General features: G+C 50.8%; 4 protein-coding genes across 6 annotated transcripts in view; 2 read left to right on the top strand and 2 right to left on the bottom strand.

The window, feature by feature from the left end:
* Nucleotides 1-10,920: 10,920 nt before the first annotated feature.
* On the top strand, nt 10,921-28,469 carry CUNH1orf159 (chromosome unknown C1orf159 homolog). The gene is made up of 12 exons (XM_027855397.1): nt 10,921-11,056; nt 12,214-12,271; nt 12,420-12,508; nt 12,709-12,796; nt 13,161-13,335; nt 15,678-15,753; nt 18,429-18,530; nt 19,103-19,168; nt 21,555-21,689; nt 24,627-24,652; nt 24,782-24,812; nt 26,336-28,469. Exons 1-12 carry the CDS (start codon nt 10,921-10,923, stop codon nt 26,431-26,433), a joined length of 1,080 nt encoding a protein of 359 aa, XP_027711198.1. The 3' UTR covers nt 26,434-28,469.
* Nucleotides 28,470-61,037: 32,568 nt separating this feature from the next.
* Nucleotides 61,038-74,894, top strand: RNF223 (ring finger protein 223). Its single transcript, XM_027855559.1, has 2 exons — nt 61,038-61,358; nt 73,744-74,894. The coding sequence occupies exon 2, from the start codon at nt 73,753-73,755 to the stop codon at nt 74,494-74,496; it is 744 nt and encodes a 247-aa protein (XP_027711360.1). The 5' UTR covers nt 61,038-61,358; nt 73,744-73,752; the 3' UTR covers nt 74,497-74,894.
* Nucleotides 74,895-77,919: 3,025 nt separating this feature from the next.
* Nucleotides 77,920-116,681, bottom strand: LOC114038227 (tyrosine-protein phosphatase non-receptor type 11-like). 3 transcript variants are annotated; one of them, XM_027855438.1, is made up of 16 exons: nt 116,601-116,681; nt 98,502-98,624; nt 95,365-95,559; nt 88,090-88,285; nt 87,888-88,007; nt 85,933-86,046; nt 85,313-85,409; nt 84,789-84,868; nt 83,728-83,883; nt 83,506-83,637; nt 82,676-82,830; nt 82,503-82,570; nt 79,581-79,732; nt 79,303-79,400; nt 78,741-78,841; nt 77,920-78,615 (listed from the first exon to the last, which is right to left on the bottom strand). In XM_027855438.1, the coding sequence occupies exons 1-15, from the start codon at nt 116,612-116,614 to the stop codon at nt 78,757-78,759; spliced, it is 1,785 nt and encodes a 594-aa protein (XP_027711239.1). In that variant the 5' UTR covers nt 116,615-116,681; the 3' UTR covers nt 77,920-78,615; nt 78,741-78,756. The 3 variants fall into 3 exon arrangements, with proteins under 3 accessions (XP_027711239.1, XP_027711241.1, XP_027711242.1); XM_027855440.1 differs by having other exon boundaries at nt 78,750-78,841; XM_027855441.1 differs by lacking the exon at nt 116,601-116,681 and adding an exon at nt 107,098-107,199.
* A 5,577-nt stretch (nt 116,682-122,258) lies between these two features.
* AGRN (agrin) overlaps nt 122,259-139,835 on the bottom strand; it is a 92,050-nt gene continuing 74,473 nt past the window's right edge. The window contains exons 23-42 of the mRNA XM_027855396.1: nt 139,483-139,588; nt 138,706-139,179; nt 138,135-138,272; nt 137,148-137,275; nt 136,240-136,354; nt 135,892-136,011; nt 135,201-135,512; nt 134,862-135,054; nt 133,955-134,170; nt 133,626-133,855; nt 133,373-133,507; nt 132,636-132,732; nt 132,287-132,451; nt 132,032-132,143; nt 130,305-130,421; nt 130,003-130,195; nt 129,572-129,659; nt 127,154-127,378; nt 125,782-125,885; nt 122,259-124,713 (exon numbers count right to left, since the gene is read on the bottom strand). Of these exons, the coding sequence (XP_027711197.1) occupies nt 124,556-124,713; nt 125,782-125,885; nt 127,154-127,378; nt 129,572-129,659; nt 130,003-130,195; nt 130,305-130,421; nt 132,032-132,143; nt 132,287-132,451; nt 132,636-132,732; nt 133,373-133,507; nt 133,626-133,855; nt 133,955-134,170; nt 134,862-135,054; nt 135,201-135,512; nt 135,892-136,011; nt 136,240-136,354; nt 137,148-137,275; nt 138,135-138,272; nt 138,706-139,179; nt 139,483-139,588 (3,426 nt within the window). The 3' untranslated portion in view covers nt 122,259-124,555. The remainder of the gene's footprint in view (nt 124,714-125,781; nt 125,886-127,153; nt 127,379-129,571; nt 129,660-130,002; nt 130,196-130,304; nt 130,422-132,031; nt 132,144-132,286; nt 132,452-132,635; nt 132,733-133,372; nt 133,508-133,625; nt 133,856-133,954; nt 134,171-134,861; nt 135,055-135,200; nt 135,513-135,891; nt 136,012-136,239; nt 136,355-137,147; nt 137,276-138,134; nt 138,273-138,705; nt 139,180-139,482; nt 139,589-139,835) is intronic.

Raw genomic sequence — 139,835 nt, 5'->3', positions numbered from 1 at the left:
GGGAGAGAGAGACAGAGAGATAAATGAGAGGAGAGAGATGAAAGAGAAAGAGACAGAGAGCTCACTAACAAATTGGCAGATGGGGATGGGGCAAAGTGGGGCACCAGAGAAGGTTTCCAGGTAGATAAGGATTCTGAGCAAAGGTGAGAAGGAAATGCCTGCCATCCAGGTCAGGGTGATGGTTATCTTAAAGGCATGGAGGGGAAGATGGAGTGTCTAGTTCAGAGAAGAAAGTCCAGGTCTCTTGCCTGCTCTTTCTCCTCCACACACCAGAAACACCCCTTCCCTTCTCCTTTACCCACTGCCCTCCACAGCCAGCACTCTACCCAAAAACAGTCCCCAAAGAGATGCCCAATTGATGCTTATCTCTGTAACCACACAAATGCACCTCATTCTGGGCACCAGGCTCATAGGATGTCAGGGATAGAAAGGCTCTCAGACCAGCAAGTCCAGGGGTTCCTGACCTTTGTGCTGTGGAACATCCCCACTCAAGCCCCTCCCCCCAGCAGTCTGGTGATGCTCTTCTCAGAATAGTGTTGTTCAGTGCAGGAAATAAAAATCCATAGGGATTACAAAGGAAAGCAAAGTTTAGTGATGTAGGGTTGTATTTTTTCCATCCCCCCAAATTTCCATGAACCCCAGGGTGAAGACTCTTGATGTAGCCCAACCCCCTCACTTTACAGATGAGAAGATGGAGGCCTAACTTGCCTGCAGCCACCCAGATAGTATATAGCAGAGGCCATCTCCAAAGACCGAAGAACAGAAAGCTGGTGAGCTTGCGGCGGTCTGATAAAATCCAGCTCTTGGCTGCTGAGCTTCCAGAGTTCTTTGCCTTTGAGGCTGGCTAAAGGGCATCTGGAGATGAGGATGGAAAGAATTGAAAACTGAGGCTCAGGGAGAAAGAGAAAGACCTCAAAAACTGAAGACTTTTCTTTGTAGAAATAGATACTGGTAACTTCCTTTGAGCAAATGCTGTTAAACTGCCCAAGTAATAGCACAGCATGGGTAGAGTGCAGGACTGGAAAGCAGAGGATCATGGGCATAAAGCTGAAAAGAAACCCCTTCATCTTACAGACGAGGAAACTCAGGGCCAGGCAGGGTTGAGAGACTAAACCAGAGTCGTAGAGCTACTCAGTATCTGAGGCAGAATTTGTACCCAGGTCTTGTCCAGGGCCCTCTCCACTGTGCCACACTGCCTCAATTAGGAAGACTTGCCTTTGAATCTAGCCCCTGACTCTTGCTAGCTCAGTGACCAGGGGCAAGTCACTTCTCTGGCTTCCTCCTCTGCAAAATGAGGGTCATGTATGTGTCAGGGTTGGGGAACCTGCAGCCTCCCAGGCCATATGTGGCCGTCTAGGTCCTTAAGTGTGGCCTGGAGGCTGCAGGTTCCCCAGCCCTGGTGTGCAGTCCCTACTGGGTGTTGTAAAGATCAAATGAAATGATGGATGAATAGAAAGGAAAGAAAGAAAGGGATGGGTGGTTAGAGATATGATATACACACGTGCATGTTTTTTGCAAACTTTAAACATGCTCTATAAATTTCAGTCATGATGATTAACAAAAGTTTAAATGGCCTGAAATTGGATGAGCGGGATTCTCTGCCTCCTTAGCAGTTCTCACGGTTCATCCCAATGAAAGGTCACTCTAAAAACCTCCAGGCCGCTGCCCTTAGGTGCCTTGGGTCACCCATTATCCCCAAAGGGTCAAACTTTTATTCATTAAGGCCTTCAATTAGATGAATAAAGAGGGTGTTGGAGTGTGAGATGGTTTTGCCAAGTGGAGCGCCATTTACCACTGCCCCATCTCTTGTGCAGCCCCCTCTTTTTTTATTCCCCCCACTGTACCACCCTAGTTCTGCCCCCCTCCCCTCCGGCCCAGACTATCAGAAGAGCCTCCTCCCTGGTCTTTCTGCGTCCATTCTATCCTTTACACAGTTTGACCAGACCCTTGTGTTTCAGCCTGCCTCTTTGGGTGGATGGGGGGAGACAGGGTCTGTCTTATTCCCCCTGTGAGAGCCTGAGCTCCGGCCACTGGGTCTTTATCCCTAGCACCAGACCATGCGCTTATTAGGGGGTTGATAAATGCTCATTGAACTTCCTTGAACTTCCCCCAAGCCCTCATTAGGCCCATTTGCAGTAAAAACCCAAGGGGATCATCAAGCAGACAGGATTTTTATCCTCTGAAGTCTTTTATGACTTATTTCCGGCTATGAAATATTCAGTGTTTACTTGAAAAGCATGAATTGCAAGGAGCATGTTTTCCCTCTAACAGGAAGTCTATAATCACTGCTTCAGTGAAAGTATGTAATCTAAAGCCAAGGTGCTGGGCAGCCAGGTGGCTCAGTGAACAGAGCACCAGGCCTAGAGTTAGGAGGGCCTGAGTTCAAATCTGGCCTCAGACACTCACTGGCTGTGTGACCCTGGGCAAATAACTTTAACCTGTTAGTCTGTTTCCTCATTTGTAAAATGAGCTGGAGAAGGAAATGGCAAACCATTCAAGTATCTCCACCAAGAAACCTCTGATGGGGTCATAGAGAGTCAGACGTGACTGAAATAACAGAACACTGGACATGGAGATGCACTTCCCAAGAAGGACCACCAGCATTTAGGGAATGTCCCTCTGGAAAGCCAGCCTGCCTTGGCCACAACAGTCCCTCCTCCTCTTGGGCTGAGAATGAGAGAATGGTTTTCCCCTTCAGTGGCTTTGCTAACATTCCTAAGATAGGAGTTGTCAGCGCTGGGTGCCAGCCTTACCTGGATTGGTAATGACAGACACATTGGCATAGTGCCAGGTTGTGTGGCAGAGGTGCCAAAGCACTTGATTTGGCTTCAGGAGAAGCCTCGATTCAAATCCAGTTTCCAACACTTATAAGTTAAGTGATCCTGGGCCAGTCACTTAACTTCTCAGCCTCAGTTTCCTTATCTGGAAATGGGAATCACACTGCTCACTCTATGGAGCTTTCATGTTTGTGAAAAGGCAGCTGGGTGACACAGGGGCCTAGGCCTGGAGTCAAGAAAACCTAAATTCAAATTCAGCTTCAGACATCGACTAGTTGTGTCATCCTGGGCAAGTCGTTTCACCTCTGCCTCAATTTCCTCAACTGTAAAATTCGGATGAAAATAGCACCTTCCGAGGTTGTCATGAAGATCAAATGAGATAATTATAGGCACAGTGCCCAGCACATAGTAGGCCCTTCATAAATGCCTATTTCCTCCCTTGTGAAGAAAGTGCTTTACAAAAACCATGGAGCGCTCCAGAAACATGAGGGAGTCGTGATTCTAATGGGGAAAGGGAATTCCTCACATCAGGGCTGAAATAGTCAAGGAGCTGGGCTATCCCAAAGGTTAACCTCCCCTCCAACAGAAAGCAATGCTTCCTTCCCAGAATGTGGGACATCCCTGTGGGAACAGAAGTTTATCCAAAATAGCCTTTTGTTGATAAATCACTTTCACTTCTACATCCTTCCCTCCTCCCCTGAGCAGTGAGTCTTTCCTTGTAACAAAAGGGTTTTTTAAAAGCGGGGGGAAAAGGCAGTTCAGAACTAAGGTAGACATTGACTATGTTAGACAGTGTATGCCTCGCCCTTCTCTGCTCTGCGGTGACAAGAGAGAAGGGAAGAACTTTCCTCTGTATTTGTTCGTACTAATTACACAGGGCCCTGCTGTCTTTTCCTGCTTTTTCTGTTTATGTAACCGTCATCCCTGGGTAGATTGCTTTCCTGATTCTGCATCAGTTTCTCCAGGTTTTCTCCTGCTTCTTGGTACCCTCATCATCATCCTTTTTTAGAGCAAACCAAGTAAGATTCCAGTGCTGCAGCCCGGTCACCATTTGCCTTTCTCCATGGAGCCCCTGACTTTCCTCACCTCCCCCTGCAGCCCATAGAGCAGTTCCTCACAAAAAGATAACACACACACACACACACACACACCCCAGCCCACTCTTATCATTCTCCCCTTGTTGGCTTACACACACACACCCCCCAGCCCACTCTTATCATTCTCCCCTTGTTGGCTTAGATATGTCAGGCATCACTTAATTAACTTCAGTACTGCAATAGCATCTTGTGCTGCTGCTCAGAATATTCAAGGAGCATCGGGAATCCTTGCTTCTTGCCGCCTGACCTGACCTTGTGGTATTCCTCAGCAGAAGACGGTGCTTGAATACCCAGGGTTGTCTGCTGCACCTTTCACGAGCTATCAATTCACCCCGAACAGGAAATCAACAGCATCATTTAATTAAATTCTCTTTGGAGGTCTGCCTCAGACTCTGACAGGCCAGAATGCTTAGTTGATATCTAGGCCAGTGGTTTTCAGCATTTATTTTCTATCAAAACATTGGGTGGTGTTTTTCATTTGGAAGGCAGGTGTTTGTGATTTCCTGGCAAATAATGAGCTCGCCATTTACACTCCCACCCCCTGCCATTTTGGCTGCTTTCCCCTTGCTGTGAAATTGACCGACATCAGCCTTGAGTTGATAGCTGATGTCAAGAGATCTCTGGGGCTGGCCCTTCTTTGGCGAGCGTTAAAGCCACTCGCTGAGGTCAGTCTACCCAACGTTGATTCAGACCAAAAATAGAAACTCCTCTGGTAGTCTGGAGAGACAGAGAAAGATCAATTCATAGGAATAGAATGCAGAAGCAGGTGGCACAATGCCAGCCCTGCATGAGGGGTCAGCTCAGTCATTAGCAGCTGTGATCAGGCGTCATCCCGACCCCTTGCCAAAGACCATCAAAGGCAGGACTGAAAACCTTCTTTTCGACAGGACTGAAGCAATGGTCACACAGTGTCATTCTGAAAGAATTCAATTTCTTTTTTCTGACTTGAAATTGTTTACATGTTTACACACAGTTTTGGTATGAGAATACTTGTTAACCTGACTTTTCCCCTCCCTCCACAACCCCTCAAAAATGTACCCATCGATATCCTGTAACATTCTCAGAGACCTTATAGCAATAGCTCTCTAGGGAAAACCATCTCTTCTAACAAAAAATGGTTTCCTCCTAAACAGAGAAATCAATCAGCCAGTCAGCAAACACTGAGCACACACTTGGGTGTGGAACTCAGCACTAGCTCAGAATCTTCTAGATCCAGTCTTTGCCTCCATGGAGCTTCCAAGGCAAAACCAACTAGCTGTGATCCCACACACAGCTGTGAGTCACAAAGCTGTGGCTTCTGCAGCGTGGGAACCCCCTCCAGTCACAACTAAGCCTTCTCTGACTTGGTGAATAAGTCTTAGGGGGTGATCTGAGAAAGACTCACCCACGGTCTCACACACAGCCAGCGTCAGTGGTGGGATTTGTAGCCAGGTCTCCTGACTACATGTCCAGCGCTCCATGGCCTGCCTCGTTATCATCGAGGGGAATTCCCTCCACTAAGGCATATTGCACCCCTGTCTGGTGGTGGTGGTGTTCAGTTATTTTTCAGTCATGTCCAATTCTTTGTGGCCCCATTTGAGGTTTTCTTGGCAGAGATACTGGAGAGGTTTGCCATTTCCTTCTCCAGCTCATTTTACAGATGAGGAACTGAGGATTAAGTGACTTGCCCAGGGTCACACAGCTAGTAAGTATATAACACCTGATTTGAACTCATGAGGATGAGTTTTCCTAATTCCTGGCACAGGGCTCTGTCCACTATGGTGCCCCCTAACTGCCCAACCCCATCTGTAATTTAGTAAAGAAGTTGTAGGGATTTTCCTGAGGTACATAGAATTGAAGTGGCTTTAGTAGAGGTCATACAGCTGCTGTGGGAGGCTGGCTTGGAACCCCAGTGACTCAAAGCCAGGCACTCAGCTCAGTCCACTCTAACGGCATTCTCCAAGTATGTCGGCCAGTCCCTGGAGGACCCCAAGGCCCATTCAGAGGATCCTCAATGTCAAAACTATTTTCATAATAATACTAAGACATTACTGGTCTATTCACACTGGACAGGAGTTAAGATTTAAGACTCCCTTGAAGGATCAACCTACATCGTTTATCGTTCATTGCATTTTTTTAATCCATAAGGCAAAGAAAATAGAGGTAGCAGGATGATCGTTTTCATTTCAGAAAAGTAAATTTTTGTATCGATTGATGGATCTGGGCCTTCTGGCCTTAAGATACGTCTCCCTTTCCCAACTGTAGATCTGTGAGGCTGGGTTTTCTTCATGTACTTCAACCAAAATAACACATCCCAGCAACCGAATGTAGGAGGAGATAAGAGAATCCAGCTAGAGATCTGAAAACAGTGCCACTGTTGTCACAGGTATTTTTTTTGGGCAAATAGAATTATTTATGTTAACATGTAATGGGGCTATTGTTATTCTTAAATTAATTGGTAAGTACATCTTTTTAAAATAGCAGTTTTAATTTCTCATGTGGTAGATATCGCCAGGTAAAGCCAACATGAACAAAAGTTCATTGAGTCCTCAGTAATTTGAGAACTGCTGCTCTGTACCATGGCATATTGCAGGATCAGGCCATTAGAGGGAGGTCTGAGCAGAACCAGGGAGAGCTTCATCGAGGAAGAAAAGGACGTTTGAGTTGGGTTTTAGAAGTTGGGGCTGGTACAATGGAAAGAACACTAGAGGGAGAGGTCCCAGGTTGGGCAAGTGACTTCTCTGTGGGCCTCAAGTTTCTCATCTATAAAGTGGGAGGGCGGGGCCTAAGTGGCACCATAGAGCACTGGCCCTGGAGTCAGGAAGACCTGAGTTCAAATCTGGCCTCATACTTCCTAGCTGTGTGACGCTAGGCAAATCACTTAACCCTGACTGCATCAAAAAAAAAGTTAGGGGGGTGGACTTGATGTCTTTTGGGGGTCCCTTCCTGCTCGAGAGCTATGCTCCTATGATATGTATTCAGGGTGGTAGAAACTCAGCAGCCAGAGATGGGGAGGGCCTGAGCCAGGGGTGGAGAACCTTCAGCCTCAACGCCATGTGTGGCCCTCTAGGTCCTTGACTGAAAGGATTCAGTCAAAGGGCCGCCCTTGAAGATCTAAAGGGCCACATGTGGCCTCGGTTCCCCACCCCTGGCCTGAGCAAAGATACGGCAACTGGAGAGCTCATTTTGGGGGAGGGGGAGTATACTTAAAAGTAGCTGGGGCATAGCACTGTTTTGTTCTCATTGGGTATCTGTTTATTAGATCTTTTGAAGATCATTGTATAACCCCAAAATATCTGCAAGGCTGTTTGCTTTAAACATTAATTGAATAAAGGTAAAATATCTGTGGAGGGAGAATAATAGAAATACATTTGTCAAGGTCGAGGAAAGTATGCAAACAGTCCACAGTACAGTACAGGAGGTGGTTTCTCAGTGCAGTGCCTAGAATCTCTTCTTTTAGAGAGGAAGGAAGCTCTTTGAGGTCAGCCTCTAGTGGCTTGGCTTTGGGGTTTTGTCCAGGGTCCTTGCCTCCTCTTCAGGTGCCTCGCACACAAGTGCTTAAAAGACCTTAGTCTGAATCCATTTAATTTTAGTTCATGAAACTGGAAGCCCCCTATGGCCAGAGGGTTGGGCCTCAGAGGGTTGGGCCTCGGTCTAATTCTTTGTGTTTGTATTCAGCCTGAGGTGTACTGGCTCCAACCCTGGGCTAGTCCCTTAACTTCTCAGCTGCAGAATACCGTCCTGTAGGACTCTTCCATGACCCCATTTGGGGTTTTTCTGGTGGAGACGCTGGAGTGGTTTATCATTTCCTTCTCCAGCTCATTTTACAGAAGAGGAAACTGAGGCAAATGGGGTGAAGTGACTTGCCAGGGTCACACAGGTCTGAGGTCAGATATGAACTCACTCTGATCTTCCTGACTTCAGTCCAGTGCACTGCCCTAACTTCTCAACTACAGTTTCCTTTTCTATAAAATGGGATAATATTAGCACCTAATTCACAGGGTTCTGATAACATGTAACCTGAACCTCCAAAGTCCTGGATAAGCACTGGCCATTATTACTGTATTTTCCCTAGTGCCTGGTAGAGGACCTTTTCCGTGTCAGGCATTCATTCAGCAAATGTTTGTTGAATAGAGAGATTTTGGCTGAACGATGAGGCTCATCCTTTATGTTTCAGTAACACCATCTTCAGCATAGAGATTTGATTTGAGTTGATCAGCACAAAATGCTCAAATGCCTTTGATGGTCCAGCTGCAAATGTTTATGCACGTTCTCCGGAATTCACCAAGCCTTTGTTCACACAAGCTCCCATGTTCTAGAAACGGCAGCCTTGCATCCACTGCTAATGAAAATCTCTAGCCCATAAACAGGCTTAGCTCCCTCAGAACCCTGGAGCCATCCTGGTGACCACAGAGGAAAGGACTCTGGGATCTTCCCAAAGCCAGGAAGGGTCCTAGCAGAATGGGAGTCTCTGTGCCAAGGCTTCCCGGCACAGCATGGAGGCCGGGAGTCTTTGCCTGGAGAATCGGTGCCAAAGGGGAGTAATTAAGTGCTTAACCTTTGGAGAGCCACTTGAGGAAGTAGGGGCCCCTAAGTATGTTAGGCCCTGCCCAGCCAGCCCTCCCCCTCCCCTAAGGTGTCCCCCAGAGGAGGCCCTGGGCTTTGTCTCACACTCTCACTTCTGGGCTGTTTGCTTTTCCCCAGTGGATTATAGAGGGAGATTGAGAGCTGGAATTCTGTTGTTAAGTCATTTCTGACTCTTGATGAGCCCATTTGGGGTTTTTTGGGCAAAGATACTGGAGTGGTTTGCCTTTTCCTTCTCCAGCTGAGGAAATTGAGGCAAACGAGGTTAAGTGACTTGCCCAGTCAGTGTCTGAGGCCAGATTTGAACTCAGGGAGTGAGTCTTCCTGACGCCAGGCCCGGTGCTCTGCCACCCATCTGGAAGGGACCTTAGAAATCCTGTCATCAGACCCCCCTCATTTTATCAGCAAGGAAACTTGAGACCCTGACAGGGCAGCCCAGAGTCATGCAGGAATAAAGGGAAGAACTGGGATTTGAATCCAGGGCCTCTGGTCTCAGATGCAGACTGCCTTTTCTTTTGTAACTTCTGTGCTCTTTCTTTATTTTTCAACTAGGAAAGTAGTCAACCTGATGGATAAAGGGCTGGAGTTGGAGTCTGAAAGACCTGACTCAGATAGATACTAGCCGTGTGACCCTGGGAAAGTCACTTAACCCCTCTCAGCCTAGTTTCTTTTATCTGTGAAATGGGTGCAATGATAAACCCAAAGTACTCTACGACCCTTAAGTTACTATTTAATCATGATTTGCTGTAATTGTTTTTGTCATACACCTGCGTCCCATCTCCTTTGAATTCAAAGCCTAGCAAAACTAAACGGTCACATTTATATTATGCTTTAAGGATTATTGCACCAAAGTACTTTACACACTAGCTCATATGGGCCTGACAGTAATCTTAGGAGGTAAGGACAACTCATGGCCACCCAGGATCCCCCACCTAGAGTGTATCTAGAATAGGATGGGAACCTAGGCCTCTCCTGATGCTGAATCCAGTGCTCCTTCCTCCCCTTCGTGCTTTCTTAGGAAAGCTCTTTATATTATATTATATCATACCATATTATCTGTTTAGCATTTTGTAAACTCAAAAAAAAAATGCTTTATTTCCCATATGTCCAAGCTACTTTTGCCACTGTTTGTACTTCCCAGCATTCAGCACAGTACCTGTTGACTGACTGTTTTATAAAATGTAAGGCTACTGGATTCAGGGAGTACTACTGTGGTAAAGTGCCTGGAAACAATCCTAAGATTTATGGGAAGGGATGGAGGGAAGGAAGGGGAGAGGGCAGGCATGCACAAGCACTTACTCTATGCCAGTCACTATGCTAAACACTGGGAATACAGATATAAAACTGAGATGGCCCCTGCCCTCCAGGAGCTTCTGTTCTAAGAGGAGATGTCCCAGAAGGGAGCAGTGACCAGGAAAGGGGGTCCCAGGGAAAGTGGCTGGATCCCTGGGGCAGACTCCACAGCAGTGGGAGTGTGGATGTGAGGACAGAGCCCGAGGTAGAAGGGGCCCAGGGGTAGGCCCGGGTGGGGACAAAATCACAGGCCCGGCAGCCCGATGGCCTGGGAAGCAAGGCCTGGGCCAAGGCTGGCTAAGTCAGTGAGTTAGTTGCCTGGTGAGCTCCACTGTGCAGCCAAGTTGGTCTCTTCAGACCACTCTCATTTTCTTCTTTGAATTGTTTCTCTTTCCCTCTTTAGAATTTCCTTCAGGAAGCTGCCCATCCTTTCTGTCCTCCTTCCACTGCAGAATTCTAGTCCATTTAGAGGCCACAAGCTGGAGTAGTGGGGAGAGCCAACCTCAGACACTTCCTAGCTGTGTGACCCTCGGGTGGAGTCACTTAAGGCAAGGCTGCCTCGGTTTCCTTAGCTAGTAATGGTAACAGTAATAATAACTTAGTTACTATTATATAATATGTATAATATTAATAGGATAGACCAATAGTAACTTAGTTTCCTTAGCTAGTAATAGTAACAGTAATAGAGACAGTAACAGTAACTCCCAGGTTTGTCGTGATGAGCAAATGAGAGGATATGTGAAGAGTGCCTGGCACGTAGTAGGTGCTTCCTAAATGCTTGCCTCCTGCCATGGGGGCTCCTGCGTATTCCTCCTCTGAACCCCTTGCGATCAGCGCTCCCCAAGTCTGAATGCATGTATTACAAGGCTCTAGGGCAGCCAAAGGGGCCGGAATTCCTTATTAATGCAGGCTAAAACCAGTCAGAATCGTTCGCAGTTGCTCCCAAATTACTGACGTAGCAGGCTCCCCTTTCCATGCCACCTGTAGCCAGTGAGGTCCTCTCCTGCGTGCCTGGAGGTCCCCATCCCCCCAAGCTCATGGATCTCGGGCTAGTCAGCGCCTCTGAGGCAGGCTACCGGAGAAAGGCCTGCAAGTCTTGCCGAGCCAATGGGGAGCCCGCAGGGGGTCCTGCTAAACGAGTCTCTAGGGGTACATAGCTGGCGGCTGCTCCCCGTGACCTTCATCCGTAAATGATTCTTTGTGGCTTGGAGGGGACCCTGGCTTCTCGAAGGCTGGGGGAGGCCCTTCCAGCCAGGACAGCAGCCGTGCAAACCTCGTGGACACTCCTCATCCTCTACACCTCTCCCCCACACCATGTCCAAGCTGGTGCCAGGGCCAGTTAACTTTACCTTTGCTACATCTCTCCAGTACACCCCCTCCCTCCCCCATACCTGGAGCTCCCCTCCAGCTGCCTTCCCCCTCTCTCCCCCTCCCCTTCCCCCATACATGGAGCTCCTTTCCCGCTCCCCTCCCTTCCCCCCATCTCCACCTCCCTTCCCCCATCCATATCTCCCAGCTTCCCCCACTCCCCCCACTTCCTTTGAGTCCCAGCCAGGATCCCACCTTCCAGAGGAAGCCTTCCTCAGCCCCTCTTAATTCCTTCTTTTCCTTTCCATCTTTCCTGCCTATGACTTGTTTGTGTGCAGTTGTTTACATATTGTCTCCCCCATTCCGTGGTAAGCTCCCTGAGGGCAGGGACTGTCTTTTGCCTTTCTTTGGCTCCACGGTGCCTGGCACAGAGCTGGAGCTTAAGGAAGGTTTTTGGAAGCAGTAGGTCAGAGGGTCCTCCCCGCAGGGTCAGCCCCCGGGCTATCTTTTGGCCTCAGTCACTGCTGAGGTGATCTACAAAGACACAAAGGGGTTAAGACCTGCCTTGGTGGAGGGATGGCCACATTGATGAAGTTACAGCCCGTCCCCATCAGTAATGGCTCAACTACTGTTTCCTGTAGCCATCCAATCATTCCTCCTGGCTGCACAAGCCGTTTGTCTGCCCTGTGCCCTATCAGGGATAGTTTTTGCAGTGACTTGTCTTTGTTCTGAAATGAATGAAGATGGGGAGCACAGAAGGGTCGTGGGGAGCATGGGGGTGGGGGTGGTGACGGAGCCTCCTGCCTCGAACTCAATGGGAAGCCAGCCACGTCTGGAAATCACCTTCATGACCGAAAGGCTGCACTTTGTGAACCCATTTGGCCCATCCAAAGCAGAAGAGTGGATTTCCTTTTTGAAATACGATCTCAGCTCAAAAAAATCTACTTTATTTGGCTAGAAATGAGCGCTCCCAGACGCTCCATGCTTACTGAGTTATTTCTGCCAGAAATGTGACAGGAGGACTCCTGCTGGGTTCATAGCACTAGATCCTAAAAGGGCCCCCTCGAGGTCATTTTACAGATGAGGAAACTGAGGCTGGGGAAGTGAAGTAATTTGCCCACATCCCCACAGGTTGGAATTCTTAGGGCGGATTTGAACCTTGTCCTCTGCCTCAGACTTCAGTCCCGTCCTGGTCTGTCTCCTTCCCCCGCCCGTAAAGGTTTTGCTCTTTTGGTGGGTGGGGTGGCCTCACTGCTCTGGTGTGAGAGGGTTTGGTTTAGGCTGATTCCTAACCCACATTGATTTGTAGATGCTGGGTGGGGCCTAGTCTGGGCCTGGCTCGGTGGGGAGCCCAGGACTGATAAGACTCCTCGTTGCCTAGCAACCACAGGCCTGCCATTGCCGGGAAGCCACCCTCCACAAGCAGCTGGTCCAGGCTTCTGAATGTCTTCTGTTTCTGCCCTAGATCAGGTAAGATGGCTCCCCAGTCTCGGAACAGTTCCATCCAAAGCCAGACAAGTGTCTAGAGCAGTGGGATTCTTCTCCTATTTGACCAGAGAACTCTGGGAAGATGCTGCGAAGGGGCAGGGCCCAAGACACTGTGGTGTTGTTTTTTTTAGATATTTTGCATTCCCCAGCATGGCAGTCCCTTATGTCATCCTACTCACTAGGCTTTGGGCTGAAGAAGGTGCAGTCGGTGTCTCCTAGCCACACATCCCCAGGTGGCCTCAGTGGAGACCAAGCCTTCACCTCCCATCAGCCTGTGTTTAAGGATAGGACACGTGTGTGATTTATGGGAGGCTTTTCACTGGAGGAGCGGAGAGACCTCCAGATAGTGAGGCATTCTGGAGCTAGGTAAATGGAGTCACCAGGGCCCAGCAGGGCACACCTCAGAGGCCACAGAGCTTGGCTTCCATTCCTTTCCATCCACTAGGGCCACACACCCCCTCCCCCTTTCCTCTTCTAAAGTGGCCAAACCCTCTTCCCCAGGAGGCTCTCCCAGCTAGGACCTCTTGGAGATCCCTACCACACCCAGACAGGGGATGAAGCTTCCTGCCAAGGAGTACGTTCACAGGAACAGGAAGCAGCCTGTCCTAACAGAGTTGTAAAACCAGCTCTGAAGCCTTCGGGCTGGTCTCCCTGTGGCCCCCCCAGCGAGGCCTTGCTTCAGAGAATTGCCGGCTAGGGCGCTCACTGAAAAAGCTTCCTGGCAGGCAGGCGGCTTCCTCTCGCTTCTGGGAGCGCTGCCCCCTTCCTTCACCCCCCAATCTGAAGTCACTCTTCCAAATCTGCCTTTGGTAAGTTGGCATTGTTTTATTTATTTATTTATTTATTCATTTTTTTGGTGGTTTGGTATTTTTTTTTTTAATCGCTAAGGAGGTTGGCGGCAGCAACAGCAGCCCACATAATTACAGAGCGCCTTTCCACCCGTTTCTGAGTTTCAAAGACTCCATCAGAGGCAACCTCACCCTGGGACTGAATGTCCACAGCCCACCTCAGAGAGTGAAGGTCTGACTTGATGCCCTCGATTTGGGCTGGGCTCCCTGATTACCCTTTATCCAGCGGCTTTTTCCCCCTGCCCCCTCGAAGCTCAAGCCTTCCCATCATGTGGCCAGTGAATGGTATGTGTTTGGTGTCCCAACTCCCCCTCACCTGCCCCCTCACCCCCCTCCCCCGCCGGTGACTCAGCGCCAAGGGGGCCCTGGTTCCTTATCTGACCATTAGTCTTTCTCTCAGTAAGCAGCTAGAGTTCTCTTTGTTATCCCCCAATGAGGTGGTAGAATTGTTTTCTTTTTCTTTTTTTTAAACTTAATTTTTGTAGTTGGAGTAGCTCCCCTAAACATTTTTCTTTTCTGATAAACAGGGCAGTGTTACTCTTAGCAATATGCTAGGAGCCCTTGAGAGATCAGTGGCGGGGATTCCAGTCTCTACAGTCCAACTTTTGAAGATAGGTCTCCTTAATGTAGGCACATATCTTATGTATTGGCCACATCTGATTTAAGATGGAGACTTTTTAATAAAACGAGGATGGTGCCCAGTTGGATTTCTAGCTTCAACCACAACCACTTACTTTACTGGGTGCTCTAAGGCAAGTCACTATGCCTCAATTTTCCCCTCTGTAAATGAGCAGCTTGGTCTAGGTGGCTTCTGAGGGCCCTTCCAGCTCTAATGAGATATTTCTGAAAAACAGAAATAAATCTCTGGCAGATGGAAAGCAGGATATAAACGTGTGTCCCTAAGCCTGGATCAGAGGTGGGGAACCTGCAGGCAAAAGGCCGCACTTAAGGACCTAGAAGGCCACATGTGGCCTCAAGGCCGAAGGTTCCCCACTCCTGCCCTGGCCTCCCACTCTGTGAGCCCGCAGGAATTGAGGACAACCTCGAACAGGCATCTTGGGGCCTCAGAAGCCACATCTCATTTCCTGAGGCTTCACGCCTGATCCATTCGACTTTGCATCTCCTCCTCCTTCTGCTCAATCTGAGGCAGATGCCTCGTACCTGGAGGCGCCTCATGAGAGGAAAGGGGAAGGTCAGGGAGCTGAATCGGTCACTTTCCCAAATATTCCAGTTCTCTGTGATCCGAGGGCCTCGAGGAGACCCGACCTCTGACCGGCTTTGCCCTAGTGGGCCTTCGAGGAACCAGCTTTTCCTCTGACTAGCTAAATGGGGTATAATCAGTTAATATCTAACTTTCATTGTGTCTGATTGTCACCCTTGGCATCTTGGAGAAAAATGCCAGGGGTTTTTTCCTCTGAGCACTCATTTGGAGGTGGCCTGAAATGTGACTGCAATTTCAAGAATTTCTTTTAAAAGCCACCGTTTGGTAAGTGAATAGGGCACTGGTCCAGACTCACCGGCACATTCTGGCCTTGGGGAGGCAGTGGCCAGTTGTATGGGGTTTGGCTGAGGAGGCAACAGGTTTTCCTGGTAAATCTTGTTACCAGTCGGGCTGATGCTAACACCAGCCTCCTGAGGGCAGCGTGAGGATTGAATGAGGTCAAAGTTATCAGGCCCTTTGGAAGCCTTGGGGCACTAGAGAAGTTTGAACCATTGTTAGGATTTTCTGGTGCCCCATCCTACTTGAGAGAAGAGGCCTGTGGCCTAGTGTGGCCCTCTAGGAACTACATTGGACACACTCAGGCCCATAGCTGCCACATGTGCGCATGCAGCTTCCTTATGGAAATGGTTAGCCTTGGGATTCTTTCCTTTCTCATTTTCTTTGAGATTTCAGCACTAACTGAAATCCTTCATGGGTCACTTAGTGCCTGGGGCAGCCTGACTTCAGACTTTCTGGAAGTGCCATTCTTTCTCTTCCCCTTTGTCCTCCTTTGGGGTGTATTTGCCTCAACTGGGATGTCAGCTCTTTGGGAATGAATCCCTCTGCCTGGGGAGGCTTCTAAAGATGGGTTTGGGGAAAGAGGATGTCCCAGAGTCCTTGTTAGGCATCAGGCGATCCCCCCACACCCGGCAACCCAGAGAAGGAGGAGAAACAGAGTTACTGTTCTGACTCCCGGTGATTTGACTGAGAACCCTCATTACACCTTTAGGAAAACTTCTGTCTTGGATGCTTCTCTCTCACCCAGAGGGGCTGGAGTGAGCAATGGAAGGTGTCAGCTGATGAGGCTCTCTGTCCTTTTTAGGTCCCACAGCCACAGTGTTGCATGGATTTGATGGATGTCAATGTTAGCTGCCCGGGCACAGACCAGTGTGCTTCAGGTAAAGCAAAGAGCTCAGGCCACCAGGGCCCCCACAAGAAGACCCAAGGTTCAGGGCGAGCATGGCCTTCTCCTTTCCAAGGTAGTAGCTAAGTGGCACTGGCCCCTTTGGCAAGTGGGGGCAGTAAGAGTCCATGCTGTGCACTTCGATCCCCCAATATCCAAATCCAGGGCCAGTTGGGAAACACCAAGCCCTGACCCCTCCAGGCTGCTCACAGACCCGGCACATGGTCTGATGGACTTCCAAGGGCCTTCATCCATCCCCCTATCCCAGGGAGCACCCCTCAAGGGTCCTGGAGCCATCCGTCCGCTATAGAATTGCTGTGTAGGCCCCAATTCATGTGAAGAAGTGTGAGGTGAGCTGAACTCTGACAGCAAGTGTAAATTATAGATTTAGGCAAGGCTCATGGCCAAAGAACCCCTCACAGCTCCTGAAACAGAAAGGGGAATTCTGAATTTACTCATGTGACGTGGACATCTTATGACCAAAGCAGTCGTCAGCCCTCACTCCTGGTGTCCTCCAGTCCAGGTGTTCCAATGGATGGGCCCTCAATGCCCAGGCCCCTCTTTTACCAACTCTCCCCAATGTCAGCTGCCAGGGGGAAAAGCTTATAATGCCTTTGGGAGAAGGAGGTGAAAGCCCTTACATAAAGCTGTTGGAGGGCCCATGTTACACGCACGCACGCACGCACCCAAAGCCTCCTCCACTGAGGCAGGCTCGAGGTTCTCGGGCTGGGATGCTGAGTCCTGTGCCCTGGAAGTCCTTGGAAGCCCATCTGTCCTTCGGAGTGGTTAGCGGCAGCTCTGGGCATCAATCACCTGGGACAATGGGGGCTTCCTGCCCTGTAGAAGAGCCATCTGTGATACTCTGGGTGGGGTTTGAAGCACTCAGCTGTAGACATGCCTGGCCCTTAGAATGGTCCAGTTTGTGTTGAGATGAAATGTCAGGTGTGATTTACTGGGGAGAGCACAAAGGGGGCTGCCTTCCTTCCCCACGTGAGCAGGAGGCCCATCGGCTCTGTGCTATTTCTTGGCATTCGTTAGTGGCCAATATTTCTGGAGCCCCATACAGGGCATTCTTTTCGCTCTAAGAGAGCCGGCAGCTAGAGGGCGTGGGCCCAGTCTTCAAAGAGTTTGTGATCTAGAATGGCAGACAAGTTATACCTGAGAAAGGATAATAGCTAACCCACGGTGGCCTATTTTAGGGCCAAATGAATGATTTCCGGGGCTGCAGTCAATTAGAGAAGAGGGTGTGATCATCGGGCCTGGGGCAATAGAGAAAGGCCCCAAGCACCCAGGGGAACCTTGAAGGCAGTACCCAAGGAGAGTAGAGCCCTGATGAGGCCCAGGAAGGGGGCGGGGTACACCCAGGGAGCAGTGGGAAGACCAGTGTGTCTGGGTAGGAGTCTTGTCACTGAAGGGTGGCAGAGGTAAGGAGGGGATGGGCCGTGGAGGGCAGCGGGGAGCCCCAGGTGGGGCTGGGAGCAAATGGGGTGATGGGGGAAGTTCTGGCTCCTGACTGTGGGGAGAGCAAGAGTCGAGGCATGAGGTGGCAAGGCTTGGTTCACAGATGGGGCAGCAGCCCAGGCTGATGGATCGAGTGCTGAGGTTGGAGACCTGGGTTCAAATGGATCCTCTGACATTTATTAGCTCTGTGACCATCTGCTCCTAACCTCTCTGAGCCTCAGTTTCCTCATCTGTAAAATAGATCAAATTGTATCCGTTGGCCCACCCCCCCACCCCCACCTCCTCATAGGGTGTTTGCAAGGCTCAAGTGAGACAATGTGAAAGTCTTTGCAAACTTTTAAGCACTGTCTTAGGTCAGGCAACAGCTATACAAGGAAGGGCGCTGGAGGGCCACGGGCACAAAAGATGTTGTCAAGGGAATGGAGGCTGGAAAAAAAGATGGACGTTCACCTGGGGTAGGACAGCCCAAGGCCGGCAACAGAGACCAGAACTGATAAGGCGGGCGTCCAGTGTGCTGGGGGGACCCCTTGGGCCCAGTGTAGGGAAGGATGTGGAGAAGAGTCACATAGAACAGATGGGCTGCGATCAGCATCGTTGGAGGGAACTTCTGAATCGAGAAGATCCCTGCCTCTTTTTGAGACATTTTGAGAATCTGTCTGTGGAAATTGTCAGGAAGGGAGAGCTTTGGTGGACATTACAGAGGAGGAACCCATGGGCCTTGGGGGCTGTTTCATGGGAGAACATGGAACCCAGGGTGATTTCAGGGTTCTGGGCCTCAGAAGAACGCAGAGAACCTGCATCCTGGCTTGGATCAGGGTACATGAAGTTTGAGATTTGGACTTCAGAGACTTTCTGGTCTCACAAGTTGAAGTTTGGCCAAATTAGCCTGAGAACTGTTAGCCAAATTAGGGGAGAACCAGTCAGGGCCTGATTGGCCCTTTGCCCCCAGGCCTGCCTCTGCCAAGCACGTGCGCGTGCACGCACACACACACACACACACACACACACACACACAGCCCATTCAGGTTTTCCATCTGACCAAACGAGGAGGTCAGTTCCCTCCAACCTTCAGTGGGACATCACAAGATAATTTGGAAGCTAATTAAGTTCAAATGAATGTTCAGATCCACCCATGAAAAGAGCATCCAGAAGGGAATCCCAGCCCCGTCTCACTTACTCATGGGTCCTTCCTCCTTTTGCCCTGCCCAGGCTGCTACCGGCGCTGGAACGAGGATGGGACCAGTAGCTGTGTTCGGTGCAGAAATGAAAGCCTTCCGGTTACCGGGCCTTACGTGGTGGAGTGTAGAAACCGTAAGTCTCTTCCCCTTGGGCTTTGGCCTGGTGGGTGTGTTTGGTTCAGTTATGAGGGCACTGCAGAGGACACTTCCCTCACCGGTGGGCAGAGGCCACAGCCCCAGGAGGGTGAGCTCCAATGATGCTTTTGGGGACCCTCCCCACCACCGTCTCCAGGCTGCAGTTCTCACACTGGCCAGCAGAGGGTGATCATGGACCTCACCTTTCTTACCTTACCAGTAAGTTGGAGTCCATTCAGCTATCTTCCTGTAGAAACAAGTGTCACCCAGTCCCTAGGGGGTGTCTGGTTCCCTTCCAACCGTCTCCCTAAAAGCTCCCTCCCCAATGGTGACGATTCATTCCGCCTAGCCTCGGTCTTCCTCAAAGAAGCTAGCTCATTGTGTTCCCATGAGACCCCAGAATGCTCCTAGCTCCTTGTTCCTCAGTGACAGAAATGAAGCCCAACTTGCCTCCTCACCTCATTATCCCCGTCCTTCCATAGCGGTATGCTGTGAAAGCTACCACGTACCAGGCCGGAGCCGATTTTACAAAATAATGAGGCTAACGAACTTTTTTTTTTTCACCCTTAGTTGGCAACAAAGAAATTAATTTCACATCCTACAGAACTACAGTGACACCCCTTCTCCAGAACCTGGGTAAGTCATTCTGCTCATCTGAGCAGAGAGATGCGTTAGGAAACTGCTGTCCCAAGAGGGCACCCTTCCCTGTCTCAGAGCCTGCCACAGAAGCCGGGCTGTCATGGGGTGAGGTGGCAAAGCCAGAGATCTGCGGTGAACTGTGTCCTTTTTTGACTGCTCAAACTCCTCCCAATGAAGTCTTCAGATAGTAGATTCCACAAACAGAAAAAGAATTCCAAACCCCAGCCAGATCGGGACATTTCCCACCAACAAGAAGACTTAGTTTCTAGGCATTAGTGGGGGTGGGATCTGATTAAAGATATGAGGTTTTGATTTGTGGGTGGAAGGCACAATTGCATGGCAGACCCTCTGGGCTAGGCCCTTCCCTCTACCCTGCCCCCTCCCCACTCGCCTGTGGCCAGCTTCCTTCTGTGAAATTACTAATTAATTGAAGCCCTGCTATCTATAAATTCCCCTGTATCTGTCAAAGCCAATGGAGCCTCCTTCATTCACCCCTTCCAACAACTGCATTGGCAATGTCTCAGGGCCAATGCCAGCCCAGGCACAGAAGGAAGAATCCCTGCAGGCCTCAGATTTGCTCTTCTCTCCAGTTTCCCTAAAAAATAGAAACTTCAGCCTGGGATTTTTTGCAAAGAGCAATGAGGGGAAGGGACTGCCAGCCATAACTGTCCAGCCAGGCCCCCAGGATGAAGGCTGCTCATTAGAGCAATCATGCTTTCTCATTGGGATGGTCACTTCATTGCACGCTTTGTCATTGAAGGCAAGTGAGCTAACAAGGCAGGCTTCCCTGCCCCTGTGACTGCCCCTGCCCACCTCTGCCCCAGGTCTTACTCAAGATATCTTCTGGCGGGGCCCAGCCCTCTAGGGTCCTGCACTGCTGCCGTCACTCAGCGGTCAATCACGGCAACCCCACTAAACTTTTGAGAGGTGTGGACATCAGGCCCAGGAGCCTTCTGGCCATTCCTTTTGGTGAAAACTGCAGGGTGTCCTGACATGTGATGAGACCTAGAGCCCCAGGCTGGTTTTCTGATTTGCATTTCTAGCACAAGCCGTAGCATCCCAGTCTTTCCTCCCTGTAGTGATGGACATTAGGGAAGTTGACAGGCAGGTGACATCCAGCAGGTGTCTTGGGTTGGTTCTGGGAAAGGCCAGGTCTCCTCCGTACCAGTCTCTCGAGGACGGTTGGGGTTGGGCTCATCTTCTCCCTTCCAGAAGTGGGCCGAGACACGCCAACACAAGGGTCCCTGCAGCCAGGTTGCCTCCTGGCAGCATCAAACCAGAGTGACCACCATGAAATCAAGCACCCCAGTGCTGATCCCCAGCAGAGGCACGAAGAGGTTCAGGGTTGGGTTTGGGTTTGAGAAGTATGTGGTTAAAAAAGAAACGCCTGGCTATTTGAATCAGCTCCTACAAATATCCTGCCACCACATGCCACCCACAGCTCTTGCCCAGTAACACAGATAGTCAGAAACAGAAAATGAAATAGAGCCCACACAACGCTGGTTCGAGAGAAGTCGCTTTCCATGTGCGGCAAAAACCCGAGCCAAGGTGCCTTTGCCTTTCTCCTTGGGATTTTGTCATTTCCCCAGCCTCTAAAAATAGCCTGCGCCTTGCTGTGTGATTCCATCCTCGCTTATAAACTCACCTCCGCGGGCAAGCACGTAAAAAAGCCACAGGCCCCATCATTTCCTGATAGTCCCATTAACTTTCTGGAACCCTCCTCTGTCTTACTAGGATTTTTCTATTTGACTAGTCACTAGTTAAAGATTGAACATGACCTCCCTCCTTTTCTCTCTCTCTCTCTCCCTCTCTCCCTCTCTCTCCCACCCCCCCCTTTTCTCTCTCTCTTTCTCTTCCTCTCTCTCTCTCTCTGCCTCTTCCTCCCTTTCCTCTATCTCCTCTCTCTCTTTCCTCCTTGCCCTAGTTCAGGAAGAAAGTTCTTGCCCCACCCCAGCCATAGGAGCCATAGGACTCGTAACTATTTCTCAGCAACGCAGGATGCAGTGATAAGTCTGGCAGGTTAATGAGAGGCGTGGCCCTGATCCCAGCTTTCCTACTTCACCCTTGGCACCGTACCCAGAGTGACCTCCTTGGTGGGGAGGACGGGGGCATCTCCTCCTCCCACAGGGGCCTCCTAAAGGCCTCAGATGGTGGCGTCAGCTTCAGTGTGCATGGGGAAGGCGCTCAACCCATGTGTCATCCGTATCTGGTCTAGCAACTTATGGCCAGGGACTGATAGGCAGCTTGGTGACAGGAAGTTCATCAACTCCAACCTAAGCTTCTCTGCCTCCAAGGGCCTGGTGCCCTGGCCATTGGCAGAGGGCAGAGCAGAGATGGTAGGGAGATGCTCCCCCCATAACCACCCATCTCCTTTGGATTCCAGGGGGCCCCCAGGTGGCCATCTCCCTCTTCTTGGGCACCTTCTTCATTAGCTCCTGCCTCATCCTCTCCGTCGCTTTGTTTTTCTACTTCAAACGTTCCAGTAAGCTCCCCCATTTCTTCTACAGAAGGAACAAAGGTACCTATGTCTTGCCTCTTTGTTTACTGCTTGGCTGAAGCCCTGGGCCTCCTTTTCACTCTAGGAGGTGCCTTCTGGGTCGCCCCAGCATGCCCCAGCTCCCAGGATGGGCCTGCTCTAGGGAAGCCAGTGGGAGGAGGTGGGCCCATGCAAGGAGACGGGACACTGCCCTGGCATGGGCCGGGAGACTTCTTAGCTAATGGGAAGAGCTTGGCCTTTTGTTCTTATGTGCATGCATTCTGGAGAGCCAGACCCAAGCTGATTGAGTGTGGTGGGGTTTGGAGTTAGCTCAGATCTCACCTCTGATGGGAGCTGTGTGACCCTGGGCAAATTGGGTGACCTCTTTGGGCCCCATTCTCATCTGAGAAATGGGAATGATGACATTGACACAACCAGCCTCAGACAATCGGATGGTCTCTAGGGAAAAGTGATTTTTGTCCCCTGCTCCCGGTCTCTGCGGGGCTCCGTGGTAGAGCAGGAAGGCTGCATTGTGTCTCTTGTCTTCAAATGAGGGTCACCCACAGACAGGAGGAAGGGAGAGGAAGGACGGGTGATAGAAATGGACAGGAGAGCTCCCCTGGGTGCCAGGGCTGGGGCACTCAGCAGGCCGCACAGCGCAGCACATTGAAGCTTTCTCTGCCACCCACTCACAAACCTGGGAGATGGTTAAGGATTTAACAGAACTGAAACCATCTGTGTCGGAGAAATGGAAGAGGCAGGTCGAGCACAAGAGAATATCAGGGCAGGAAACTGGGCTCAAGGTTTCCCTGACAAAGAAGGCAAAAACAAGAGTGCTGTTGGGTTACGTCCTTTCCGTTTGCTGACAGCAGAGACCTTCCAGACTCATCTGCAAGGACCCACAGGGATTGAACATGTGCATCTTTGGTCAGGAGGTGAATTTGGTGTTTGAAGACCTGGGTCCGGATCCTAGCTCTGCCACTGACTCTGAGTTACCTTAGGCAAGTCATCCACTGCCTGTGCCTCAGTTTCCTTATCTGGAAAGTGCAGCTCCAAATCTGTGACCCCCTTGCCTTCAGACTGATGACAGAAGAGTGTTGCCTCAATGGCCCACGTTCGGGGACCCTGTGGCATGTGACAGCAGCGCAGACAAAGGCCCTTATGATGTATTCTTGACAGCCACCACCCTGTGCACTGTTACGCACGCCACTCCCCACGCTCTATCACTGCTGGGACAGCCAAGCCAAGAGTGCTTCCTACCTCTGGGGGTTTCCCCTGACTCTTTTCCTTTTGGATGCTCTGAGGCTTTTCAAATTGGCCTCTGGCTTAGAGCGTGGAGACAGGGGCAGGCAGGAGCCTGACCACCAGCATTCAGTCCTTTTTCTTTTGGGTGGGGGGCTGTCTTTAATTTCATCCTGTTGCTATCTCTGAGGCACCACTCTAGCCCTTTCCACCTTACCATGGAATCAGTGGTGCTGATTGGATAGCCTGGTGGATGGTCCTGCCTCAGACAGTAGCCCTGCAGCCATAGACAAGCCACTTGTCTTCCTTTTCCTCTGCTGGAAAATGTGGGGGCTGGGCTTGCTGACCTCCCCCAGTGGATCTGTGACCCTTTTATCCTGTGAGCCCCCTCCATCATTTTACAGAAGGGGAGCAGGCTCCTTGAGCCCTGGCAGTCAGTGGAGCTGGTGCTAAGATCCAGGGCTCCCGTGACAGGCTACTATCTGCTGCCCAGAGCATTTTTGGTCAGCCGGTGCCTTGCCCTTCCCCTCCATGACCCGCAGGCTGTCTCCTGACCCTCTGGGGGCCCAAGAGCCAGGACCGCCCTCGCGTGCCAAAGGAACCTTCCTGGACCTCGAGGCATCAGCCTAGCCTCTGCCTGCTTTCCTCATTGGGCGCGTCCCTTCCCACTGGTGGCATTGTAGCTGTGGCACGGAGCCCTTCGCCTGCCCAGCTTGGCCAAGAATGCCAAGGGCTGCTCCTGGCAGTGCTTGTCTGTGCCTGCTACATCCTATCGGAGGCAGTGGCGGCGGGGGGGCGGGGAACGGACCGGGGGGACGGGACTCAGCTACCCGGCCCAGGACGAGAGGGACGCCAGGCTCAGTTTGGGCTGGGGCCAGCTTTTCTCCCCTCCACGTGGCCGCCGGGAAGAAGGGGAGGGGAAGATGGGAAAGAAAGGCCTTGACTGTGGTTTCTGGCAGGAGGGATGAGCGGTGCCTTTTGTCTGGGTGACCTACCCCTGGAGGGCGGCTGGCCTGAGGCCCTTTCCTGCTACACAAATTCCCATGTCACTCACAAAAGAAAACCTGATTTACCTGAGCCAGCAGAGCGTGGATCACGGCTTGCGTCTTTGTTTGCTTTGGGTTTTTCCTGATGTCAGAATAAGTTGGAAAGAGTATAGACTGCCAGCTTCTCTCTACTTTGAAAGTCAGTAAGCAGGTGGGGAGCAGCCAGCACGGCAGGCCCAGGGGGTGCAGAGAGGTGGCAGGGGTGGAGGTTGGGGTTCCTGACTTGAAATGCTCTTCACACAGATGACTGTAGGGCAGACCGGCTGGGAACAAAGAGTAGGAATCAGGGAAGGCTTCATGGAAGAGGCAGCCCTGGCCTTGGTGTCTCAATGAGATGTCAGGAGGTGGAGCTGGGCAGGGAAGGACCACCAATGCCCCCAGGAGGGAATGAGATACCTTCATTTGGTCATCAAAGCCCTGTCTAAGTGGAGGCACACAGAGCAGCCTCATGGGAAAACTGCAGGGTCCTCTCTGTAGATTGGCCAGGATGTCAAAGGTCGTCTTATCCAGCCCAGAGGGAAGAGACTTGTCCAAGGTCACACAGATAGGAGTGGCAGAGCTGGGATCTGAACCTAGGTCCTTGGGGTGCTCAGATGTTACCCAGTCTGGCTGGGTCCACAATGCTAGCTTTGGGTCTGGCCTCCACCCACGTCCTCTCCCTGTGTAATGGTGTGTTTTCTTTTCTCCTTAGCATCTGTCCTGCAGCCTGGAGAAACTGTAAGTAACACTCCCTCCCCAGAACACCCCCAACAAAGGGGATCCCCTCCCCCTTTTTGCTGGGGTCTCCTACAGAGCAGGGCTGTTGGAAATATGAGGTATTGACTTTCTCCTTTTTCCCTCCCAAAGGCTGCCATGATACCGCCTCCAAATTCTTCTGGTAAGTTTGATTTCCACAATAGAACCGTTTTTATGTCCAGTAATTTGTTCCTGTAAACGTTCCTTCCATTTGCAAATCAAGGCCTCTAGAACACGTTAAGGACCCCAGGTCATATGTCCTTTATAGGTCTGGACCCTGGGGACATGGGCCCCCATCTATGAAGCCACACAAGGACGGGTTCTGGGTCACACTTGAACACAGTGCCAATGAATTTCCCTAAAAAAGGAGCGGGGGTGTTGCTGGCTTTGAACTCAGAGGTTCTGGGTTCCAATCTTGCTGCCCTTCCTTAAGTGTGGGCCCAGTTTTGTTGCCAAATATGAAGGAGGGTTTTTCTGCCTGGAGGTGGGGGGTTGTCAGCCCCCTTTCTGACCCCACGAGGTACAAGAACAAAGCCGTTAGATAAAGGACCGCCATGCTGGGCCCTGCTCCTTTCCAGACCAGCTGAGAGGTGTCCAGATTAGTGGGTCATTCAGTCTCCTTCCCACTCTGTGTGAGGTCCTGGGCCCAGACCTGGGGACAGAGATGGAAGAAGGACAGAGGACAGGAGGTCTGCCCCATGGGGAGCATGCCCTGTCAAGATGGGGAGAGGGGCATGTCCTGGGCCCTGCAGGATGTTAACCAGGTGGAGAGGCAGGTCATGCTGGGCCTGGGGAAGGCACCCATGGAGAAACGACATGCCATAGATGGGGAACAACCTGGCATCCGGTTGGACTGGAAAATAAAGCCAGTCACCATTTGGTGTCTCCTCTCAGGGTCTTTTAAAACCCGGAGGAGCTTTGAGCTTTTGTTATAGGAGAAGCCTCTTGAGATGACGTTAGCCTATGTTTGTAGACTTGAGTTTTACAGCACTCCTCTCTACACGCTCGAGCACGCCCGCACTAGCCCGTGCACACACACACACGCACACACACACACGCTCCGGGCTAACTGCCCCCCTCCCTTCCCACCTCCACACCTGGAGTCTCGGCTGGCTTCTTTCAAGCCTCGGCTCACATGAGCCTCCCCCAAGTTCCTGCTTCATGCCCACTTGCCCCCAAAAGTGCATGGACTTTAGATTGACATGTGGCCCCCTTCAGTCAAATGTAACTCCTTGAGAGGAGGGGCCCACAGTAAGTCCTCACAAACCGCTCATTCTACAAAGCAGACCTTCAGGGGAATGAGTTGTGTGGTGTTCTTTCGGACCAGGAAGGAGCGCAGCCTTCCCAGGTCTCCCTTTTATTCCAATCTCTCCTTTCTTTCCTTCCTCCCCTTTTCTCTTTCTCCCTCCCTCACTTCTTCTAACCTTCCTTGTCTTGTCCTCCCGCCCTCTCTTCCTTTCTTTCCTTCCCTCTTAACCTCCTTCATCCCTTCATCACCCCCTTCCTCAATCCCTGCCTTCTTTCCCTTCTGTCTTTACTTCCTTCCTGCCCCTCCAAATGTCTATGCAAAGCTGAGGTCCAGAACGTCCCTGGCCATCACCAGGCTTGGGTGCTGCTTGTAGGATCGACCTTAGTATAAACCCAGTTTTATGATATCCGTTTCAGTCCGGAAGCCACGCTACGTCCGACGGGATCGGTCGCTGCCGAGACCCACCACACCCACCATGATCTCCTCCGTCGAGACTCGGGTCAGCAACGTTTAACCATCGAGGGATTTGCCCCAGAACTTTGTCCATGAACAATTTCAGAGACGTCTCTGTGGCCACTGAAGGGCCAGGAAAAACCATCCGCGGCAGCTGAGGCTCCTGTGGAGCCCAACTCCTGTGTCCAATGGGTCTGAGCCAAATCGAGCACAAAAGAGACAGCAGGAGACAGAAGTGGCGACGCGGCGAGAAGGAGCCTTGTGACCTCGTTGGTGCGCCTTTTAGATCTTCCTCTCATCTGGGTTTTTGATCTGTCTCTTAGCAACAGATAATCCTGTTAAAAAGCTACAGACAGCTTAGCTTGCCTTGACAGAAAAGTCATTTTCTCCCATCTTCAGGATGGAGCAGGTGCCGTGAGGGTCCCTCACCTATTCTGGGGAGTGGTCAGTCTGGCTGCAAGAAAAGGGGTTGAATCTTACACCACACCAGTTCCTCATTCCCTCCCTGTCCCTCCTCCGAGTAGACCATGTGTGAAGACCCTCTCCCACCCAAGTCCAGAGTTTACCCATGCGTAAAACCTTTCACTTTTTGGGGGTCTTTGGCATCTTCTCTGTGTAGATGCCCCAACCAACCCATCATTGTTACGTAGGGTAACTGTGCATTTCCTGCTCCCCTCAGCCAGATAAAGTGGGACCCACTGGCCCTTCAGGGAAGGTTTTTCTTTTGGGCCCCCCCAATCCTGCTCTAGGCAGGCTGCTGTCTGGCTTGCTCTTGAGGTGGGCCTTCTATTGTCTGAAGCAAAGCGCAGGCTCACAGAGCACTGACGTGGCTGCCTGGTCCACAGATGGCGTCCTGTTTGCAATGCAGACCTGAAATAACTGCGTTCCGTTTTGCTCCCAGATGAGGCCGCCTAGGTACCACCTCATCTCCATCAGCTGCCAGCCAGGGCCCAGGCTTATTGGTTCTTCAGGAGAGTGAAGAAGCCAGACTCAGTGCCCCTTTTGATTTAATTTTGGCTTAGAATGTGCATTTGACCAGGCAGAATGACCGTTAGCCCAGCCCTCCCCAGTCCAAGATGGGCCTGGCCAGGTAACAGCATCTGGGCCACAGAGAAAGGTCAAGGGAAGAGGGAAAAAGAGGCGATATCCACTAACAGCCTCCTATCAAGCAGTGGCACGTACCTAGACATGATTTAAATCAGCAGCTGTGCCAAGGAGCCCCCTAGGAAAGAACCAACACCCAGGCCTCCCCCTGCCGGGTGGGATGAAGGCTAAGAGGGAGCGGATGGCCAGCCAGAGCTCCTAAGAGTCCTCAGAGGGAAAGGCAGCTTCCTGCTCCAATCTGGAGGAGGGGGGCAGCCAGCTGTTTAGGGACCCCCCGTAGTTCAAAGAATAGACGTGTTGTAGCAACATGGCTCACAGGATGGTTTTTGTAAAAACAGATCTGAGTTTTCATCTTGAGTTCCTTTTGTAAATGGGATCTGTGTTCCCCGTGAGGACAGGGCACACGATCAGTGCTATCAGAATCTTTTGAGCATCTTTGTCCAAGCAGAGGGCAAGGAATAGCTGGGGTTCCCCCGTCCCCACGCTCTTCCCTTGCTCCCATGTTCCCAGCTCAGTCGGGGCCCCAGTTCTCCCTGATGACTCCATGAGCACTTTGTTCCTCTCCCATTTATAATGACTGATAGAGCTGACCACTGAGCTGGGAACCCCTTCCTTTTACAGAGAAGGAATCTGAGGCGCAGGCTAATCAGCAGCCAGGTCAGGCCTTGAACCATGATGTGCGCCCCAACCAAATGCTCTAGCTCTTCCAACAAGGACCAGGCAGAGGTTGCTTCCAGCCCGAAGGAGATTCACAGACCCTTGCATAGGGAGTGAGAGCAGGCCACAAGTGACTTTGAGCCAATGAGCAGAGGAGAATCTCTTCACAGAGCTACGGTTTTGTCCTTTTTGGTCCCATGTTTGTGCAGTGGGGGCCGATGGCTAGATGGAGGGTCCCCACCATCACCAGAAAGCATGAGGACAGGGGCAGCTAGGTGGCACAGTGGATAGAGCACCGGCCCTGGAGTTGGGAGGACCTGAGTTCAAATCCAGCTTCAGACACATAACACTTACTAGCTGTGTGACCCTGGGCAAGTCACTTAACCCCATTGCCTAGCCAAAAAAAGAAAGCATGAGGACATGACTCGTGCATCCTATGTCAATGCTGAGGTTGCCTGGGTTACCGCTGGGTTTATAAATAACTGCCAATACTGCTGGTGTATATGCCAGTGTCTAAAACTCCACCCCAGTGGTGTTCCTCGAGCCCTGCACACCACATTAGGAGGGGAGGCACCAGGGTTGTAAGGTGATGCCCAAGATCTTTGCCCCTCGCTCACCTTCCCAAGCAGATGGCTGATACCTGAGCAGTTCTAATCCCATGGATACCTGTGCCCTTTGGCCATCGGAGGCTTCATCCTAAGCCTCCCCCCTTGTCCCTTTGTGCCATAATGCTCAATGTGATGTTTTGTACCTTTTTCTATTGCCAACTTTAATAAACACTCATTTCCTGAAACACGAACTCGGCGGGATGATGATCCAGGAGCCGAAGATGGATGTATCATTCTTCTCTTCCCTTTTAACTATGGGAAAAGAAAGCCCTCTTGTGAGCTCCCTTCCTCCCGCCCCTGGGGTGTATTGCACATCTCTTCTATTTCTGAGTAGAAGATGAAAGGGTCAGAATCTGAACGGATGCCACCCTGCAGCCCAGCCCCACGCGTCTGCTTCAGGCCCAGAGCTTCACGAGTGCGGAGAGGTCCACGAGGCTGTTAGCAAGTGGGGTGGCTTGTCACGACAGCAACAAGATCTTGCTCTGATTCTCCCCCCCACCCCCAGCAGCTGGGGGCAGGGGAGACAAGGATGGAGGGCTGAATCCCCTCCCAGTAGCTCAGTCAGTGTAGGAGGGGAAGGGAGGTGCATAGGGGACCAAGTCATAAGATTGAAAGCTGGAAAGGGCCTTGGAGACCATCTAGCTTGGAAACAGGTAGGAGGGAAACCTGTTGGTACCTGCAGGTGAGGAAAGTGGGAGAGAGGCAGCTGAAGACGTTGCCAGGGTTCCTTCTTCGCACAAGTTGGGGGATGGGGCAGAGGGAGTACCCGGGAGCTTTTGGGAGGAAAGAAGGGTCCCTAATGAGGACACAGGCTTGTCATCTCCTGCAACAAGGGAACCGATAGAGACACCCCTAATGTCTTCTCTCCCAGCCAAGCCTTAATCTTGAGGACGAGATGGCTTTGGAGAGGGAGCTCAGCCTCAGGATGTAAATGGATGTCAAGTGCTCTTGGGAGGCGATCTGTCAGCATGAACCACTAGAATGTTTTGTCTGACCCAGTGAAAAAGGGATTAGCCTCATTCAGTGAGGCCCCAGCAGACGTGGCCAGCAGGGATGTGTAGGAGATGCAGAGGGCCATATTTAGAGTTGGTGCCACGGAAGGCTTCCTAACAATTTAAGGGATCCAAAGGGAGAATCCACCTTTGTTGTTGTTGTCCTTCGTTTTTGAAGAAGACCAATGACATTACGGGGTGAAGTCTTGCCTGGAGTGAATTGGATTAAAGTGAGGCAGAGCTGCACAAAGTCACCAGCCTCATTCTCTTCCAGAGTCATCGGGGTCCAGTGGAAGGACAAAAGTCAGGATGACTGGTGATGAGATGGTCCGGGGTGCTGTGGGTGACCTTGGCCTTTCTAAATTAAGGTCTTTCCCAAGCCTCAGTCCCCACCCACCCCTGATCTAGAGGTCTTTGAGTTGAGGAGGCCAGGTAGCCGCTGCAGAACCAACTCTGAAGATCTGCATTGACTTGCTGCAATCCTAACAAGGAAAATCAAGACTTCAGGTCTTTCCATCCCTTTGGTAGGAAGATTTGAGACAAAGAGGAGGAGCCCAAACCCTCTCTCTTTATGACATGAAGATCTTTCCCCAGAGAAAGCCTTCCCCAAAAGCAAGTTGAAGAAGGTCAGAAGACAAGAGCACAACTATCCAAAGAACTGGAATGCTCCAGCTACAGGTCACCATAGTAACAGAACTCAAGAAGCAGCTAGGACTTCTGGGAAAGAGGTCTAGTGAGCTGACCTTATGGGCTTAGACATCCATTCCCATGAGGGAAAAGTGGAATGGGCCTCCTTAAGAGGTGATGAGTTCCCCATCATTGGAAAGTCTCCAAGCAGAAGCTGGACAGCCACTCATCAGGCATATAGTGGAGCACAAGGTCTGCTGCCTGGTCAGGCCAGGCTGGAAAGGGGTCCAGCAACAGGTTGTAAAACTGTGATTGGAGGACCAGCCAGGCTAAATATCAAAGAGGTCTAGCCCCATATTGGCCAGAGGGAAATGAGCTTTTCAGCCACTACTACCCTGGAAGGTCCTCCACTAGGTTGTGGAGGGGCAATGATCCGTGAGCCTCAAAGTGGTACAGGATGCTCTGGGCACTTAGCCCTTCCACCCTAGTACCCCTAGAGAATGTGACACTGGACAGTCGTTGACCTGAGAGAAACACAGAAGGAAGCATCCGGATCACTGTAGCTTTTTAGTAAACTAGAGTCCCATCTTCAAGATGCTGGGATCTTTCCATCTGAAAGGAGAGTGAGACTGCCTTGGGCCATATCTCTGGAGTTGGAAGGGGCCTCAGAGACCATCGAATCCAATCCCTTCCCTTTACAGAGGAGGAAACTGAGACTCAGGGAGGGAAGAAACATGATCAAGACCACACAAGTCATAAATGGCAGCAATGACCTTTCAACTCATGCCCTCTGGCCCCGTTTGCAGCATTCTTAACATTGCACTATGGGTGGGATCCCCCTTGTTAGAGGTCTAGAAACAGCACTGAGATGACCCCTTGTTTGATATTCATTAGAGGGGATTATGCAGCTTTAGGTCAGCCAAGGTGGCGACTTAAGCGCCCTTCTAACTGGGAAATGAATTATCTGAGGGAGATCCGCCTGGGTCTGAGCACCAGCACACACTCCAGTAACAGTGTCCCATTGAAGGGTGACTCTTCTCAGCACTCCTGATGGTCAGCTCTCCCTGGAAGCCAGGAGTAGACAGTAGGGAGATGTACCCGCCATGGAAAATGTAAGGTGGAATCTTGCCTGAGGCCAGAGGCAGCAGCCGTCTGCCACATTGCCTCTGCTCCCTTTAGCCATCCCTCAGGCACAGTGTATAATGACCTTCTCCCAGTGTATAGTTTCTGAATTTGCATACCCTTTGGTTTGCCTCACCAACCCTAGAAAATGTAGCCTTGTGGTCTGGACTTGTGGACACGGGGCAGAAAGGAACAAGAGAAACCAGGGTTCTCCCACTACTTATAGCTTCCTTTGTAGACACTAAAGCAATTTATTTTGTAGAAATCGGATCTGTGTAGACACTTCCCCACCCCAAAACTCAGAATCACAGAATTAGAGAGCTAGAAGAAATTCCAGAAGCTATCTCATTTACCCCATTCACAAAAGGAATCCTATACCTGAAAAGAGGCCATGCAACCTCTGATGGTTACCCACCCCCACAAGATGGGGGGTGGACCTCTCATTTCCAAGGCAATTTGAGCTGGCATCCTGCTTGCCCCACCCTGGTTGTGGTTCTGGGATGTGAGAACAGTACATGAAAAATCTGTGAGTATCATACATAAAAAACCACTTATTTTATTTCCTGGGGATCATTAATAAGAGATAGAACCCCAACTAATAAGCTTCTAGATGGGAAGTGTGTGGGTTGGAGGTGGGGAGTTGCATCCCCCCATGCTCTACCACCTTTGGAGATCTTTGAAATGCAAATCCTTTTGGAAAGTTTATCCTGGGAGGCTGGGCGGGGAGGTGGCTATCTGCCACCAGGTACCATATGGCTATTACAAGCAGTCATGGAGCCAGCTTCTGCTGGAAAGACCATTCATTCAAGGACAATGTAGAAGGTAGCACTCTTCCTCTCTTCCCCCCTCCCCACCATACCAAACACTACTAGGGTGCTCTGAATGGTCTCTCCAGCCTCTAGTCATCCACTCCCTCCACAAAGTGAATTCTTAAGCAATGATCTGCTCAGTGGATGAACGTTGCATAAGCAGTGGTCTGGGGCAGGAGCCCCTAGGGTGAGCAAGTGGGCAAGAGCCTTTCAGCCTTGTCTTGCTCACAGCTTCTGGAGTACTACTGGTCCCCGCTGCCAAAGAATCTGACATCAAGCATCTCTCCCCCTCCTCCTCCTCCTTGCTGGGCCAATTCCCCTTCCTCCTCCTTCCAGGAAGTCACCAAGCTGAGCTGGTGACAGGATAAAATCCATGGCAACCGCTCCATGAGACTGCATCCTACAGTGAAGTCATGAGCAGCCCTGGAGGGAGGAGGTGCCCAGGTCCTCATCCCCTCCCCCCCCATCTGCCATCTACTCCAAGAACAGGGAGAGGCCGTTCACATCAGCATGTTCAGATGGGAGATTTAAAAAGAAGGGACTTCAGAGGTCACTTAACCCATCCCTTTCATCTCACAGACTGAAGCCTAGAGGGAAGAAGTCACGTGCCCAATGTCAGCCAAGGGGCCAATGGCAGAATCCTGATCCTCTGACTCCAAATCTAGTGTTCGAATTCCGCTGTCAAACTTTCCCCAACTTCTCATCCCCAGCCTTGTGAGTCACTCTGCATCATTCAGACCCCTCCACACACTTCAAAGCCAAATTACTTTTGGAATGGGCATCAGTCAGATCTTGGCAAGGCAGGGAACAATGCCTTAGCGGTAGCTTTGGCTCCCAAACCAATTTGCTTTCCATGGACCTGCAGCTATTACCTCAGAGAAGGATTTAACTCAGCCAGGCTTATCTAGCAGATGGACTCATTCTCTCTCTCTCTCTCTCTCCCTCTCTCTCTTTCTCTATCTATCTCTATCTCTCTGTCTCTCTGTCTCTCCGGCTCTTTCTCCCTCCATCCATCCATCCTTGCTCTCTCTCCATCTCTTTTTTTCCTCTCTCCCTATCTCCCTCCCCCTTCCCTCTCTCTATCTCCTTTTCCTATCCCTCTCCCTTTCCTTCCCTCTTCTTAATCTCTTTCGATTCCTGCTCCTTTTCCTTCTCTCCTTCTCTCTCCTCCATGCTCTCCATCTCCCTCCTTATCTCTTTGTTTTTCTCTCTCCCTCCCTCCATCCTTTCTCTTTCTCTCCACCTCCTTCTTTCTCTCTCTATCTCCTTCCCCCTCTAACTTTTCCTCTCTCCATCTCCTTCTTTTCCTGTATCTCTTTCCTTCACTCTTCTCAATCTCTTTCTCTCCCTACTCCTTCTCCTTCTCTCCTCTCTCCCTCCATTCCCCCATCTCTCTCCATCTCCCTTTCCCTTTCTCTCTCTTTCTCTATCCCTTTCTCCCTCTCTTTCTCTACCCCTTTCTCCCTCTCTTCCTTCCCACTCCCTCCCTTTCCCTCCATCCCTCCATCTCCATTCCTTTCTCCCTCTTCCTCTCCCTTTCCCTCCTTCCTTCTCTCTCTCTTTGTCTCTGCCTCTCTTGCTCTCGCTCTCTGTATCCCTATCTCTCAGGCTTGCATGGCATTGATGGGGAGCATTAACATCAAAAAGCATTAACATTAGCCTAGAAAATTAATTGGACTGGTAACAAGCTCAGGTAATTGGGCACCAAGTTCTACTTTTCCTGACCCAACTGAAAAAAGACTTGGCCCTGAAATCATGTGAATCATTATGGGGTGCACAGTCATGCCTGACCACATAGCATGAGCAGGCTGGAAGAGACAAGATGGTGGGAGAGGCTTCCCAGTCTGTGACTTCGAACTGCCAAGGGATGGGCACTGGCGCCCACTGTCTGGGGCACGGCTTCAGCACAAAAAGCCAACTGCACAAATCACCTTCACAAGCACATAGATGCTGAGCTCAAGGGGTGCTTGGAAGGTTGCCCTAGAAAATGTTCAAAACAGAAGAGACCTGCCAACATCAAAGGTCAGAACCTTGAAAGTTGAGTGGAGTAGCAAAAACAGTGATTGACAGAGCGAGGAACCAATGGGATTTGAATGGGCTAAAGTTCTTTCCCTCCCTGAAGAGCTGAATCAAATGGCATGAAATCCAGTGGAGATCAATGTCAAATCTTTCACTTGGGCACCAAAACCCAACTTCACAAGTACAAGGTGGAGGAGGTGTGGATAGATAGCAGTTATTCTGAAAAAGATCAGAGGAGTTTAGTTAGTTACTCAAAGTGAGTCAATCATGAGATGGGTTTTGGTCTACTTTAAGAAAGATAAAATTCAATTTTGATCTACTTTAAGAGAGACATCACTTCTAGCAATGGGGAGGAGACAGTCCCACAGCATTTAACTTCATCAAGCCCCCTCTGGAGTATCCAGAGCTCAGGTCTGGGCACCGTGGTTTGAGAAGGATGTTGATCGACTGGAGGGTGTCAGAGGAGGAGGACAAAGGCGAGATAACATGTGGGCATGTCTGCTTGGAGAAAAGACTCAGGGGTCACATGATCACTGTCTTCAAGTATTTAAAGGATTGTCATGTGAAGGAGGGGCTGGCCTTGTACTGCTCGACCACAGAAGGCAGAATCAGGAGCCAAAGAGGTTAGGAAGAGGTACAAAGACAAGGATTTAACCTTAAGATAAGTAAGAACTTGATAACAATGAGAGCTATCCATAAGGGGAATGGGCTACCTTGAAAGGGATTAGGTTCTCCATCCTTGGAGTCTTTTGGCCAAGGCAGGATGACTACACAGGCAGGCAAAGTCAGTGGATGGATATATCAATTCAGTTCTTCAATTCAGCTCTACTCCACTTACTATGACCATTAGCTTTTTACAGCAGCCTGTAGCCTTCTGTTTTTCCTGCTTTCCCCTCTGTTTCTTCCTCTAGCCCAGGTTTCAATTGTTGTTGTGAACCCCCATGCTCCTTCCCTGGCCAAAATACTCTTCAAAGTCATCTGACATGAAGAAAGGCACTGCTCATTGAAAGGGTCCTTCAACTGGCAGCCCCCTTGAACTTGTGTCTGCCAAATTCAGAGTTCTCTGTTGACCCTCCTGTCCAGGACCTAGCATGAGACCTCTGACCCATATAAGGGAGGTGGATAAATGGATAATAGGTGGCTGAATGGATGATAGATAGAGATATATGGATGAATAGATGAATGGATAGATACATAGAGATACGTGGATGCATAGGTAATGGATGGATGGATGGATGGATGGATGAGAGATGAGAGATAGAAAGATAATAGAATACATTAGTGCGTGATAGATGGATGAATGGATAGAGATAGATAAATAGATGGATAATAGGTAATAGATAGGTAGATAGATGAATATTAGATAGATAAATAGATAGATAGATGGATAAGAGAATAGATGGATGGATGGATGGATAGAGATAGATAGAATAGATGAATGGGGGCAGCTAGGTAGCTCAGGCGATAGAGCACAGGCCCTGAAGTCAGGAGGACCTGAGTTCAAATCCGGCCTCAGACCAAACACTTGACACTTACTAGCTGTGTGACCCTGGGCAAGTCACTTTAAGTGCTATCTGCCTCAGTTTCCTGATCTATAAACTGAGGGTAATGATAGCACCTATCTCACAGGGTTGTTGTGAGGATAAAATGGTATAATATTTGCAAAGTACTTTGCAAAACTTAAATTACTATATAAATGCTAGTTATTATTGTTACTGTTATTATTGTATTACATCATAGAGGAGATTTTTGTTTAGGCGCAGGTTGACCTAAATAATTATTCTGTGATACTATAAAGGGGAGAGGTTTTTTCCTTGAGAACTATGTGGATGCACAGTGAGCTTATGAACCATTTTAAGATAAGGTACATGGGAGATAGGGATAGCTAGATAGTGCAGTAGATAGAGCACTGAGCATCTTCCTGAGTTCAAATCTGGCCTCAGACTCTAGCTGTGTGACCTTGGGCAAGTCACTGAACCCTGTTCACCTCAGTTTCTTCATTTGTAAAATGAGCTGGAGAAGGAAATGGCAAACCACTCCAGTAACTTTGCCAAGAAAATCCCAAATGGGGGGTACAGCTAGGTGGTACAGTGGATAAAGCTCCTTGGAATCAGGAAGATCTGAGTTCAAATCTGGCTTCAGACACTTGACACTAGCTAAGTCACTTGACTCCATTGCCTAGCAAAAAAAAAAAAAATCCCAAATGGGGTCACAGAGAGTCAGACACAACTGTAAGAACTCCGCTACAGCAAACGTGGAAGCCGGGGCAAGTAACAGAAGACGAAGAGCATAAATACCAAAGGGATGCACATTTTATAAGAATTGTATTGGTTGCACCAAAGGTCAGTATCAAATGATAAAAGGAGATAATATTGTCAAGTGCTTGGCAAACCTTAAAGTGTTCTGCAAATGCTATCACTATTATTATTATCATCATCATCACCATCATTAGAATAAACAGAAGGTGGTCATTCAATTCAATTTGGCAAGCATTTATTCAGTCCCAAATGGAGTCACAGAGAGTCCGACAGGACTGAAAAAAAATGACTCAATAGCCCAACATTCATTCCCTACTATGTGTCGGGTGCTGGGGAGACAAAGGCGAAACAGCCTCTGCCCTCAAGGGGCTTCCAAGAAGACAACTAAAAATGGCTTTGTTTAGCTGGATTGGTGATGAGGTTGCTGCTCAGAGTAGACTGAACAAGGAGAGCAAATGTTAGAGAGAAGGCAAAACTACTCAAATCTTTGTTTGTTTTGGCTAGGCAATGGGGTTAAATGAATGCCCAGAGTACACAGCTGACAAGTGGTATGTGTCTGAGGCCAGATTTAAACTCAGGAAGATGAGTCTTCCTGCCTTACTTCCGGGCCTGACCTTCTGTCACCTAGCTGCCCCTCCTAAATGAGAAGGTGGTAAGAGAACACCTCACTGCCCTCAGTTCAAGCCACAGACCTGGATGGAAGACTTCCGAGGATACCAGAAGAACTGGAGAACGTGATTGCTCAAAACCGTCAGTGATTTTTGTAAAGTTGTGAAGAATGGAAAACATGCAGCACGACCAAAGTTCAGCAAATGTCCTAATTTTTTGAAAAGGGATGAGATTAGAGTTTGCAAATTGCAACATTGTCTTTGATTCTCTGTGAAATTATCAAAGATACAGAGAATTAAAGGGAAGCTTTTTGAGCATTTTGAAAGGGAAGCAGCGACCCCTCGAAGCTGGCACACCCTCACTGAAAACAAATCATGCTAGATGAACCCCACTTCCTTTTTTGACAGTTATTAGGTTAGGAGATGAGAAAAATGCTGTATTTATAGTGTATCTGCATTTGAACAAAGCATCTGACCAAAGCCCTCATGCTATTCTTCTGGACAAGACAGGGAGGTGTGGGCTAGAATACATATATAGATTTATCATAATATAATAAAGTTGATTTGGAACAATTTGAATGATCAGATTACTTTTTTAAAAAGTAGTTGGTATCATCTTTATCAGGGGGGTCTCTAGTGGAGTGTCTCCGGGATCTGTCTTTGGTTCTGTGTCATTTAACATTTGCTCAGTGACTTAGATGAAGTCATGGAAGATGACTGCATCATCTCCACAGAACTGAGAAAGATAGCAACCATGTTGGGATGGCAGTCAGAATCCATAAAGATCTCAGCAGGCTATAATAGTGGGCTGAATCTAATAAGATAAATGTAATAGGAATAAAAGGGAAATCACAGAACCTCAGAATGGGAAGGGACCCCAGGAGTCAACTAATACAGATTGGACCTGATAGAAAAATCCCTCTGTAACAACTCCATCAAGTGATCATCCTGCCTCCCTTCACCTGAAAACCTCAATGGAGAGAGAATTCACTCTCTGATTCCTAAGGCCCATTTTTGAAGGCTCTAATTGTTCCAAAGTTTTTCCTTACATCGAGCCTAAATGTGTCTCTCAACAACTCCTCCTCACTGCTCTGAGACCAAACAGAACAATCAAATCTTTCTTCAGCAAGACAACCCTTCAAATACTTGAAGACAGCTCTCATGCCCAGTTCCACCCTCCAAATCTTCTCCTTTTAAGACTAAACATCCCCACCACTACCCTCAACGCAAATTGAAACTGTTACACAGAAACCCAAAGTTTCAGTTCTGGGTCACAGGTTGCATTTTGTGGGCTGCTCAATAATCAGATTCTCTTTGCATCATGCTCCTATCCAAGACCCCCTGAGAATTTTAGCATTTGGTTTATCTTATTCTTACTGAGGGTTTAACCTGAGAGGAATTCAGATTTTGGCCCTTGTCTAGGTTTTCGCAGCAAAAAGGCCATCAGGTCCCCTGAAAGCACTCTGGCTAACATAACATCAAATATAGGATAGGCTTTATTTAACCTAACTAAAAATGCACAGGACTTGTACCAGTACGCATAAACAACCCCCTACATTCTCAAGTGAGCCCCACTTCCCTAGGATAAGGAGATTCTCCCGTCTTAAATAGATGTCCCTCTTTCTCCCAGGGGAAAAGCACTAAGTACCAATAGAGAGTTGATATTCCCTTCTCCTTTTGGATCTGTATGGTCCTTATTATTCACAGTACCAAAGAAGAGCAAGGTTTGTTTTTTGCTTTTCCACATCCTGTTTTAGTCCTTTGCTGTTTTAGCTCCAGATCCAGAGAGATCCAGGAATTCTGAGCATTCCAGATGTTCATTCATTCCACAATCTTTTATTAAGTACCACTAGTCTCAGGCACTGTCCTAAGTGATCACGGGCATTTTTGTGTTGTTCAGTCATTTCAGGCATGTCCTATTCTCTATGACCCCATTTGGGGTTTTCTTGGCAAAGATCCTGGAGTGGTTTGCCGTTTCCTTCTCCAGCTCATTTTACAGATGAAGAACTGAGGCAAACAGGGTGAAGTGACTTGCCCAGGGTCACACAGCTGGTAAGTGTCTGAGGCCAGATTTGAACTCAGGCTTATCCTGACTCTAGGCCCAGCACTCTATCCATTGTGCTGCCTGGCTGCCTGCTAATTGCTGAGATGGAAACAGGGAATTTGGGGTCCTGATTGCCTCTCCTAGGTAGGCCTCCATGTAAGTACTGAGGTGGAAGTGGACAGACTAAGAACAGAGAAAAGTCTAAACTAATTCTTCATGCTCACTACGTGCTACACTCTTACTGTTTCTGCGTGGCCAGAGTCCTATCAATGCCTTCTAAATGTGGTGCCCTGGAACAACAACCCAGTTGCCTAGCCCTAGTTAGGGTTTTGTTCAAGGAGGGTAGATTCTCCATTATATTGTTGATCAGCCAAGCCTGGCAGTCAAAAATGAATGCTTTTCTCTTTGGGCTAAATGCAGAAAGTCTGTTTAAACCCTGCCTGGGACTGAGCACCCCAAACCCCTTTGCATCCTGCCCCTAGGCTGATTTGTCAGTAATTGATTGAGGGAGAAGGAGAACATTTTTAAAAATAGATAGAAGCTCTTCTTTTCCTGGCCCTCATTTAGATTTCTGGGAGCTCCCAGGTACTTTCACAGTGCTTTCTCCTGAGAGCCAAGAGACTTGAGGGGAGCCCAGGCAAATGAAAGGTAGGGAAAGGCCGATATTTCTGCTGCCTGTTTGTCCAGATAAGACAAACAATGGGGAGACCGGGACCGGCTGTAGAAAGGGGAAAAGGGAAATGGCGTGGGTGATGTGGGCAGTGGATAAATTATCTGCTCTGTGTGTGTGCATGTGTGCACGCACATGTATGCGTGTGTATGCACAAGTATGTGTGTGTCTGTGTATGTGCTGTGTAGGCAGGTCTGTGTCTGTGTGTCTATGTGTATGCATGTCTGTCTGTGTCTGTCTGTGTCTAAGTATGCAAGTGTATGCACATATGCGAGCATGTGTCTGTGTGTGTCTAAGTGTGTATATCTGTGTGTGTACATGTCTGTGCATCTATGTCTCTTTGCATGTGTATACATGCACGTGCGTGTCTGTGTGTGTCTAAGTGTGTGCATGTGTGTGTCTGTGTGTATGCACACGTGCACTTAGCATCCATGGGCCCTGGATGAGCCCCAGCTCCATTGAGAACCCTTCCCAATTGGCCTCCTGCCTACCCTTCTAGTCTGATTTCACATGGTTCTCCCTCAGGTGCTGTCCATTCCAGGCACAATGACTTCCCTGCTGTTTCCTGCTCTCCACCTGACATCCCTTCTCATGCTTTGCTGAACCTCATGCCTGGAAAGACCTTCATCTCTTAAAAAACCTACTTCCTTTAAAGCGCTGCCCCAATGCCACCTCCTCCATGAGGCCTTCCTTGAACTCTCCAACTGCTAATGCTTCCCCCCCGCCCCAATCACCCTGCATTCACTTTGTATTTACTTAATTGTGTAAAGAACCACAATGACTGTTACAGGTATAATAAGGGAGTCACCTTGACCTGTAGGCTGGGGCCACCGACCATGGAGCTGGGCATGCTCTCTGGAGGTAACCAGGTCCAGAAGAGGGGAAAGGAAGAGGGGAGGAGGGGAAGGGAGAAGGAGAAGAAGGGGTTCCCTAACCAGCCCTATGACTCTGGGACAGAGGGACCAGGCTGCCCCAGGCACTGACCTCCCTGCCCCCAACTTGGACATTTACCTGGTCTTCTGTGAGTCCTGCATTGCAAGGCAGCGGTCCCCACCCAGAGGTGTGTTGGTAAATGTTTAACAACTGAATCGTAGTGGGAAAAAATGGACATATGACACACTTTTTTAAAAATAAGTTTTTATTGATGTCTTTTTTTTGCATCTTCATGGTTTTCCTCACTATTCCTTCCTCCTCCCTTCCAGAGAGCTATCCCATGTTACCAATAATATTTTTAATTTTTCAAGTGCAGAATTTTATTTAACATTTTATTTTTCCTAATTACATGTAAAAGCAATTTTTAACATTCATTTTTTAAAAAAATTTTCAGTTCCAAATTCTCTCCCTCCCACACTGAGATGACAAGTAATTTGATATAGGTTATACATGTGCAGTTAGGCAAAACATATTTCCATATCAGTCATGTTGTGAAAGAAAACATAGACAAAAAACAGCAGCAACAACAACAAGAAAAATAAAGAAAAAGTGTGCTTTGATCTGCATTCAGACTCCATCAGTTCTTTCTGTGGGGATGGATAGCATTTTTCATCATAAGTCCTTCAGAGTTACCTTGCATCATTGTAATGCTGAGAAGAGCTAAGTCATTCACAGCTGATCTTTATACAATGTTTCTATTACTGTGTACAATGTTCTCCTGGTTCTGCTCATTTCACTTTGCATCAGTTCATGTACAAATAGTACTTTTTAAAGGCAAAGAAAAAAGAAAAAGTCCAAAAGAGTATGGAATATGTTCCCACCTGTGGACCTCCCACCCCTTTCCAGGGGCAGGTTGAGGGCGTCCTCTCTCTTCATTCCAATTATGTTTGAATTTGATAGTTTTGTTACATATCCTTTTGGTTTTTCAGTGTGAGGTGTTCTTTCCACTTACTATATTGTAGTCACTGTTTGTATTGTTCTCCCGGCTCTGCTGACTTCATGCATCAGTTCATGTTGATCTTTCCATGTTTCTCCATACACACATGATTGCTTCTAGGACAGGAATATTCTATTACACTCATGTACCACAATTTGTTTAGCCTTTCCCTAACCAATGAGCAGCTACTTTGTTTCCATTTCTTTACTATCACAAAAAGTGCAGCCAAAAATAATTTGGTGTATATGGAAACTTTCTTCTTATCAATGGCTTCCTTGGGGTATAAGCCCAGTAAATGGAGTCTTTAGTTCTAAGTGATATTTTAGTCCCTTGATTTGCATCATTCCAAATTGCTTTCCAAAATGGTTATATCATTTCACAGCTCCACCAACAATGTATCAGTGTGCCTATCATTCTACAACCCCTCCAACATTGTCACCATTTCGTGTCATCTTTGCCAGTTTGCAGGGTGTGAGGTGAAACCTCGGTTGTTTTGGTTTGCATTTCTCTTATTATTAGTGATCTGGATCATTCTTTCATGTGGTTATGAACACTTTGCAATTCTTTTGAGAACTGTTTCTTCCTATACTTTGATTTACTCTACACACTGCAAAGTTTAATACATATAACACTTTCTCCATCATTTTCTTGAGTCTAAACAATCAACCAAACAGTAATCAAGCCCTTGCTGATTTCTGAGTTGTAAATACTAACGCTGAAATTTTAACAAGCCACTCCCCCATAGAAGAGTCATTATGAGCTGCCTGCTACATACTCCTCTCCTGTCCCATTGCCATACTGATCCCCAACCCTTGCCTAGTTTTGCCATCTTCTTCCAGCACTCCCTGCCCCACAAGAGTCCTGCCCCTCTTTCACTCCACCTCTGTGCCCCCAAACTGTCACTTCCTTACCCATAGTCTTCCACCTCTCCCACAAAAGTTGAGAGAGCTATAGTCTTATCTCTTCTTAGGAGCTGAGACAAGTCATTAGGGAGTTGGTACTCTGACTGAAAGTCAACAAGAAAAGATTAAGTTCCTTCTTAGAGTTGTCCCTGGTGGAGGAGGAAGTAGGTCAGAATGGAAAAGATCCAGACTTCTGCGGTCCTGCTTCAGGGAACCTGCTGCGCTGTCCCACGGGCCTTTGCAGGAGCTGCCCTCCCTCGACACAAGCCCCTTTTGGACGCAGATTGCTGGATTTCAGAGTTGAGGCCCAGGCCATCTGGTCCACCCAGAACACAAGCAGGAATTTCATCCACAACATTCTTCCATAGTGGCCATCTTCTTGAATTCCTCCATTGATGGGAAGCCCACTACCCAGTGGAGACAGCCTCTTTCTGAATCTGGCTCTGGCACCTACTACCTGTGTGACCTTGGACTAGACTTTGGACTAACTTTCATTTTCCTCATGAATAAAATGAGGAGGTTAGTTTCTTTTAGCTCTAAGGCTATGGTCTCTAAGCTGGAATCCATGCTGGGCAGCTAGGGGGCACTAATAGTGCACAGAACAGGAATCAGAAAGACCCGAGTTCAAATCCAGCCTCAGACACTAGCTGGGTGACCCTGGGCAAGTCACTAAACAACTATCTGCCTCAGTTTCTCCCACTGTAAAATGGGGGTAATAATAGCACCTAACTCCCAGGGTTGTTATGAGGATCAAATGGTATAGTATTTGTAAAGAGCTTAGCACAGTGCCTGACATATAGTAGGTGCTTAATAAATGCTTATTTCCTTCCTTGTTTATATTGCTCCCTTCCCTATACTTTACAATTCAGGGAAACTGATCCATTTGCTGTTACCCCTACACAATGCTACACCTCCCACCTCTGTGACTTTGCACAGGCGAGGCCTCTTCCATGAAATGCTTTCCCTCCTCACCTCTTCATCTCCTAGAATCCTGAGCTTTCTACAAAGGCCAGATCAGGAGTCACATCCTGCCTTTCCAGTTGTTAGCGCAGTGTGCCCACCAGCCCCCACACAAATGACTTTGAATCTATTCTATGTATTCTGTCCAAGTGTTTCCCCTCAGCAGAATGGAAACTCCCCTTGTTTCTGGTTTCATCTTTGTATGCCCGGCACCAAGCAGAGTGCTCAGCCCCCAGAAAGCCTTAAAAAAAATTTTTTTATCTTTCTATCTAGCTCTGTGAATCATTAAACTGAAATGAATTGATTTATATTGGACAGAGTTTTGTTCTGTTTTTCCTCCATAACCTTTCTGCCAGCCCAGCTCCATTCAGACAGGAACAAGAGAGGCCAGGGCCAGCCAGGGTCTGATCAGCTAACTGAGCCTTCCCAGGGAACAGGCAGTTTCCTTTGTGGACTATGGCTTCTGGCTCTGTCAGGGTTCTGGGGTTCCAGCCCAGTGGGAGCAAGTCTATCTCAGACAGTTCTTAGAACTTTGCCCTCCCTGGGCTGTTGGGAATTGGGAGAGGTTAGGTGGGTGGCAGGGAAGAAAGGAGGGGAAGTCCCAGGCTGAGAGGACTCTGTACTTTGCTGCAATCCTGGATTTCTGCTCATTTCATTTCCCTCTGCTTTCCTGCCTTCCTGCCCAACCATGCGTCCTGACCCCACACGTCCAGAGCTCAGAAATCACAGACACTCTCATCCTCTCCTATCATCCTTTACAGGAAATCATGGTGGAAAGAGAAGGTCAGAGGCAGCACTGTGTGAAGGGTTCTCCCCAAAGTCAAACGTGGGGGGAAGGGGGGAGGAGTGCTGCCCACAGAGGTCCCATTGTCCATCTGTGATTCAGAGCAGGCTGGGCTTCCTCCCTAGCCCTGCCACACCCCTCCCAGTAGGGATGTCTTCCAGACCCTCCAGGACAAAGTCCAGGTGCCCTGGGCTACCGGAGAAGTAGTAAAATAGTGGGAAGACTCCTGGATTGGGAGTCAGCTGGCTTTGAATGCCCACACAATACAACCTCAGGTTACCTCATCTGTAAAATGAGGGGTGAAAGGCTTGAGAAATGGTAGCAGAGAAACATACTAAATTATACCATCCTCCTCTTCACAGAGAGGTGGGGACCTACTAAAGTCAAATGGTGCATATACTGTTATAGGAGGTCATCACATCGGGGATTTTTGCTAATTACAGGGAGGGTTCAAGAGAGAGGAGAAAGGTACTTCCAGAAGTTATGGCAATGTAAAAAATTGTGATCTCAATAACATTTATTTTATTTTTTTTCTTTTAGGCAATTGGGGTTAAGTGACTTGCCCAGGGTCACACAACTAGCATGTGTCAAGCGTTTGGTCTGAGGCTAGATTTGAACTCAGGTCCTCCTGACTTCAGGACTGGTGCTCTATCCACTTTGCCACCTAGCTGCCCCAATAACATTTATTTTAAAACTAACAATTCTGATGTTGGGAGGAACAGCTAGGTGGCAAAGTGGATAGAGCCCTGGGCCTGGAGTCAGGAAGACCTGAGTTCAAATCTGAACTCAGACACTGGGCAAGTCACTTAACCTCCGTTTGCCTCAAAAAATAGATAAATGAAAAAAGGATGATGGGGTTGAATCAAATGTCCTCTAAGGTCCCTTCTCAGTCTAAACGCTAAAATCCTGGCCCCAATCCCTCCTGTGAATAACTGGGGAAGCTGTTGAGGGATCTGTGCTCAGCCTGGATGCCTTCCTCAGGTAGAGAGGGCACTTGGTCTTTTCTTCACCCTGCCGTTACCCACCTGGCTCATCTCCCATGAAGTCAGCAGCCCCCAAGAACTGCAATGCGTGTGCCCCCAGATCCTTTAGGGGAAAGGCACTCAGAGCTCTCTCTCTGTCCAGCTGGGCAGAAGGAAATATTCCTACCAGTTCACATTGGGCATCCTCTCATCCTTTATGTAGGAGAAATCCCCCCCTGAGTCTGTGCTTGGAGACTGTCAATCAACATTTATTAAGCACCTGCTAAGTTCCAGGCACTCGGCCAAGAGCTGGGGATACAAAAAAAAAAAAAAAAAAAAAAGGGCAAAAACCAATCCCTGCTTTCAAGTTCACCACCTAATGGGGGAGATCAGTAATTATGTACAAAGGAGCTAGAGGAGATGAGGGTTAGGGGACGAGACACTGGTGATATCTAATGGGCCCAAACCCTAAAATCAGGAATGGATAACTGGGGAAAATTAAGGAGCTGCTCGGAGCTGGGTTTGAGCATAAGGGAGCAGGAGGGCTGCCAACACCCCACAGCCTGGCCAGACCTTTCGTGGGGAACAGGTCCACCAGTGAGGCAGAGGGCTACAGGTGGCTGAACACAGACCGCTCATCCTTTGCCTGGCCACAGGGATTCTGCCTCTCCCAGCCCTTCAGCCTATGACCATTCTTTTCCCCACAGCTTGTCCAGGTTGACTCTTCCAGCCACTCTGGGAAGGGAGCCAGTGGAGGTGATTGGACCGTCTGGGAATGGCTAAACCTGGGGCTTCCCAAGCAGCAGCACCTTCCAAAAAGGCCTTGTTTCTTCTGGGAATTCCTACCTTCTGTCCACATGTCAAGCTCTGAGTTAGAAGGGAACTCAGAGGCCATGTAAGCCAACACCCTTATTTTGTTTTCTTTTCTTCTCAGAGAGACCAAGGACATTCCTTATTTTGTGGATGGGGAAACTGAGCCAGAGAAGGGAAATTGCTTGCCCAAGGTCACATGGATAGCAAGTGGAACCCAGGGCCCCTGACTCTAAATCCAGCTCTTTCCCTGCCACTGCCTCTCTTTGAATCCCATCCTGGTCAGACCCTCCTAATGACTTGTTGGGGTGCACTGTGTCTTTATTCACCATGTTCTTTTTTTTTAACCCACTAAAATGTGGTTGTGTTCCACAGTCCTATAGAGACTATTGAGTTTCCTTCCTGGGAGCTGCTACACATACCCTTTTCTGAACAGATCACAACCCCTAAAATCAAGAACTCTCATGCTTCCCATACCCAGAGGAAAGAATTGTCACCTTCTACTTCTTCTTCTTCTTCTTCTTCTTCTTCTTCTTCCTCTTCTTCTTCTCCTCCTCCTCCTCCTTTTCCTTTTCTTCTTCTTCTTTTGTATTGAACTCTTTCTGACTCCATCTGGGGTTTCCTTGGCAGAGATACCTGAGTGGTTTGCCATTTCCTTCTCTAGCTCATTTCACAGATGAGGAAACTGAGGCAAACGGAGTGAAGTGACTTGCCCAGGGTCACACAGCTAGTAAGTGTCTGAGGCCGGATTTAAACTCTGGTTTTTCCGACTCCAGGACTAGTGCTCTGTGCACTGTGGTGCCACCTAGACAGAAATAACCTCATAGAATCTATGTTTCAGATGAATTAGTCCCATCTCTGCTGGGATGTCCCTCATCTTTTCTTCTACCTCAGCCTGGAGTAGCTGCTTGGACATAACTCCTGGCCCTCACTCAGCTTCTTGCAGCCCTGGTTTCTGTTCACTCAACCTCTTCCTGCCTCAGTTTCTTCATTTGCAAAATAAGGATAATAATAGCACCTACTTCCCAGGGTTGTTGTGAGTCTTAGATGAGATAATATTTGTAAAGCACTTAGGATAGTGTCTGCTGGCACAGAGTAAGAAATAGATAAATGTGCACTATGATTATCACCCTATCTCACCCAAGCACCTGCCCAGTGTCCACTGTAGCCTCAGGCCTCAACCACCCTTCAGCTGTGTGGGTAACAAAGACACATCTGTGGACCATCTGCATCTCTGGCTTCAGAAAATGAGAGGGTAGGACAAAGTGACCTCCAGGTCCCTTCCAGATTGAAATCTGTGACACTAAGTTTTGCTCAAGGAGCCAACCCTCCCCCCCCCCAAGCCCTCAGGGCCTCTCTTCTCCCCCCTTTTGCTTCAGCCTTAGTGCTAGAGGTTACCCTAGCCACACCCTTCACCCATCAAAGAATTCTAAACCCAGGAGAAAGGCCAGCCCCCGAAGCCAGCATGTGTGCACAGATAAGTATCAGAGCCAGGCCCAAACCCTGCCTCCTGGCCCAGGGCTGCTACCAGAGCAGACCAGATGCTGGCAGCTGAGGGCAGACCAGCTAGAGTCAGACCAGGCAGGCAGGCAGCTTCCCTGGGCACAGCCCTGCCTCTCCTAGAGGCTGCAGGGTCAGGAGCTCAGGAGAGTGCTGGGCATCTTTCGAGGACTCCACCGGGTCAGGGCTGCTGCAGGTCCAGGGCTGGGGGAAGCCCGGCTGAGGAAAGAGGGGAGCACAGACGTTGACCTGGCTCAGCCCCAAGTGCTCGGGCAGATTTCAAGTGGATTATTTAACTCTGAAATTAGAAATCAATCGAATTTCATGCCTCATCCCCAAGCCCTCCTCCTTTCCTCCTCCTCAATCTCCCTGAGGTGATGTCCCTGGATCAAAGAGGACGTTTTATCTCTCTACATCTTCTTTTCATCTCTTTCTTTTGATTTTCCTTTTCTTTCCTGATAGCTGTGACTTCTAAAGATAAACAGTGTTTGAATCGTGTTAGGTTTGATGTAATCCCATTGGATGAACATTTATGAAGTTTCTTCTTCCTTCTGCGCCAGGGCACACTGCTGGGCTCAGCCCGAGAAAAAGGTAAAAGGACAAGCCCGTCCCTCCCCAGCTACAGCCTTGATTCTACTGGGCTGAGGGTGGGGACAACAGGAACACAAAGCTGTGTACAATAAATACTAGAGAAGCAGGGCATAGGATGTGTAAGGGAGTCCACCAGTGCAAGGATAGAAACAATGTTAAAAAGATGCAACCGGAACCAACCACACACCACCCCCAAAAGCTCGTTCTTCTTTTGCTTTCTCTCCAGGTTCAAAGGCAGTCTAGTGCGTATGCTCTGGAAGACACTCAGAAGTTTCTCAAAAAAGCAAAATGCTCTCTGTCTAATTAATTTGAGCCCTCCTTTCCCCCATGAGCTCCCTTCGATCTCAACCACTTTAAATCACAAGATTTGATCATTCATCTTTAATAGTAACGTAATTTATTAGCAGGATCAAGTAACGTCATAAAACAGACATTAAAAAACCAGTGCTCCTAATTGCAGGCTAAAGTAACCTCAAAGGGTTTGAACATTTCTTTCCTCCCCTTTCTTCCTTCTAGCTGGCCTGAGAGAATGAAGGAAAAGGGATTGGTATTTAAATCTTGGGCGGAAATCTACCCAACACTGGGTTCTGGGGGAAGGTGGGGAAGAAGAGAGAGTAGGCTAGATTACACGCACTCTCATCAACCACACGTGACCATAGTTGTTTTGCTCTGATCTCTTCCCCCTGGTTCCAATCCCTTGCCGTCAAGTTTCTACTTGTCTCTTATGGTATTCCTGAAATGAAGCATACTTCATAAAGAGATATTGATTCATTCATTCTTTATGTTCACAGGGCTCAGCAGAACCATGGAGATCAAGTCAGCTTCTCCTCCTCTTCCTCAAGCCTGGGAAGAAATTCCTTCAGGGTCATAGAAACCAGATGTCTGGATTCTGTAGTCACCAAGTCTGTATGGCTTTCAGCCCTTCCATATCTCTGTGACATCTCAGGTGGATGGTGTGTGGTTTTCTCTGGGATTACCCAAAATCATCTGAGAAGTAACAACTGAGGAAATCACAGAAGGCTTAGTGGAAGAGGTGGCAGACATGCTGATCCTTGAAGGAAGAGGATTCTGAGGGGCAAAGGTGAGGAGGGCATCTATTCCAGGCATGGCTGGCAGCCTGGGCAAATGCCAAGAGATAGGAAGTGGAATATCAAGTTCTGGGAACATCTAGTTTCCCAGTCTGACTGAAATACAGAGGGTAAGAATGGCAATAATGTGACATCAGTCTGGAAGGTAAGCTTAGAGCCAGACAGGGGAAAACCTTGGCTATTATGCTGAGGAATTGGTATTTTATCCTGGAAGCAATCAAGAGCCACCCAAAGTTTTTGAGCCTCCCATATGTAGAAAATTAAATGTAAACCACATACAAAATCATGTCTGGAAAGTGGGCAATAGCAATTGGGATATGGAGGGGGAGATCAGGGTAGGCTTCCTGGAGGGGGTAGTATTTGAGCTGAGCCTTGAAGAAAGCCTGGAATTCTATGAGGCTGCCATGATTCCAAGCACAGGTTTGATTCTTCTGATGTCATGATAGTTCATCACTAGCAACCGTTTGGCATCACCAAAAAAATGGTTCTGTAGAGCCCTATGACCTTTCCTCAGTTAGTCTCTGGCTTCTCACCTTCTCAAACCTACTCATTACCCATCACAGATGTTTCTTCTATTAAGTGATACCCAGTGCCTGTTGATCCAAAGGAAAGGCACTAGACAAAACAGTACAATCCCCTTAACGGGGAATTAAGTCAGACATTAAATTATCTCTTCCTTCATCCTGGCCCATCCATACCCCACACATCTCTTGGAGAAGCACTAGTCCAGGGGTGAGGAACCTGTGGCCTCGAGGCCACATGTGGCCCTCTAGGTCCTCAAGTGCCACCCTTTGACCCAATCCAAACAAAGGTCTCAAGTATGGCCCTTTGACTGAAGCCAAATGAAGATCCTCAAGCACAGCCCTTTGATCCAATCCAAACGAAGGGCCCCACTAAAGGACCTAGAGGGCCACATGTGGCCTCGAGGCCACAGGTTCCCCATCCCTACACTGGTTTCTCTCTTAATCTTTTCTTGTCCAGTGCATCCGGAAGAGAAATGATCAGCAACTCTACGGAGCAGGTACAGGAGGCTCTGTATAGCTCAGGGCCCCTGCTCATTTATTTGTCCATTTCCCAGACTAGAACCTAACTCTCTGTCCAGCCTTCAGTTGTTTCCACTCCTGTCTCTTTGGTCATGCTTTTCCTGGCACAGTCTCAGGGCCATCAGTTGCTTGCTCTTGGTCCGATATCTTGGACACTCAGTCCTTGTTTTGCTCCCACCCCCACCCCCGGGGAAATTGATATCATTCTTAGAAGAAAATCAACAATGACCACAAAAACTGGACATGCTAAAACCTGCCCAGCTAGCTCACAGACTTCTGGGAAATATAATTCCCCAAAATACAATATGGCATCCAGCCCTTTTCATTACCTTCTTCCATTGCAACCCTTATTCAACTCGATGTGGGTATTTGGCAACCAGCTTAATTTATAGCCTGTCTATTTTTTTCTCAATCTATACAATTCCTGTCCATTTTTTCCTATAGATGCCTCATAGGGAATCTATCCAATGGACTAGGGGCTTTCCCTAAGATCTTCTGGCAGCTCACAGATCCCAGAGCAGCCCTGGGCTCTGCCTGTCTCTACCTTCGCTATTGGGGTGTGGCTAGCCCACCTCCTTTTTCCATTCACAAATTTCCCAGATTAGTAGAGGGAAGTATGCTAAATTTGGAGTCGGGAAGAAATAGATTCAAATCTCAAGCCTAATACTTAACAGCTATATGGACATTAAATCTCTTCAAGGTTCAGTTTGCTCATCTGTAAATGAGGGGTGATAAAAATAGTTATAATTCCTACTTGATTGTTGTTATGAGTCATGAATGAATGAAAGAAAGCATTTATTAAGGGCTCACTACGTGCAAAGTGCTGAGGACACCAATAGAAAAACAAGACAGGTCCTGCCCTCAGAGAGCTCATATTCTAATGGGAGAGATAACATATTTGCAAGACTTCAGCTGCAAGTCATATGGGAAGGTGCCCTGGTCTTTAGGACGCAGCTGCAAATCAGATGGTGATGTCTCCTCTTTAATGTCATTCCTAACAATAAACCACTGAACCATTTGACAGGACCAAAGGCTTTAGTGGCAAGAACTTTCCTTTCTAGGTATGCAGCAGCTGTGCCTGCAGGAGCAGTGGCTAGGGCACATCTCTCTCCACTTGGAGTGCTTCCTGGGACGGTGGCTGAGGGCGTGGAGCTGAAAGTTTGCTATTCCTAAGGCTCTTGGGTTTCCATACCTGGGATTTCCCCATCACGATCTGAGGGAAGATAGTGATCAAGGTGGCGGTGGTGGTTTGCAGCCCTCTGCCCCTCTGATTGACCTTCTGACTGAAGGGAAGGGCCATGGGCTCCAAGACCTCCACTGAAGGAAGGGGCCCAGCACAGTGTTGGGGAGGCTATAAATATGGAACATTGTATTGTATTGTCAGGCTTACAAGATGTATATTCTTGATTGGTTTTGCTGAATTGCTTTTATTTCTCTCATTTTTATTCTATGTTACAAAGGACAGCTCAATGGGTAGGGGAAAAAAGGTTATATTTGTGTAGCACTCCATCTGAGGTATGCCCTCCACCCCACACTTGCACTCAATACTTAAGTACTCCAGCAAGGTTACTAACCCTAGGTTCTAGGATACCCTGTGGGTCTGCACTCCTAAAATACATGAGCCCCATCACCACCACCATAGAGGGTTTCCCATTAACAGTCAACCAGTGGACATAATTATCTCAAAGCAAAGACGTTTACTAAGAAACATTGCCCCCATAAACCTGGGATGTACTCTCCCACAAAGACACACAGCATCCATGGGAAAAGTGAGTACAGCTTTAGAATTCTATATATCTCTAGCTATCGATTCACCCATCCATTTATTATCTATGTCTGCATATCCATCCATCCATCCATCCATCATCCACTTATTCATCTATCTATTGATCCATCCATCCAGCTATCTATTCATCTATCTATCCATCTGTCTATCCATTTGCTATCTATTCATCCATCTATTCATTTATCCATCTACCTACTTATCTATCTATCCATCCATCCAGCTATCTATTCATCTATCTATCCATCCATCCATACATCCATCCATTCATCCATCCATCCAGCTATCCATCTGTTCATCTCTCTAGCCATCTATCTTTCTTTCTTTCTGTCTATCTATCATCTGCTCTCCATTTTCTATTACATCCTGGGCTTCCTGGGCTCAGTTAGAGACCAACTGGAGTTGTGTTAGAAATGACGGTGATGTAAAAGCATAATATATCAATAATTATTTTTTTACAAATATGTGTCAATGGAATAGAATTGACCACGTAAACAGGAACATCTTAGGCCTTCACCATCAAAAGGGAAGCCTTCTTCCATTTGGATTCCACATGGAATCTACCCCCTCCATGATGCTGGTGGGCACCTAAGAGGGACTGGCTCCCTGTCTTATGCTTCAGTGGAGAGTGGTTCTGGGACACCAGTCACAGGGTGATTGAGAGGGAGAATTGGAGGACTGAAGCTTGCCTTCTCTAAGCCTTTCCCCAGGAGCCCTACTCGAGATGCCTGGATCCCAAGATTTTCTTGCAGATTGTGTCAGACCTTGCTGTCCATGGTTCTCCTTTTCCCTCATGGCTGCTGACTTTCCCTTCCAGCCAGACTGAGCAGTAGGGACAGGAAAGGTCAGTTTGGGGATGTGGGGAGCACATCTATGTGTGTGTCTACACGGGAGCTTTATCAACAGCCATGGGTTGCTGGCTGGCTCTCTCTACCTCCCCCTTCCCATGATCCTTCACTTCTAATCCTAAATTTAGAGGAGGGGGGAGGCTGCTATCAGGTCTTGGAGAGCCCACCTCCACAGTGTTTCTTGCATCCCTACCCTCCTCTCCATTTCCATGACCACAGGGCTGTTATAAGGAAGAAGGACCAGGCTTGGACCCTTCAGGATAGAATTGGAAGTAATGGACAGCCAGTATAAGCTTGAAGCAACATTCCCACTCACTGGAGCTGTCCCAAAGAGGAAGTTGCCTTGAGCGGTAGTGATCTCCCCCTCTTCAGAGTCTCCAAGCAGATGATCTTGTTGGGTATGTGAGAGTGAGGACTCCTTTCTAGTGTAGGTTAGACTAAATGGCCAGAGATTCCTCACAACTCTGTAATTTTGTGACCGTCACCCTAGTTCAGCTACTCATCACTTCCCTTTTCTTTTAAGGTAATCAGGGTGAAGTGACTTGCCCAGGGTCACACAACTAGTAGGTATCTGAAGCTGGATTTGAACTCGGTGCTCCGTCTCCTGTGCCACCTAGCTGCACCTTGCTCATCATTTCCCAGTAAGACCAATCTTTCTCCTTGATCCCCCACAGAAAAGCCACATTGTCATTCCTAAAAGCAATGATGTGACCACATTACCACCCCTTGGACCCTTACTCCAAAATCTCCTGTGGCTCCCTATTGCCTCTAAGTGCTAAAACACAAAATCCTCCGGTTGACATTGAAAGCCCTCCATAATCTGGCTCCCACTGAACTTCTGGGCCCTCCTCTTTCTTCCTCGCACAGAATTCCCCGTTTTACTCTGATTGGCTTGCTAGCTGTTTGGTCCCTGTAGGTGACACACCATCTTCCACCTTCATGCCTTTGCCCAAGGGTTCTCTCATGTCTGGACAGCTCTCTCTCTCTGCCTCCACCACTTCACCTGTCTTGCTTCCTTTGAAACACAAATTATCGGATGTCTTCTACACTATGCCTTTCCTGACACTCCCTATCACACACCCACACCCACACCCACACCCACATACACACACACACACACACACACACACACACACACACACAACCACACACACACACACCCTTATGTTTTCTTTCCCTCTTGAAATTACTTTGTATTTGGATTAGGTGCTTAACAGATGTTAGACAAATTCCGCTGAATTGAATTCAAGTGAAATCCCAGCCAACCAGGGTGAGGTCTCAATATCCCTGTATCCAGCTACAATTGCCCTTGGCCCAATACAACCATACTAACCTTAGCTCCCGAGTCTTAATTTTATCCATCAATAAGTAAACTTTTATTAAGCACCTTCTGTATGCTAGACAACTGTGGGTACTGTTGATACCAAAACAAAAATAGCACAGATTCTGCCCTTAAGGAGCAAAGTGGGTGCGCACAGACCACACATACCACACATGTACCAGCTTCCCCGCTACTCCCACCCCCAACCATCAACAGCTTGGTTTCCTTATCAGCTTTGGGCATGACTAAAGAGTACGATTGGTGATCTTCTGTGACCTCTGAAGAGTCCTCTCTCCTTAGAAAGAGGGGTAAATCTTATGACTGAGGGTAAACCATCATATGCCACCAGCCTCCCACTTGAACTTCAGGCCATGGATTCAGCGGCCAACCTCACTTAATAGGGGTCATTTCTGGGGAGCCAAGATGAGGGGAGTCTGGTTGAAGGATGACTAGGTGATAATTGAGACACCAAACAGACTGAGATGCGTTACTGAGCCCCCTTCCATACTGAGCTCTTACGCCCCTCCTTGAGCCCTATTCCCCTCCCCACCAGTCCCTGTCTCCTGTCCTGTGCCTTCCCTTCCACCACACTGAGCCTCCATTTCTCCTTCCCCTCCAAGCCTCCATGTCCTCACTAAGCCTTCACGCCTTCACTCGAACTAGTTCAAAGTCCAAGTATTAAGCATACCTAAACCTAGATTTAGTTAGTTGTAGAGAGATTAAAGGCTACTCCTCCCACCTGCAAAGCTGCCAGACCTACTCCTAAGTACACGTGTACACACACCACTTAACTGAACTGTCCATTCACTCCTACCTAGGAGATATGGGGAGAGGTATTTCCCTTCTCCATGCCTCAGTTTCTTCATCTGTGAAATGAGGGGCTAGACTAGATGACCCTTAGGGTCCCTTTCAGTTCTAGATCTACAAGCCTGGTGGCCGATATCTTCGACCCACTGCTGTCCTCTTGACATAATGTTGGAAGACAGTGAGTCTGGACTTCCTCAGGTCTTAGGCGGAGCCCCTTGGGTGAGCTTCTTGCTTCGTCTGTACCAGCTGCCCCACGCCTACTCCCCCACCCGAGGCAGCCCTGTGCCTGATGATGCTGAGTGATTGGTCACTAGTGGACTCCCACAGTCCTCCTGAGGGATAACACTCAGGCCTCTTGCTGTCCAACTCCCAGACACTCTCCTTGTCTTTTCACTCAGACAGCCCCAGCTGAGCCCCACCTTCCCTGTTCTTGAAGAAATCAGTGTACCCTCCCTTCCCACTCCCAGCTGCCACTCCTACCTCCCGTTCGTGACACATTCCCAGTCCCACACCCAGCCGCGGACACGAGAAGGCCGAGGGGGTGACTAACCGTGGAGGCTTCAGTCTAACTCCCTGAGCATCCTCTGTGGAGCATAGCCAACTCTGCCGGCCCCGTGAATGCCTGAGATGGCGATGGGAGAGAGACTGCGAGCCAGGGCACAGAGTCACAAGAGGATAGGGTCATTGAAGGGGCAGAGCCTCAAGGGAACAGTACATGGACAGTCAGGGCTGTGGGGTGGGGGGCAGGGTTATTTGGAAACAGAATATTGAGGGGAAAGCTAGGGAGGGACAGAGTCACAAGAGGACAGGGTTATGAGGGGAGACGGCCTCTCCCTTCGTAGATAGAAAGACACAAGAGAGATGAACACATGAGAGGACAAAACCACAGAGAGAAAGGACATGAGAATTAGATCTTTTCCCTTCACCCTTGGATCTCAGTTCTCACTCCCATCCTCCACCTCCAGGTGCTGGTGCCTGCCACAATCTGGCACCAAGATTGGTGAGACCCCCTAGTATCAGAAGACACCATCAAATGAGATGGGGTATCCCTGAGCACTGATTGTCAGGAAAGTCAACTACCCCGTACCCACTGACTGTGAGGGAAAGAGAGGAGAGCTTTGTGAAGGTGATGCACACTCAGGCTGGGATGCCAGCAGTGTCTGGGTCCCAGCCTATGAAAAGTGGTCCACTTATAACCTCTCCCCCTAGAAAAGAATGAGTCAAAATTTAACTGAAGCTGAGGGTAGAGCCCGAGATTATGAAAGAGGCAAAGATGGAGATCAGTTCATTAGGTAATGAACAGAACCCCATGGCTGGGGCAGCTAGGTGGCACAGCGGATAGAGCGCCAGGCCTGGATTCAGAAAGACCTGAGTTCAAATCCATCCTCAGACATTGGCTGTATGAACCTGGACAAGTCACTTAATCCTGTTTGCCTCAGTTTCCTCATGTGTAAAATGAGCTGGAGGGGGAAATGCAAACCACTCCAGTATCCTTGCCAAGAAAAAGTCACAAAGTCAGACATGACTGAAACAATTGAACAACAAACATAGAAAGTCAAGGGTAAGAGATCCCTTAGAGCATAGAATGTCAGAATCAGGAGGGACCTTAGGACAGAGAAGATCCTTCTCTGGCTAAAAGAGCTCTTAATAATACCCTAGTCTAAGCTCTTCATTCTAGGAAATTGAAACCTAGAGACAGGAAATGATTTTCTCAGGGTCACATAGAACTAGAGCCCAAGCCTTCTTTTTTTTAAAAATTAATTTATTTTGAATTATCAACAAGAGCCCACACGTTCTTGTTCATATCCCAAGACTCCTTCCACTGCACAGTAGAGGGACAAGGGAGCCAGTGACTATTTCTTCCCTGGACAGACCTAGAAAATACATTCTCAGGGAAGGAGAGGGTGACCAGGTGAGTTGCCCCCTCTCCATCACTCTATAACCTGAAGTCCTGGGAGTCAGACTAACTCCCACTGGGAGAGAGAACATGAGAAGAGACTGCTCAGGGCCCCTCCCATCCTTCTCCCTTCCCTGCATACCCTCCTTCACCTGAGCTCCTCTGTCTCCAGACTCCCCTGATTTGTATTCTCAAGATCACCGAAGCATAGGATTTCTATCTGGAAAGGACATTAGAGATCTCTATCCGGTGTCCTCGAAAGCTCCCATGGGCTTAATTACCATCTCTGTGTAGCTGACTCCTGATTGATTTACCCAATCTCGGTGTCTCTTGAGCACCAGTCTCCCATCACTGTCTGTTGGACATTTCAAGCTGCAGGTCCCCTTGGCATCTCAAACTCCACAAGTCTAAAGCTGAACTTATTATCTTTTCCCCAGGCCCTCCCCTCTTCTAAACCTGCCTATTTCTGTCCACGGCATCTCCACCCTTCCAGCTGTCCTCAATGCCTCACTCTCTCTCACTTTCCATGTAGCCAGCCAATCGATTGCCATATCTTGCCATTTCCAGACCTCCTCACCTGAATATTGAAATAGCCTCCTACCTGGCCTCCCTGCTTCCCCTTCTTACTCCAATGGCTCCCTTCGGTCTCTATGATCAAATATAAACTCCTCAGTTTGCTTATTAAAGCCCTCTGCAACCTGGCTCCTATGTACCTTTCCAGGTATTAATTACATAGCTCTCTCCCTTCCCACCCTCTAGAGTCCAGTTGGCTGGCAGGCTCTCTATTCCTCACATATGACCTTCCATTTCCCACCTCCCTACCTTTGCACTGACCATCCTCCCTGCCTGGAATGCCCTCCCTCCTTATCTCTGCCTCATATGTAAAATGAGCTGGAGAAGGAAATGCAAACCACTCCAGTATCCTTGCCAAGAAAACCCTACATAAGGTCACAAAGTCAGACATGACTGAAACAATTGAACAACAAACATAGAAAGTCAAGGGTAAGAGATCCCTTAGAGCATAGAATGTCAGAATCAGGGGGGACCTGCTCTTCCTGAAGCAGCATTTTCTGCTTGAAACCTTTCCTGATGTCCCCCAAGTGCCAGGACCCTCCCTCCCAGACAACCTGGGATCTAACATTTGTGTGTTTGTTTTTAATCTACTTATTCTATTTGTTGTGTGTGGCTTTGTTTTGTTTTGTTTTATTTTGTTTTCTTCTTTTTTTTTTTTTGGTGAGGCAATCAGGGTTAAGTTTTGTTTTGTTTTTTTAACTGTCTCTTCACCTTGTCCAGGCTAGAAATACAAGAGTCCCTCACTCACTGACCAGTCCTGCCTCAGAACAGCTTTGACCAACTCTATTTCTGACCTAGGTCAGTTTGCCTTTTCTTCGGCACGTAGTAGGTGCTTAAAAATGCTGGTTGATTGATTAATCATTCAGTCCAACCCCCTCATCTGACAGTTGAGGACACTAAAAGGAGGTGACTTGCCCAAAAGGTTCTGGACCTGGGTGACCAAGTCTTTGGAAATGTTTCTGAACATCAATGAGGTCTCACCACATGGAGGGCACTGGGGCTGGGGCATCAAGGCTCTGTGAATTCTGGCGAGATGGGAATGCCGTCCTTCCACCCACCTCTCTGGAACGTCATGGTTGTGGGCAGTCAGAAGGGAACTTGGTGGCCATCTAATCCACCCCGCACACAAAGAGTTCCCACCAACATCCCCAACAACGAAAACCCCCCAGGAGAGGGAACCTGCTACCTCCCTGGGCAGCCCATTCCCCTTCTGGACAGCTCCCCGAGTCAGAAAGGGCTTCCTTCTATCAAACCACCCTTTATTCCTGGTTTGGCTCTCTAGGGCCAAGGAGAGCAATTGTAATCCTTCTTTCACACAACAGACCTTCAAAAACTTGGATAGCCAATAAGCCCGGTTCTGCCCGCCCCCCACACCCTGCCACCCCCTTCTTCTCCACCCCAAACACTGCTCTGCCTCATTTAAATCCAATTCACACCCCAAGTCCTCAATGATGCCATTGGTCCTCTTCTAGAATGAAGGCTAACAGCAACATCCCCAAACCACCTCAATTGGTTGTCTCCTCCATTGGATTTTGAGGTTCTAAAGAACAAGGTCTATATTTTGCCTCTTTTCATATCCTCAGTGCTTGGCACATAGCAGGGGCTTAAGAAATGTTTCTTGACTGACTCACTAGGGAAAGAGATTGTTCCATGACTTCTCTCTTTTAATAAAGTGCCTCTAAAAAAGAAAGATCACTCCTCATGAAAGAGGACACCCAAAGACTCCAGGAGAGAAGTTATACCTAAGGATAAACATCAGCCCCAGCCCCACTCCACCCCTACCTCCCCAGGGAAAGAAGCCAGTCCTGGAACTTCTAGAAAAGGTTACTCCCAGGGCCTCAGGGAGATAGAACACCATCCCCAAAAATGTCAGGAAAGAAGGTCTCCGTTAGAGAGGACCCTTCCAATGACTCAGAGAAAAAACATCACACATACCTTTAGGTTCTGAAAGAGGTCAGTCACCCACAAGGAGAAATGTCACTGAGTGCTCATACATATCATGCTTCCAGGGAGAGAGAGATTCTTCCTAAGAAATCATCCCTTTATCTCCAAGAAAGAGGTCATACTCAGACCCATACTCTCAAATTGAGCTTGCCTGCCCCCTCTCCCATCCCCTAGGCAAGGAGGTCAGTCCTAAACTGTCAGGGAGAGATTTCCTCCATCCCTAGAAGATAGCACCAAACATCCCAAGGAAAAAAGCTCTCCCTAGACCCCCAGTAAGAGGAGACTTTCTCAGGCAGAGAGGACTTCTGCCTAATAAGAGACCTCCAAGTCCTTAAAAAGAGATCATACCTAGGGAGAGAGGTCATTCCCTGTCCCTCAGAAAGGCTTTCCCCCAGGCCGTCAGAGATAACCGGAAAAGGCTAGTCTTAGTGACAGGGAGACAGATCAACCCTAGGTTTTTCTCCCCACCCCCTTCCCATCTCTACCAACCAAGTCCTAAAGGGAAATATAGGTTGTGGGAGAGAGATCATCCCCAGAGACAGAGGTCACCCTCTATCCTCTATCCTGCTCCCATATCCTCTCAGATAAAGATCACTCCTCCCAGGCCTCCAGGAAAAGAGGACACACCTCCCACACACACTGAATAATTCTCCACCCTAGGAGAAGAAAGACTTCTTTCCAGAAAGAAGAAAGTATTTTGTCTTCTCCCGCCTCCAGACAATGAGACTGAGACACAGGAAACAACCCCTAACCCACAGACCTTTTACCTTCAGCCCCATCACCTAGCTTTCATCAGATGAAGCTGGTCTGAGATGCCCAACAAGCTGGGAAAAAAAGGAACTGGCCTCTAGAATTTTTCTGGGAAGAAAGTGAGCGGGGGTCCCCGGCAGAGGAGTATCAGGACATGGGAACACCTAATGAAGTTTAGAGTTCCCACTTTCAGGCTCTGCTGTCCCCTTAGCTGAAGAGATGCTGTCAGCAAATGAGACCCTAGGCTATCTGGGGAAGATGCCTGCTGGAAGTGAGCACACTCCCAAAGAGACATCCCACCCAACCTTGCCCTGGAGTGTGTACCTGGGAGTGACTAGTTTCCCTGAGGGTCTGGGAGTGATTTCTCTCCCAGAGTCCCTCCCAGGAGAAACCTTGCATTAAGGGGACTTTCTTTTCCCCAGGAAGAGAGATTCCTTCTTGCCAGAGGGAGTTCTAGGGGCAGGACTCAGCTGATGGCCCGCAGCACCCAACCCCACCTTCACCCCCAACCAGGACAGAAGGAGAATTCCCCTGCATCTACACACCTGGCTTCTGAACTGGCTCCTCCTTGCTGGCAGAGGTGCTGGGCACACACCTGCTAGCTTGGCAACCAATCAGAGCCTCACCTCCAGACTGAGCAGGTGGGCGGGGCCACTCACCCAGAGACCATAAATAGCACCTAAGCAGGGAATGAGTACTACTAGGGAGAGGGAGCACACCTTTCCACTTGGTTATTGGGTGGACCAGACGCCGTAGCCCTGGGGAACACCACTGGTTACTGTAGACATTGACGCCACAATTTTTCCCTGCCAGCAGAAGCCACAAGATACCTGTGCTACCCAGAGTAGGAAGAAGAGGGATCAACCACAGGTTTGACAACTTACAAAGGAGCCAGAAAAAATCCCCCCAAGAGGACTTGGGAGTTGATTCCCAAGTCACCACCCCACTCCTTGGCCCTGAGGGCCAAGCTGGGCCTCAGCTGGCAGAGCAGCACCCGGCAGAGTATGACCACCTCCCACTGACCCGGAAGCCCAGGTAAGTCTGCCCACCACACTTTCTGCTGCTGTGAAGGGCTTGGGGCTGCCTGTTGGCCACTGGCCAGAGAAGGACTTTGGGGATGGGTGGGTCCAGGGATGTCCTACCCCTACACCCCCCCACAGCAGTGTCAGGGGCTAACTGGGCTTGGAAACATTTCCCTTGGGTGAGTGAGTGAGTGAGTGACCTCCGGTCTGGAGTATAGTTAATGAAACTCCCTTACAAACAAGCCATCAGAGTGGCAAGAAGGGTAGGAAAGTCTAGGCTCCTAGTCTCCCTCTCATCCACCCTGAGCTGTCTATCCCCAAGCCTGGCTAGTTGGCATTTTAGGCAGCCAGGCCTCCAGGGCATCTCTAACTAATCCAAAATCGGTATCCTGGCTGATGACTTGCACACAGCCACCCTGAAGTGACCTGGTGATGGCAAGTCACATGCAGGGGAGACTTATTCTCCCCACACCCCTTCCCTCCTCATCCCCTGGGGCCAATTTTGGCAGGTGCCAAATACTTAGTGCCCCTTGGAATGCCAGGCATCCTGGACTGGACCAGTTTGGAAGGGAGCAGAGGCCAGTCTTTGCTTCAGGCCAGCAGGAGTATGAGGACTTCTATTTAATCTCAAAAATACCAAGGATCCCCAAGTGAGGACCGAAACTGACTACGAATTCAGGGATGGTGCTTTTAAATGAATTTTTATTTTATTGATCAGCATAGTACCTAGAGATATTTGAAGACATGGAGCATGACCTCATGGCAGGAATGATGGATGTATCTAGAACTAGGGTTTGAAGCCTGCCTCCGATACTGGCCAGTTGTGTGACCCTAAGATGTCAGCCTCAAGACTCAGCCCTGGTCTGAGCTTCCTGGGAACTAGGCACAGACAGTAATTGCATGAGCTGGCTGGGGGCAGAGGGGAAAGGGAGAATTATTTAAAGGAAAATATTTAAGGCATTCTAACTGGGGTCTGTGTATTTCCAAGGTACTTGTGGGTAGATTTTAGGGGGTCTGGAAACTTGGACGGGAAAAAATAATCGATTTGTTTAGATAGAATTGACTTCCTTTGGCATCCTATGTATTTTATTTTACTCATTTAAAAGCGTTATCCTGAAAAGGGGTCTCGAGGCTTCATCAGACTGTCCAAGGGGTCCACGATACTTAAAAAAAAAATGAAGGACCTCTGAACTAGAGAAATGGATTTTTGTTGTATTGAATAATAATAATAACTGGAATTTATATAGCACTTTATGTTTTGCAAAGTACTTTAATAGCATTATCTCATTACAGCCCTGGGAGGTGGGTGCTATTATTATCCCCATTTTATAGATGAGGAAACTGAGGTTCAGAGAAATGATTTGCCCAAGGTCACTCAGAGAATAAGCAGGATTTGAATCCAGGTCTTCTGGCTCTTTAGTCATTGCTCATTCTGCTCATTTTCTGGTTGAATTCATGGGATCTTAGGATCGTTGATTTACGGCCGAGACAGACTTTATAACCCTCTAATTTTTTAAATTAATTTATTTTGATTTATCAACAATCACTTCCATAAGCTTTCGAGATTTAAATTTTTCTTCCCTTCCCCCCCACCTCCCTCCCCAAGACAGCTTACAATCTGATGTAGGCTATACATATACATTCCTATTAAACTTATTTCCACATTAGTGATGTTATAAGTAAGAATTACAGCCACTAGGAGGAATCACTAGAAAGAGGAAGCAAAACACAACAGAAGAAAAAAAAATAGCAAATAGTATGCTTCCATCTGCATTCAAATTCCATAGTTCTTTCTCTGGGTGTTATAACTCTCTTATTTTATAGATGAGGAAACAGACAGAGGGGGTAAATGACTTGTCCAGGATTATACAGCCATCGGCTGAGGCAGGATTGGAATTCAGGTTTTCCTGACTCCCAGGCCAGGGCTCCATCCACCTTGTCTGAAGTCCCCTTTGCCTCTATCACACTGCCCTTTGTGTGATCGCTAGTTGGGAAGGCTGTAGTGAGAGGATCATTTTTCCCGTCTGGTTTGTTGAACTTAGCAACCCTTTCTGGGATATTTCTTTGGCCCATGTTCTGGGAATCCCAGAGTGTGGGAGTGTATCCAGGAATAGGGCTGGAGCTGAGCACTTTGGACCCTTGACTGTCACCTTTAGAAGCCTGGATTCCCCCCTTTCCTCTGCCAGAGGTGTCTGTGTGTGAGGGAGTCACCCCTGTCGTCAGCAGACGGGTGACACCGTGACAGTGTCTCAGCCGGCCAGAATCCTGACTTAGCTAGCTGTTACTCTTCTCTGCAAGGTAGTTCACCAGGTATGTTAGGCAGAGATGGGGAGGAGCGGGGCAGGGTGCGGAGAGGTGGCTGGGGCTGGGAGAATCCTCCCTGAGGGGCCCCAGCCATCCCTCCCCACCTACCCCTCAAACCCGCAGCCTGCTCCTGGGGAAACTTGTTTAACCAGAGTCATTAGGGCTGGGGTGGCTTGCTAATGGCCGCATGGTGGCTGCCCATGAATCTGGGAGGAGACAGGACGAGCCCCTATTGAGGTGGGGAGAGCCACAGGTGATCTGCTCCCATCCGCAGGGCTGCAAGCCCCCCCCCCCGCCTCCCACTGAGCTGCCATGGAAATTAGAGAGGGTTTTCCCCCCACTAGTGGCACCCTCTGCTTTGGGGTGATAGGCAAGGAAACTGAGATGCTGACACAGGGTGGGGCGGGGAGAAGGAGGACAGAGAGGGTAAAGGTGAAGCCAGATTCTACCCAGAGGCAGACATCCAGTCTGCCTAGAGGGTGATTCCAGAGAAGCCAATAAGGAATCATTCCCACCCCTCCCTCCCCAAATAAAAGTAGCCCAAATACACCCTTTTCTCATCTACGCATGTTCCAAATGTCATTCAAAGCCTTACATTGTCCAAGGAATCAGGTTCAGACTGGAGGAAGCCCAGGGTCTGACTTATAAGAGAAAGTTTAGGAAGGGAGGACAGAGCCAGGAACACTGGGCACCAGTCTGGCTGAACTGTGACAATAGAGGGGAGGGACAGGACAAGAAGAGCTGAGATAGGGGATGTCCCATTGCCCCCCAAGTTCTGCCGATCCCACAGTTATCAATGATGCAGGTCACCTGAGCTGTGCTCCCTTCCCACACGGTCCCCACCTCAACCCTGACTTATCAGGGTCTTGCCCACAGCCCCACAATCCCCAACTAGACTCTCCTATCCATCATGGACCCAGTCGGACCATCACACATCAGAGAGGAACGAGGTTAGCCTCTAGGAGACTAGGCGAGAGGAAAGGAGTAGGGAAAGGAAGAGTACCCCTTCATGACAGGGACCTTGCCCTGAGCCAGAGGAGGGAACGGATGGACGCTCTCCACTTGTAACTCTGCAGGTGGCTCTGTGGGCCAATCGCCATCCAACTGGTCTTCTGGGGGCAAGAGAGCAGCTCCCAGGCTGTGTGTTCAAATCCCATAGGTTGTTTTTGTTGTTCAGTTGTTTCAATCACTTCCGATTCTCTGCGACCCCATTTGGGGTTTTCTTGGCAGAGATACTGGAGTGGTTTGTCATTTCCTTCTCCAGCTCATTTTACAGATGAGGAAACTGAGGCAGACATGGTGAAGTGACTTGCCCAGGGTCACACAGCTAGGAAGTGTCTGAGACTGGATTTGAACTCAGGTCTTTCTGACTCCAGGCTCAGTGCTCTATGCATGGTGGCACCCTCTAGCTGCCCTCTAACTTCAGAAATTATCTAATCTAACTCCTTCCTTTTACAAATAAGAAAATATAGCCCAGAGAGGTTGTGAATTACCAAAGGTCACACAGGCTGTCTGCAACAGTGATGGGCTTTGAGCATAAATTCTCTGACTCCAAGTTTAGGGTTCTTTTCTACCATCCCTGACTGCCTCTCATTCCAGAAGAGCTGGCCTGTTTTAGAAATGGGGATGCTGTGTGACTCTGGGCCCATCAATGAGGCCATGGACAGCTAAGTGGCACAGCGGACAGAGTGCCAGGCCCAGAGTCACGAAGACCTGAGTTCAAATCCCACCTCAGACACATGGTAGCTATGGTACTCTGGACAAGTCACTTAACTTATGCCTTCCTCAGTTTCCTCATCTGCAAAATAGGAGTACTAATAGCATCTTCCTCCCAAGGTTGCGAGGGTTAAATGAGTTAACATTTGTAAAGGGCTTTGCAACCCTTAAAGCCATCCATAAATGCTAACTATTGTTATCATTATTATTATTATTCACCTCTCTGTGCCTCAGTTTCCTTATTTGTAAAATGGCAATAATTCTACCTCTAGTTATTGTGAGAAAGCCCTTTGCAAACCTTAAAGTTGTGAGATGTGTTTTTGTGAGTATGCACACCTGCATACTTGTGGTTGCTTGAGTTCAGGGGCAGGAGAGACATGAGAGCTGAGGCTGGGAGGCGCCTTCCTGCCCTTGGAGAATGTAGCACCTGGCGGGCAAGGAAGGAAGCAGGGATGCTAGGTCTAAGGAGTGGGAGGGAGGCCTCCCCAAATTCTCCAAGTAGAAGAGATGATTTCCTGCCCTGGGATCGTCAGTCTGTCATCACAAAGGTTGGCTTTGAGATCTCCCCACTCTGTGTCAGACAGGAACGTCAGGTTGGGTCAGTTCCTTTGCCAGGAGACAGGAAATGTACCTTTCAGAAAATCCTAGACCTTGTAAAACCTGCCCTTGCCCTGCCCAAACCCCCACTACCACCCCAATGCATGGAAGGGCAAGAGCCAGCCTACGGGCTGAAGAAAGTGGGGAGAGGAAGGGAGAGGTAGGGAAGGCGATGGGGCAGCCCGAGGCCTTCATCCTGGATGTCTGTATGCATTTCCAGTCAGAGAGGAGGCCCATAGCTATTTTTCATATTCCCAACACCCCTTCCAAAATGCTCTGTGTCCCACAAAACACCTTCCACACTGCCCTGTGAGGGATAGAGTACATGAGGCTCAGCCACATCAGAACTGAGATTTGAACCCAGACCTCTCTTTCCTGCAAAGCTAGTACTTTTTCTCTGCAGAAGCCTCACCCCTATAAATGAGGTCATGGGTTTCCATATGAGCATTACAGTCATGTCTCAGTGGGGGGCATGTAAAGAAAAATACCTAAAAATGGCTAGCATTTACAGAGTAGGCAGCTAGGTGGCCCAGTGGATAAAGCGCTGGGCCTGAATTCAGGAAGATCTGAGTTCAAATCCAGCCATAGACACTTACTGGCTTTGTGAACCTGGGCAATTGACTTAACCCTGTTTGCCTCAGTTTCCTCATCTGTAAAATGAGCTGAAGGAGGAAATGGCAAACCATACCAGTATCTTTGCCAAGAAAATCCCAAATGCGGTCATGAAGAGTTGGACGTGAATGAAATGATTCAACAACACATTTATAGAGCTCTTTAGAAATATTATCTCATGTAATCCTCACAACCACCCTGGGAGCGAAGTGCTATTTTTATCCCCATTTTACAGATGGGAAAACTGAGGCAAAGTAGCTAGTAAGTACATGAGGCTGGATTTGAACTCTGATCTTCCTGCCTCTAGGACCAGCGCTCTGTGCACTGTGGCACTCCCTGGTGCTTTTCCAGGGTGGTAAACCCCAGCCTGGCTTCTGGCCCTATTGAAGCTCTGAGGTTTGTGGTCCTGCTTGCCTCTCAGGTGATATCTCAGTTCAGTTCAACGTACTCCATTGAACATTTAAGTACCTACTATGTGCCAGAGACAAAAATAAAACAGCTCCTGCCCTCAAGGAACTTCCAATTTACTAGAAAGAATCATCGATTTAGAGCTGGAGAGGAACTTTGATGTTTTCTCATGCAATCCCCTTACTTGACAGGTAGGGAAACTGAGGCCCAGAGAAATTAAATGACTCCCAAGTTGACACAGAGATAAAGGTCAGATCTGAACCCAATTTCCAGCACTTTTCCCGTTCTAACATGAATACAAAGTAATTTAGGAGCTGGGAGAGAGCACTAATGCCTGAGACAAATCAGGAAGAAGGAGGTCCCTGAACTGAATTTTGAAGGAATCCAGGGGTCCTGGCAAGAAGACTTGAAGGGGGAGTGCACACCAGGCATGGGCACAGCCCATGCAAAGACAGGGAGGTGGGAGAGAGAGTGTTGTGTAGACAGAGAACAGCAAATAGAGTAGCATGGCTGGAACACAGAGATGGGGAAGAGGAAATTATGTGAAATCAGTCCTCAGATCTGCAGCGACAAATGTCCATCCCACCGTCCCACCCCCAAGAGCAAGTGCTGTGGTTACTGATGGCCCCTTCTCAAGAGTCCAATCTACCCATCACCTTAAGTTTATTCCATAGAAATGCCCCCAGACAAGATCACGGGATGCTAAGTCTAGCACTCAAAGGGACTTCTGAGGCCTCCAAATCCAACCCTCTCATTTTGCAGTTAGAGAAACTGAGGCCCAGAGAGCTGAAATTACTCCACCAAGATCACATAGGCAATAAGTAACAAAGGGGAATTTTGAACCCAGGTTCTCAGATGCCAAACTGAAGGTTGCACTGGGCCATTTGATCCAGCCTTCCTGTCTACAGAAGGGCAGTTGGATCAGATAGATGATGGGATTTTCCCCAGGCCAAATAGTGGGCCTCGGTCCTCTGACTTCAAATGAAGGCTTCTGCTATCTGCCTGCTTCTGTAAAAGAAATATTTGTATTTTAAATCAGATTTCCCCATTGGCTTCAAACTTCATTTTGGAGGTATGTGCCATCCCACCCCCCCCCAAAAAAAAGCAAACATACACACACACACAAACGTGATCAAAATCACAATTTGTATCAACAGGCATTGTTTTAAGCACTTACTATGTGCTGGGGATACAAAGAAAGACAAAAGACAATCCCTGCCCTCTGGGAGCTTACAGTCTAATGGAGGAGACAAATATATAGAAAGCAAGCTCTGTACAGGATAAATGGGAAATAATTAATCAAAGGAAGGCCCTGGAATGAAGAGGGGTTGGGGAAGGCTTCTTGTAGGAGATAGGGTTTTCTTGTAGTCCAGTCACGTCTGACTCTGTGACCCCATTGGGATTTTCTTGACAAACAGATACTGGAGTGGTTTTCGATTTTCTTTTAGCTCATTTTACAGATGAGGAAACTGAGGCACATAGGATAAAGTGACTTGCCCAAGATCACACAGACATTAGGTGTCTGAGGCTGGATTTGAACTCCGGAAGATGAGTCTTCCTGCCTCCACCAGCCAGGGAGGTCAATAGACAGAGGAAGAGGGAGGGAGAGACAACCAGAGAAAATGCCCAGGGGAAGCAGGAGATTGAGTCTCCAATTAAGAATCCCATTGATGACTTCAAACAGTAGGCACATTTCTTCAAGGCGGAGCTCTGTCTGGGCACCTTCCTTTGTCTCATGAGACATTGGAGACTTAGAGAATGTGAAAGCCAGAAGGGAGCTCAGAGACTGTCTGGTCTCAGTCCTTCTTTTCAGAGAGGAAGAGACAGAAGGCCAGAGAGGGGTAGGGACTTGTGTGAGTTGGCCCAGCAGGTCCAATGCTGAGTCAGGACCTGAACCTGGGCCTCATTCCACTACGTGAGGCACACTGTTAGTCAAATGACAGGTCACATGCAGTCATTCCCAGATCTCGTGTTGAAGATGAGTCACAGGCCTGCAATTCTCGGGTTCTGGTGAGCCAAAACCTCAGGTATCTAGCAGAGAGCCTGCTCCACTCCCTGCTGCATTCCCACAGTCACTGGCAGCCAGGGCATGGCCACAGGTGTGACTGTCCCTTTCTGGAACCCACCCCGGTGAGGAATAAATATTTGTTGGCCCTGATGACTCTGCCACCAAGTGAGGTCCAAACAGGTTCTGACCTGAGGAGAAGAGTATTGGTGATGGGGACAACCTGGGCGTCAGGGCTAGTCTGGCTGGGTCCTGACAGCCCTCAGCTCAGCCCAGGGGCCAAGGGAGGCTCACTAGGAGCTGGCAACGTTCTTATGTCCAGTCCAGCCAGTTAATAAACATTTATTATGTTCCTACTGTGTGCTGGGAACTATGCCAAGTATTGGGAATACAAAAAAAAAAAAAAAGGCAAAAGACAGTGTCTGCCCTCAGGGAGTTTACAGTCTGATAGAGATGACAATTTGTAAACAACTGTGATCAAATGATACAACTGGATAAATTGGAGATAATCCACTGATCTGGAAAGCACTTGGATTAAGACGAATTGGGACAGGCGTTTTGTAGAAGGGAGACTTTAGCTGAGATTTGGAGGAAGTCCCCGAGGTAAGAGCCCTTATGGGTCATTTAGTCTAACCCCTTTGTCTTATTTTGGATAGAGCCCTGGGCCTGCAGTCAGAAGGACCTGAGTTTAAATCCAGCCTGATACGTACTAGCTGTGTGACCCTGGGCAAGTCACTGCAACCTGTTTGCCTCAGTTTCCTCATCTGTAAAAATGAGCTGGAGAAGGAAATGACAAACCACTCCAGTATCTCTGCCAAGACAACCCCAAATGGGGTCACCAGGAGTGGGACATCACTGAACAGCTTTGTCTTATTTCATTTTACAGATAGGGAAACTGAGCTCCCAAGAGAAGTGACTTGTCCAAGGTCACAGAGTGACAAGGATTTCAGCAGGGGTGCACTGGCCCCCCATCGTAGGCTCTCATTCTGTCAGAGCTGGGAGAGATCTCAGCAGCTGCACAGTCCAAGCCTCACCCTGCCCCTCAAAATCCTTACTGCTACCAATGGCTAACATTTTTACAACATTGTTAGGTCTGTAGAGAACTCTCACTGGGTCAGATCCTCTACAAGAATGGTCATCCAGCCTCATCTCAAACACCTCAGTAGGACAAGCTTGGAGTCAGACCAGCAGAATGGAACGGGTGCTGTCCTGGGTTGAAATCCAGACACTGCCACCTGTGAGCTGTATTAAGCCTGGGCAAGTCACTTCCTACGGATGACTCTCAGTTTTCTCATCTTTAAAATAGGAAGACAGTGGTCAACAGAAAAAGGAGTCAGGGGACCTGGGTTCTAATCTCCTTTCTCAATTACCCTCATGACCTTGGACGAGTCTTTGAACATCCCTAGTCTTGGGGGCTTGGACTGAGTGGCCCCGCGGGGTCCTTTCCAGAGTCAGGATCCTTTAGCTCCGCTCTCTTGGAGCAGGGGCAGGGACCGCTAGCACAGAATATTCCTGGGGTGTCACCCCCAGTTCACAGGAGAGTTGGGAGGCTCACAGGAGAGGACAAGAGTGAAGGATTTGGTAAACTCTGTGTCCTCCTGCCTCCACATCCCTATCAGTCAAGGCCCTCCATTACCTCTAATGCACCAAGCATTTATTAGCTTCTGCTAAGTTCAAAGATCCTGCCATGCTAGATAAAGCAAGCTACACCACCCCTGCACTCAAGGGGCTTACTTTCTCCTCGGGATAATGAGGCAGGGATGTCAATGAGTAGATAAGGTAGGGACCAAGGGGGCAAAGGAGAAACCCAAAGTGCTCCAGGACAGTCAGAGAAGGGGGCAGGCATTTTCAGCCAGGTTGGGGGTGGTGGATCAGGGATGGCTTCCTGGAAAAGGAGGCGGTGTCTGAACTGAATCTGGAAGGAAGAGAAGGGTTTTTGGCAAGTGGAAATGAGGAAGGAGGGGCATTCCATGCATGGTCAGGTTCTCGGAAGAGTCACGATCATTATCCTGTCATCCCAAGAACTGACATTTCTCTAGCACTTTTAATATGTGCTCTCATTAGTCTCCCAAGGACCGTGAGAACTGGGCATGGCTGGGATATCGTGCCCATTTTACAGATGGAGAAATTGAAGCTGAGAGCAGGGCAGTGATTTCCCAAGGCCACATGCAACTGGTGATTGTCAGAGGTGGGACTGAAGTCTAGGTCTTCTGACACCACGTCCACAACTCAATTAACCTTGTCGGGGAATAAACTGAAATGAGGTCAGAGCCGTGAAGCCGAGAACCTTAAAAGCTAAGCGAAGAAGTTTTTATTTTTTGCCCACAGGCATAGGGAGTCAATGAAGTTTTCTGAGCAAGGGAATGATATGGTCCAAGCTTTTGAACTCTGGCCCAAATTTCCCTCCCTCCCCACACCCAACCAGCCACTCTCAGGCAGCCCCTCAGAGCTGATTGAGCTGAAACTACGGGAGGTGCTTGAGAGGGGCCTCGGTCTACTGCCACCCCCCATCCCCCACACCTACACCCAGGATGCTTGCCCATTGGGAAACCAAAGCTCAGGATTGGGAGAGGGAGGGGAGGAGAGCTAAGGTTTCCAGAGCCTCTAAAGTTTACAAAGCACTTTGCATATGTTAATAAATCTGATCCTCAGGGCTCTGGGAAGTGCTATTAGAGCTAGGGTCTGGGTCTGCTTTCACTGACACGAGAAACTCCCTGTACCCTTATGGAGCACTGGAAAGTTAAATAATGTGCTCAGGGACACACAGACCAATATTGGTATCATAGGTGAGATTGGAACCCAGATCTCCCTGAGCTCAGGGCTGGCCCTCTATCCACTATGACACACTGTCTGTCTCCTTTAGCAGTCAATGAAACCGCCTCAAACAGGTCTGATGACTTGCCCACGGTCACTCTAGTTAACTCTAACTCCACATGTCTCTCAGTGATTAATTTGGGAGCTGAGGTGGTGGAGGGTGAGGTTGGATTGGAGAGCCCAGAGGCAAGGGGATCTGTGGGTATCAAGCATCTTGCTTTGCACATGGAAGGTTTAACCCATGTCTGTTGAATACAATAATCCGAGTGAGGGGTGATGGGATTGGTGGCCCCTGTGAGTGGAGAGAAGGGGACAGACAGAAGAGAAGCAGAATGGAATTGACAAGACGTGGTCACTGACTGGACTGGCACAGGAGGCAGGGAGTGAGGGAGGAAAGCTTCCAGGTTGTGAACCTGGGTACCCAGACGGATGGCAGCACCGTCCACAGAACTAGGGAGCCTGACGGGGGGGGGGGGGGGGCAGATGATGGGGTCAGCTTGGGACAGGTTGACTTGTGAGGGTCCAGGTTCATGTCTCCCAGGCCAGCCCAGGGGCTCCCTGAGAACTGTATCTCATCCTCCCAGCTACCCTCTTTACCTTTCCTTTGGCCAAGGTCATTGTTAACCCTGCAGCCTGGGCAGGGCCTCAGGCTGTAAATGAGGATGTGGTGAATGAGAGGTGACAAACCCCCCCACCCAACACACACACACACACACACACACACACACACACACACACACACAAACTTAAGGAAACAAGGCCTTCTTGTCTCTTCATTCAACTTGTCTCTCCCCAACTGCCCCAAAAAGGTCTAATGAAAATTTCGTACACTTTAATCATGATGGTTCCCCTGGTTCCCCTTCACTTTCCCAAAACATCCCTGGATGCAGGAGGACAAAGCAGGATTTGGACTCTGCCCCAGCTTTCCCTCCCTCCCTCCACTCAGCCAGCCCTTCATAGATGATCAAGCTGAAAACCCCAGGAGCTGCTTGGGAGGGAAGGGTTCTGTAGCCACCCTCCCCTAATAGACACACACAAACACACACACAAACACACACACAGAGCTCAGCCTTGCTAAGGGGAAAGGAAGCCCAGAGTAAGGGTGGTTAGCAAGAGATGTAGACGATCTTTCCTTTTACTTCCACAGGGCTAAACTGAGATCGGGGCAGCTAGGTGGTGCAGTGGATAGAGCGATCCAGCCTCAGATATTTACTAGTTGTGTGACCCTGAGCAAGTCACTTTCCCCTGCTTACCTCAGTTTCCTCATCTGTAAAATGAGTTGGAGGAGGAAATGGAAAACCCCTCCAGCATCTCTGCCAAGAAAACCCTAGATGGGATCACAGAGAGTGGGACACAACTGAACAGACTGAGAATTTCAGTTAAAGAATATCCTTCTCTTTGAACTTGGCATCAATAAGACTTAGGTTTGAATCCAGTCAGAATTCCAGTCCTTGGAGGCAGCCTGGCACAGCGAATAACATGTTAGTCCTGGACTCAGAATGATATGGGTTCAAATCCTAGCACTCGCACTAGTTTAACCCTGATGGGCCCCAATATCTTCATCAGTAAAATGGCATAAAAACAATGCCTCAATCACAGGGTTGTTGTGAAGATTAAAGGAAATAATAGATATCTGTTAGGTGTGTGTATAAAATCTTGGAGACTTTTTTTTTTGGTTGAACACCAAGGGATGTTCATCGCTGGACTCAGTTATATTCCAAGGAGGGAGATCTCATCTAGACCAAGTGGAGGGCAGTGGATGGATTCAGATTGTGGCAGGAATGACTTGAGTTAGGTATAAAGCAGGACTTTCTAGAACGGAGGGGACCGAGAGCAGAACTGGGGCTGTCCTTCCTTCTCTGGGGACTCTGAGTATGAGAGATGGGATGAGAGGAGGGAGGGCCTCTCTGGTCTCTGACTCAGTCTCTGCTTTGTCCCCCAGACCAGAAGTATGTCATCGACGGAGCAAGTATGGCACACGGAGGTGCCCCCACCAGGCCTGAGCAGCCCCACCGTGCTGATGCCCATGAAGCCCATGTCCCCTCCAGCCCCAGGCTCCCCTGAGGATGGATCAGAGAAGGTATCGTCCCCGCTGGAATGTTCCATCTGCTTTACGGGATATGATAATATCTTCAAGACACCGAAGGTCCTGTCTTGCACTCACGTCTTCTGCCTGGAGTGCCTGGCTCGGCTCATGGCGGCCCAGCCTGCCGGGCAGTCGGACGACGCTATACCCTGCCCGCTGTGCCGCCAGCCCACACCTGTGCCGCTGACCGGCGCCCCCGCCTTGCGCACCAACCAAGAGCTGCTGGCGTCACTGGCCCCGCATCTGCGGAAGGAGGAGCCCGTCTGGATGGACGGGAGCAAACTCTGCTACAGGCCCCCCTTGCCTCCTAGCACATCCGAGCCTCCGGCTTGCATCTGTGTGGACGTGGGCATGAGCAAGCCAGATACTGTCAATCTCCCGTCCCCCATCCCACCTCGACGCAGAGGGATTCTGGCCAGGTGTTCCTACTGCAGTGACTGGAAAAGAATCGTCCTCATCACCGTGCTGCTGATTATCCTCTTCTGTATCGTCCTGTGGCCCGTTCAGTGCGCCCTGAAGACTGGCAACCTACGCTGCTTCACGAACCGCCCCCCTCCCCCCATAATTCACCGGCCCACCCCCTCCATTTTCCCTTTGATTGATAATTAATCAGGCTAGCCCCACCCCAACCCCCACCTCGTCTGAGTGCAATAATCTGGCCTGGACCCCTGGCTAGCCTGACTGCCCAGCCTTCTCAGCCCCCCAAGGTCTACGTCCAGATTCTACCATGGGACTGACTCTCAAGGACCTGATTGTTTGGGAGGCATGGGAGGGGGTGTGAAATGAGGAGATAATTCTTAATGGAGCTATGACAGATTCACAGACGAGTCAGAGCTGGAAGGGACCTTACTGGGCACCTACTCTAACTCCTTTACTTTACAAAGAAAATGACTTGTCCAAGGTCACAAAATGAACCAGGGACTGAGCTGGGATTTGACCCCAAGTCTACTGGCTCCTGGCCTAGAGCTCTTTCTAATGGATCCTTTGTTAAAATGTGAAAAAAGAACTAGGTGGGGAGGGGAGGGCGGGGTGGGTGAGGATGGGGGCAAAGTGAGTGGCCCCTGGGACAGTGATAATGTAATTTTCTATAGCTTGTGTGTATTTTATTTTTATTTTTATGTAGACATTTCATCCCTGAGGCTCTGGTGTCTTCCACACCATCCTCTCCCTAGGGGTTCCCCAGGCTGGGCAGGGCTGGTCCCTCCCCTCCCCTGGACCCCATCCTGCTCTCCAGCCCTCCCTGCCCAATACTTAGTGCCTCTCCTCAAGAATCACCCTTCCCTACTTCCCTGGTCTGACTCTGACCTTAACCCCTCTTACCCCACTAGTAGAACCTGTCTTTGGGTGGGGGCACTGAGCCAGAACTTGCTGACCTCTCTAATCCCTCCCCCCATTATTCTACTGGTCTGAGCAGATCTTGGGCATTAACTGACCGGCAAACTTTCCATTCCCCAGTCCACCCACCCCACAGACCCATGACTGACCTGTGATCAGGGAGCAAGCAGGAACCAAGGGGCAATATTTGCCCCCCTCCTTTGTTAATTGCTGTTTGTTTGTTAAAGAAATAAATAATTTTATATCTGTGTCTGTGTGAAAAAGAAAAATAAAACCTCGACTTCAGCCTTTGGGGATTTCTAAACTCATCCCAGGTAGAATGGAGGCCCAGAGAAGGTAGGAGTAGGGTCTCCCTGGTATCCAAGGACTATGGTCCAAGTAGCCTCATGCTCTTCAATGATCCACTCTTTGTTCAGGTCTAACAAGCGTTTATTAAGTGAGAGGACAGAGCGGTACCATGGACAGAGCTGGCTTCCATGTGGTGGAGACCTGGGTCCAAGCCTGACCTGCGATGCATTCGGGCTGTGTGACTGTGGCCAAGTCACCTGATGCAGACCACAAAGATCAAAGCCACATCCAACCTTTTCATTAGCATTTTCACTCGGAAGTTTGCAAAACATTTTACACGCATTTGATCCTCCCAACAACCCAGAGAGGGAAATAGGCACTATTATTCTTCCCATTTCACGGATGAGGAAACTAAGGCAGATAGAGGTTATGTGATTTGCCCTGAGCTGATAAAGGGGAGTTCTTCACAGATCTCATTAAAACACACAGAGAGAGAGGAAGTCCTTAATAAATGTGTGTTAAATGAATTAATAGGAGGAGAGGTGGACTGAGGGAAGAAGGAGTGCTCCGTTTTAGACATGTCCAGATGGAGATGCTGGCAGATGGTACAGGCAGCTATGTGTCAAGCAGCCATTGGCAATGATGGACTGGAGAAACAGACCAGAAGCAGAGATCTGGGAGTTCTCTGTATAGAAGTGGTAGTGAAGGTGGGTGCTGGTGCAGGGAGAGGGATGGATTAAATCTGTCCAATCCAAAAAGCTTCTATTAAGGGGGAGAGCAAAGAGAGGAGAGTCAGTGATGCCTGAGGGGAGAGACAGACACACAAGCACTAAAAAGATGGGAGGAGGAAAAGGAACAAGGACAGAAGACAGGAGTGGCCAGAGAGGCAGGAGGGGAAGCATTGTCCTTCCTTCCAAAGGGACCAGTGACATCATGAGTGATGACTTGCTTGTGAAATAGATTTCGGCGAGGCTGACTCTGTCTCACTCTCCTTTCCTGAATCATCCAAGTCCAGTGGCAGGCCAAAAGTCAGGATGACTGGCGATGGATGCAGAGGGGTGGTGACGGCCCAGGGTGCAGTGGTGTCTTTGGATGTCTGACCAAGCTCTAAGCCCTCCACAGTATCTGCTTCAGCTGCCTTCCTGACCCTTGGAACAAACTGTTCTCACCTGCCCATTCCTCCAGGGGAAGTCTTCTCATACTTGGGGTAGACATCCCCTTAACTCACCAAAGGGTTTGAGGCCCCTCAGTTACCCTCAACCTGGTTTAGCCTGTCTGCCAAGACGGTTTTGCTGAGGTGTGGCTGCTGTGTGTATGGCTTCTTGGAATCACAGGTGACAGCTGAGTGAAGGAGGACACCAGAGGTGGATGTGCAGCCCCAAAAAGGGGTCAGCGAGCCCTCCCACCAGAGGGCTGATCTTCCCTGAACACCCCAAGAGAAGAGGCAGTTTCCAGGATCCAGGTTTAATGGGGAGGTGAGAACTGCATAGGGAGGATGGACAAGCCATTAAAGAGAAGCCTTGAAGGCTGCATCCAGGATTACCCTGAGCTGTGGTTGCCTCCAGGCATCTCTGAGGACTTGGAGGACACTCCCACCTGAATAGGCTAAGGCAGAAATAAGGGTACAAAGGGCATGGGGGATGTGAGGTGGGCTGTGGAACCGTCTTCCTCTCTGTCATTCCCCCCACCCTACAAGAAACTATCACGTGTATTGTCTTCCACCTCACACCCCTCCAACGGGGCTATCCCATCTTCAGACCTCATAACCTATCCCCGCAAGACAAATAAAACTGGTGCCCGGACAAGATGCAGTTGGTGTCCACACATCCTCTCCCCATTCTCAGGAGTGGGGGGTGTCGAATGCAGTCCCATCACCCAGTCACCCAGGCAGACTGGGAGCGCCAGGGAGGGGCAGGTTCCTGAGTCCTCCCATCCACCTTACCTCTTACCTCCCAAGACAGAGTCAACTTCCTCCATGAAGCTGCCTGATGCTGGGGGAGGGGTGAGATCAGGGCAGGAACCTTCAGAGCACGAAGGCTAACTCATACTCCCCCTCCCCCACACCCAGACACAGGAAAAACAAATGCTCAAAGCCAACATTGTGAGAAGGTCCAGCATTTACTAGAAACAGAGTCATAAGGGGCCAATTGTATGCTGGGGCCAAGGTGGGACCACTCATGGTAAAGCCCACAAGGGGTCAGAGGTCCCAGAGGACGGGAGGGGAAGGGAAGCCCCTCACCCGGATTCGTACACACACTGGAACATGCAGAATCACATGGACAGTCACTTAGATTCAGCCACACTCAGTTTTGCAGACTGTCTCCCCCCCCTTAGATTGTGAGTTCCTTGACCACAGAGACAAGTGTTTTTGCCTTTCTCTGTATCCCTGGTGCTTAGTACAGAGCCTGGCACACAGTAAGCACTTAATAAATGCTTGTTGACTAAGTGAGTCACACAGATACGCACACACACACTCCCCACACGCAGTCACAGACAAGCGGCAAATGGTGCATACCTACCAAACACGGATTACACATTCAAAGGTTCAGTGTCATACACATTCAGTTACACGAAGAAACACACACACACACACACACACACACACACACACACACACACACACACCCTATCCCCCCACCCCTGTCAGTCGGAAGGGTAGTTTTCCCCTGAGCTGTTCCTGCACCTTTCTGGTACAGGGTTCAGATGCTGAAAGAAACAGAGAGGATGGGGCTGGTCCTTCCCTCCCTAGGCCCCAGCCTAGCTTGATCTCACAAGGAAAGGGATGGGGGAGAGAATGGTCTGAGAAAGAGGGACCCCAGCCCCTCCAGAATATATCTTCTTGAAAAGGTCTAATCCCTAGAAATCACTCTAACATTTTTTTTTTACAAAACAATCCCCCCCAAAAAAATTCCTCTTTTTTTCTTTTTAAAAACCCCCCGACCAAGAAAAGCCTGTAGCCAGTCTGGCTAGCCCCCAGACCACATGCTCTCCCCCTTGACTCCCAGGTGACTTCCTGCTGCAGGCTCCAGTCACTGCTCAAGGGACTTGGCTTCAGCAGGAGGAGAGGATGGACAGACAGACGGACAGATGTGAACGTGACCAGCCCTGGGGAAAGGGAGGGGAGGGAGTGAGGTCTATACCCAGAGCAGATGAGCTATCCCCCCCCACTGCAGTGTCTCACCTAGGTTGGCATCACCAGCGCCAAGCCCTGCCCCCCTCCCACGGGGTACCTGTGAGACCTCAGTCTTATCTTCCCGTGTTGCTTAGTCCAGATACTGAGGGGGCCCTAACATTCAGGTTTTCATAGATGCAGGCAGAATCCTCGCTCATCCTGGTGGGGAAGAAAGTTGGGTCTCAGAACCAAGGTAGGGAGATGCTTCAGGACAGATCTGAAGGCTAGCAGCTCCCCCTTTCAGCCCCCACCCAAACCACCAAGTCTATTTTCCTAAGTCTGCTTTTTGTGTTCCTACCAGCCATCTCCTATCAAGTCTCCCCAAGAGACACTTAGCTCTTGGGGGGTGGGGATGGGTTCACGCAGAAGCCCAGAGCTACCCAATAGGGCCCATGGTCATCTGCTGCCCCCTGGTGGGAACCTTGGCTATTGCTGGGGGAGGTGCCAGATGGGCAAGTCTCTGGGATCCCTCTCTAGTGCCCCCACAAGCAGACTGGGCCCCAAAACACACCATCCACAGCTGAAGTCCCCATCATTCCACCCTATTCCCCACCATGTCTCACCCTTGTATTCCCCTCAGGCCCCCCCCCACCATCCTCCACCTTCCTCCACCCACTCACACAGACTGTGCCCTGGAGGGTGACAGCCCTTTGCTTCTGGAGGGGTCCGAGGGCGGGGAGCGAATGTTTAGATATTCCCGCTCCTTCTGCCTATTGCGCTGTAAGATGGGGGGCAGAGGTCAGTATGGGGAGGGGGGTGCCAAGGGCAGGGAAAGGAACTGGAATGGGGAGAGCAGACTGAATCCAGTGGGTGGCGATGGGAGGCAGGTTTATCCAGGATGGGGCACAGGGGGTCAAAGGGCATGAGGGGCAGGTCTGGGAGGGGAGGTCTGGTTCACCTGCTCCTCCTGCAGCCTCCACTGCTCCCCTTCAATATGCCTCTGCACGGCCATATAGACAAACTTATACTGGGCTTCTGTCTGCACCATCCCAGAGCGCTGCTGTCGCACCCGCTGAATGGTCCTGGGGATGTCAATATCACAGTCCAGCCCTGGAGGGACAAGAAGAGACATTAACTTCATGGACCTGGGGTCTAGGGACACAGAGTGCAGCCCTAGATGGGGAGTGGGGAGAGGCAGAGGAGACATGCAGTTCACGTGGCAGGAGATACAGGAGTCACAGGAGCTGGAGGTAGGTAAGGGGTCTCTGGGGCCCCGCAGATCTCAACACCTTGCTTTGATGAGAAGATTGAAATCCAACAGAAAGTCCCTTAGCCCCACCTTGTCCATTTCTCAGACATCCTCAGCATCATCCTTCCCTCTCTCCTTCCCTACAGGCACAGAAGAGAAGCCAGCTAGCCCTACTACTGCAAACAAGCCAATCCTTCTCCCTGCACCCTGGATCCCATCACCATCCTTCTCATTCTCTGAGCTCTCTTCCTCTCTCTCTTCAATCTGTCCCTCAACATTGGTCCCTCCTCATCTCGCCAACAAACACTTTCACATCTCCTGGGTCTCTCTTTAAGCACTTGATAGGCTGACCTGTGGGAAGAAGGATGCGCCTTGTTCTCCTTGGGCCCAGAAGGCAAGACCAGGGGAAGGGAATAATCATTTATATAGCACCTACTGTATGCCAGGCACTGTGCTAAGTGCTTCAAAAATATCTCATTTGATCCTTACAAGTCTATGAAGTAGGTGGTATTACTGTCCCTATTTTACAAATGAAGAAACTGAGGCTGGCAGTAGTCAACTGCCTTGCCCAGGGTCACACAGCTAGTAAATGACTGAAGCTGAATTTGAACTCAGGTCTTCCTGACTCCTGGCCCAGCACTTTCTCTATCCACTACATCTTCTGGTTGCCCAAAAGGTCAAAGTTGTACAAATAGTGGATTTCAGCCCAGAGTAAGGAAGGACTGGCTATAACAGTTCAAATTATCCAGAAGTGGATAGGTTTCCCCTGACGAGATCTTTTTTTTAAATTAATTATTTATTTAAAAAAAATTTTTTTTTTTTTAAATTTTTTTTTCTGATGAGAAATCTTCAAGGAGAAGCCGGCTGACCCCTTCCAGAGACAGGGTAAAGGGGAATCAGCACAGGTGAGGTTTTCCCCAGGCGACCTCTGAGGTACCTTCCAACTCTAATGTTGTCATTTCCGAAAATGCTTTCCCTAATCTTCCCAAGCTATCAGTTCATCCAGGAAGGGACTTCTGAGGCTACTGAGCCCAACCCCATTATTTTACAGCTGGAGAAACTGAGGCCCTGGAAGTTAAGTGACTTATCCAAAGTCATGCAGAGTCTTCATTGTTGCTCTTTAATGTATCCCCAGCTCCTGGCACATAGTAAATGCTTAAGAAATGCTTATCGACTGACACAGGTAGGAAGGGCCAGATGTGAGATTTGAACCCATATCGTGTACACTCTAGAACCAGTGATCTTTCTCCTGGCCTTTTTTCTGTTCTATCTCTCACCTCCTCATCCAATTAAACTAGAAAAAGCTGTCTACACATGATGTCTCCACTTCCTCACTACCCATTCTCTCTTCAAGCCACTCTGGCTTCTGTCTCCACCACTCCCTCACAATTGGATGACCCCTCAGAGGTCACAGATGACTTTCTGTACCAAGTCCAACAGCCTTTTCTCAGTCTTCATCCACCTGTACCTTCCTGTAGTAAATGACACAATAGATCAGACTTTCTTGGGCAGCTAGGTGGCACCATAGTGCAGAAAGTGCCTGGGTTGGAGTCAGGAAGACTCATCTGCAGGAGTTCAAACCCAGCCTCAGACACTTAATAGCTGTGTGACCCTGGGCAAGTCACATCACCTTGTTTGCCTCAGTCTCCTCATCTGTGAAATGAGCTAGAGAAGGAAATGGCAAACCCCTCAGTATCTCTGCCAAGAAAACCCTAAATGGGATTACAGAGAGTTGGAAATGACTGAAAAACAACTCAACAACAACATTAGACTTTCTTAAAGTCTACCCTCCCCTCCACTGATTCTGGAGATTCCCCTTGTTCCCCTCTAATCTCTAGCGGTTCTCTTATCTCCTTCACTGCCTCATCTTCCCCCAGCCCTGTAACATGGCTATTCCCCAAGGATCTCTTGTTAGTTCTAGCCACCTTCTTTCCCTCGGCAAACTCATTCAGATCCAAGCTAGTATTTTTCTGGGGATGACTGGGAATGACTTTTCAATGTCTCTTCAGTCAAAACAGCCAGGAAGTTCAGTGGGTAGAACACAAGTACCTCTCTCAAGGACTAATACGGTCATGCCACTCCTCAGTCACAAAAGCACCCATGGCTCCCCATGATCTCCCAACTAAAGTTCAAATTCCTTAGCCTGGCATTCAAAGCCTTGCACAGCCTGAAACCACTCTGTCTAGCTTCAACCAACCCAGATTTCTCTCTGTTCCCTGAACACACTTGCAATCTCCCACTTCCGTGTATTTGTTCACAAGGCTCCCATGCCTGGAATATTCTTCCTTTCTCACTCTAACTGTGAAAATCCCTGCTCATCCTTTAAAGCCTGATTCAAATGCCATCTTCTCCAGGGAGCCCCCCATGATCTCCTTGACTTGGTAACGGCTTCACCCTTAACATGCTTATTTTGAAGTCTTGTCTGTTTATCTGTGTTCATGACATGTACCCCACTAGACTGCAGACCCAGGGAGGGCAGGGATCTTGTCTTATCTAAACTGTGTCTCTCTCTCCCAGAGCCCAGCACAGGATTGGACAAACAGTAGGAGCTTAGTAAATGCTGATGGACTGCCATGAGGCTTGGAATCTGAAGGGAACATGGGAGTGTTGGGAACTGGGGAGCAGCCATACCCTGCCTGCGAATGGTGTCCACCAGGATGTCAATCACGATGATGGTGCCTGTGCGTCCAATGCCAGCACTGGGGAAAAAAGCAAGTCACCCCAGAGGGGCTTGGTGGTGGTCTCTCCCTCCCCGCCATTCCCACCAAGCCCTGCAGCCACCCCTTCCCTGGCAGCAGAAGTACCTGCAGTGCACGACAATGGGACCGGAGCCTGGGACGCTGCTCTGAGCCTGGTTCACCTGGTCCAGGAAGCTGAGAACACCACCAGGCTCCGTGGGGACCCCATGGTCTGGCCAGCTGAAGTACTGGTAATGTGTTACCTTCCTTGGCGGCTCCTCCTGGGCCAGGGCAAAGGGAAGGAGAGTGTCCGAGACTCCTGACTCCATCATTGTGTGGAAACTTTGCATTTATGTATCTATGTATGGGTTTTCTAACCCAAGTCCCTCATCTCACAGTTGAAGAAATTGATGCCAAAAGTCAATTGACTTGCCCAAGGTCATTCGTCTTTCTTGGATCCCCAGAACTTAGCATCGTACCTGGCCCCTAGTAAGAAACCCTTAATAATTTTGCTTCTTAACTCACTGGTGGACTGATAAGGGTAGTTAAGCGTCAGACGTGGAATCCAGATCCTCTGACCTCAGAACTCTTTCTAGAATGAAAGTTTCTCGAGGGCAGGAACTGTTTCGACTCTGTGTCTGTTCCCCTTCCCTGCTCCCCATCCCCCAGCCCAGTGCCTGGCACATAGAAATCAACGTTTGTTAACTCAAATTAAATGGAAAAGCTGATGAGATGATGGATGAGATGCTCCCTCCCCCCACCCCCAATGCCTCCTCCCAACTGTCACCCCTCTACTTTTGTCTTCCAGGTGGGCACTGCCACCTTGCTGACTGGCTCCTGGCCCCTGAGCCCCCTCCCAAACTGTGGCAGGGAACACCATCTCCATGTCCTCTCCCCCTAACCCCCAATATCCCACTCCCCTCCCACCTATGCTGCTCCCCCCAAGGGAGCCTCACCCTGTCCGTGCGCCCCATCTCCAGCTCCCGCACGTAGTAGCCTTGAGCCTCCCTCTCTGCTACGTGGCGCACACGCACAAAGCCGTAGTCCTTCATACAGTGCTGATCTGGCCAGTAGCGGAAACACTTGTTCTGGGGGGTTGGAGGGAGACAGTGAGGACTGGCCCTGCTGAGGAACGTAAGCCAACCTGCCCCCACGCCCACCAGAGCCAGCCCCCTCACTCGTCCTCTCTCCATCTCCTTCGTTGTCATGACGATGACATGTGTATTCTCCTGGTACACCATGGCCCAGAAGTCATTGACTGTGGTCTGCAGGCAGCCCTGGGTCGCTATGTACACCTTCGCAGGTTCCTGGCTCTGCCCGTCCTCAGGGATGCTCTGAAAGAGAGGATGGGTTGGCTGCTTAGCAGTCACAGTCATGGTCACAATCACGGGCCCTCTCTGCAGCAGCCCCTGAGCCTGGGTCTCCTCTGCCTCCTACACAGTTCAGGTGGAGGTGGGCAAAGAGGAGAGCAGAGCCCCAGGAGCTGGGATGACCCAGCAGGAGCCCAGTGAGGCTTTCTTCCAGATCCAGGTGGCCGGCTGGAGATGGCCAGGGGCAAAAAAGTGAATTTAACCTTCAGGAGACGACCTAGGCAGGAAGCCCCATGCTTGGGGCTTTGCCCAGGAAGGGAATTTTGAGGTAAATGGGGCTCTCGATAATGAATCCCAAAGCTCAGAGGATGGAAGGCATCTGGCCACTGCTGCTTGACCCTTGTTCTAAGACACAAGCAGGGAAAGCAGGCCACCACCTGAGCGCCCCAGTTCCCCTGACCCAGCTCTAAGGGTCACCAGACTTGGAACTGGGAAGTACTTTGGAGCCATCTGGTCTAAACCCTTATTTGACAGAAGAGGAAACTGAGGCACACAGCAATGAATGTGACTTGTCCAAGGTCACACGGCAAGTAAGTTGCAGAGCTGGGATTCAGACCCCAGCCGTTAGACTCCAAATCCAGTTTCCTCCACATCTTACCATTCTCTCTACACACAGATTCCTTTGTATAAACAAGGTCACAAGCACATGAGCTGGAGTCCCCTACAGAGATTTTCTTGGCAGACCCTCCCACACTGTCCACCCATTTTACAGATGAGAAAACTGACACCCAGAGAGGTCAAAAGTCACAAAATGAGTAAGTAGCCGAGCCAGGCCTCTGACTCCAAAGTTAATATTCTTTTCACTAGACACACATGGTCACACCAAGAGCTGGGTACACGGCCACACCTGCATGCACACACACACACACCTTAATGTAGTTGGCATTGATGTAGTTGGCACCTGGCACACTCTCATCCACGTCTCTCAGTGTAACGCGGGTGGTGTCGACTGCAGCGGGTCAGGAGAGAAAAGGGAGAGAGAAGCAGGAAGGGTTGGGAGTTGGGGAAAGAGGTGCCCAGGACCCCCAGAGCCACAGGCCAAGGCACCAGGACACTGGATGCCAAGACCCAGGGTGCCCTGGTCTCCCTCTCTCTTCATGCTCCTTTGCCAGTGTTTGACATGTCTGGGGCTGAAGAGCAGAGGGAGCTGTGGTAGAGAGATGGGGGATGTGAATGCCTGAGGAACACCTGGGTGTATTCAGACACGTCTGTGTGTCAGGTGGGTGAGTATATTGGGGCGGGGAGGGGGAGCGATGGAGTCAGTTAGCCCAGGTCATGAAGGGTTCAAAGAACTACCCACTGGAGGGAGGGAAGGGGGAAAGAAATCCAGGACTAGAAAGGGCAGGCTAGTGGGCTCTCTCCCACCCCCGGACCCCCACCCCGAGGTCCTCACAGGGAAGAATGTTCTTGTAGCGGTTTTTGGCTTTGTTTTCAGGGCGTTGCCCCTCCTTTCGGGGGTACAAAAGTTTACATTCCTGCTGCTGCAGCATCTGGGGAGATAAGACCCACTCTGGCTCAGCCCCACAGCTCAGCCTTGGTCCCATCCCCTGCCCCACGGCTCAGCCTTAGCCCCAGTCCCACATTTCAACTCCGACCCCAGACCTGATTCCAGCCACACAGCTCAATCCAGGCCCCATCCTCAGTCTCCCAGCTCAGCCCAATCTCACATTTCAGCTTTGACCCCAGACCTGACTCAAGCCCCACAGCTCAGCCTTGGCACTAACCCTAGAACTCAGCCCTAGCTTCAGCCCCAACCCTCAGCTAATCCTAACCCTACCCTTCCCCCAGATTCTAGACCTCTTCCACTCCATTCTCATACCCCATCTCAGATCAAGATCATTCTTATCCCTTTTTTCTTCAAGGCCTGGGAAGACTCAGTTACATAGTCAGGGTTGTAACGCCAGGCAAAGACAGAGCCAGGACAAGACCCCAGGCATGTCAGCTCCCCTGGTGCTAGGTCTGGGGGCTTTAGGGACCAAGATTAGGGGTAGCAACCAGATCTTCTGCCCTTACCTCAAACTCCTCCCAGAATCCCTGCTTGGCCTTCTCGCTCTGGTCTGCCATCTTGTTGAGCTCTCGGACCCGGTTCTCGATGTTAGCAGCATTTATCCTGGTGGCGTTGAATGGCTAGCAGGAAGAGCAGGGTCAGGGTCAGCTCGGCCAGCCCTCTGCTTCCCCTGGCCCTAGCTCTTCCAATCCTCTCCTGTCCAGCACTGTGTACATGGAGGCTGTTGTAAAGGCTCATTCAGAGAGACTTGGATGTTTTCTGTTCAATTGCAATAAGTCTAGGCTTTCAGTCTCCCCTGGCCCCTCTGATCTATCCTCGGCTTAGCAGCCAAACAAATATTGCTAAGCCTTCGATGGCTCCCTATTGCCTCCATGATGAAAAGCAACCAGCTCAAGCCTGATGTTTAAAGCCCCCCTCAATCCAGTCACCATCCACCTTCCCAGGCTCACTTCACATGACTCCCCTTCACATACTCTAGGTTCCAGACAAATAGACCTACTGGCGGCTCTCTTAACTCAGCATTCCATTGCTTAACCTAGATCCTCCTCTCCACCTCTGAGAAGTCCATGATTCCTTCAGGGCTCAGGTGCCACCTCCTACAGGAAGCCTTCCTGGATTCCCCCCAGTCCTTAGTATTCTCTTCCTCCTCAGATGACCGCATATTTATTGATCTGTTCCCACACTGTCTCCTCTCAGGAGAATGTAAGTTCTTTGAGGGCAGGCCCTGTTCCTTTTTTTGTCTTTCTATTCCTAGCACCCAGGATGATGCCAGCTACATAGTAGACACATAGCAAATGTTCATTAAATTAAACTGATCACTGCCATTCTACCAATCCTGTGGCTTGGCTATCCAAGCTTCCTGGAACTTTCTGACCCTCTCCAGGAGTTTCTTTTTATTAGAATGTAAGCTCCTTGAGGGCAGGAATGATTGGGTTTTGTCTTGTATCTGCAATGCCTAGCATATAGTAGGTGCCTAATAAATGCTTATTGATTGCCGTAGCTCCAACCCCTTTGAATTCCAGAATCTCTGAGCCAGAAGGGACCCCAGAAGCCAACTGCTCTACCCCATACCAGAAAGAGAAACCATCACCCCCAGCCCCTAGCTGCCCGCATCCCCAGCACATGGTTACCCAGGCTCTACGCGGAGCTCTCAAACCAGAGGGAGCCTGCTATCCCCCCAGGAAGCCCGTTGCACACTGGGACAGCTCTCATTGCTGCAAAGTTTTCTCTGACAACCAGCCGGTATCCACCTCTCTGGACCTTCCCCCCACGGCTCCTAGCTCTGCCTGCTGAGGCCAAGCAGAATGGGGCTAATCCATCTTTTACAAGATAGAAAAGGCTGGATGGCCACTCAATAGGTATGTTGGAGTGGGGATGAATAGGTTAGATTAGATGACCTCAGAGGTCTCTGCCACGCTGACATTCTGAGATCCTGGGAGAGCCAAAGACTTTGTTGTTATTCAGTCGTTTCAGTTGTGTTCAACCCTTTGTGACCCCATTTGGGGTTTTCTTGGCAGAGATACTGGAGCGGTTGGCCATTTCCTTCTCTAGCCCATTTTACAGATGAGGAAACTGAGGCAGACAGGGTGAAGTGATTTGCCCAGGGTCACACAGCTAGTACACCTCTAAGGCCAGATTTGAACTCAGTTCTTCCTGACTCCAGGCCTAGCACTCTATCTGCTGTGGCCAAATACTAGAACACCTGTAATCCCCCTCTCCCCCAAATAAGTTTTTTTTCTTCTCCAGGCTAAATATAGGGACCATAAATCTTGGAGCTAGAAAGGGTCACCTCATACAACCCCTCACTTGACTGATGGAGAAAATGAGAGCCAGCATCCCTGGCTCTTTCCCTAAGGCCTTTCCTCACCCTGGTTGAGGAAGGTCAGATCCCCTACCCTTGGATGGGAGAGGCGATTTCTGAGCCCCTGAAGGTTCTGAGGCTTGGTGGGACCAGCAGTACCTGTTTGAGATGCACAACGGCCCCCGATTTCTCCACCATGGGGTTCTTCTTATAGTGTTCCACGAGGTCCGTCAGGGTGTCAAACCGCTCCCCTCCACCCACGTCATACTTGCCGTCCGCCTGGGGAGGAGGCATGTGAGTGGGAGCCCCCGGTGCCCTCCCCTTCCTGCTTGCCCTGCCCCGCCACAGCCGGAGGCCGCACCTGGAAGCGGATCATGACGTGGGTGACCCGGGGCCGGCGGTCACCACCATCTAGCTTGTCCAGCTCCTGGGTGAGGACGGACAGCACAAAGTCCCCGGGCTTGCTCTGACTCTCTCGTACCAAGAAGCTTCCGGGTTTGCCCTTCTCTGTCAGCAGCTTCTCAGCCTCCTTGCCGAAGAGATGTCCATGGTACCACCTGGCAGGGGACAGAGACGGAGGGACAGGTGAGGGCTCTGTTCAGCCCAGGAGAATGATGGGATTTGCCTGGGCCAAGTCAGGTCAAGGGCTGCACCCAGACAGATACGCCAAGATCCAGGGTTAATCTGGGAGCTTTCCCAAGGCAGGACCCAGAGCTCTTCCACATGACTGAAATCACAGAATCTGGAGAGTTGGGTGGGACCTCAGTGGTCCCCTCACACCCACAAAGGAATCCCTTCTCTAACATCCTCAACAAGTAACCATCCAGCCTTTGCATCAGGGAGCTCCCCAGCTCTGAAGGCAGCCCCCTCCACTTTGGGATTACTCAAATGGCCACGGAAGCTTTGCCTGATCTCTTGGACCCTTCCCCCCACTGTTCTCAGCCCCTCTGGGGCCAAATGGAAGAAGATTCTTCTACCCGTCAACCCTGGAGAGGCTCAGCCCCAGCTACGGCGTCCTCCCCCAAGCACTGTCACCCAAGGCTGGACAGCCAGGTGGGAGCAAGCTCACCAGACGCAGAGCAGAGCACCGCACCAGCCCCAGACCATGCTTTGCATCCGTCTCTCTCAGACACCTCGCCATCTGCCCTACTGATACATTCATCACCCCCCCCATTTATATTTCAGTAATCTAATCAACTCTACCATCTACTTTGGAAAGGGCTTGGCAGCCAGCTGCCCTATGGATCAACTCAACATCCCTGGGACTCCCCAGGTCAAAAATCCCTTCCCTGGCTGCCCCTATCCTATACAGCTTGTCTCATCTTATTAGATGGTAAGCCCCTTGTAGGCAGGACTATCTCCCTTTTTCTATTTCATAGGACCATAAGTAAGAGCTGGAAGAGAGCTTAGAGGTCATCTTGTTTTACAGATGAAGAAACCGAGGCCCAAAATGGTTAAGTGACTTGTCTAAGGTCACACAGATAGCAAGTGTCAGAAATGGAATTGAAACCCAGACCCTCTGAACTCCAGAGCTACCCTACAACAGTGGCCTTCTATTCTCCAGGCTTGTCACAGTCACTAGGATATGATGCTTTCTCATTCATCGGTCTGCCAGGGACTCGAGGCCGTCCTGGCCACACTCCTTCAGACACTCTCCAGCTTTTCAATGTCTTTTTTTTTTATCTCTTTTGGGGGCTAGGGGAGAATTGGGGTTAAATGACTTGCCTAGGGTCACACAACTAGTAAGTGTTCGAGGCCAGATTTGAACTCAGGTCTTCCTAACTCCAGGGCCGGTGTTCTGTCTACTGGGCCACCTCGCTGTCCCCTCAAAGCCTTCTCTAGACTGTGGCATCTAGGATTGGACCCATGGAGTCTGACCAGAGCAGAGGACCATGGGACAACATCACCTGCTTATTGCTGGAAGCTCTGCCTCCCCCTCAGTGCCAGCCACAGGAGAACCGGGCAGTGTTTAAAAGACTAGCTATGGCATCAGAGGACCCAGGTTCAAATCCTGCCCTCTTCCCTTCCAAGCCTGGAATGTTCTCTCTCCTCCTCCCTCCCACCTAATCTGCCTTGGGGCTTCCTTCAAGTCCTAGCTCAAATTCCACCTTCTCCAGGAAGCCTTTCCCAATCCCCCTTAAATCTAACACCTTCCTTCCATTCAGCCTGTTTATAGTCTGTTTGTATGTAGTTATTTGCACGCTGTCTCCCCTATTAGATAGTAAGCTCCCTGAGGGCAGGGACTAGCTTTTGCTTTTTTTTTTTGTATGTGTATGTGCACAGTGCCTGGCACATAGTAGGTGCTTAATAAATGTTTATTGGTGGACTAGCTGTGTGACCTTGGGCAAGTCATTTGTAGGCAGGTACTGTCTTACTTTGCGTATTTCATGGGATGATAGAATAAGACCCAGGAAGGTTGCCCCTGGGTCTAACTTGCTTCATCTGTAAAATACAAAGGTGTAACTAGACGATTTCTGACGTCCATTTTAGCTCTCCATTCATGATCCAATGATCTAATGTGGTAGAGTTTCTAGTAGGGACAGAGCTGGGCTGAAGGAGCCCATATTGACATATGACATATTGTGGGGTGGGTCAAGGAGACAGTTCCCTGCAAGCCCCTCACTAGCCACTAGGTGGCGGCCTCTCCCTATTCTGCAGAAATGGGGCAGAGCTAGGATGGGGAGGGCAGTTAGGGATGTCTCTTTGGGAGTTCTCTAGGGGTAAGGAGGGCCACAGTTTGCCCCTAACTCAGACATCCTTTGCTGAGTGGCACTCCTACCCGTGCTTCCCAGCCCCTTATTATTACCACTACCAACAACCTGTGCCATCCTGTCTCTTTCTGCTTCTTACCCCACCCCCCAGGACTGCTCAAAACCTCCCCCTCATTGTAACTGAGGCCCACTTCCTGAAAGTCACACACTCAATAATTATGATTTGGTGATAATGCTAATAATAGCTCACACTCATAAATATGCAGCATACCTGTCATATAGCATCTCATCTTCTCCTGACAACCCTGTGAAGTAGGCACTATTATTATCCCCATTTTACAGGTGGGGAAACTGAGGCTCCGAGAAGTTAAACGGCTTTTGCCCAAGTTCCCACAGCTACCAAATGTGGCTGTGTGGGAGAGTAATACCCAAGTTTTCCTGCCTCCTGAGTCTGGCAATCTATCTGCTGTGTCCACAGCCCACACAATCAGTCAATGTCTGAGCCAGGCCTTCTGACTCCGAGCCCAGCACCCCCATCCCTCCTGCTACATGTACAAGGCTCCAGGCTCTTTCCTTTGGTTCTGGCCTGGAGGGGCTCACAGATGCCTTCTGGTCCATGGTGGGACAGACTGTGCTGGATTTCAGGAATAGTGAGTAGCCCAGCTTGGCTGAAACACTGAATGTATGAAGAGGGGTAATGAGAACTAAGTCTGGAAAGGTTGGCTGAGGCTAGACTGTGGTGGGCTGTCAAGGGCACGCCAAGGAGTCTGCTTTATCCCAGAGGCAAGAAGCCGCCCTTGAAGGTTGTGAGCTGGGGGATGTGCTTTAGGGAGATGATTGTAGCAGCTGTGCAGATGACTTGGGGTAGGGAAAGAGAGAGAGAGACTGAAGGCCAGGAGAACAAAGTGGAGGCAAATGGGAGAAGGGCCGAGAGGCCAAGTTGGGGCATCGGCCATATGAGCGGTGAGAAGGTGGGATGCCAGAAATGTTGTCAGGGCATGAATGATGTGGAATGATAATTGATTGACTACAAGAGGGTTGGGGAGAAGAAAGAGTCAGAGACAGTAGGCAGTGAGCTCAGGGAGACAGGCAAGTGTGAATCACAGAAGATGAGTCCTATTTGGGACTTTAAGAAGTGAGTGGGCCATGCAGCTGGAGATGGCCAGTGGGCGGTCCATGATGCCAGAATGGAGCTCAGAAATGACTTAGAGTTAGGAGTCATCTGTGTCAAGACAATTAAACCACAGGATGGGATAAAATCATCAAGAGAGGTTAAGGAGAAAAAAAAAAAAGAGAAGCAGGCCCAGGACATAACCTTGGGAGACACCCACAGATAAGGGCTGGACACAAACAAGGCATTGGGCCTGAGAAGCTCCACGCAGTCAGTTCATCACAAACGCCAACAGGAGCAAGAGGGTCCAAGAGAAAGGTGGCCCAGTGTCAAAAGTGGCAGAAGAGTTATCAGATGCAGGCTGGGAAAAGCTTACGGGATTGGGGGATCAGGAGATTGCTGGCAACATTGGAGAGAACAGTTCGATTGAGTGAGTGGTTGGGACAGAAGTCAGATTCCAAGGGGCTGAGGTGGGACAGAAAAGGGAGGAAATCAATTGGCTTTTTCTAGTTTGGCTGAGAATTGGAGGAGCAATAGAGGAGAGGAGACCGAGGAGATGGTGGGGGGATTGTGAGGGGATTTGTTGTTGTTGTTTTAAGGAAGGAGGAGATCTGAGTGTGTTTGTAAGCAACAGGGAAAGAGCCAGTAGATAAAGAGAAAATAAAGATGAAAGGCAGAGGAAATCTTTTTTTTTTAGGCAATTGGGGTTAAGTTATGTGTCCTGGATCACACAGGTAGTAAGTATCTGGGGCCGGATTTGAACTCAGGTCCTCCTGACTTCAGGGCTGGTGCTCTATCCACTGCGCCACCTAGCTGCCCCCAGTAGAGGAACTCTTGAGGAGGTAAATTAGAGGAGGATACAGAAGGGGAAGAGATCAAGGCAACAAGTAGAGGGGATCACCTTGCAAGGAGAAGGACCACCTCTCTGTCAGACAGCAAAGAAAGAGTGGCCGATGAGATAGAGGGGTTTGGAAGTACAGAATTGGGAAGAAAAGTGAGGTCATGATGGATGGTCTTTATTTTCGCGGTAAAGTTAAGAGGCAAAGCCCTCTCTGTACTAAGGAGAAGAGTTGATGTAAGAAGCTTGAGAAGAGAAGGTTTGGAACAGCTACTATTGTGAGGAGAGAGAGAGAGAAAAGAAGAAGAAGGAGGAGGAGGAGGAGAAGGAGAAGGAGGAGGGGAGAGAAGGAAGGAGAGAGGGAGAGAGGGGGGAGAGAGACAGAGAAACAGAGACACAGAGAGAGACCCAATAGGGAAGAATAAAATTATGGGCCCAGTGGGAACACGGGAACATGCATTTGTAGTCTACCCGGTCACCACGCTAATGGGACTAACTTGGACGTGATTCACTAATATGTGAAGAGGATCAGAGAAAGTAGGTGGTAGGGGTAATCCAGAACTGAATCTGAAACTCAGTTCGAAGCCCTCCAGTTTCAAGGAGCCGAACACCTGCCATGGCAGCTCATTTGCCTTTCAGCTATGTCTAGTGCTGCTTCTCTGTACGTTCTCCCTGTTCCTAGTTTCGTGTTCTGGGGCCAAGTAGTACAAGCAGAATCCCTCTTGCCCAGGGTAGCCCTTTAGTACAGTGTGCTGATGTCCACACACACACACACACACACAGACACACACACCCCTTCTCACTCCAGCTTATCAATGCCCTTCCCAAAATGTCTTGCCTGCCAAGACTAAATCTTATCCTCCCCCAGATGCGTCTGCCCGGGCAAGAAGACTGGGAACCTATCACATCTCTGGTTTTGGATGCCGTCCCTCCCTGAATAACCACTTTAAGAAAGGCATTGTCTCCAGAAGGAGGCAAGAAGACATTTTAACGGGGATACAAGGGAGATAAAGAATAACCACTCGGAGGCTGTAATGCAGTAACTCACTCTGCCTGTACCATGGAAAGAGTGGACCATGGGAAGAATGTACCCACTCCATCCTCTCCTGCCACCCCTGGCTGCTGTTACCTAGAATCATAGACTGTCTGAGTTGGCCAGCACTTTAGAGAGCATGGAGCTGAGACCCAGAGAGAAAGAGATTTGCCCAAGGATGCTCAGAAGCTATGGTAGGACTAAACCCCAGGTCTGCTGGGTCCTTTTCATTTCTCCACAATGACTCCAGACTAGAGAAACCAGGGTAGAGTTGGGCAAAAGAATTCAATATTCTTGATCTTACTGGGATGCTTCTCCATTCCACCCCCTGCTATTTGCCCCTACATAAAGGGAGAATGGGGTTGAGCCCTAAGGAGGGTTAGAGAGGCTCTCCAGTAGCCCAGAAAGAACACTAAACAAATAAGTTGAGACCTGAATTTGAATCCCAATGATACTTTCCAGCTGTTTGACCATGCGCAAGTCATTTGGTCTCTGAATCTTCTTCTTCATCTGTAAAATGGGGATGAGAGGCAGTGTGGTATACTGGATGGAGTACTGGGCTTAGGGTCAATAGACTTGAGTTCAAATGTCCTGCTCTGATACTTACTAGCAGTCTGGCTCTGGGTAAGGTCCTTAGCCCCACTGAGCCAGAGGTAACTCCCTAAATTTTCACTTAAAGATGGGTGTTCATCTGAGTGGGGGTTCCCACACCCACAAGATTATGTATTAATGTAAAATTAATAATGCTATTTGCGTTACCTACCTCATAGGCCTATAAACTAGAAAGCATTATAGAAACATGAACTATTATTTATAACTGGTCACCACAGCAGCAAGGGAAGGCCCTGGGTGGCAGGGGGGAGAAGGGGAAAGGGGGTTCAGCTGGAGGAAGTGAGATTTGGCCAGAGAGCCACTCTCTCTGCCACTCTCTCTCTCTCTCTCTCTCTCTCTCTCTCTCTCTCTCAGTTACCCTTGTCTGGGCCTCCCCTTCTGATTGGCATGTGTATGTGTCTGGGGCAGGGGGTAAAGAAGAAGACGGTACCAAAGGGTCCCAGAGGGGGGAGGGATCACTGCAGGTCATAGCCAATTAATATCTATAAGGAGAGGAACTGGAAAGGAGTGCCCCAATCCAGTTCCTCATTCCAGCACAAGTGATTTGTTTCCAGAAAGCTTTCCATCCATTCTGTCCATGCAGCCTCCAGGCAGGGCCACCAAGCTAAATCCCCAACTGTGGGTGGGTATGTAGAGAGCACAGTACTACCCCCTCTGGTACTGAGGCAATCCACTGGGTGGGGGGGAGGCAGACACCTGAGTTGCTCAGGTTAACCTCAATCTTTCTTGCTGCATAACCACGGACAGCTACCCAGCCTAGTATTATAGTCCAAAGAACTCTAGGCTTGTAGTCAGAATAAATCTGGGTTCAGATCCTGCCTTAGTAATCAGATTGCCCTAAACAAGCCAAGTCATCTTTCTGAGCCTTAGTTTTCTTACCTGTAAAATAAAGATAGCCTGCTGTACTCCCCTCATAGAGCTACTGTAAGGCAATATACAAGAATGCTTCGTAACCCAAAAGCACTAGACAAGTATCTAGTGGGGGGGGGGGTCTGGACCTGTGATTCCCATCACAGGGAATGGGGAACTCTCAGTGTGGAAGTACCCTTCACTGATGCATATCAGTAACTAGTGTGTAACTTAGATTGGCTATAGAGGGTCACCTAGGGCACTGAGAGATTAAATGGTTTGTCCAGGGTCACTCAACATTACCAGTGTGGGTCAGAGATAGGACTTGAATCCAGGTCTTCTGAAGCCATTGACCTCCTCATCGTCATCCCTGAGATAGGTTAGAAAGCAGCCCTGAACAGCCCCTCTGTGAGTCTCTCTCCAGGCATGAAGCTGGGGAGGGAGAGGGTCCTTGAATGTCATGCCAGGCATTTGAAGCTCACCTCTCAGATGTCGGGTCCTGGCAGTTGAGTGGGTATCTGAGCTCAATGACATCCCCATTCTTCTCCCTCAGCAGACCGTGCTGTTCCGTGTAGTACTGCACCAGCTCAGCCAGTGTGGCAAACTTTTCACCCCCATAGAGGTCATAGTAATCCCCCGAGTTCTGGATTTTAATGTGGGTCACCTCCTCATTTCGCCTGCAGAGAGCAAGATCACAGTGAAGGCCTGTAGAGGGAGAGCCTGGGATGGGAGGCCATCCCTAGCGTGGACTGGGGACCAATGTCCATCCTCCTGGCTGTTCCTCACACAAGATACTGCATCTCCTGATTCTAGACATTTTCTCTGGCTGTGCCCCATGCCTGGAACACTCTCCCTCCTCATCTCCACCTTCTGGCCTCCCTGGCTTTCTTCAAGTCTCAGCTAAAATTCCAGCTTCTCCAGGAAGCCTTTCCCAATCCCTCTGCGTTCTACTGTCTTCCCCCAGTTAATCATCTCCTATTTCTCTTGGGTTTGTTTGTTTGTTTTTTTTTTTTTTTGGTGAGGCAATAGGGTTAAGTGACTTGCCCAGGGTCACACAGCTAGTGAGTGCTATGTGTCTGAGGTCGGATTTGAACTCAGGTCCTCCTGACTCCAGGGCTGGTACTCTATCCACTGCACCAGCTAGCTGCCCCTCTCCTATTTATCTTCTAGAGAACCTTGTTTGTACATAATGGTTTGCGTGTTGTCTCCCCCATTGTATTGTAAGCTCCCTGAGGGCAGAAACTGTCTTTTGTCTCTTTTTGTATCCCCAGCACTTAGTACAATATCAGGCATATAGTAGGTGCTTAATAAATGTTCACTGATTGATTGATTTTTGTCTTTCTTTGTATCCCCAGTGCTTGGCACATAGTAGGCACTTAATAAATGTTTGTTGACTGACAAACTGTACAGAAAAGGGCTCTTGTTTAATCATAGAGGAAAGGAAATCTATAGGGCCCAGGCAGTGGTCTTCCTGCCTCAGGATGAGAATCAGAACAGTTGTACCCAAGCCTCTTAGAAAGACTGCCAGCAGAAAAGGTCATAGGATCTTAGGTTTAGAGCTGGAATCACGAGGTCATTACGTCTAATTCCCTGTTTTTAGAGATAATGAAACTGAGGCACAGGGAGGTTAAATTAGTTGCCCAGGGTCACACAGCAAATAACTATCTAGGGCAGAATTTGAATTCAGGTCTTCCTGATTCCAAGTCCAATGCTCCATCCATTTTGCCACTAGGGAGCCCCGTTTCCCTCGGTTGTTTACTATCACTAGGAAGTTGTTCTGAGAGCTTTCCTCTTTCTCTCTTCTTCCAGAGGGGTATCAGGATAGAGGGCTAGACTGGGAGTCAGGAAGACAACCCAGGTTCAAATCCTGCTTCAGGACTTTACTAGCTGTGTGATCTTAGATAAGTCACTTTCTCTGATTTTCAGTCTCCTCATCCATAAAATGGGGATAAAAACAGTCACTTCCTTACAGGACTAATATGATCATCAAATAAGAGAGTACATAAAATGCTTTGTAAACCTTAAAGCTCTATATTAATGTCAGCTATCATTTCCCAAGTCTCAGACCCCAGGCTGCAGGAAGCTCATTTTGATGTCTAATTTCTTGCTACCCTATACTCAGTGGAAATCTCCGAAAAGACTTGGAAATTGTTCTGATGCCTCATTCCACCCCACCCCCACACCTCACCCCAAATGCCTCCCCCCATGCCCCAGTCCAGCTTGTGAGACTCAGGTAACTCCCAATTTCTTGGGTGGGAAATCCCAGGGTGCTCCTCTCTAATTTCCTATGGTCTCTTCCCCTCCCCCTCCCCCCACACAATGCCCTTGTTCAAGAAGACCACTCCTCCCCCAAACTTCAACCCCCTCCCAATGGGCGCCCCAGTCAGACAATTGAGGCCATTGATATACCAGAGCCCTGAGGGAGGCCAGACTGGACTAGGCCCTTCCCCCTTTATTCCCCCCCAACCCAGCTCACAGACACACACAAAGAACATGGGCCATTGAGGGGAGAGGGATACAGAGAAACTCAAGCCCAGAGAAAATGGAGATGAGGAAGGGGGAAGGGCCCCCCTCACCTCTAGATATGGGCCTATCCTTCCCCCCCCCCCCCACTGGGACTGACTCTAGGGATGGGGCTGGAAGCCAGAACTCTGGATATCCTAACTTACTCCCTCCCAAAAGAGGTAGGGGAGGGGGGTTGTCTGAACTAGGGGGAGGGGCCTCAGGGATTCTTAGAGGAGGAGACCATAGAAGAGAAGAGGTGTTTGTGGGAGGGGAGGCCAGACTAGAAAGATCTAGTTCCCTCTGTGCAACCACTCTCATTGATTTAAGGGGAGGAGGTTCATTCCCTACACATCAAGACTAATTGCTACTCCTGACCCTCACCACCACAAAGACAGTCTTCATGTCCAGAGGGAGACAGGGAAGGGACATGGGAATCTAGGGACAAGGGAGAGATCAGGCCTCTCCCAGATGCTGAGCAGTCTGGCTCAAGAACAGATGTCCCCATATACACTATCCCTCCTCTCTCCTCTATAAGGAGCCAGGAAGTTTTGGGGTTGTTTTGGGGGGGGGTCCTTTTCTCAGGCCTTAGGGCCCCTATCTAATAAGGTGTCATAGCCAAAGACCCCAGAACAACTGTGAAGAATCCCAGGCCTCATGGCTTGGTGTGGCCTCCAGGCTTAAGGGTGTTCAGGTTTCCTAGGACTGGTCAGATCCTTCTCCAGTGACCTTGGTACAGAGAAGTATCTTCTCCTCCCACACATCCCCTACTCCAAGGCTCTGGCTACATCTCCTGGACACACATATAAATATTTGGATACTCCAGGAGCCACAGGCCTCTATCAGCACGCACATCTGTCTACAGCTGACGAAATGGGAGTTGGGGGTGGGGGGAATAATCTGTCATTCACCTTGGCTTTGACCTTTGCTAGAGAGAAAGAAGAGCCCCATCACACGGCCCCTGGACTGAATGATTCCCACCCCCACCTCCCAATCTGGACCCAGTGCCTCTTTCACCTTAGAATCCTAGCCCTCCCCCCCAAATGAAAAAGGGAAGCTTGCACCCCTTGTTCCCACACTCCCACTTCCACTCCCAGAGGGTCCCAAGCATCCCTACCTGACCGAAAGGGTGAAGTCACCAGGGTTGCTTTTGCTTGGCCGGGCCAGAAAGCTGCCATGTACGCCTCGGGTGAGAAGGAGCTTCTCAGCCTCCAGCCCACTGATGTTGGGGTGAAACCACCTGAGGAAATAAGGGATGGGGCACACAGTCAGCCCTGCTCAGCTTGGACTCCACCAAATCAATAGGCTCCCTTCTAGCAAATGAGATGGCCCGGCATCTGGGGAATCTGGTCCTGATTGGCCTCCCGTTACCTCCAACACACACAGGGAACTGGGTGAGCCCCCCAATACACACCTGAATACTCAATGACCTCCTCGTTGCTCCCAAAATACATTGGAAATTAAAGCCCCTTTCCATATCCCCCAGTACACATCTGGACACTCACTGAGTCCCTCATTACCCCTCAACATACATTGGGAATTAAACCCCGCCATGTCCCCCAGCATATGCCTGGATACTGCCTTCCATATACCCAAACACACACTAGGGCCTGAGAGTTCTATGCTACTCCCCCAATATGCACCTGGATGCTGACTTACTTTCCCCTTTACCATACCCCTCAATAAATTCATCTGGAGAATGAGGCCCCTTGTTTTGCTCCAAAACTATGTATATTCCCTCCTCCCAGTGTCCCTAGTGGAAGGCTGATTGGGGGAGAAGCTGAAGTGGGGGAAAACTTCTGGTCCCATAGGCTATAAGCAAAGAGATTTGCTTTCAGCCTGGCAGCTCCCAGAGCAGGGTCCCTTTTGGACAGGAATTTTTAACTTTTGTTGTACCGTGGACCCCGTAAGAATCTGGAGAAGCTTATGGATCCCTTCTCAGAATCATGTTTTTAAATCCACCAAATACATAGGCTTACAAAGGAAGTCAATCATATTGAAATAGAAATCAAAATATTTTCAGAAAAAGTTCGCTGATCCCAGTTTAAGAACCCGTGCTTTCAGAAATCTTTCCCTGAGCCCTTCGAGACACGACCTGGTGGGGAGTATATACCCCAGTTGGAGCAGAAAGTGAGGGATGTGGTGGAAATCTGACTGGAGAAGATAACCTCTTACTCAGCGGTGATTTCTCATCTTTCCCAGAAAAAGGTAAACTTTGATAGCTAGCCAGAAAAAGCCCAATGTCTTAGGAACTCCACCCCCAGCACCTAGGAAACACGAGTGGGGAATGGACTTTTGCAGCAGCCTCCTCACTGATCATCTTGTGTCCCGTCCATCTTCATTCCAATTCATGCTCCATTTTCAGTGGTCCAAGTGCTCACTACTGACTCTCCCATGACTCCCTATTAGTTCCAGGATCAAATACAAATGCTTCTCTGTCTTCTTGGTCACAACCTCACCCAACCTACATTTCCCACTTTATTTCACATCATTCCACTTCAAACGCACTGTGGTGCAGCCAAAGGCTCCTTCTTTCAGGTTCTTTACATGTGACCCCTCCAACTCCTTTCCATGCACTGGCAGTACCCTGCTTGCCATGCTTGTAATGCCCTCCCTCCTTTACAATCTTTAGCTCAGCTCAAATACTGCTTCCTACATAAAGCCTTCCCAATGCCTCCTCCCCCCGCCAAAGTAATGTCTCCTTCATCCCACTCCCAAATAAGTACCATGCAATTGTTTTCAATAGGCTGTTACATGTATATATGTTGCCTGCCTCAAAAGGATGTAAGCTGCCTGAGGGCAAGGAGTCTCTTAGTTTTTTACTTTGTAACTCCCACACCCAGTACAGTGCCTAGCTCACAGTAGGTAATTAACAAGTGTCCTTGATGGATTTGCTCACCTCCCCCACAGCCCTCATGCCACCCAGGTCTGTTGTTATAACACTGTAATGTACGACTGGCAATTAACTGGCAATTGAAACATTGTAACCTCAGTGCAAACAGAGTAATTCAGAAGAACCACCACCACACAGGAACTCCAAGCATCTGCTTGGGTCTAAGATGAGGGGAAATAAACACGGCCCTCTGGGCCCTCTGCATTTTAGAGGCTCGTGGAATGTCTTTGAGAGAAGGAAAGACCCCAGGATTAAAAGCCAGACAGAAGATTGGAGACCGTCAAATGTTTACATACAATAATAATTTAGATGGCACACTAAGGTTTGCAAAATGCTACAGTGATTATCTCGTTTGATTCTCACAATAATCCTGTTAGGTAAGTGCTATTATTATTTTTATGTTACAAAACAGGAAACTGAGGCTGAGAGAAAATTATTTGCCCAGGGTCACACAGCTATTAAGCAGGCTTTGAACTCAAGTCTTTCTGTCTCTATGTCAAGTGCTCTACATACTGAGCGACCTAGGTGTCTCACACATTTAGAGATGAAAAGGACCCCAGAAGCCATCGAGTTCAACTCTCTTTTGCAGGTGAGGGAAAGTGAGACTTGAGGAAATAGTGACAGGGTCACACAGGTGGTAAAGCAGAGCCTAGATTCAAGCCCAAGTCCTTGGATTCCAAACCCAGTGGCCCTTCCTCTGCAATCCACTGAGGAAACTACTAAGCATGGGGGTGGGCTGGTGCAAGGGTCTTGAGGGTCTATGGGAAGATCAATGGCTGCAGATTCAATTCTGGTCAAGGCTGAGTTCTAGCTTGACCTCTCTCCAAAGGAGGGGGGAAGCCTTAATGATCTCCAAGCTCCTTTTCAGCTCAAAATTGAAAGTCTCATGATCTGCCCACCTGCCAGCCCAGGCACAGCATCGCGAAGGGAACAGCCCAACAAAACACAGCCTCGAGAATGAATCTGCTGGAGCTGGGGCCGGGACCTGAACTGGGCGGGGGTCCTATGAGCCCTCTCTTTGCAGGGGATGATGGGGGTCACAGAAGTCTTAGCTCAGGTTGGGATGGCCTGGCTCTTCCACTAAAAACAGGGAAGGATGGGCCTTAACAGCCCCCTCCCTTCTAGCACTGTGGCCTTTGCCCCGACTTAGAAGCTGGGGGGGGAGGGGGGTGCAAAGGAATAGGCTAACCAGGGATCAGAGATCCCTGGAAGGGAGCACTGAGGTCACCTGGGCCAATTTCCTCATTTTACAGATGAGGAAACTGAGGCCCAGGGAAGTCATAGGATCATAGATCTCAAGCTGAAAGGGACCTAACAGGCCATCTATGCCAATGGCCCCATTTTCCAAATGAGGAAACTAAGACCTGGGGGAGGGCGGGATGATGTGACTTGTCCATGGTCACACAGGTAATAAACATCAGAGGTAGGGTTCAAACCCAAGTCTTCTGACTTCAAATCCAGAGGAAGGTGGGAGGAGAGAGAGAGAGACAGAGAGACAGAGAGAGACAGAGACAGAGGTGAGAGGTGAAAGACAGAAACACTGAATGTCAAACAGAGATAGATAGATGGTAGAGACACAGAAGGAAAGGAGAAGGGAAGATGTGAGGGAGAGAGAGGGAAAGACAAAGACAGAGACAGAGAGAAAAGAGACACACAGAGAAAGGAGAGAGAGGGAAACAGGAAGGAAAGAGGGAGGAAAGAAGAGGGAGAAGAGAGGGAGGGAGACAGAGAGAGAGAGAGAGAGAGAGACCGGGGGGAGGCCAAAGACAGACACACGGCCCAGGCAGGAGTCCCCATCACAAAGGCCAGGGCAAAAGGAAGCTTCCATCCTTGTCCTAGCTCCCTCGATCCCAGCCAAGCTCCCTCGAATAAAACAAAACCCCAAACTCACTTTTCTTAGTAGAAACACCACTGCCCCAGTAAAATGTCAGCTCCTTGAAGGCAGGGATGATAACTTCCTGCTGTCTTTGCACCCCCAGTGCCTAGCACATAGTAGGTACTTAGTAGCTTTGAGGGGTCATAGACTTAAAGTCAAAGGACCTTTGGAGACCCCTCACTTTATAGACTGAAGTCAATAAAGCTGAATGACTTGCCCAGGGTCACGTAAATCATGAGAGTCTAAGGTGAGCTGGGAACCCATTTCTTCCTGACTCTAAGCCCACCACCCTCTTCAGGAGCATTAGACTTTTTCCCAGGATCTCCTAAAGAAACATGCTCTGGAAGGCACATTAGAATAGGTAAAGGGGAGCAAGGAAGGGCTGTGTATCTTGGGTTCATCTGGGGTGGGGGTGGGCGCTGGTCAGGATCAGACCCTGGGGAGCCTTGGGGAGCTGAACAGTTTGGATTTTATCCTACAAGCAACGGGGAGCCATGTAAGGCTTTTGAGTAGGACAGCAGTTCTTTAAACAGATTACTCCAGCACCAGGCACATGGTAATGCCTTCATAAATGTTTACTGACTGACTGACTGATGCTAGCCACCTAAGTGGGTTGGTTTGGCAAAAGGAGAGTGGAGCTAGGGAGCTCAGTCTGGAGACTGTCCCAATAGTACAGAAGAAGTTAATGCATGCCTGGAGTGAGGTAGGGGATGTGAGAGTGCACAGGATGGATAGATTAAAAACATGTTCTAGACTAGGGGAAGAATGGATACCACTTGGCAATAGATAAAAGCCCTAGGGACAAATGGGGAGACAGAGAGAGAGAGGTTTCAAGGGAAGAGAGGAGACAGGCAGGCAGAGACAGACATAGGGATGGAGACAGAGACACAGGAGAGGGAGAGCTGTTTGCATTTGTCGTTGGGGCTCCCACCCTGCCCAGCATCCGCCTCTACTGTGGAAAATGCTGAGCTGAGGGGCTGTTAGGTGAGTGAGCGACTGAGTGAGGGCCCCAGCTCAGGCCTGGAGTCGGGGTGTGGGGGAGGGAGCTGGGCCAGAGCTGCGGTTTGGGGGAAGGGGGGCCAGCCAGGTTGTTTTTTCCTTTGGTAACTTATATTCAGATTTTCCATCACCCCCTCCTGAGCATCTTACTCTCAGGAGTGGCCCAGGCCTTATCAAAGCGGAAATCTCCTCAAGGGGCCAGATTGGACCCCGAGTCCCTGCAAAATTTGTGGCCAGCCTGGCCCAGAATAAGTTTCACTGTGTCTGCCTTCCTGCCTCCTAGGCCAGGACGCAAAGGTACTGACAGACCTGATCTGGAAGGAGCGGAGACCTTTGGCGATGACCTCAAGCTGGGCTGGGGAAAACCAGAGGCATCTGTCCTTGACCTAGTCACACCAGTCTGTCCTGGAGCAGGGAAATTCCGTGTGTGTGTGTGTGTGTGTGTGTGTGTGTGTGTGTGTGTGTGTGCGCGCGCGCGCGCACATGCTATGACTGTGTGTCCCCTGCCCTGGGCCCATTTCTCCTCCTGCTAAAATGAGGCCTTACTAAAAACAGCAGATCCAAGCCCAGACTTTCTGCCAACCAAAACTGGCTGCCTTTATATTGTTTCTGGAGTTAAGTATTGGGGAGAGCTTCTTGGTGCAGTGGAAAGGGTGTTGAATTCAGAGTTAGTGGACCTGGATTCAAATGGTGGTTCTGACACTTACTTGTGTGACCTTGGAAAAAAACTGTTCACCATCTCTGGGCCTCACTTCAGTTTGGGCTAAAGGGCCTCTGGGCCCCTTCTCTCTAGACCTATGCTTTTATACATGTGACCTTGGGCAAGTCTCTTTATTTCCCTGGGCCTCAGTTTCCTCTTCTGTAAAATGAGAGGATTGGATCAGAGGACCTTTAAGGCCCTTTCCAGCTCTATATCGAGTTACCTAAACCATTTAGTCTACCTGGACCTTAGTTTTCTCATCTATTAAAAAGGGAGTTGGCCCCTTCCTGCCCTAGATGTGGGGGCCTACATCCTGCCCTCCCATCTGGCCTCAGAGGCACCCTAGAGAAATGGCAATATGGCGGCATGTCTGTGCCCAGCACAGTGCCCAGAGTGGTAGCCCTGGTGAGGACAATGCTATGGCCACCCCCTGGCCTTTATGGGAATGAGGGGTGACATTGTCCAGGAGGGGACAGCTATAGTGCTGTTCCCATCTCCCTGGCAAAGGGGTGGGTAGATCTGGGCGTGGGGCTGGGGACAGTCAGAGCAGAAGGCCAGTTGCTTTCCTAAAGCCAGGTTGGGTGACCCCACCCCTGCCCCCTGGAGGGACCAGCAGACTGTCATTAGGGAAGTGAGACCAGCCACACAGCCCCTCCTGGTCTCATCGCCCCCAGGAAATGAGTCATAGCCCAACAGCTCAGGGTCCCTGGGCAGCGCCCACCCCCACCCCAGATGAACCCAAGATACACAGCCCTGAGAGTGACTCAGGCTGCATCAAATGGCCTCTGGGCATTTTAGGGTCCCCACCCCTGCCAGGTACCAGAGCCCCAGCTCTTCCTGAGGTGGCACCCACCCTTCCCACTCCATCAGAGAGCTCAGGGACCAGGCAGGATTGACAGGGCTGCTGCACCCTGGGTCTGGCCCCAGTGCTCTCCCGGAGCTCCATTACTCTGTTCCCCAAATTTCTGGGCAATGCGCCCACGGACTCCTGTGGCATCTTCACCTCTAGAGGATGGAAAGAGGGAGGGAAGCCTCACAGGTCAGTCTGGGAGGCCAAAGGGATTCTGAGCTCTGAGCCCACTCTCACCCCTAAAATGTCCAGCACGTGCTGCTTGAGCTAGAAGGGGCCTTACAGGCATCCGACTGGCAGCACCAGAATTGGAATCCAGATCCTCTGCCTCTGAATTGGTCTCTCTTTCCAATGAATCACATTCTCCCTGCCTCACTGAAGGTCTAGGTTCTAGAGATTCTGTCTCACCCTTTCACTAAGGGACCTGGGTTCCAATCCCACCTCATCCTTATTACCTCTGTGTCCTTGACCTCCCTGGGTCTCAGTTTCCTCATTTGTAAAATGAGGGGGTTATTCAAGAGAACCCCTAAGGTCCCTCCAAACTCCAGATTTAGGATTTCATAACAGTCCTAAGTGTCTTCTCTGGGGCTCTTGCCCCATGCCTGGGGGCTGGGCTGGTATCAGAAGAGCCTAAGAACATAGATTTTGAGCTAGGAGGGATCTTAGGTCATCTAGTTCCACCCCATTTCACAGATGAGAAACTGAGTCCCAGCCAAGGAAAGTGACTTACTCAAGGTCACACAGGGAATCGGTGCTGGAGCAAGGATTCAAACCTGGGCCCTGAGACTCCAAAGCTAATGCTCTTTCCACAGCACGACATGAGCTGTCTGAAATAACCCAAGAGAGACCTCAGGAAGGTTTGTGTGTTCCTCCCTTCCACAACTAGGTCTTTACCCACTAGTGACACTCAGGGTTCAAGGCAGGAGGGCCCAAGAGGGAACCCTCATTTCTCTGCATGGTTTCAAAGCCTCCTCCCTGGCAGCATCATACAATGGAAAAAGCATTGGACAGAGAATCAAGAGGCCTTGGGTTCAAATTCCAGCTAACTGGTATAGGGGATAGAGTGCCAAACTTAGAGTCAGGAAGACCTGAGTTCAAATCCAGCCTCAGACACTTATACTAGCTGTGTGACCCTAGGCAAGTCATCTCCCCTCTGCTTGCCTCAATTTCCTCATCTGCAAAATTCAGACAATAAGATAATAATAGCATTTACCTCTCAAGGTTGTTATGAGGCTCAAATAAAACAATATTTGTAAAGTGTTAGCTGTTATCTTTATGACCTTGGACAAGTGATTTCACCTCTCTGGCCTCAGTTTCCTCTTCTGTACAATAACGGCACCACACTAGATGACCTTGAAGGTCCTTTCTAACTCTAAATCTATGTAATCTCAGATACTTTCAGCATTAACCATCCTAGTAGATGGCTGGACAGTTTGGACCTGGACACAGTTCAAGTCACTGGGTCAGTCCAATGTCCCTGTGGATAAATGAGAGGGTTATGTATCTGAGTGAGAACAGCCACACCATTCTGGGGAATGTAGAAAGTCACCCAGGAGGAGGTGCCAGCCAGAAGGGAGTAGTGTCTGAGGCCCAAAGTGTGCCTTCAGGCTCTGAATGGAAAGGAGGCTCTCACCCCTAGAATGTTAGGCTTCAGGCTTCCCCCTGGAGAGCCAGACTGCAATCAACCCCACACCAGCCACCCCCTGCAAAGGGCTCCTGTGGACCTCACTTCCTCATGTACCCACTCAAGAGAAATCAAGCCCCTCACATCTACCACTATCCACTCTGGAAGTCTCCGGAGACCCCAGGCACAAGAGATCTGGGACCCCTTGGTGTCAATGCCCAAAGACACTGGTGATGGTGAGATATCAGAGCATCTGTGCCAAAGGCCCCCAAATCAATTCGTACTTGTCATAAAGACCCTCTACCCTTCCACCCTCAGCTCACAGCAATTGTCACACCAGCCACACCCTCGACAGAGTCCCTGAGCTAAGATGCCGCCAGGAGGCCAGTGTGCAGACCAGATTACTCCTCCTCCCACCCCCAAGTCACAGAAACATAGACCATCTCTGGAGCTTCCCTGGAGTTTTCACCCCTGCTGCCCCCCAACCCAGGATTTACCAGAAGAGAAAAGGAACCTGGCTGCCCACAGACGGCTTTCCTGACCCCACCTTGGCAGAGAGGACAACTTCAGAGGGAAGGTCCAAAGGCATCCTCCTCAACCTAGGGTCCACCACCAGCTCAAAGGAAACCAGGGACAAGAAGGGCCCCAGGAGCTAAGTGCCTTCCAGGCACATCGGAGAGCCCAGGAATGGGCCAGCAGGTGCCACAGCTGAGCTGGTGGCCCAGGGAGCACAGCATTCCTCACACCCCCATGTCCCAGTGTTCTACCTACCTCACCATGGCCCCGGGCCTCAGAGACACAGCCAGAGACCTCCGTCCGCCTGCCCGTCCGGCTCAAAGGCAGACCAAGACGTTAGTCCACAAACCACAGGACACCGAGGGAGCAGAAACCGGGGGAGGGGGGAAGGGGGCGGGGAGTGGGCGCCCTAATCGGGGACTTGGCTGAGCTCTGGCTGGGCGTGTGGCAGCCTGATAGGGGCACGGCCGGGGCCAAGGGGACAGGCCCGAGCTTCTGAGGGAGGAGGGACAGCTGAGGCCTGAGGTCTGGCTGGAGGGCATCTCAGGGAGTTGTGCCAAAGGGACCCAGGACATCGAGGCCCAGCCCAACCCATCTTTCCTCCAGGCTGGGCCAGCTCAGCTCAGGACATGGCAAGGGGGAGGGGGGAGGAGGACGTGCAGGTGGTGGGGAGGCTGTGGTTCTGAACCAAAAGGTATAGCAATGGTTACCACAGAGTCCTAACTGCTGGGTTCTGAGTGAGCAGCTCAGGCAGTCTTGGGAAGGACCAGACACAACTTCTCAAGGTGCTGAGCTAAGGCCAAGGCCCAGAGAGCCGGGGCAGACATTGCCCCTGGGTTAGGACAGGGGCAGGGCTGGGGAGGAGACCTCAGAGGCCAATGCCTCTATTTTACAAATGAGGAATGTGACTTACCCAAAGTCATCTAGATATTAAGTGGGAGAACCAGGATTTGAACCCAGGCCTTTTGACTCCAGAGTCACCACTTTGAATTCTATGGCATTGCCTCCCCAAGCCCTGCCCAAAGATAGAGCTGCATTTCACCCTGCACAGGCAGAGTGCGGCTCCTCCTACTCAGGAGGCTCACAAGAAGTCCCTCAGCTGCTTATTTTAGTACTCTGCTCCTGTCAGGAAGTCCTTCCCTGGGTCTGACCCAAGTCTGTCCTGCTGTAGTCTCAGGCTATTCCTCTTAGAGTAAGAGAGGGGGGTGGGGAGGGGACTTTGAGAGGGAAAGGGAGAGAGACAAAGAGAAATAGGGAGAAAAAAGACACAGAGTGGGGAGCCCGGAAGAAAGAGAGAGAGAGAGACAGAGAGAAAGTGGTAGAGAGGGGGGAGGGAGAAAGAAAAGGAAACAGAGACAGAGAAAGGGAAAAAGAGACACAGAGGGAGGAAAGGGGGAGAAAGATACAGAGTGGGGAGCAGGGGAGAAAGAGAGAGAGACAAAGGGTAGGGGGAAGAGAGACAGAGAGAGAAAGTGGTAGAGAGAGGGGGGAGAAAGAAATGGAAACAGAGAGAGAGGGAGAAGGGGAAGGAGACACAGGGAAGAGACAGGGAGAAAGAGAAAGACAGAGTGAGACAGGGTGGGAGAGACAGAGAGAATGAGAGAGACAGAGAGGGAAGAGAGGGAAAGAGGGAGAAAGAAACAGACAGAGAGACAGAGTGTTGGTGAGAGAGGGAGAGAAAGACAGAGACAAAGGGTGGAAGAGAGAGAGAGGAGAGAAAATAAGAAAAAAGAGAAAAGAGAGAGATAAAGAAAGAAAGAGAAAGAGGGAGAGATAGAGAGGAGAGAAAAGACACTGAGTGGGGAGAGACAAAAGAGAGAGAGAGATGAAGAAGAGAAAGAGAAAGAAGGAGAGAAAGGGAAAGGAGAGAGAAGGAGAGAAAGAGACACAGAGACACTGAGTGGAGAGAGGAAAGAGACACAGGATGGGGGTTAGAGAGACAGGCAGAGAGACAGATAGAGATGGAGGGTGGGAGGGAGAGACACAAAAACAGAGAGAAAGGGGGAGAGAAGGAGAGAGAAAGAGAGGGAGACATAGAGACAGCAGGGAGAAAGGGAGAGACAGAGACAGATACACAGAGAAATACACATAGAGGAAAGGAGGCAAGGGAAGGTAATAAGTATTTCTTAAGCACCTACCTACTTTCTGCCAGCCAGCGTGTGCTAATAAGCACTTTACAAATATTCTCATTTCATCCTCACAACAACTCAGGGAGGCAGACGCGATAGCTATCCCCATTTTACAGGTGAGAAAATCGAGACAGATAGAAATTAAATGGCTTCCCAGAGTCACAGTTAGAGAGTGTCTGAGATAAAATTTGAACTCAGGTCTTCCTAACTCCAAGCCCTACTGTTCTGTGCACTGAAACAAAGATGAAGAGAGAGAGAAACACAAACACGGAAGAGCAGGAACGGCCAGGCCTAGTGTCCAAGGGCTCTGGTCCCAGTTTCCTTGCCTTCCTCTCCTCTCAGCCCCCAAGTCCCACCATCCCCATGCACTTAAGCCCTGGTCCAAGAAGGGTCTATGTGAATCTGTGGCAGAGCTGCCCAGTTACCAGGACAAGAGGAGTCTGCGTCCCCTTGACAGGGGCCAAGGAGCTACATTGCAGTAAGCAGCATTTCCATCCAACCCAACAAAGCTGCTGCTGATTAGAGCTGAGGCAGCCCTCAGAGGCCAATCTCTGGTCCAACAGGGAGAAAGAGAGAGAGGCAGAGGGACAGAGACAGAGAGACAGAGAGACAGAGAGAGAGAGAGATCATTACAGAGGGAAAAGCTGGAGGCCAAGGCTCAGGTAGAATTGGACAGGTGAGGCATGGGAAAGGCAGTCATGAGATCCTATGACTTAGAGTTGAGGACCTTTGGGGCATCAAGTCTTATTTTAGAGATGAGACTCAGAGATACAGCAGTAACTAGGAATTTGTACACCTGGGGAAAATTCAACCAAGCTGGTTGGGGGTGATGAGGAGGGATTGCCACCCACAGGACACTATATGCTCCATTCTACCAGGAAATGGGGGCAATCCATTTTCCAGAGAATCCAGTTCTTGACTTCTTGGGGGTTGAGGGTGGGAGAGGTGGGCTACAGGAGACCCTCTATTCTGGTCCTCCAATCCCCTCCCAACCCCCACCCCTCCCAACCCATGGTTCTGCTCACAGAAGTAGAATGATTTGTCCAGGGTCACACAACTAGGATGTAGCCAAGGCAGAATTTGAACCAAGTACCTCTTCCTGAAAATTTGGGTCATTTTCCATCCTGCCATACCCTATGTGGAATATTTTTACGAGGAGACTCCTCAGCCTGGTCTTGGGGAGATGGATCGGGCTCAGGGCTCTCAGGAGGCAGGGGCATCGATGAGGTGACTTTTAGGGCTGCCTGATTGCAAGGTAAGGGAGAGGTAGGGCAGAGGAGACACTAGAGGCTGAGGGCAGGGGGTACTCTCTCTGACTGGGCTCTCATCCAATACCTGGCAATGACACTGGCCAAAGCCCTGTCCCCCCATGAGGCTTCCTCCCCACCCCAACCATGATCCAAGAGCAGGAGCTGAATTAAGAACATCAGGGTAAAATTAGGAGCCCTGGGCACTGGGACACAGTCACTTTTAGCCCTGGGCAAGGACACAGAAGCTATTTCTGCCTTCACACTTCATGAGGAATTTTTTTTGGGGGGGGGTCCAAGGAGTTGGCACTCCAAGGATTTCAGTTGCTGTGCCTGGGACACCTGGAGCTTGGGGTGGGGGAGGGGGATGGCACAGCTAGCGCTCTCTTTGCATGGGAGAGGGGAGCACAGTGGTATTCCCCACAAGCCACTCTGGTAGGTATAAAGATCTACCCAAAGTGGGAGGGGAGGATGATGCCAACAGGTCCCCATCGGCAGTCAGGTCCACCACAAACCCCAAGTCTGTAAAGTCTGGGCTAGACGATCTGAGGTTCCTCCCAGCTCCTATGACTTTGGGCAGGTCATGTCACCTCCCTGGGCCTCAGTTTCCTCATGTGCCAAATGAGGGGGTTGGACTAAATGCCTTCTGAGGCCCTGTCAACTCCGGATGTGTGATCTCTAAAGCAGAGGAAATAATAGCCATGCTATTACTTCACAAGCATGTTGGGGGGACACTTTGAAAGCTGCTTAGTGATACGACATCATTAGGCGATATCCCACAATTCAAACTCCCTGAAAGCAGAGACTGTTTAATTTGTTTTTGTCTTGTTTGCCTAGCATGGTCCCCTGAACACAGTAAGTGTTTAATAAACGCTGATGGGGTGAAATCGTTGGCCATAATCACTGGGCTTCCCGCGTCTGCAAGGTCAAAGGTACCACAGGCCAACTTTCCAAGTGGCAGGGCTGTACTTAGCAAATTTGATTTGGGGGCAAAAACCACCAAAGGGAGAGTCTAAGAGCCTTCCATCGGGAGAGGGATGGGATACAGCCCAGTAGGAGGGAGACAGAAAGTCCCTGAATACTGGTTCAAGGCCACTGCTAGAAAGGTTGACAGGGAGAGGAGAGAGCTCACCTCTCTCCACGGAAAAACAGAAAAGGCTGTCAGCACTCTCTAAACTTGGCACCCTATGGCAGAGCCCCAGTCACCCTGTCCTGGTTACAGTTATGCCAGGGTGAAGTCAGCTCAGCCCTGATCCACTCCTCTAGTTTCAAATCTGGGCATTGTCTCCATTTTACAGGTGGGGAGAGTGAGGCGCAGAGAAAGTTCACAGAGTGGGGGACTGGCCTAGGGTAGTGATGCGCTTCCTTCCCCAGTCTCTGTCAGGGATTTGAGGACAAACCAATTCCTAGGCTCATAGATTTAGGGCTAGAAGCCACCTAGCCCCAACTCCCTCATTTTACATAGGAAACTGAGGAACAAAAAAAGGAAGTGATTTACCCAAGGTCTCACTGGCAATGGTAACCAGCTGAGCTAAAATCTGAACCTAGGGTCTCTGACTACAAACCTAGTAATCTTTTCATTATAACGAACCGTCTCCCTGCTGGGTCAGAGAACGTTTTGTGGGGGAGGGGTGTGGAGCCAAGAGCCAAGCTCCCCATGCAGCAATAATTCTCCTGACAACGGACCAGGCCCTACCCTCCTAGCTGTGAGCTTCCCACCCACCCCCACTGCATGTTGAGCTGAGTTCCCTCTCCCAGGACCAGGGGACAAGATGGGCGTGGTGTGATCCCAGAGAATGCTGGTCTGGTGTCATAGAATCTGGATTCAGATCCTCACCATGTCACCTACTTAGCATCTGACCATAGGAAAGTCCCTTCCCCTCTAGGGGCCTCAGTTTCCTCATGTGTCAAATGAGAGGCTGGAAGAGATGATAGCTAAAGTCACTTTTAGCTCTAAGACCTATGATTCAGCCTGAAGGCCGATGCCAGGTCTCTCTCTCTCTGTACCCTCCCAGACCTGGGGATTTCCATGGGCGATGGTGGAAAAGGGGGAGGTACAGAATTGGAGCAAAAGCCCTGGCCAGGCGAAAAGATGGGCCGGGCCACTGGACGTCCTTAGGGCCTGTCCCCGAATGTTACACATTGGGAGGATTCCCAATTCTCCTCATGAGAACTCGCAAATGCCCCTCCCTGGGTCCAAGGACTTCAGTAGCTCCTGCCCAGGGAACTGCCTAGAAGCCCTTCTGAGCATCATTCTCAGGCCCTGAAGGTCACTGAAGCTGACAATCCTGTCCTTTGTGGGGGATAGCCTCACTGATTCTCCTACTATGGCATGCATGAAAGACCCTTCTCTTCTTCTCCTCGTACGCCTCCCTATGCTCCCAAGAGGGTTGTGTCAGAGATCACAGCCCAGGCCACTGGGAGCAGGCTTCACAGTGGGGTGACCTGTCTGTCATGAGCACTCATGAAGCACCTACTGTGTGCTGGGCATTGTGCCAAGAGCTGAGGATATGGAAAAAGGACCAAAGACAGTGTCTGCCCTCAAGGAACTTGAAATCTAATGTACAAACGGACCATAGCCAGAAGCCAGATAATCAACAGAGGTGGGCCATTGGACTTAAGGGGGCTGGGGAAAGGCTGCCTGGCCATCAGCTGCCCGATCCCTGACCACCCCAGTGGGTGGTTAGTATGGGACCAAGTCATTCCACTTATCTCCTCCCTCTGACATTGGGGAGTACCCAGAAGGGGTGGTTCATCCTAGAAGGCTGCTTCAGGAAGGAGAAATAGAGATATCAAAAGGGAATATCTCAGCTCTTAGATTCAAAGCTGGAAGGGACTTCAAGAGCTGTCTGGCCCAAACCCCCATTTTACAGACAAGGGAACTGAGGCCTCAAAAGTGAAGTGATTTACCCAAGGTCACTCAGTCACTCAAAGGGCAGAGGTAAGTTGTGAGCGTGGGCTTTTTGGCTCCAAGAATCAGAGGGCTATCCTACAGCCCCAGAGGTCACCTTTTTATAGTATTTTAAGGTTTGCCGAGGTTTTACATATAGTGGAGAGAATGTCTGGTCTGAAGTCAGGAAGATCTGAGTTCAAATCTAGCCTCAGACACTTACAAATTGTATGACCTTGATCGAGTCACTTCTCATCTGCCTGCCTCAGTTTCCTCAACTGTAAAATTGGGGAAATAATAGCATCTACCACCCAGGATTATTGTGAGGATCAAATGAGATAATATTAGTAATGCCCTTAACAGAATATCTGACACATAGTAGGTGCTATATAATGCTAGTTATTAATAATAATAATAATAATGATACTCTCATGTGATTTCCCACCCCAGTCCTGGAAGGCAAAGATGACAGGTGATTATTGTCCCCATTTTACAGATGAGAAAACTGAGGCTGAAGAAGGTAAAGTGATATGTCCAGGGCCACACAGCTAGAAAGTGTCTGAGGAGGGATTCAAACTCAGTTTTCCAGACACCAAGTCCGACACTCGGTCTACTGGGAAGTAGGACAGTCAAACTATGACCAACGTGTGAGAGCTTTTGGGTGTAGTACAGAGAGCGCTAGACTTGGAGGTAGAGAAACTGGTCGGAATCCCAGTCCTACCGTATTCTGTGAGACCTTACGCAAGTGATGTTAACCCCTCTGTACCTCAGTTTCCCCAACTGTCAAATGAAAGGCTTGGACAAAGAGGAATGAGCTCTAGATGGATTCCTAGGAGCCCTTTAAAAGACAGTGTTGGAGGGCAGGAGATACATGCTGTCCCTAACACAGAGCTGCCAGGGGGGCACGTAGCCCTCATTCTCAACCCCCCACCTCCAGAGTGAGAACCCAGGCAGAAACAGCAGGAACGGGGCACTTCCTGCCAGAGTTTCCTTCTTCCGTCCCGCCTCAGACAGGAAGCGTCGGCCTGGGCCCAACATCTGTCCTGTCCTCCCCCATTTCCTCTTGCTTTCATTCCCACCCACCCCCACCTCAAGCCAGGAGAACTTGGTAGGTGGGAAAGGGGAGGCAAGCCCCCAATCCAAGTATCCAACCTCCACCCCCATCCAAGGAGAACGGATTGAGGTGGAAGCTAAGAAAGGGACCCAGAATTCCCCTTACCACACTTCCTATACTAACCACTGAGCCGTGTAGGATATAGGACTTGAAGAGACAGGATGAGAGTCAGTATCTCAAGGGGGGTGGGGGTGGGGCACAGGCTCTCCCTTCACCAGGGAGCTCAATTCTCCTCCCCATTCAGGAAAGCAATCCTAGATCAGAAGCCGAGAGGGACAGTATGGAACAGTTGCAAAGAGCACTGGATCACTCACTACTTTCTCCGAGAGGCCTTTCCCAGTTCCCCAACAGCTAAAGCCATCCCCGCCCCACTAAGGTTACCCTCCACCTCTGGCTGCATCTCCTATGTACCTAGTTATATGCCCATTGTCTTCTCCATTAGATTGTAAGCTCCCTGAGAGCAGGAACTTTGTGCTTTTCTTTGTATCTCTAGAGTTTAGAACAGTGGTTGGCACACAGCAAGAGTTTAATAAATGCTTGGTCATCCATTGGCGTCAGAGGACCTCAGTTCAAACACCTGCCCCACCATTTACCACCTGTCTGACTTTGAGCAAATGATTTTCCCTGAAGTCAGATAACCTCACTTTATCTGTAAATGAGGGGGTTGGACTATGGAATTGATAAGGTGCCTAAATTCTACAGCCTGCTCGAGCTATTCCCAAGCATGCTCTCTCTCTCTCTCTCTCTCTCTCTCTCTCTCTCTCTCTCTCTCTCACACACACACACACCCTTTCACAACTAGCTCCAGGATCAAACAACTCCTAATGGAACGAATGATTCCATTCCCACTTGGGAAGAAGGGTTCAGAGACCCAATGCTTGTTAAACGGATGGGGAGAGAGGCAGGGCCGTCCTGGTTCTCTTTGTGAGGCCTGGGATCTGGTGAGAGCTCAGAGATGGAGATTGAGTCTTAGCTCAGATCCCTCCCCTCCCCACCAAAGAGCCCTAGGGAAGCTTCTCTGGCCCCAAAAGAAGGAAAAGGCTTGAAGACTTCTTATGGCTGAGCAACTTCAGTCGCTCAGGGATTGGCGCTGAGATCTGAGTTCTGACGGACTCAGGAGGGGACCGATTGACTCCCAAAGCACCTGGGCAGTGCCCGTGAGCACCACTAAGTCCCCAGCAGGGTCCAGCAGAGGGGCAGCATGGTGACTAAAGCGGTAGGAACTCCACGCCCTGGATGTGAGTGCCCTTGGCCAAAGCACTGTTCACCCAGGGGCTAGGTAATGGTCTGGCCCCGAGCAAGGCACTGGGAGGAGCCCATGGGGGGAGGGGGAGGGGGCGGGTTGCCTGCGGACTCCAGCTTCCTGGTTAGCCCTCTCCCCTACCTCTACCTCCAGGGGTTGGAGAGCCCCGGGCACACAACGCTGATATGAGGGTTTCCTGCTGCTGCCCTGTACTCAAGCATCCTCTAAGGACCACTAATTCAGTTTCAGGAGGAAGACGCACTAAGGTGATCGAGGGTCCCTGAGGCCAGCCCTGAGGAGGTGAGTCAGTGCCCCAGGGGACTGGAGGGAGGGGAGGGGACGGGTGGGGAGGGGTGTGGGAAACAGGGCTAGGCTATCTCATAAGCTGGGTGTGGGGTGGAGGGTACTGGTCGAGGGGTCTCTGCGCTTCTTTTGCTAGGTGTGCGGGTTGGGCGCATCTCCCAAATCCCAGCTCCGCTGAGGCAGCAGCCTGGGCTACGCGAGGGCGGACCGGCCCGCCCAGGGCTACTCAGCTCAAGGAAACCGGAGTGTTTCCTTTCTGACGGGCGGTGAGTCAGACCGCCCTGGGAACCTCGGTGGGCCGGGAAACCAGGAGTCCTGGGGACCGGGGCAGCCCCCAAAGGGGCCGAGTCCGAGTGTGGGAACGGGGGAGAAGAAGCAGAACCCGAAGTGAGAGAGACAGTGTAGAACGAGCGCAGTGTAGACACCCCCTCCTCACTAGAGCGGCCGCTCCTCCAAGAGCCCCAGGACAGTCCGCGCCCGGCCTCTCCGCCCCCTCACCCACCCAGGAAGGCGCCCACGGTAGCAAGAGGGTGGAGGTGAGGGGAAGGAGGGAGACCAAAATCCCCGCGCCGGCCCATTTCCCTAAGCCGACAAACAGAGGCTCGCAGGACCAGATCAGCAGTGGCCAGGAGCGCTCACCAGCAGCGGCTCGTTTCGCAATTGGAGACCAGTCGGTCTCGGCGGACAGATCGGGATCCGTGGGGCCCCCTCCCCGCCCCGAAGGCACCACCTTCAATGACTCGGATCGCGGCCCCAACCCACCCTCCGCGGGCTCGGGCCAGTGGGGACCCAGCCTGGCCAAGGCTAGGGAAGGTCGGGGCTAGAAGCTCACCTGCGGGAAGTCATGTCTCTACCACCCGCGCCCCGGCTCAGGCGCCCCTTACACGCTCTGTGGACAGTCCCAGCCCGGCCACAGCCCTGCCCGCCTCGGCCCCGCCCCGGTCGGCCAGCAGGCCCCGCCCCTCCCCGGGGCCCGCCCCCTCTGGGCCGCATATGGCCATGTCACGCCTTTTTCCTCCAGGAATCTCCGCCTCCTTTAGCCTTATATGGGCTCTGGAACCACGTGGCCGCCCCGGGAGGTCCCTCCCTCCCACCGAGGGCCACACACTTCCCCCAGCTCCAGAGCCGGGTCCGTGGTTATCGAGTCCGCGGCCCTTAAAGGGGCCGCACCACCCCAATCTGGTTTCCTGAAAAGTGGAAGGCAGCCGCCTCTAAGAGCGGTGTCCAGCCTGGCTCCACTGAGCGGTCCACAGGCTCGATCATGTTTCCCAAGTGCACTTCGCTAGAAAGGAAAAAGCAGCTTTTGTGCACTTTGTTTTTTGAAGTTCTGACTCAGTTTCTCGGCTCGCACAACCTCAGCTCAAGCAGTTTCGGGGCTCATTTCTCCAGAAAGAGGAGGTCCTGGGGACGGTTGCCTCATCTTCTTCTCCTACACTCTTCCCTGGACTTAGGTTGGGAGTCTGGGAAGGTCTGTGGATGGGTCTGGTGCCCTACCCCCCTGCTCCCCCGAAGCCTGGTCAGACTGGCTTCCCCGGGAGCCCGGAGTTGGTGCTGCCGCAGTGGACGGAGAAGACAGTTATGTGGGCTGCCCCCACTTACCCACACGCAAGGGAGGTGAGGATGCAGGTGCCCAGCCCTGATCCTCCCCCAGCCCCTGCCAGAGAATGCCTCCCCTCCCCCTGGCAGCCCTCCCTTTCCAGCTATTAATAACTCCCGCAGCCTGATCATTTACTAAATATACCCCCAGGCATGGGGTTAGGCCCCCAGGCAGCCGGCTCCTCACACAGGTACGGGACAAGGTTGTTCTCCCTCCCCCACGCGGTCCTAGCCGGAGCTACCTCCAGCTTGGCCTCCAGTAAGGGTCACAGAAGGTGAGAACAGATGAGACCCTCAGCTAGACCCGGAGCTAGTTACCCATCTGTCCTTGGAAGGGGGAGACAGCTTCTAAGTGTGATCATATGGCCTGTGATCTACCCCTGGTGTGTTACTGGCTGAAAAAAAAAAAAGAAACGGTCACAGCAAAATATAAAATACAAAAATGTAAATGTGTGGATGACTGTCCCCTAATAGGATGTGAAGGATCCCCATCTTCCCAGGTCGGGCCCCTTCATTCCCTCTTGATTCCATGCAGATTTTATTTCAGTGGGCTCAGTCTGAAAGATACAGGCTGTGGCTTCAATTGAGCAGGAGGGTAGAAGGTCCACCTACAAATGGCACAGTTCATGGTGGGATTGAATAGTGAATGTGAGAGAGAGGTGCAGAGAAGGGTGAAGACACTTCAGGCTGTGCTTAGTACAGTGCCTAGCACTTAGGAGGCACTTAATAAATATTCATAGACTGACTGACCCAGAGGAGGTGGCATCCATTCGAGGTAGACCTTGGAGAATGGGTGGATTTCAACAGATGGAAACCTTGGCCTGCAGAGGTGAGGGTCTTGAGGCAGAAGTTGGGTGGAGAGCCATCCTGAGGTGCTTTGGAGGGGAAACGATATTTCAGGGCTGCCATTTACCTGTCCCATAAAAAACTGGGTACTGGGAAGTGCAACGTGGATAGTGAGGATGGGGAGACATTCATTCAATCATACTCAATTAAGCATACTCAATGCACTGAAGTGGGCCCTGAGGGTGACACAAAAATTTTTTTAAAATGGCATAGTCCAGTCCCTACCCTCGAGAAGCTTACATTCTGCTTCATAGGGAAACATCAGGTGGGTTACTTGTGTGCGGAATTTTTTAAAGCATGATTGGGATGTAAAAGGTTAAAGGAGCCCCCTCCCCTCTTGTCTGTTCCCCTCTCCCTCACTCCTACACACAAGGTAAGAATAATATTTCTAAGGCATGATGGTCAAGGAAGACAGGCAGAGGAAGGGCAATGTCCTTTAAGAATGCCCAGTGAGGACAATGACCTTTTGAGGATTGTCCCTCAGGCATGATGCCCAGTGAAGGGGGACAATGTCCATAGAGGATAATGTCCAATGGAGGTAATGTCATTCAAAGATAATGTCCATCGAGGATAATGCCCCCGTGAGGGTAATGTCCAATGCTGGTAACATCACTTAAGGATAATGGCCCCCAAAGATAGCGTTGTTCAAGAAGCTGCCCAGTGAAGTCAGGAGAACTCCAGTGGCTAATGGGGGATAGCCAGTAGACTACAAACTTGTCTTGGGGGTGGGGAGAGTCCAGACTCGGAGCCTTGGAGTCACCCCTCCCTCCATGGAGCCTGAGCACTCTGGAGAAGCATTACATCCTAAAGATCAACAAGATAGATAATGGAACTCCATCCTCTACCCTGGGGAATAATTCTTCCTTATCCATGTTTCCCTTCCAAGAACCTCAGAAATCTTTCCCGGCATCAGATCCTTAGTGGAGGGCAGGCAGTGGGGGGGGGGGGGGGGGGGGGGTAAAGGGTAGAGTGAAGGGGAAGGGGCAGAGGGGGGGCCAAAGGGGGGAGGGTGGCAGCCAAAACTTCAGTCCCAGGATGGGTAGGAGTTGTCGTGGGCGTGGGAAGAATTTGGACACTGCCCAGATTGGTGGGGCCTTAAGAGAAAAAATGAGGCTCGTAGGAGTCCCCTCTGTGTGGGCCCATTCTGCCCAGTTTGACCCATGACAATGACATCAGTCACAAGCCCTTGGGAAGGAGAGGGGGGTTGGGATCCTGCTAAATTGGCCACAAGGAACTCACTAAGCAGACAAAAGGAAATCTCACCTTTCCCAAAGCCCCCAAGACCACCCTTCTCAGGAAGAAGGAGTTTGACCCCACAGACACACAGAACTTGTGGGATGAGGGTAGCTTGGAAGGTGTTTCAAGGTGAAGTTCCCTAGCTTAAAGAGGCCATCTCACCTCTCCCCACCCCCCCCACCAGCTGCTGGGCTAAAGGCTCTCTCCAAACGAGTCCATCCCCCTGCGTCACAGCCCTCCTGGCTGGGAAGCTAGGGATGGGCTGCCCTGAATCCCTCCCAGTGGAGGCCCAAAATGACCCCATCAGTTCTTTCTGATCCTGCACAAGGCTTCAAAGTAATTCCCTAAAATACTACTTTCATCAGAGTACCAGACGCTCATGTTTAAGAACCTTTCACAACTGCTTATTGCCTACCACCCATTCATTAAACATTTAAAGAATTGCCAAATTTTTGAGTGGGAAGGGATCTCAGCGGCCATCTGATGGGACCCAGACCTGAGCAAAAATCCAATCATCGAGTAAGTCATAACTTACCCAATGAATGGGACCTCCCACTGGCCTCCTGAGGAAATCCATTCCGCTCTAAGATAGTTCTAATTGCCGCCAAGTTTTTCCTTCTATTAAGGCAAATTTGCCTTCTTGTAACTTCTGCCCTGTGGGACCAAGCAAAATGAGGCCAATCTGTCTTCCAGCCCTCAGCCCTTCAAATATTTGAAGGCAGCTTTAAGGAGTCCTTCTCCAGGCTAAACATGCCCAGTCTACCATCACCTATCTATTATGAGGGATCCAGGACTAAGGCACAATCACTAATCTTTTGGGGATCAAATGAGATTTTATTGTTTCTTATTGTTCAGTCATTTCAGGCATGTCTGACTCTTTGTGACCCCACTAGGGGTTTTCTTGGCAAAGATGCTGAATTGATTTGCCATTTTCTTCTCCAGCTCATTTTTACAGATGATGAAACTGAGGCAAACAGGGTTAAGTGACTTACCCAGGGTCACACAGTTTTTGAGGTCAGATTTGAACTTGCTAACATGAGCCTTCCTGACTCCAAACCACTGTGTCACCTAGCCGCCCTATGGCACAATCACCATTGCTTTGGGGATCAGATGAGATAATGTATGGAAAATGCTTTCTAAATTTTAAAGTACTACATACATTTCCATTATTAGTTCTCAGGAAGCTTACAACACAGTGACAGGATGTAAACTCCTTGAAAGCAAGCCATATCATTTTTTAATCTTTGTATCTTCAGAACCCTCTGGGCAGTGTGGCAGAGACGACTAAAAAGCCAAGCTTGAAGACAAAGACCTCATTTAACTCAATGCTCTAGGCGATGCTCTGTGCTGACTTGCATTAATTCCCTCACCTGTTCCTTCAGTCTATGAAATCACAAGTCCAGTACCCATTTCCAGTGTCAGGCATAGAGTGGGCAATTAATAAATGCTTTTTGATTAATAGTACATCAAATCTAAATTCAGTCTATCATTCAACGCCTCCCTTGAAATTTGGTCCCTCCCTACCCATGACTTATCTTCCAGTATTCCCCTCCAGTGATATCTCCACAGTCGTCATGCCTCACTTCATGCACACTAAAAATGCCCCAACTACCATCTGTCCTAAAGGGAGGAGCCAGCTTCAGCCTCACCATCTTCATGAAACCTGCTCAGAACAGCCGATAAGCCTTGATCTCCAGCCTCCTTGGAGCTGGGATACTTTCAGCCTACAGGGGCTCTAGCACCAGAACCAACCTGCCATTTCCCAGGAGGCTCTGGGTTGGTCCTTCCTCTCGCCTTGACTCAGGAGAGCCAAAGTAGCCCAGCACAGGTGTGGGCGCTGAGGGCGCTGAAGGACCATAGAGAGAAACAGCATGGGGTAGCTGATAAGCTGTCCTCAGGCAGCATACTCAAAATTAGGGAGATTTGGGTTGAAATTTTCTCCCAGACACATAACTGGGTTACCCTGGGCAGGTGACATCAATCTTTCCAGGTCTCAGTTTCCTCTTCTGTTGTATTGTGTTGTGTTTGCCCTCCATTTTGAAGAGGTCCATGGGTGATGCCTTGACTGAAGCATTAATCGGACTGAAGAGAGGCAGAGCTGCACAAAGTCGTCAGCCTCACTCTCTCTTCCAGAATCACTGAAGTCCAGTGGTCAGACAAAAGTCAGGATGACTGGCCATGGCCCTGGATGCAATGGATGACCTCGGCGTCTTTGATGTCTGGCCAAGCTCTAAGCGCTCCACAGTGCCTGCTTCAGACACCTTCGTGGCTGCCGGAACAAATTGCTCTCATCTGCCTGTTCTACCGGGGAAGTCTTCCCATGCTTGTGGTAGACAGCCCCCTAACTCACTGACAGTTTTCATACCTGTAAGTTACCCTCGACCTGGTTTAGCCCATCTGGTTTTTTACCAAGGTGTGACTGCTGCACATGCCACAGCTTCTTGCAGCCCCAGGTGAGAGTTGGGTGACAGGTGGACACCAAGAGTAGATGAGCAGTCCCGAAAAGGACTCCATAACCCCTCACATCAGAGGTACTGGTCCTCCCTGAATATCCCATAATCCCCTTCCTTGTCTAAGGGGGAACTCAACACCTGCACAGGCCCTCTGAGTCTAATAGAATCCTTGGTCCAAACCCAGCAATGGCCAGTTACATAGACTTGTGAGGAGGTGTGCATACCTTACAGAGGTGGCTTGAGAATAAGTGGGCATTCTTAGTGGTCTCTACCCTGGTCTAGGTGGGACTGGAAGACAGAGGAAAAGGAAGGCTCCTGGCCCTGCCCCTTTCCCCCATAATCTCATGAGACACAAAAACTCATTTTCAAGTTTTCAAACTTTATTTCATGGCGACTGACAAAAGACACACATAAAGTTAGTAATGGTTACATCATGCTGAGTGGGGGTGGGGAGGCCTGGAGGCCATTGCCCAAAACAGAAGAGAGCAGGGGCTAGGCCTACCTTGGTGTGGCATGGAGAGGTATGGTGTGGCATGGCGTGGTCCCAGCCCCTCTCCCTAACCCCCAACACCGCCCCCCACCCCCAACAGGCCTCCTGGCTTCTCTTACAAACAGAAAATTAAGTGTCCGCCAGGCCCAGTCTTGAGTCCTGGCTCCCAGGGGGACTGTGCCCAGTTGGGGTGGGGATGGGAATGGGGAGAGGGCACAGAGAAACAAGGACACAAATGTTGCATTTTAAGGCGTTTCTGATCCCAGCAAACACCACCACCCTTCTCCCCCTAATATCTGGGGAAGTTTCCTGGAGTCTAGTGTTTTTCCCAACATGTGGGATACCAAGACCACCTCCAGGGAGGAGAGAGAGAAAGCCATGGCCGTATTTTCTTACTTATAAGGTGCAGCCCCATCCAGTGTATCATCCACCCTCCCCTAATCCAATGCATCTCTCCCTCTTTCTTACGGGAGGCTGCCCCACCCCTACCCCACCCCCTCTGTTCTCCCCTAGGGCAGTAGTGCTGAGGAAAGGGACAAAATGAAGGGGCTCCAGCTTTGAGATAGGGCACTCCCTAGGCTCTAGCTCCCAGGGACAAGGAATGGATTTGAAAACCTTTCCCCTCCCCCTGCCCCTCACTCCACCAGCCCCTTGGATAAATCATCCTTTCTGAAAGACAGCTTTAAGAGCCATTTATACTGGGCTCCCTCTGAGACTTCCATGCCCCCCCAACTCGAGTGCTGAAAAATGAGGGTGGGGAGGGAATAAAAGTTCAACTCCCAGATGTCCTTTCTTCCCAAAGTCATCATAATTACTCCTGTAAAAGCCATAGGCCACACCCATTCTCTTCAAGTTCAAAAAACGGGCCCTGGGGACCACTGCCTGAGGTGTTTCTGATGTGAGAGAAAGACCATGTTTGGAAGCCCAAGTGCAGAGCCACGATCAGGAAGTGCAGGCAGCTGGTGTGTGAAGAATTGGGGACGTCAAAATGATCTTCCCTTGGCTGGGAGAGCAAGGCCTGACAGCATCTGGTCCCTCTCCTCTCTGCAGGAGTGAGGTCCATTCACCCACATTCGAACACCACAACCAGGCAGGAGGGGAGTGGATTGGTCCCCCATCCCCCGGATGGGGGATCCAAGCCAGGCTGAGAAGTACGGGAAGAGAGCCCCAAAGGCTCTTTGGGCCCAACAAATAACATCAATTCTAAGTCACAGTATTGGCACTGAGCAGGCCTGAGGGATCTGGGGCCTGAGCCATGGATGTCCGCCAGGGTAAGGGAGATTGGAGGCTGGGCCCAGTAGCAGAGAGGGCAGAAACCATCCTCCTCTGCCTCTCATCTCCCCCAAAATAAAGCCTGAAATAAGACCCTCAGAGCTCACTCGTGCTGTTTGGCTTCTGAAAAGCAAAGTCAGGTAATGAGGGAATGGCAGACACTGTTTCCATACAGCCTTGGTGAAGCATGCCCTGGGCACTGAGCTTCAGGCCATCTGAACAGAGGCAGCAATCTCCTGAGGGAGTATTGGCCTCTGTGTGTGTGTGTGTGTGTGTGTGTGTGTGTGTGTGTGTGTGTGTGTACACACAAGAGACTGTCGGTAGAGGGGAATAAGGTAGGGATGGCAAGAAGGATGACAGTGCATTAAAAAATAACAGATAAAGTCAGACTCTTACACACATAAATTACAAACACAAAAGACTGATGAAAGGGTGGGAGGGGGGTGGTGTGGAGGCTGAGGACCCAGGCTAGCTTGTGTCCCCCTGGCCTGGCCTTCTCTCAGCCAGGGCTGATCCATCTTTGTTCTCCGTGGGAGCAGAACAAGGAGTGAAAGAGACAACCGGGGCCTGGCCGAAGCCCCCAGGGAAAAGAGCCTGCAGTCTGTCAGCTCCAGGCCCTTGTGTGGCTGCCCCTGGGGTGGGGCCCACCAGATGTCCAAAGAGAGGGCCGGGACCCAGGCCTTTGGAGCCAGGACCCTTCTCAAACTGGAGGCCAGTGGAAGGTAGGTCTCACCAGAGCAGGGGTGGGGATAGAGGAAGGTCTGCATTTCCTCCCTCCCCTGACAGGCAGGCAGGCTGGGGGGAAATTATATATTAAAAAAAGCCATGAGTTTACAAAAATAGAAAATAATTACAACAACTGGCAGGAGGCAGGGCTGGAGGTGGACAGGGGCATCATGGGGCCGAGCAATGCCGCAGGGCAGGCTTATGTAAGGCGTCCTCAACTAGGTGTAGCTCCTTCTGGCCAACCACCACTCCCCGCAAGCAGCCCACAAAGCCCGTGCTGTATGCCTTGGGTAGGCTGTGTGCCACAGTCAACTTCTCCAGGCCCCCTGGGTGAGACAACAGGGTGAGAGGAGAAGGTCAGTCAAACCAGGCAGGCACTGTCCGCCTGGCAGGGGGACTCCCTCAATGCCCTGACACCCCTTCCCCCTCTTCCCAACCTGCTCCCATCCCTCAGTCCATACACCATCCCACTGTCAGGGGGACTGGCTATAGGAGTGGCCTGAGCTGAGGGAACAGATGAAGAGAAGCTAATCTGTCCAAACATTAAAGGAGAAAATGACCCTTCCTCCCGTCTTTAAAGAGGTGAGGGAGGGGGGTGAGGGTGTGGAACGTGGCATACATTGCCAGACTCAATGGACGCATTCATTGGTTTGTTAAACATTTTCCCCCTTTTGTTTTCCTTTTGGTTACAAGGGATGGCAGAATGGGAACAGGAGTGGAGAAGGGAAGGATAAACATAGGTGGATGTTTTGTTTCATTTTGCTTTGTTTTGTTTTTCCAGAAATGAAGGAGATGTAAGAATAAAAGGGATCAATAAAAATTTTAAATCTAAAGAAAACAAAGCCGTGTTCAGCCTCAGGGGCAGGGTGGCTTCAGAGCAGCCCAAGTCACATGTGACCTAAGCCACAAACGTAACCCATGTCTCTATGGGGCTTGAGTGTGTTAAAGTGCTCAGCATAAAATTAGTCTGCTTGAGACCTGTAGGGAACACAGGTCCATTTCATAGATGAGGAAACTGAGGCTCAGAGAGTAAGTATGGAACCCAGGGCTTCCTACTTCCAAGTCCAGCAGAAATGATTCTTGGATTTCTAGCCGCTCCTGCTTCCTTCACTGCCCTCAACTTGGTATATAGAGAAGAGAGCTGGACATTTGGCTGAAATGCTATAGATGTCACATGTCCCTGGAGGGGCTGACCCATCCTGGACCCCCTGTCCAGCTGGAGCTAAATTCCTCCAGCAGAGGTAATAGCTGAACCCCAACACTTCCAATCTCATTGGGTTGGTAAGAAATGCCTGTTGATTGACTGAAGGAAATCCTAAGTGCTACAGTTGTTATTATCATTAGGGCAGATTGACCTCCTAAGAAATGACTGTCCCTTTTCAGCTGTAGCTCACCCAGCCAGAGAGCTCCATCTGTGTCCAACTGCGTGGCCCCCAGTGGAGAGGATCCTGTCACTGGGGCCTCATTGCCGACCTGAAGGGAGCCTTCCCGTTGTACTCTGGGGGGAGGGAGAGAGAGCAGAAGGCTGAATCAGCTCCTGTGACACACACACACACACACACACACACACACACACACACACACAAACACACACATACACACACACAGCCCTTCTTCCCACTTTGCCTCCTCAGGTAGCCTAGCGAGATTGCCACCGTCTGACTGGCCTTGCTGCTCTGGACCCTGCCTGACTTGCACTAAGAGTCCTCTGCTTTCTTGGGTTAAATCTATCTCCTATCTGTTTCTGTGTGGTTATATGTATGTGTTTGCATGCATGCAGCATGTCATAGGGCACAAATGTGAGCATGCCTATGTGTGCCTGCATGTAAGTATGTGTCTGTATGTACCTGTGGATGTTTCTGAGGGTGTCTGCAGTGTGAGTGTGTCTCTGAATACATATGTATGTGTGTGTGTGTGTGTGTGTGTGTGTACTGCTCCTCATGTGTACAGGCACCTCAGTATACAGCACATGAGGAGAATTATGCCTGTGTAGGCCTTAAGGATTAGCGTGTGTACACATATGTACATGCATGTAGCGTGTGGTTGTGTGTCCATGTACATTTGGGCATGGGGTTGTACCATGCTCGGTCTAACAAATTTAAACTGAGGGTGGGTTCCATGGAGGTTCTGGCTTTCTCCTCAGAGTGGGGTCAAGTCTCCTCCTCTCTTATCCCAGGGCAGGCTTAATCAGTGCTAATCTGTGCCTCTGGTCCCATCTGTTGGGGCTCTATGGGGCCCACTGCCCCATAACTCCTCAGTCTTTCACTCATCAGTAGCCCTCTCCAGCACTCCATCAGCCCCTGCCTGAGCCTGACAGGGCCAGCCCTCTCTCCCCTAAGGGCACCCAGGGCCAGGATTCCTGCTTCTGCTGGGGGCCAGGCTGCTGTCTGGGCCTGCCTACCCTCCCACCTGCCTGCCTGCCCCGCCTGCCCCGCCTGCCCACTGGCTGAAGCATCTCAGACACCCCCTACCGCTGTCCCTGCTCTGGCCTGGCCTGGCCCGCCCTGTGCTGTAAATAACCGAACTGTGTCCCCGGGGCAGGCCTGGGCATTCTCCCCTCCAAAGCCATTCCCACCCCCATCCTCCAGGCCATTCCTAGAATCTGGGACAGGCAAGTCTGGGCACAGCCGGTACCCCCTGCCGGCTCTCACCTCTATTATTAGCCCCAGGGCCAGTGGGCCAAGCTGGGCCAAAGCCCGAGACAGCAGCCTTTGGCCACACAGCTGTCCTCCTTCCCAGCCCCCCTGGTCCCCAGCTCCTGCTGACCTGGAGGCCTTGACACGCAGCCAGCGGTTGGTGTTAACAGGCACCGTGGAGTGCAGCACGACGGGCTGGGAGCCCAGGTCATAGGTCATCTGCAGGCGGCCATTCACGATGGCCAGAGCGATGTAATCAGCTCGCTCTGTGCCCTTGCCACTCCACAGCACCAGTCCCTGCATGGCCTCCGTCCGCAGGCTCAGCTCAAAGTGGTTCTCTTGCACGGCCTTCTCACTGGGGGGAGGAGGATGGGACAGGCTGTCAGGGACCTTGCCGGGGAGGGGGGACGGAGCGACAGCCCAGATGGACCGAGGAAGGGTGCAGCTGCCCCTTGGGCAGCTACACGACAAGTCTAGACATGCACACACAGAGATGGAGGGGAGGGAAGACACCAATGGAGGGGCCCAAAGGACAGACACACGACAAAGGAGCTCAGAGACCCAGACGCCGAGAGACACACGAGAGACCGAGAGACACTGAGAGGCTAAGAGGGGCAGGCAGGCAGGGAGGCCACGTGGGCCTGGGCACACGGCACACGCTCACCTGGAAAGGACCCCGGAGTCCAGACCATGAGGACTTAGAAGCAAGAAGAGAGGGAGGGAAGCAGTAAGCCGGGGGAGAGCCAGCCTGAGTGGGGCAGGGAGTCTGGGGAGGATGAGGCTGAGGGACCCCGAGACTAAGGAACCCCGGGGAGCGAGGGGGGAAGGAAGCTGCTGACCAGCTGAGCCCTGCTCCCTCCCTAGTGCTTTCAGGGACGAAGGGGTGCACTCGTCTTGGGTCCCTCCCTTCCTGGGGAAGAGAACGCCGTCCTTGAAGGAGGCTGGGCCCTCCAAAGTGGCTCAGCTCAGCCCTCTACTTTGGGAGAGCCCCAGTAAATGGTTATTCCAGGAGTACCTGGGGGACACTGGCATAGCTGGATCTGTTTTGGGTGCAGGGAAGGGCTCACAAGGCCTTCCCTCCCCCCTCTCCAGGGTCCTGGAGGAACCCATAGGAAGAGGCCTGCCAATTCTTACTGAATTGGAGAACTGGGGGGGGGGGTCTTAATAATGGGGATGCAGCCCCTTTAGACAGAACACAGGGACTTCCTGTGGGGAATGGAACAATCTGTGGCCAGGCCATTGGGAGCATGCAGATGTCTATGCAGCCAGCGGCCCCAGTGCCAGCCCAGGGCCAAACAAAGTCCAGTCTTAGCTCCCAAGGGAGGAGGAAGGGTGGGATGAAACAGGATGGGAGGTCAAGGGGATGCCTTATAGGGGAAACACAGCATACCAAGTACGCTAACACACATGTGTACTACACAGAGACAAACATGTCCCCGGTTACGGGTGTATACATACAATGTCCTTAGGGGCATTGTAAGAGACAGTAGGCCCTCATCACTGAGAAAATGGCAGCAACATCTCCCAGAAAGGAAAACTAACCTAGGCCAGCCTGACTCACTTGGGTCCAAGGACTGGTATCAGCCTCACACATGGGGGAAGACAGGCAAACTGAGGCTCAAGAGAGAGGCAGAGCCTCCTAACAGTCAGGAAAGTTCTTCCTGACATCTGACCTGAATCTTCCCTATTACAGCTCTAGGCCCCAGTTCTGGACCTCAGTTCCTGCCATCTTCACTGCTCCCACCAGCCCTGGCCCCTGCCCTGGGGATAGGTGGCCTTTAGGGATAGGGAATGAATGTATGGATGGATGGATGGATGGCCTGTAAAGGCAGAGGGGCAGTGCTCTGGCTTGGGGATGGTGAGACTGGGGATGCTTGATGGGTGACCTGTAGCTAGGGACAAGGCACCTGGAGGTTGGCCAGTGAGCACGTAAGGATGGGGAGCCCTAGGAGAGCTAAATGGCCTGGGAAGATTGGTGGGAACCGGGGAGGAGGGTTGGCCTGTAGGACCTCTGAGGACAAGGAGTCTGGGAAGGGATGGAGAGCCCCTAAAGCTGGCTGACCTTTTAGGATGGGGGCTGGGGGAGAGGGGGCCAGAGGATGGCTGCATGATCGATGAGGATGGCAGATGTCCAATGAGAAGGACGGGGCTACCATGCTACTTACGCTGGAATCTCATTGGTCAGTTCGCTTGGAAACAGAGAAACAAGGACAGTGAGAAGGCAGGACACAGACAGGCAATTGAGGAGAGAAGACGGACAGACAACAGAGACATACAGAAAGTGTAGAGGGCCAGGCTAATAAGAAGGGAGATGGGGGCACACTGGAAAGTAGGAAGGACAACAGGAAAGAAAAAGACACTGCTCCCCACTCCAGGCTAGCAGCAGGGGAGGAATCTGTTCAGGGATGTTGATGGCGGCCCCTATTTCCGCCTGTGGTCTCCCTCCCAATCTTCTTAGAAGCCTCTGGGAGTCCTGGAGGCAGCTGGCGAGGGGCCCAGAGGGAGGCTAGGGGGAACATGGAAGCTGCTGGAGTCAGGGAAGCATTACCTGGTGGTCACTGCATTGTTATACTCAATGAATGTGCGTCCATCAAAGGCGATGGAGTCCAGGTCAGCAGCCGACTTCTCAATCAGCCCTGGGTACGGTGGGGCAAGGAGGAAGGCGTTAGGACCTCAGTTTAGAGCCACCTGTTTAACTCCCTCATTTTGCTGGGAGAAATTGTCCCCAGAGACATGAAATTCTTGCTCAAGGTCTCGCAGGTAGGAAAAAGTTGGGCTGGGATTTGAACCCAGGTCCTCTAGTGCCAGCCAGCTCACTTACTACCACACCATGCTCCCTCCCCTTCTAACCCTCACTTCCTTTCTTTCCTGAGTCTAACCTGAATCTCTCTAACTATGGTGGAAGAAAGCCAAGGAGGTACAGCTCTGTCTTGCCGGGTTTCTCTCCCAAACCACCCCCTAACCAAGCCCCGGCCTCACCCTTCTCGCAGTGGGCCCCCGAGAAGCCCCCAGGACACAGGCACTCATAGGTGTCCTGCTGGGGAGAGCAGGAGCCCCCATTGAGGCAGGGCTGGCCTGAGGCCCGGGTGCAGGGGTGGTCGGGGAAGGAGGAGATCTCAACAGCATCGAGGACATTGTCTCTTGTCAACAGCTGGCGACCCTTCAGTGAGACCTGGAGGCCAGGAAGGGAAGGGACAGGTGTGGCGGCTATCTGGGAGCCATGCCCCACCTCTGGCTCCCCTGGCCACAGCTCCCCTCCCTGCACCTAGGGCAACTCTTACCGTCTGGATGGCCCCGTCAAAGCCTCCAGAGACAGCAGCTGCACGGGCCAGTTTGCTGAAATCAGGAGCACCTCCGACATATAGTGGTTCCTTCAAGTTGAGGACAGTGTGTGGCATCTGGGTGGGGCAGGGAGGGGAAGGGAACCATGAGAATCTGAGTCAGAAGGGGGGAGCCCAGACTGTACCTCACATGCCTTCCCTGGAGTCTGAAAGACCCTAGGGGACACACTTAAGACACCTCCCCCAACCAGTAACATTGCCATCTCTAACCCCAAAGACAATGGCTCTACCCAGGATTCATTAGAACACACAGAAATGGCTGGCAATGGGGTATCACTAGATGCAGGGCAGGAAGTCAAGAATGGCAGAGGAGGGACATGGAGGCAGCTATTCTAGACACTGGATCTGAGTGAAGATGGAGGTGAGCAGTGGAAAACAACAAGGGACAGGAGGGAGCTAGCCAAATTAACAATTCAATTCGTAGAGTACAGATTCAGAGCTGGAAGGGACCTCGAGGTCAATCAGTCCAACCCCCTTACTTTACCATGAAGAGAACTAAGGCCCAGAAAAGTCAAGACAGTCAAGCAAGCAAGCATTTATAAAACACCTGCTATGTGCCAGGCACTGTTCTAGGCACTGGGAACACAAAAATAAAGAATCCCAGCCCTCAAAGAGCTTGCAAATAGTAAAGTGGGAGAAACATGATTTGAACCTAAGCTCTGTCCCTAAACTCAATGTTCAATTCATTCTACGAGGCAGCCAGGATTCACAGTCTTAAGTGTCTCCTGTGCTCACAACCCCACGCTAGTGCTGGGGGTGCTTCTTGCTTTGATTTCATCAGTCTGGGAAATCTCTCCAGTGATGCAGGATTACAACTCCTCCATCAATCACTTGGTAGATGGTCTTCTCAAGTTGCTGGGGCCAAAAAATTCACCTGCCCCCACCAATCAATCTGATCAATCTGAGGCCCCAGCTGGGCCTCAGACCAGACTAGCCGGTGAGGTCCAGCTTGAGTCTGCGTCAAGACCACAGTCACTTCTACACCATGATGCAGCACCAAGGCAGAGGCAATGACCTAACCCTGCCCTCCAGGTTCTTACAGGCTAGTGAGGGTTTGGGGGGAGGAGGAGGATTGAGGAAGGGACATGTCCACAGATGACTACAGGTCAGGTTAGAATGATGTCAGGTTATAGGACAGGGCAAACAGAAGCAATACTTATCTGTACCTTTCGGGATTTCTGAAATCCGGAGGGGGGCAATGCAGAGAGAGGGCGAGAAAGGGGGAAGCGAGGAGGGAAAAGGACAAAGACAAAGACAGACAGACAGAGATTGGGATAGACAGACAGGGAGAGAGAGAAAACAGATCAGTAGGATAATGTCAGCGGGTCCCAAGGGGCAGTGGCGGCCAGCAGTGGGGTCCCACAGGCCCTCCCCTACAGTAAGAGATCTAAGCAGAGGAGGGACATGGCATTGCGGGGGGTGGGGCAGCCGAAGTATAAGAACTTTTCAGGATTGCTATGGGGGAAGAGTGATACAGCAATAGGAAGAAGAATGGGGAGAGCTCCCCTCCCCCCAGGTACCCCATCCAAACTCCAGGGTCCCGACCACCCCTTTCCCCAGACCAGTTACCTGCCTGTCCCCGCACCCCATCCCCCAGCTAAAGTCCCAGGGGAGGGGGTCTGGCCTATCCAGGTGCTATAGTCTAAGCCTCCCGCCAGTTCACTTACCGGGGACTCTCCCAGCACTCGTTCCCCATCATTGATCCACATGGCCCCCTTCCTCCCGTTCCGCTCCAGAGAGACTTGGGTCCATTTGTTCAGGGTGATGGGTTCCTTGCTCCTGGTGGGTGGGAGACGAGGCAGTAGGAGAACAGCTATCCCGGCGCAGGGCTCTCTCAGCCCTGTCCAGCCAGCCCTGACCCAGACCTCAGTCTCCCCTGCCTGGCCTGGGTGCCGGGCGCAAACCCAGCCCTAGTCAGTCACCTGATGACTGCGGCTCCCTTGCCCAGATCATAACGATACTCCAGATGCCCGCCGTGCAGGGCCAGGGATACGAAGTCACCTTTGCCATCAGTCTTCTGCCCGTTGTAGAAGAGGACGCCAGTAGGACTCCGGGCCAGGAATACCACTTCCATGGCCATCTTCTCCCTGCGGTGGTTGGGAAGTCATCCCAAGCAACCCCCAGCCTTGGGGCCCTCACCATGACGTCCTCCCCTAGGCGTTAGCTGGCCTGTGGGGAAAGCCAGGAGCCAGACCAGAGGTGCCCTCCCACCCTGGGCTTCACACCCCCTCACTCTCCCCAGACCCAACTCTTGATCCCAGCCCCTCTCACCCCCGAACGTCCCCGAAGGTGTGCAGGCCGTTCAGCTCCAGGTAGGAAAAACCATTGAAGGTGGGAAGGAAGGGTCTGGACGGGTCTTGCTCTGTCACTGGAGAATGAGGGAGAGGAAAGTCAGAAGACTTAAAGCAGGAAGCGTTCCACGCTTGGCCGGCGCGTGCCCTGGCTTCCTTCCCAAACCTCTCAAACTTTCTTCATCAGTCCCTTCCAGTTCAAGACCTAAGAGTCTATTTGCCACAGACCTTGGTCAACTCTTTTCCCCTCTCTCCAAGCCTCAGCTGTAAAAGCAGGGAGTTGGGCTAGCTTGCCTCTGAGGTCCCTTCCAGCTTCAGGTCTAAGAATTCCAAGACCTGGACTCAAACCCTGGCTTTGCCACAGATCTGGGCCTCAGTTTCCCTATCTGTAAAATGAGGTATTGGACTAGCCAGCTTTCGAGCCCCTGTCCTGGGGCATAACTAGGGTGGGACACGTATGCGTCTGCCCCAGGATGCTGACGCAGAATCCATTGACCAGCATTTATTAAGGGCTACCGTGTGCCTGCCACCATGCTGGGTGCTGGGGGATGAATCCTTCCCTCCTCGCAGGGAAGTCTGACCCAAGCCCGCTGGTGCCGCAGTCCGCAGCACGCCCTGCAAACATCCTTGCCTGCTTCCCTCTCCTTCCTCTCAGCGCGGGCTGGACTTGACATCTCCTACCCGAGTCTGTCCTAGTGCGGCTCTGCTCTGCCTCACCTGTCTGGCAGAAGCGGCCACCTCGCCCCATGGGGCATTCACACTTGGCGCCTCCCTCGGGCAGCGCTCGGCAGGTGGCCGCGCCTTGGCAAGGATTGGGCTGGCAGGGATTCCTCTCATCAGCGCAGGTAGGGCCTGGGGTGGAGGAGGAGATTCAGGTTTCACCATCCCCAGGCTCCGCCTCCAAGCCTGCCCTTCCTCAGCCAGCCGCACCTCCGGCCTCCACCCGGCTCGCCCACACCGCAGGCCTCACCTTCTCGGCCCTTCGGACACTGGCAGTGGAACATGTCGGCCTCTCGGGCCTGGCAGGTGGCGCCGTGGTGGCAGGGGTTGGGCAGGCAGGGGTTGCTACCACACTCGCCCACCCCCGAGCCATAGAGAACATCCGGGCCTTTCTCCCGAAGCCCAATCCTTTGGTTGTTCACATCCAAGAGGCGGATGCAGCCCCTCAGGCCAGCCCGGGCCGACGTTCGCTCGGACACTCTGCCGGGGGAAGGAGCCGGGGCAGGGTCAGTGCTGGGGCCCCACCGGCCCTACCTCCCCCGCCACCGAGCCGCCCTGCTCCACCCGGCCCCCACTCACATGGACGCCTGGTCCTCGGGGACGCCGCCCACGAACAGGTCTGTGTCCAGATTGAGACCGTCAGTGCCGCTGGGACTCTCACCGGTCACGTGGGGCTCCCCATCCACAGAGAGCATCCCTTGGCGCCGGTTCCTCGTCACCACCAGGTGGTGCCACCGGCCACGCTCCACGGGCACCTTGCTAGTGACGATGCCCACGCCGGAGCCTGTGTCAAACCTGGTGGGTGGACAAGGCAGCGCAGGGCAGGGGGCTCAGGTTGTGAGCCTGACCTTAAGGTGCCCAGCCCCCCACCCCCACCCCAGGCCCCTTCCTTCAGAAGTCCATCACCTGCCTTACCCACACCTGGCCCAGAAGTCAACATCAGGTGGGCTTACAGAGCCAGATGGAATCTTAGAGCCATTTTACAGATTCAGAAACTGAGGCCTGGAAAGGGTCCATGTGATTTGGCTCAAATTAAGTGACACACAGGAAGCAAAAGACCAAGGTAGAATTTGAACTCTGGTCTGCTGACGCCCCTTTCCCACTTCTACTGTGAAACCTCTCCCCCGTGTAACCAAGACTACTCCAAAGTCCACAAAGACACAAAGCCATACAATGTTACGTGAGCACCCCACAGGCCAGTCACACACACACACACACACACACACACACACACACACACACCCCGTGTCTCATGTACACAGTGGCTCTCACAGTCCCATGGACACTATCCCCCACAGTCCGTGGCACACATATGTGCACCGTCACACACACACATGGGGTCACGGGGTCACACACACAAGCTCAGACCCCAGGCCTGCACTCACCCATCCATCCATCCATCCATCCATCCATCCATCCATCCATCCATCCATCCACCAACCCCTGGGGCGTCCAAACGTCCAGGGGTCTGACCTCTTGCCCGTACCTGAGTTCCACAAAGCCATTGACCAGCGTGAGTGCGATGAAATCCTTCCCAGAGCTCTGACCGTTGTACAGGAGAAGCCCGTGGGGCTCAGACACCCGGAACTCCATGGCTACACGCAGGGTGTGGTAGGCTCGGAGGGTGGGGAAGGCCAGGTAGGATCTGCCCCCAAAGGCAGGCACGAAATACTGCACAGCTGGGGGAGGGGCACAAAGTGTGTGCTGGGGGGCGGGGTCTTCTGGCCTCTGCCCTCATTCCCAACCCAGACCTGGCTCTGCCTCCAGGCCTGCCCCACGGCCCACGGGGCCCTCCAGCCAGCTCCTCGTCCAGCGGCCCCCTAACCTTTCTCACAGACGGCACCACCCCGGCCAGCTGGGCAGCTGCAGCTGAAGTCCTTCCCGTCATCCTCACAGGTGCCTCCATGGAGGCAGGGGTGGGAGTCACAGGGCCGGGGAGGTTTCCGAGTCACGGGGGGAGTGGCAGGGGGAAGGGCCGCAGTGCTGGACGGTCTACGGGTCACCGGCCGGCCCAGGTGACCCGGGTACAGCGTGTGGGGAGTCACAGCGGAGGTGTGACGGCTGCCTGGCGTCATGGCCTCAGCCGTGGTCACAGTGGTGGTGGTGGTAGCTGTGGTGAACAGCATAGGGAGCCAGTCTGCAAGAGAGGAAAGGACCCATCAGTGCCCGGTGTATGACAGAAGAGAAGGGGGCTTCTGCTGCTACTTCAATGCAATTTACCCTTCGTTCCAGGCAGAGGGGGTGAAGGAACCCTGTTAGTTAAGAAAGAATGCCTTGTTGAGTTTAGGGCCATCTCTCAGCTGGGCTTGGCTCAGAAGCAAAAGGACACCCATGCCCCCTGGGCAGTGGCATCCCAAGGCTCACAGGGGTGGGGGGGAAAGGGGAGGTAACTGAGCTCCTGCTGAGCCCCCACAGGAGGGAGGCCCCAGGCCCCCGAGTCCTGAGATGAATGGAGCAGACAACAGTCCCAACTGGTCCCCCAGATCAGAGTGAGGCTGGGTGATGCCGGCACTCACCAAAGTCCATGAACTTCACGTGGTCTCCGAGGGGCTGTTTCACTACTAGGACCCTCTTCTTGGACGCTCTGATCTGTTTCAGCAGGGCCCGGCCCACATCAAGAGCCGTGAAGGATGTGGCTGGGGGGAGAGGGGAGGGGAAGGGGGATGGCGGCAGCTACTTAAGCAGCATTGACCCCAGCTGCCACCTCCCGGAGCCTCCCCAGCCAGGATCCCAACAAGGGGGTCGTTGTTAGAAGCTCCCACACAGGCCCTTTTGTCCTGGAGGCCCCCAGAAGCTCCTCCATCATCTGGGGTGCCCCGCCCCAAGCCTGGGGGAATGCAGGAGCAGGCAGGCCCCTCACTCACAGGGGTCAAAGTGGGCATCCACAATGGCCCGCACAGAGCTGCCTGGGCCCAGGTCCCGCATCCGGACGCTCCGGAAGTCCTTCTTGACGTCTGAATTCCGGAACAGGCCCTCCAGCTGTGGGGTGGGGACAGGGAGTCAGACACTGAGCTCAGGGGAGACCCGTCCCCCCCTATCTCTAGGGTTGGCCTGGCTAATGACCTTGCGGGGGCGGGATGAAGGTCCCAGACCATCCTGGAGTCCTCTGAGTCCTATTCTGTGTCCCTCGTGGACAAGGGTGAGGGAGAATGAGAAACTAGGGGTCTGCAGGGGTCATTCAGTCCATCCTCCTGTCTCTGGACTAGCTGCACTCACATTAGATGATAGTTCATTCCCTTGGGGAGGGCAGGGTGAGGAGGTCCACAGCTTCACTGGCCTGAGGTCACCCAGCCCCTTGGCCAATGCATCCCTGAATCTAACCTGCTGCTAGGTAGCACCAGGCCTGGAGTCAAAAAGACTTCAGTTCAAATCCAGCCTCAGACACGTATTAGCTGTGTGACCCTGGACAAGTCACTTCATCTGTGTTTGCCCCCAGTTCCCTCATCTATAAAATGAGAGTAACAATAACACCCAAGGTGGTTGGATAAAATGAGATAACAAATGTAAAGGCTGGTAGATAGTAGGTGCTTAATAAATGCTTACACTCTTTCTTTTTTTTTTTTAGGCAATTGGGGTTAAGTGACTTGCCCAGGATCACACAGCTAGTAAGTGTCAAGTGTTTGGTCTGAGGCCAGATTTGGAGTTCAGGGCTGGTGCTCTATCCACTGCGCCACCTAGCTGCCCCTAAATGCTTACACTCTTACACCCTGGTGCTCTGCCTGGTGAGTGCTCTGCATGGGGGTGTGTGGAGTGGCAAGGACAGAAGACATACCACACTCTCAATGCTTCGGGCCGTCTCCCCAAAGAGCTCTGACTTGGGGTCTGCCATCTCTGGAGTATAGAATAACTCCTGACCCTCGACCTCTTCCAAAACTAGCACTCCTTGGAACACCTTGGTGGCTGTGGGGGTTGGGGGGGTGGAAAGAAGGATAAAATGAGCCCCTCTCCCCCCCGGTTCACCGGCCACTGTACAGAGCTGGCTTGGGGGCCCGGGCCCCAGGATAGCAGGCGAGCAGGGCAGGTGGGTGGTTAGTGAGATGGGGCTATGGAGGTTAATGGGAGCTGGAGGGGGCACCCAAAGTTACCACACAGCCTCCTGTGGGCGGCGGCCCCAACGGCAGGTGCCCCCAGGGCTGCCTAGGTAACAAGAGAGAGACATTAGCCAGAACGTAGCAGGCGCACGCACCCACGCATCGCACACACGCACACGTGTGCACAAGTGCACGCGCGCACACACACACACACGCATCTCACATGCCAAGAGCTAGAAAGGAAATCCGCACACAGGCCTACCTCCCAAGGCTGCCCATCCAGGCAGAGGCTCCTTTCACACAGGCGAGTGGGCAGACTTTTCCCCCGGGTGGTGCCCCCTGCCCCAGGAGTTGTTGCCCAAACCAAATAAGCACTTTTTAAGTGCCTACTACATGCCAGGCCCCGTGCTAAGCACCAAGGATACACAGAGGCAAAAAGGTGCCTGCCCTCAGAGGGCTTGCGCTCTAATGGAGAAAAAGAAGGCGGCAGTCAGCAAGTACCTAACAGAATTCTCTACAGAGTGGAAGGTCCAGCACTAGGGCCGACGGGGAAGGGGTGGCGCTCAGAGTCAGAGGAGAGGCACCCCGTACGGGGCAGCAGAGGCCTCCTGGCCCTTGCGGGCCTAGCAACGGACAGCATTACAGAATGGGGCGGAGGTGACCAGCCTGCTCAGACACAGCCCCGTCCTCCAGGGCCCAGCCCCCGGGGCCCTTGGAAGGCGGCATACCTGGGCAGTTGGTGCCTTCGGCGTCCAGGGCGGGCGTCTCTCCGTCCGAGCAGCAGCCCAGGGGCAGGTTGTAACAAGAAGCTCTCTCGATGGCAGGAGTGGGGGCCGCCACGCCCCCCTCTTCCAGGAGCTCTATCCCTGTAGGCGGAAGGGATGGGGTGGGGGGGACAGAGCTGAGTGGGCAGCCCCAGCCCGGGGCCCCAAGGTCACACTAGCAGCTGCTCTGAGGGCACGGTCTGCATCATCCAGCCCCGTTGGGCTCCCCGGAGACAGGGCCACATCTCCCCCATGATCCAGGGCAGCAGCTGAGTCTGTCTCTCAGATTGGGGGCTAGAGGGGAAGAGGGGTCATGCCTCCTCCTCCCTTAGCATCCACCTACTAATTCATTCCTTCGTTCATCCATTCATTCACTGACTGGCCACTTTTAAAGGCCCGCTATAACCTCAGACACAGAGTGAGATGCTTTTGTCCAAAAGGAACCATCCCTACCCTAAAATCCACCAACAAGCAAATGGAAAACGGACCGGGTCAGTCTAAGGTGACTGATGCCCCCTGCCGCTGCATCGCGCACCTGCAGAACCCATCCCACTGGCCTCCGTGTCACCGCTGAGCTCCTCGTCACCGCTGCTGTCATCGGCACTGCCCGACTCAGAGTAGGCCAAGGTGGGGATGGCAGCGGGGGCCACCGGGGCAGTCAGGATAGGCCGCACCGTGCTCCTGTGGACGCCTGCCGTGGTCCATGTCGGAGTGGAAGGCCGTACCGTTGTCCTGTGGATGCCTGGTACGGTCCGTGCGGGAGCAGGCCTTGTCGTGGTCCAGCGGACACCTGCTGTGGTCCAGGCCGGCGCAGAAGGTCGAGTGGTGGGACGGCTGCGGAGCGTGGGCTGGGCACCCCGTCCGTGCCACGTAGTCCCTGGTTCTGTGGTCACTGGGGTCTCCGGGGCCTGGCTGGTGAACTTCAGGAGGGAGGGCAGGATGGTTTCTGAGGCCTCCTCAGATGGGGCTGTGGGAGGATGGGCAGGCGGGCTCCCATGGGTGATGGGCTCTGAAAGGAAAAGGAGGGGAGGTTTCCATAAGGTGGCTTCCAGAGGAAGGGATGGGCCAGGGAGGTGGGGCCACAGATGAGGGGAAGGACAGGCCATTTACCTCCATCCGTCTCTGCTAAGGCTGGGAAAAGAAGGAGGGGGGTGCTGCAGCAGGTTAGATCTATGGGTGAACCTCTAGGCATGTGTCAGGAAGGTCACTGGGGTCTTTGCTTTAGGGGGATGCTTACACCAGCCTCCCCTGGCTGAGGAGGGCCTCAGTCTGGGTAGAGTACAGACAGCCCATCCCTGGGAGCCCCCCTCACCGTGGCACTGCCCAAAATGCCGCACAGTGATTGTCTGGCCCTGGCGACAGGCGATGGTCTTCAGCTGGCACGGGTCTCCATAGGTCACCCCATCTGAGCCACAGACCTGGGGGGAAGGGTTAGGAAGAAAAGGCTCAGCCATACTAGAAAGCAGCAAGGGGAGAAAAGTGGGAAGAAGAAAAGAAGGGGAAGAGGTAGGGAGGTGGGAACAAAGTGGTGCAGCAACAGAGGGGCAGCCCCCCCCCTGCCCTGGGAGGGCGCATGGAGGGAGGGGCCACCCCCAGCCCCGCGGTCTTCCTTCCCACATGGTGCCCAGCCCAGGTGCCCACCCCCAGCCCCGCGGTCTTCCTTCC

The sequence above is a fragment of the Vombatus ursinus genome, unplaced genomic scaffold (genome assembly GCF_900497805.2).
Source record: "Vombatus ursinus unplaced genomic scaffold, bare-nosed wombat genome assembly UNPS02010822.1, whole genome shotgun sequence".
NCBI lineage: Eukaryota > Metazoa > Chordata > Mammalia > Diprotodontia > Vombatidae > Vombatus > Vombatus ursinus.
This window is presented reverse-complemented; position numbering and strand designations above follow the sequence as displayed.

What these genes read in the sequence shown, in the direction of transcription:
- CUNH1orf159 (XM_027855397.1), top strand. Translation starts at nt 10,921, where the DNA reads ATGATTCTTTGTGGCTTGGAGGGGACCCTGGCTTCTCGAAGGCTGGGG. An exon ending in CTGTTTCTGCCCTAGATCAG is followed by an intron (nt 12,509 to 12,708) that starts GTAAGATGGCTC and finishes CCTACTCACTAG; the next exon opens with GCTTTGGGCTGAAGAAGGTG. An exon ending in TCCTGCAGCCTGGAGAAACT is followed by an intron (nt 24,653 to 24,781) that starts GTAAGTAACACT and finishes TCCCTCCCAAAG; the next exon opens with GCTGCCATGATACCGCCTCC.
- RNF223 (XM_027855559.1), top strand. Translation starts at nt 73,753, where the DNA reads ATGTCATCGACGGAGCAAGTATGGCACACGGAGGTGCCCCCACCAGGC.
- LOC114038227 (XM_027855438.1), bottom strand. An exon ending in CAGGACCCGACATCTGAGAG is followed by an intron (nt 88,286 to 95,364) that starts GTGAGCTTCAAA and finishes GTCCCCTGCCAG; the next exon opens with GTGGTACCATGGACATCTCT. An exon ending in AGATGGGGCGCACGGACAGG is followed by an intron (nt 82,831 to 83,505) that starts GTGAGGCTCCCT and finishes GCCCTGGCCCAG; the next exon opens with GAGGAGCCGCCAAGGAAGGT.